The sequence below is a fragment of the Strix uralensis genome, chromosome 5, assembly GCF_047716275.1.
Source record: "Strix uralensis isolate ZFMK-TIS-50842 chromosome 5, bStrUra1, whole genome shotgun sequence".
In the NCBI taxonomy this organism is placed as follows: Eukaryota; Metazoa; Chordata; class Aves; order Strigiformes; family Strigidae; genus Strix; species Strix uralensis.
The window spans coordinates 8,236,100-8,380,278 of NC_133976.1; the positions used below are offsets into that span (position 1 = coordinate 8,236,100).

Here is a 144,179-nt window from a genome sequence, read left to right on the forward strand (position 1 = left end):
TTCCTAAACTGATCCCTGGCTGCTCGGACAGTTTCTGTATTCCTCCCAGGCTACCTGTCCTTGCTTCCAACCTCTGCAGGCTTTCTTTTTGTGTTTGAGTTTATCCAGGAGCTCCTTGTCCATCCATGCAGGCCTCCTGGCATTTTTGCCTGACTTCCTCTTTGTCAGGATGCATCGCTCCTGGGTTTGGAGGAGGTGATCCTTGGATATTAATCAGTTTTCTTGGGCCCTTCTTCCCTCCAGGGTTTTATTCCTGATAAATCAGTTAATTATCCCTTGACATATTCAAGGAGTCTGCTATTCTTAGCACAGTAGTCCCCCCATTCCATCTTCACATAATGTCTTCATCCCCTGAGAAAATCTGACATAATTAATCTAAATACATGCTTCTCCACACAGAGGAGCGTTTCAAATGCAGATGGTTGCTCGGATGTATATTGTCTGATGGTGTTTCAGGTATGCAAGTTAACGATTTTCCTACATGTCCTGATATTTGTTCTCCTTACGTGGATCTCACCCATTGCAACTGCTGGACATCCTCTGAGCACCTCAGTGGCTAACTGTCCTGACCCCTCATTTGAAGAGTCCGTCAATAATTAGAAAAGCAGTTTTAAACAGTGGCAACCTGTACAAGCAACTGTCAGGCTGGGAGAGATCTGCTCAGTCTGGTGTGTTTTAATAACTCTCTTTCCTACCCATGGAGACTGCAATTGAAACACAACTAGTTTAATGGGAAGGCAAACCACAGGCAGAATGAGTAGGGGCCAAAGAAACAAATCTATTTAATATATAAAATAAAGCTTTTGGTATTGTGATGCCAAATGAATTATCCAGGAGAATGTGCTGAAAGGAAACAAGCATCTCCCCATTCAATATTTATATATCCCTAGATAACAGCCTTCATTGAGATGGATTTGTCAGAGCTAGTGCTGAGCATCCTTTTATGGTTAGTTTCTCAATTTTATGCCTAACAATAAATGGCAGCGATGCTTTCTATTAGAAATGCACAACAGCTGGATTTGGCATGAAGTTCAAAATCTGATTCCAAAACCAGCAACAATTTATGAAGCTTTGACAAAAATACATAAATGCAATAAGAAAATATTGATTCTTCTGACTTCCGCTTCACAGATCTGACACATGCACTTATGGCCCAATATAAATGAATAATAACAACAGTAATAATGATTAATTTCCTTCTCAGCTTTCAGACTTCACCTTTGAAACTCTGCACAGCATTTTCTTACCTCCATTACTGTTCAAATTCCCTCACGTTAATCTTTCTTTTAATATTATTGGTTATATTGCAACATCTCCAGAGGTTGCAGCAGTTTAAGGCTTCATTGTAAAAAAATGGGACCTATTTGTTCTGTTGCCATCACATGCAGTCTCCATACCGAAGAGTTTATGACCTAATTACAGGTAAAATAAAAGCAGTCAAACATATACAACATGAGAACATTTCCTATTGTCTGTTGTAATCTGCCTTAATCCCTCATTTCTCTCTTTTACTCATCTTGCCATACCTTGTATGGATGGGATGTCTTCCCATTGTTGGTGTACAAGATCTGTATCAGCTGAATTCAGACCTCAGTTTAAAGCACAGTTCTTTGTGAAGCTCCTCATTGTCAAAGGAATACTTTATTCTAACGGAAGCATCATGGCTAGGATCTTAAATTTGGGTTGACAATGAGCATCCACCCAGGAACAGTTCATGATGGCTGGTATCAGTCTTGGTATCACAACTTTACCTGGACAAGAATTTACTTGTTCCACAATTAAGGTGTAAGTTAATATTGACCAGAGGTGCTCATAAGAACCTTTGTTTCTTGTTCCAACAGTTTGTTTTGAATGAATAAGTTGGGAGTCCTGGGAATTTCTATTATTTTTCCAGTGAGGTTTAAGACAGTTTGCCCTGAGTGAGAACTTCAGCAAACTTAAAGAAGGAACAAGAGTTTCCATAGTTCTCCAGATCAAAGAGGAAAGCTCAGAGAAGTGAGTTAATGCACAGAAGTAAAATCCAGGAGATATAGTAAAAACACCTTACCTTCTTATTTATGAATTATTTTTTAAAATCCTCTTAATTCTTGGGCCTCTTTGATGTTTTTGTAAGGGCATAGATCTGACAGCATGGAAGTTCAGTTTCTTGGCCTGGGAATCAAAAAGGACTTTAAAAATCCTGGGATTAGTCATGACTTGTGTTGAGTTGGAGACTGCACAGAAACAATGGAGCATTGGATGTTCTTGATCAGTGCTGAAACCAGGGAAGTCCATAGACATTCCCAGGAGAATTAATTAAAAAGAGCCCAAGGAGCCCTTTTCCAACCACAATTGAAGAGTTTAGAACAAAGTCTTGTCCTTTTAGCTAGAAATTATAGACTCTTAAAGCTTGCATTTTATTAAAAAGTCTTTAAAAGACTGGAAAATTGACATCAAAGAACAAGCAAACGAAATGTCTAAGAGGAGAGATGATTTTTAGCTTTTTTAAACACTACTGAAATCCAATATACTGAACACAAATATTGCCACCAGGCTCAGGATTTCTGCCTTATTTTCATGTGTGATTCCATTAATTGTCTTTCATACACCTGGGGGAAAAATTACTCAAAAAGAGCCTTTGATAGAATGTCATTATATCCCTACCTTTTTAATAAAGGTTGAAAAAAGTTTATAATATGCATCAGAGTCACTCTCCAAAATCAAAGAACAGAAGTGCTTTCTTAATGTATTAAGATGCCAAAAAAAAAGGGTCATCTTTTTGAGGACATTCAAGGCAAAAGAACATCCAGATTTCTTTTTATGCATGGGAGAAGCAAACCATGGGTAAAAATCCAGGTTATTTTATTCCTTTGTGAATTGCCTTTAACTACTGCAGAATGTCACCATTGAGACATAGGTGACAACTGCACCACGTCTTGTCTGCTTTGCTGATGTTAATGCTTTCTTACTGCTCCCTTGTTAACAGGGGAGGTAGGAGATGACAAGGGCCCAGCAGTCAAAAGCTTTGAGGTGAAATTGCTGGGTGTCTTTGGACTTCAATCCTAAATCATTCTCATCCACTTCAGAGTAGGTCTATTGATTTCATCCAATGTCTGGGTATTATTTGTAAGGTGCTTTGAGCTCCTCTGACTGAAACTACTTCTGGAGTGCATAACATTATTGGGTTGCCTTTTGGGGGCAAATGTCTGTGAAAATCTGTTTTAAATTATGATTTAGAAAGGGAGAGAGATAAAGACAAGAATCTGACAGCTATGTTAATCACAACTTGCAGCAACAGGGATTTTTTAAATACATCAGGTCTTCATGGATATTTTTGATGGATCTGTCTACTCTTTGGTATTCTGGAGGGGCTCTACAGGAGTTCAACTCATATTTCTTCCGTCAACACATTTTTCAGCAACTTCTTAGCATGTCTGACATAGTATGAATACATGGTTGTGGAATCAAAAATATATCAGGACTGAGACATACACTTCTGACACTTACCATATAGACTGAAGGTATTTTACTCTCATAGGAATCCCAGCATCCTTTTAGAAATGTCAGTCATAGGAAAAGAAAGCCCTATACATTTTCTAGCAAGCCTTTAAAATATTAAAAATAGCACTTAAACACATATTTAATTTCCTCTCAATTCCAGTAGCTCATATGCTCCTTTTGATTAAAAAAATGTATTATTTTACTATAGTAATGAGGTTTGTAGTGCTGCAAATATGAAAACAATAAAATCTTCTGTTTTCATTCAATTCCATTTTCACTGCTTTCTATAGAGCTGACCTCCAGGCAGACCATGGACTTTTCCCCTATCCATTTTTCTAGGGAAATAAAGGTTTTAAAGCAAATTTGCTATCTGCTTTTCATGGAAATAAAACGACTTTTTCTTACAACTCAGTGGATTGAAGATTTCCCACTGATATACTTTATCAACACCCCTCCACAGATTAGGGAAAATAGGGATGCAGGGATGGAATTTGGAGCTAAAGGTGATTGTCTGGGAAAAAGCGTCTAGAGAACTGTTGAATATTCTGAATATCTTCATAATGTTAAGGCATTTTTGAAATAGGCTTCCTTTGCAACAAGATCTGGTTTTGATCTTGCTGTCTAGAGATTACAGATTTTTGTGCAGCTTGCAGAAATGCCTATGGTTTGCTAAGTGAAAAATTGTTCTCAGTGTTTCAGGCTCAGTTTGAGCAAAATTTCCTTTGTGGTGTGCTCCTTCCTTCCTAGAGAAGGCTGTGCACTGAGTGCTTCAGAGGTGAGCCAGCTGGAGGAGGCTGGTTCTGTATCAGCTAGGGAGATGATTGCTTAGTAGTTCACCTTAAACTGGAGAAGTCTCATAATTTAAGTCTACGTTGTGTGAAAAAACAGCTTAGTCCCTACAGTACACCCTTGCTGCTGTGCACTCTTGCTGCATGGCTGTTCATATGTTCTTTAGCTTGTTTTCAAAAGCCTGGCACTTGCAGGTCTCTTCTGGTGCAATTTTTGACACTGAAAGAAAAAGGATCTGGGGCCAGGCACCTTCTGCTTTCCACTGAGGCTTGACAGCTTTGCTCAGCCCCCTGGCCCCCCAGACACCTCTTTTCCAGCTAAGACTGTTCAGTTATTCTGTACCCTAAACACATCCTCTCTGAGACCCCTGAAGAGCTCTGACACATTTATGATGCATGATTCCTCTCTACAAATGTCATGCCTATTCCCCTAATTTATTCATGTGTCCGCTGATTATTTTATATTACAGTTTCAGCTGATTTTTCTGGTGTGGAAGTCAAACACACTCATCAAACACACTAGTAAACAGACATACTTGCACAGGTATAGTAAATAACTTTCAGTCCAAGTTCCCTGGACTCCCCAGAGTCTTTTTAATGCAGAACTGATTTTTAACAGAATTTCTCTGCTAGTGCAATTGACTCCAGTGATAGGTTACACACTGCTGCAAGTAGTTTAGCAATTTCCTGTCGGGGTTGCTTTAAACTGAAAACCTCCTTCAGCTCACTTCCATCTACGTACTCTTCAGAAGGACTGTAAACAAAGGATTTGGGACTCACTGGAGAGTATGTGCTTTTTTCCCTCATGCTAAGCACAGGGCCTTTTCTGGTCCTAGGCAACTGCTGATAGTAGAGAACGGTGTAATCAGAAAACACCTATCGGAAACAATTCAGACATTTAGATCCTAATTACTATCCTTTCTTCACTTAAGGCTTCATCTTCACTGTCAAGTAATTTGGTGTGGTGGGATATCAGGAGATGGAAGCTGTTGGTGATGAAACACTGGTAACTCTACTATGGGCAGGTCAGGGGGATTCAGTTTAGTCCAGTTCTTGCACCAAATATCCCCACCACACAGCTGTTTTCATGGTATCTGGAAGGCAATCATTAGTCTCATTGGACCCGTATGTCCCCATGAGGAGATGAAGAACATTAGCGGTGGTAGCAGAGCTTATGTGTCCTCTAGAAGGAATCCAATCCATGCCCACCAAACCCAATCTGAAAACCAAACTAAATCCTGCATGGGAACTACTGCTGGGGGATTCACTTCAAAATCTCACCAAGGCTCTGAAACAAATGGTTAATGTGGGTGCAGCTCTAGACTACACAGTTTCTGAAGAAGAGTCTGCATTTTACCAAAGCAAGGCTTTGATCCTTGCTGGGGTCTCTGCATGATACTTTGGTACACATTACCATCTTGAAAATGCCACTCTGTCCTTTGGGAGCAAGGTGCAGATCTAGTTTTGCTTCTATTTATGTAAGCTGAAATAGGAATAGCTCGATTTCCAGGGCCCAAAAAGGGCTGTCAGATCCCCATCTCTATGGCTGGAAGTTTAGGGGATTTCTAAGCTTCTTGTAGAAACATTCACAAAACTCCCACCCTTATTCAATATGCCATTGCACAACAACTTCTTTATCTTGCCCAGAGCAGTATGAGTTCACAGGGTTCTTGCATCTACCCATGTTCTCCCTGTCTGAAAGTTGGTGTGGTCGCTCCTTTGTTGGTTGGGAAAGGAGATGGTCACCGCCTTGCTAAATGGCTTCGGAAAGGAGGCTAGAGAGAAAACAGGGCGTGATCCTGCCTCCCTGAGCAGCAGCACAGTGTGATCAACAGCACTAGGAGGAGTGAAAAGCCCCAGCTCCCTTCTCAGCTTTGTTCTTCACCACCGGCTGTGTTTCTGCAGGCAGCTGTAGGCATCTTGGGTGGCCCTGGACTTCCTGTGCTGTGGAGGGAGAGGTGGCCTCGCCCCATGGAGCAGGCTGAGTCCTCCTGGGTGGTAGATGTCAGGAGTTTCCTATTCCTCTCTCTTGACCAGACAGGAAGGCTGTGGAGCAACACATCAGCTTTCAGACTCTGGAAACCCAAACAGGAACCTGAATGGAGATGAGCTTTTTTTGGATCTTTTTCATCCCTTCAGATGGGGATGTTTATAGACAGTGCTGAGTTCCCCTTCTTGGTTAGGCTCTCTAGATTGACTTGAGCAGAGAGGACACAGAGTAGTGCAGGAATAAATTCCCCCAGCCCTGTTGTAGGGCAGATCAGCTGAGTGACCGAGCTAGCAAGTGATGCTGATTCTCCAACTGCTCCTTCAAACTGGTGCACACCCAGCAGTTTCCTTTGAGATACTCCTCATCTGCATCAGTGGAAGAACAGTTTGGGAGTACTGAGTCTAACCAAAGGTCTCTGGAAGGAGGAGGACAAGGAGTCTCTGCACTGACTTCAATGAGTTTAGGGTCAGGTCTACTGCAACTCTCTCTAAAACACACTCAACTCAGTTAAAATACATTCACAGCTTATTCCTTGTTTCTGTATGAAGAGAAATCACTTTTGTTTCATAGCCTAAGATCCTTCACAAGGTATTTTTCAGGTAAGACTATGAAGCAGAAATAATGTTCCTCTTCAAAAGGAGTAAGTGTGAGGATGGGGCTGACACACAGGGGTTCTTCCCTGACCCTCTCCCAGCCTGGTATGATTTACGTCCCAGGGACATGCTGAGCTGGGGTGATATCACTGCACCTATACCTTGTGTCAGAATGGCATGGCCATAAGAGTGGCAGACAGCAATGCATCTGCCTGCAAGAGTGACACCGCCAAAATCTAGAGGTTTGCACAATAGGGACAAGAGTTTGTCACAGTGGTCATACAGCATCATGGGGACATTCAGAAAGAATCAGGAAGATTCAAATTCAGGCTTGATTTGGAAGTGCAGACCAGTTGATGGAGAAGACAGCTTTAGACATGTCTCTTGGGAACAGCTTGCTTTGGCCAAATAAAGGATTTCTCTGTGTGGCATTTATTCTCAGGAATAAAAAGGCTGTTTTCCTAAAAACATACTCATGTATAGCTAAAAGACAAGCCTGTTGCTGTGTGGAAATATCTGGTGACCTAGGGAAACCCTGTCTAGTCCTCTGCTTTCCTCCCAGGGAGGAGAGCCTGTGGTTGCCCCTCTGGCAGAGGTGGTCTTGTCCAGAGGGACGGTGTTCCCACACGGGAGTCCCACTGCTGCCTCTGCGTGCCCCCGCCTGCTGCCGATATTTAGGGATATGCCAAAGCAAAGGACAACACTGAAAGGCCAAGCTCTAACAAGATTAACCTTTCTTTCATGTAAGTTCTGGTGGTTTCTATGACTAATAAAACACAGATGTATCAAAAAAGACAGGCTAAATAGAGCTGCAGGGTGCAGTTTCCTAAGAGGCATCCCAGAAGCAAGGGATATGTGTACCACCATCCATCATGAAACCCTTCATGTGGGGAGCTGTCCTAGGGAGACATGGAATATAGATCTGAAGGGCTCTATTTGGCCCCTTTAGGCACAGGATTAAACCCCATTTGCTGTCTTTGCAATTACCCACAGCTGCTGCGAACAAGGAAGGGTACCATGAGCTACCAACCCAACCTCACTCATTGCTCTGCGTGAAAATGATAGTCAATCACACAAGAAAGCATTATCTCAGTGCACATGACAAGGATCGGATTGGGTTATAATGCTGACCCTGCCCTCTCCTAATTTAAAGTGCCTGATTTCTTCCAATTAATGTTTCAAAGCTGTATTTTATATGCTGTGTGTAGGAGCTAGGTATCTACATATCCACCCCTGTGTCTCTCCACCTCAAGAAAGTACAGTCTCTGTGCGTATCAGAAGCTTGGACCACTGTCTAGGATCACAAAGCTGCAGCACACCGAGCCCTTCTCTCCTTTTGGAGAAATCTCCTAACGAAGGGATGAGTCCCAAATAGCACCCAAGGACAAAGCAGCTCTGCTGCCTCCTTCAGACCTGACACCACGCCAGTGTCCTCTTAAGAGTAAGATGTTTTCAGATGACAAATAGGAGTGTAATGGGGGAGGAGGCGTTGGGGGAAAAAAGAAAGCAGCAATGCTCATTAGAGACACAGGGAAATGATGCCTTTCATACCTGCTTCACTCCCTTTTGCTCCTTCCATTCTTCAGACAAATGAGATACCCACAGCGCATGCAGCGTGCTGGCGTGCTTCCTCAATTATTAATGGGAGATGCTTTGTTTTATTTAATGCCACGGTTTTGATTAGTTTATTCTCCTGGGACATGATTCCTCCCCCCTCCCCCCCCCCCCTTGTTTCCTCCTCCTTCCTCTGGTCTACCTTTAATCCATTTTTTTTCTTGCAGTAATGATGCACCTGTGTTGCTGCTTCTACCATCAGGTGCTTTGCTAACATGGGCTCAGGTGAGTCAGGCAGGCACATTTCTCCAAAAGGCCATATACTGCCAGAGCCCCTTCTTGAGAGAGAGTGAGGCTTGCTAGAAAATAATGAGAACTGGCAGGTCTGATGATCCAAAGCCGAGAAACATATGCCTGGTCTGCCTCTTTCATCTCTGTAATTGGGTTTTTCCACTCCTGTCAATTAGGGCTTTTTTTCTCTTCCTTCTGCCCCGGCGTGTCTCCTTTTGCAGAGCACGGTGTGAGTGTCTGAATGGCTGATCACAAGGGTGGCCCTGGGGTAACTGGCACAGGGGCGATGTGCAGAGGTAGGTTTGTATGGGATCACAGGAGCTCGCTGGAAAATTCTACAGTTCCTTTGACAGGAGAGGGAGGACTATTTCTGCCAGAGAGAGACGACACCTCTGGGCACATAGAAGTGAAGGTCTTATATTCTCTTCTTGTCTTCAGAACAGCCTGGGTGCTACGTGATGACATATTTAAAGACAAGGCAAGGTTTTTTTCCTACTTCCACCTCCAGCCATGAAGTTTATTCTCAGTGGTGCACTTACAGGGGATTACTCTTAGCTACAGCAAAACCCCCTGCTCCTGCATCAGTCATCAAAGAGGGGCTTAAAATACATAGAGTCTCTTTTGGGAGACCAGTGTCTGCAGAGAAGGACTTCTTACCTCCCCTAGATTTGATCTTGCACCTTTTCTCTAGCCCTGGCCCCAGCTCTCAACACCTGAGGACGTGAGGCTGCAGGCAGCAGGCAAGCCTGCCTGCCAGAGCCAGAGGAAGCCTGGATGTAGGAACCGTCCACCCAGTGGCTCATAAAGACAAGCCAGGTAGAAAACATATTTCTTGCTAGTACTTATATTTCTCAAGCCTTTTAAAAATCACTGACTTCTTTCCATGAACGTGTCTCCTAGTGGGAAAATGTCAAATTCAACAGCTCAAGAGTGGTGAGAAAGGTGAAAGCTACATTTTAAATTCTGCCAAATAATTTGAATAGCTCATCCCGTTACTGAGCAGGACAAAAGCTCATCGCTTCCATCTCCCATCGCAGACAGCAGCTCATTTCAAAGGGGAATTCAGGGCTGGGGACCTCAGCTGTCAGGCTGGAGGTGGTGACTCTGTGTCGGCTGCAGCAGTCACCACTGTGGTCACCCAGTCAGTCACTGGTCTGCATGTGCTGTTACAACTGGAAAACATTGAGAATGTTTCCCATGAAGTGGACCTGAAGATATTTTTGTGCCATAAGAGAAAAAGAGGTAAAAGCTATTAACTTTGAGAAGTACTTCAAATTTCACATTACTTAACATGATCTTTTTTTTCCCCCCATTTTTTATTGGAAAGGTAATGTGAAAAAAGGTTTTTTTCTTATTTTTCACTTTTCTTGGCAACTGCAAAACAAGTTTCAAAAAGGGCTACTTAAACATCATGAAAAAATTACAGTTATAAATGCAGCTGCAGAGAGCTGAAAAAACCCTTCCTTCCTCTTGCTCTCTGCTTCTGGTACTCAGAAGTCTGCTGAAAGCATCTGATGTTTTGTGACTTGGGACAGATGTGAGTGGCTAGAGAGCAGCTGCTCAAGGACCTTTCAGGACTATGTATGCAATACCTGGGTGTTTGCAGTTATAGATCCAGCAGGGTCCAAACCCTCCACAACTGTCCAAAAGAAAGGATACTGGATTTCCAGAGAATTGGGCTATATTACAGATATTGTAGCTAAAGCTCTCCTCTCTTAACCAAATACAGTGGAGTCACAAATTAGACTTAAAAGATTGCTTTTCATGTTATATAAAAAATTCTGCGTGAATTTTATTGCTGGGCTGTGCCCAGAAGGGTCACACAAGGGCGGGTGGCTGTGCACGTCTGTGTATGCAGGAAACGAGACAGCACACATGCTTTTTATACTTCACCAGTTTTTCACCTGAAAAAATCCTGAAATGACCAAGTAGTATCATATTTTATATAATACTCATCTCTGCACAACTAAATAGATTTATCTGAGTAGCTGTCAGCATCAGATATCTAGGGGTAGTGATACATCAGCCTGGCTGATAAAAAAAATGTGGTCAGCTTCAGGGAAGACACATTATTTCACAAGCCTCAATACCAATTAAATATGTATTTCATTTTTGTATAATATATTGCAGGTATCTGTAAAAAAGGGCACATTGCTGGCTGTCTCCTTGTCTGCACACGTGATTTCCCCCCAGTGTGCTCCTCACCAGGAGCAGTAAGGGCAACACACCAGAGAACAACGCGGGTCCTTCCCCAGGCCTTTGCTCTGAGCCCTCTTGCAGAGACGTGCTGGTTTTCCAGCCATCCGTGGGCACCGTGAAGAGGAAGCGCGATTTGGAGCACATGAAAAAGGGGCTTCCCAGAATCAAACACTGGAGTAATTAATGTTTCTGAAGAATGAACTGCGAGGAGACTGGGAATAGAGATGCGCTGACTTGTCTATTTAATCAGGGCAGAGAAATTAACAGATCCACAGAATCTGTATAGATCAAATTTTACTTGGACACTGTAATTGAAATTATGCCAGACTCTTGAATCTTGAGGAATTATTCTAATATTTTAAGAAAAAGTGCCCTACCTGCAGGGGACTGACACCTCTCCAAATCTCATGGGAGCAGGTGAAAATGAGAGAAGAAAACTGAATACTGCAGCAGAGATCTTCTGCTGGTACACAGCAGCGTATCTAAGCTAAAATCTTTAAAACTGTGTCAAGGTAAACCAGCTGTTGTTCTTGCCGGCCACTCTACCCAACCATCAGAAACCCAAAGAAAGAGCCACAAAATCAGGTTTTAAGCTGAACCTCTACATCTGTCAGAAGGCAGTGGCTTGAATAATAAGTTCAGTCTTAAAGCTCTAGCTGGTGTCATGCTGCCAACCAATTCTTCAGAAAGTGATGACCGCATAATTAATTTTTTAAAATTTGGCAACAAAATAGACTATATCAGTTGAAAATCTATCCTTGATTTTTCTTTAAGAATAAGTGAGGGCATATCATTAGCTGAAATTTTAAGTATTGAGCCTTTAGATCATTTACACCTTTTAAAATACATATAATAATTTTATAATGCCTTACATTTGCTGCCCCTCCCAAGCTTTCTCATTTATTTTCTCTTCTTCCATCATCTCAATTATCATAGAAAGTGGATAAATGCCAGCAAAGACAGACACAGCTGATGACATCTCTAAATGCCCAAGAGGTAGGTAAGTCCCTGGGGAGGCAGGAGCCTCGAGTTCAATGCAAATTTCAAGCAAAGCGGAGGAGGGACCAGCACCTGGCTTTTTCACACTCGAGAGAATGATCTAATTGCTGGCTATTAGTCCTCTATATGACTTAAAAATCTGGCTGTGCCCAGTGCCTTTTCCTCTTACCAAGTCTAAACCCAGGACCTAATCACTGGAAATTGGAATTAGATGCTTAAATGGTGCTGTAGATCTGGCAATAAGCAATAAATCAGGGGAGGAAATCTGACTGTGCCCTTTATCTCATATATTGCTTGCATGCCTGAAGCACAAGGATCCAGCTTACATTTGTTTGGGCACAACAGCCTCAGGATTTTTTGTCCCAGTTTTCAGGCACATCGAATTCAGTTTTGGCAACTAGATCCATTATCCAGAAGAGGCATTACTGCTACTCCAGAAACTGCAAACATCAGTTTTGGAGTTAGATTCCTGCTTTCCAAGGCCATGATGCCTCTCTAAGAAGTGATCCCAGATGCCCAGGTCACATTCTGCGGTGGGATGATCCTGACTAGATGCCCGGTGCCCACCAAAGCTGCTCTATCACTCCCCTCCTCACCTGGACAGGAGAGAGAAAACTGTAACAAAAGGCTCATGGGTCGAGATAAGGACAGAGAGATCACTCAGCAACTATCATCACAGGCAAAACAGACTCAACCTGGTGAAAAAAAAATAAATTAATTTATCACCAATCAAATCAGAATAGGATAGTGAGAAATAAAACCAAATCTTAAAAATGCCTTCCCCTCACCCCTCCCTCCTTCCTGGGCTCAACTTTACTCCCAGTTTTCTTTACCTCTTCCCTTCAAGCAGCACAAGGACTGGGAATGGGGCTGTGGTCAGTTCATCACAGCTGTCTCTGCCGCTCCTTCCTCCTCAGAGGGAGGACTCCTCACACTCTTCCACTGCCCCAGCATGGTGTTCCTCCCACAGCAGACAGTTCTCCATGAACTTCTCCAACATGAGTCCTTCCCACAGGCTGCAGCTCTTCACAAACTGCTCCAGCGTGGGTCCCTCCCACGGGGTGCAGCCCTTCAGGAACAGACTGCTCCAGCGTGGGTCCCCCATGGGGTCACAAGTCCTGCCAGAAAACCCGCTCTAGCATGGGCTTCTCTCTCCACAGAGCCACAGGTCCTGACAGGAGCCTGCTCCAGTGTGGGGTTCCCATGGGGTCACAGCCTCCTTGGGCACCCACCTGCTCCAGTGTGGGGTCCTTCCCCGGGCTGCAGGTGGAGATCTGCTCCCCCGTTACCCTCCCTGGGTGCAGGGCACAGCTGCCTCACCATGGGCTGCACCACGGGCTGCAGGGGAATCTCTGCTCTGGCACCTGGAGCACCTCCTGCCCCTCCTGCTTCACTGACCCTGGTGTCTGCAGGGTTGTTTCTCTCACATATTCTCACTCCTCTCTCCAGCTGCAGTTGCTGCTGCACAGTAACTTTTTCCCCTTTTTAAATATGTTATCCCAGAGGCACTACCACTGTCACTGATGGGCTCGGCCTTGGCCAGTGGTGGGGCTCTCTTGCAGCCGGCTGGCATTGGCTCTGTTGGACATGGGGGAAGCTTCTAAAAGCTTCTTGCAGAAGCCACCCCTGTAGCCCCCCCCCCCGCTACCAAAACCTTGCCATGTAAACCCAATACACATCCCCTTCATTTCTTGACAGTCTCAAGGAGCTCTCTTGATCTCACTTGTCCCAGTGCTGACCCTAACGAAATTCTGATCTCTAGGAACCAACTTCAGAGAGATGGGGGGTATCAAAAATACAGAACATGCAGCTTTTGTAGAAATCAAGGACTCTGCCATCTCCTTCACCCTTTACCAACACTTGCTGAATAAGACTCAATGTGCAATAGCCATAAGAACAGTAGAGAGGTTGATTTCCCACTATACCTCTGTTTCCATCTTCTTTCCAGACTGACTGAAATCCTCTGATGAGCTTCACTATGTCTTGACAGCTCCAACACCTCTGTGGCAAGAGACGGGGCCCACTGAGAAATGACTGATACCTTCCTCATTGCAAACCCTCCCAAGTCTCTGCTGCCTCCTGGAGAGTCCCGTCTGCAGTGGGTGGTGAACCTGTGTGCTTGGAAGGGGCAAACAGGGTGTCTGAGAAAAGCCAAGCACTGGGCATTGCCTGGGACAGGAGCGTGCACTGTAAATGCTTGGCCAGGCTTTGACTCCTCAGCCTCCCCTCCTAGCAGCCACGGTGCCCGTTGTGCTCCCTTGAGATGCAGTTTCTTCTTTCCATCCAGAATAAACACAGGAAGGTCATGCTGTGCTAGTGGCAGCAAGTTAAATGAAACACTGATGTTTCATAACTGAGAAACATGTAGACACAGGAGGCAGTGGGGAAGGAATAGCTTTGAAGTTTATCTAGTCAGTGCGTCCCTCTGGGTTTTTTTTTCTTATGTTCATTTTTCGCTTTTTAAATATATGTATTTTAAATGGTTGTGTAAATAAATAAGAACCTGGAAGATGATCTGCCACAGCATAGAAAGAAAAGTATTTTCTATGCACCAGACAAAGAAATAAACCATGACAGTACATTTTACAGCCCCCTCTCTTGGTAGCAGTCATTAATAATACCAAGCTGGAGCTGTGGTGTTTGGATGTCCACACCTTTCCATGGTGCACTTCGTGGCACTCTGGTGTACTTACCATTTGCAGCTCCTAATTGAAATTCTTCTTGTGCTCAAAAGCCCCAGGGAGGAAACATCAAGAAAGGAAAGCTCTCTTACTTGCTACCAATCCAAAGTTCAGCGGGAAGCCACCCAAACCCCTTCCAGTCTTTCCAACAAGCAGCAAGGTGAAACACAAAGTGGTCCTCCAGGATCTGGAGTCCCAGTAGTTAAGATATTTTGCAATAATTTGGGATAAAATAAAAAGAAGCAGGAAAAGAAGCAGTAGGAGGAAAGAGATTCTTGTTCTATTCCATAAGATTATATTTGTTTCTTAACTGAATTAAAAATCAAAGCAAAATATATTCTCTTCAAATGAGAACAATTTTTTAAATTGTCTGTCTAGATTTTTTGGCATTTAAAAAAATCAAAACAAGGAAAAAGAAAGTGTTAAATTACTTGAAACAAACTGAGCAATGTGTAGTTGAGATCATTCAGTGCTGCGATAGACATGGTACTTATTCTTTTATATCTTCTCCTTTCAGACTGGAGACCAGAGAAGAAAAAAATGCTCATTAGGTGATGAAGAGTAAATCAGAACTGTCCCAGCACTGGAGCTCGATGCGTTCTGTGAGATTTTAAGGTCATCTTGCTACACAGAAAAGGAAATGATTACAGGAAATATTACACTTCATGCTTTTGCAGCTGGATTAAGTGTTTTATTACTTACCACTGAGGACACTTCTGTTTGACACAAATATATTTGTTAGAGTATTTTATTAAATTACAGCAAACATCTGAATTCAGAGTGGGGCTATTGAGAAGCTAAATGTAAAAAGAATTGGCATTACAGTGTCTCAGCAGCAGTAAAGCTGTAATCAGTTTTGACAGATCTTACTCATGTGCTTTAGGCTCAACGAGAAGTTGTTCATATACCACCATGGTGAAGCAGAAAGGAATGAAATATCAGGAGCTCCCTAGAAATGCTGCACTATGGGGAAAGGCTCTCCAGAGATGCTTCTTCCTATTTTTCACCCACAGCCCTAAAAAACTGAGAGCTGTAGGTAAATAATGGGTAAATACTTTGGTATTTAGAAAGATCTGGCGTATTTGTTAATAGTCCTGCCTTCTGACCTCGCATGCCTGCATGGACAGCTTATTTATCACTTTAAAACGTAAGCTTCTGGCCCACAAAGCTGTAGACAAATTGTAGGAGGAAAATAAAATGATCCCAATGAGTGTTTTTCAAGCTATTTTTTTAAGGGTTGTTTCATGATTTCTGTAATTCCCCTTTGATTTTTTGAATGTATAGGACCAATAACTTTAGGTCCTTGATTTTGCTGTTTCTGGCAGGAGGATTAAGAAGAACTGGTTGCTGGTGCCTGCTGTACCCCAAGACAGCCTGCAAAAGCCTGGCAGAACCAAATCCCAGATAAGGGCAGCTGAAGGGCAGTGGCCGGGTCTTTCCTTCTCACTTGGACATGAGATGCAGGAAGAGAGGTGCAAAAAATCACTGGCATCTCCCTGTCAGTGATGGGGGATCCCCAGTGGGATCTTCTGCTCAGATTTAAGTATTTTTTAATCCCAGACTGGAAGGAAATTATATTCAGTAACGATTAGACCAGTCTTCTGTAACGATGTGGGGCGCCATATGACCCCATTTATTGCTAGCTATCACATGAGAACTACCGTGCAGGGAACATTTTTCACATCTGCAGTCTGTAGGAGGCATTTTCCAAGGGTTAAAGGCTTCTTGCTCATCACAGGACAATGAATTTGCCAGAGAAACGTTCTCAGGCTCATCCCTTATTCTCTTCACTCTGCTTTATGGTCCTGGGAGTCATTAGAGCACAGGTACATTTTTGAAATACCATAGGAATTGTACAGCTGAGATTACTTCCTCCCCCTAGCATGCAAATCATCCGTAAAAGGGTTTTCCTGGAAAACAATTCCTTACATTTTTTCCCAAGGGTATGTGCTCTTTTATTTGTCAGGGATCAAAATGCTTATGTGACAATGCATAAGGAGCTATTTAAACCCAGAGTACTTTGAGGTGGCAGCAGCTTTTTTTCCTCTTCCCTTAATTTTTTCTCATTCTTTTTACCCATTCATAAGACCTCCACTGAGCCAGAAACTCAGAAAAAATTTTTAAATGGTTGTTCAATGTCTTAATGTGCTGAGACAAGTCAGTTTCTCTGCAAAATTCACTTAGGCACCAAGTGATTACCTGTAACCTCTTGTTGTGGACAAGTTTTTCCTTTATAGACTCCTTGGACTTTAATTTTCCCTACTCAAAGTTTGCATGTAGTCAAGAGTATCTCCTACAGTGAGCTCCATCCCACCTAGGTTCAGTGGTGCAGGATTATCCTGGGATGTCTGCCACATTTCTGTTGAAGTCTCTTGACCCTAAGCATGTCCTTTAAGTGTCCATCCAGAAATGAGCAGCAGGCACCAGAGGTATAAAACTAGGTACTACATATTTGCTCCTAACGAAAAATCTTTCTTAAAGTATCCAAACGCCTTGTGTAGTCAATGGAAAGGGAAAAGTGTCTTGGAAGATTTCCAGGGACAAAAGCCAACTGAGGACCCTTACTTGATTGCATGTCTGTGAAGACAGACACAGGTGGTCTCTCCCAAGGTTAAATGTCCTTCTAGATGGTGATGTTAGATGCACGCTCGTGTTCCAGTGATTTCAACAGGAATTGAAGGCCTAGACCCAGACCCAGACCAACAAATTGCAGTTTGGCCATTCACATCAGGACTGAGATTTATGTAACTAAGCAAGAGCTTTGGTGCCCAAAGTACAGAGCGTTTCAAATTCTCTAATTGTTTCTGAATTCAGACTGACTGCCAGCTCTTTGGGTTGGGTCTGCCCAGTGCCAAACACGCAGGCTGTGCTAGCGTGGAAGGAGATGCTCCATTGACTAAATCCCCAGGGAGTCCTTCCTCCAGACTTTGTTTTGTTGCTTCACAAAAATAAAACTATCACTGTTCAGGCTGGATTTCTAGTTCCTGGAAGCCTCCCTCAAAATAAAGCTGACTGATAAAGTTGTGCATTGTTTTTTCCTGGTGTTAGTCACCCCGAGTCAAAGTCACTGGAAATGACAGCACCGTGTAGATGAGTTCAAGGGTCTAATGCAACAAAGGACCTGTGTTCAGCTCTTTTTCTCCCTTACAGGAGCAAAGTCGTATTCTTTTTTAGTTTCCTCTCTGGAGAGAGCTTTATTTAAAATTCTGTTTGTACATTTTTTTTCTTTAGTGCCTTTGGGCCTTGAGAAATGTGGAAGCTCAAGAATTCAAACTTCAAGGAGGTTGTTTAGAAAAACTTCAGTGTGCTACAGCATTTTTTAAACCCCAGATGCAGGCTGGTGCCTCTGATTATTGATACATGGCATTCAGACTCTGCCTCTGTCAAATATTTTTTATTTCCACACTATCGGGTGAAAAATTCCCCATCCAGCAGTTGCCTTGTGAAGCAGAAAATGCTAATGTTTGTGTCTGTTACAATGCACCTCAGACAGGAAAAACAGAGGCTCTGTGCAGGGAAATCTTAGTGTTGTCAACTCCTCCTTTTCAGGTAGCGTATGCACCTCTATCACATTTTTATATAATCATTGTAGGTTGGTCTCAGCAGAGAATAAAGAGTTTAAATTTATGGCTTGCCTGACTGTGGTTGTCCCCTGCAGCTCATTTGATTATTCATCATGCTCCACACCGTTAGCTCTCCATACAGCTGAGGATGTCACCTATCAGAAGATAAAACCTCAGTCATGTTATAAATTTAACATTATACATTAAATATCTGTATTATTATAATACTGACATAAGATATTTTATGTATATTAAATCTCTAGAATTCCTTGCAAATAGATTTCGACTGTCACCTCCTGCTCAGGTTATAGCTCCAGTAATTACGTGATATTCCTGTCATAATGGACCAGAGCTTCAACTGGTTGAAAAGCCAAAATCAATGTAATGCCACTACTGCAGCTCTGCCAATTCACAGCATGATGGATTGGCAGCATCTTCCTCCCCTTCATCCCATACAAGCGGGACTGCGAGCTCTTACTCTAGCTCTCCAGGGACTGAGCCCAAGCTCAGCATTACCCGCATGCCTCAGGCAGCAGACTTCATCAGCCAGAGGAAGAAGGGGTTTGATTCTTGCTGGGCACGGAGAGGTTGGGAAGCTGCGAGGCCACAGATCCTTTGGCCTGGCTGCAGACACAGAAGATGCTGTATTATGGATGTGCATGACTCCGTGCTGTCTGCTGGAGGGGGTGTCCATGCTCTCCTGTCACGTGCCTGAAGCACCTGTGTGTTGCCAAGACACCAGTATCCACTACCTGCAGCCATTTCTGAGTTGCTTTCTCCTTTGAACATCGTGCCACCTCCTGCTGCTGGTGCTCCTCAGGCCATGCCCCAGAGAAAGCCTCATGGTATCCCAAGCTGTACCTCCACCGGTCAGCCCAGGGTGCCCTGACGCAGCAGCACTACAAGGACGGCAGCAGTGCTGAGCACTCCTGGTGCTTTCCACAGGTGCAGCCCAACAGCATGGAGGTCTCCACCAGGAATATTTTCTTGGCCTGGGCTGCCATATAACCTCCAGTTGTCCCCAGCCCTAGCCCCTACACAACCCTGCGAGCGACTATTACCTGAGGTGACAGTCCCCACTAGCACTTAAAATGGGACTAGATACCAATGTTTAGGCAATTCAAATCTTGCCCTTACCTTAACCAAGCCCAAAAGGGGAATCCAGAAAAACAAAAGAGGCACCAAACTGAAGGGCAAGGAACATGATGAGGCACTGCAGCAGGCTGCTCTGAGAGGTTGTGAAATCTCCACCCTTGGAGATACTAAAAACTCAGGTGGATAGGCTGTGAGTGACCTCCCCTAAGCTGGCCCTGCTTTTAGGGTGCATCAGAGACACCCAGAGGTCCCTTCCAACCTGAATTATGCTATAGACCCATGATCACAAATGGGATAAGTCAAGATAAGGCCCACACGAAGGACCATGAGATTGGAGTTGCTGATGATAGGTCTTGCTCTGGCCCCTGAAAAAGACGGGGAAGGAATGATACACATCTCACCTAGTGTTATGTTATAGTTTGATTTTCCAGAGAGAAACCACAGCTCAAGAACAAGTGTACTCATTTGATTTTCGTTAGCTAGTCACAGAAATAACCTGTGTCACTCAAACTCTCCTTTTGCTTTTCAGTTTTACAGATTTTTCTCAGAAAGCTTCTGAAACTTAGAAATATTCCCAGGCAACCTTCCAAAACTCAGAAAGTAGAGAATATTGAACACCGTTTTCCCTCCTCTAGACTACCTCATCAATTTTAAGCACCAGGGAATATATTTTTGAAGTGGCACTTAGAGGCAGAAAAATCACGTTAAAAAATAAGGGGATTTCCATCCCTAAATCACCACGACCAGTTTTAAAACATACCTGAAGGTGGTTCATTTTTCTGGCCAGGCAAAGAACAAGGCAGAGGGAAAAGCTCCGGGTGCAGGAACAAGTCCAAAGCTTTCTTGCTTGAGGAACCCTCTTTCGTTGCACATGTCTAGGAAGTATCCTAGAAGCATCTGAGACCTGCGTCCTGCAGGACTTCTGTGTAACCTGGTTTTTGCTATCCACTCCCTGAAGCACCCACTCCATGCAACATTACAGTCTCTTTGGTTTTTTAACACAGGGTGAAAGAACTGATATTAACTCTGCATGTTTGCACCTATATAAACAATAGATCAGCCAAAATGGCATCTATCTTCTTGCTGCAGACAAGACATCAGCTTAATTATTGTTCTGGACTGCGTTTTCATACTGCATTTTTGTTTTAATTACACCTCATTCATTTTTGCCTTCTAAACTATTGCAAACGGCAACAAGAAACCCAGATGCAAGTATATTCACCTCCATTTTTCATTCACATTCTTTTTTTTTTTTTCATTCTGGGTACGTGATATATATACACAACATATTGAACACTTGATACCAGAAGATTAAGACCCAAACACAAAAGCATTTAGTCTGCTGGCTTTCCATTGAACTTAGTGAGCTGTTCAGAGCCTCAACAGGAGCAAAGAGCTGCAATGGTTGGCTGAATCAGAGCCTCCAGGAGGAGGCCAGGACCACACAGTGAGCTAGAAAGAGCACCAAAAATAAAACCCAGGAGATTTTTGGCTCTTTGTTCCCCATTCAGGACACAGGATCAGGCTTCCTCTCTCCCCTGATTTCATGTAAGAGCAATAAGGGATGACTTGAGGAGGTTACATGCATGATTTGGAGATGGTCTGTGTTTCTTGCATTCAGAGTGACTGATGCTCCAGGTAACCAACATAGAAAATATTTGAGGAGAGGGATGTAACCAAATCTGATCACAGAAAATAAAACAGAGCTTCACAAAGAACAGGGTTGAAAGATAGAGCTAAAAATAATAAAACACTTAGGTCGCAATATTATTTGGTACAGCAATATGTGATTAAAACAATGGACTTCTGGAATGTGATATCTGTAGATTTGCAGGAGTATTAACAACTTTGTATGAGCCTTAACACTGTGTTTCCTAACCCTCCTTATGAAACAAAAATTTTAAAACACATAAAAAGGAACCTTGAATTTTTCACTGAGGAAACTGTTAAAAGTGGCCATTCATGACACAAAGCCACTCATTAAAAGCATTTTTGTATCACAAAGGAAGAGAACAAACTACAAAGATGAGATGATCCAAACAGTGGCCTCTGCTTTGTTTTTCTTAATGAATTATCTTGAGGCAGTTTTCCCCTGGCACACACACAAAACCTCACGCTGCACGAGCCGTGCTCGTGCTACTGTGGACTTGAGCCATGTTTAAACGCAGTGGAGAGTGCTGGAGCTACATGTGCGCAGAGCACCATCTGCAAACATCTCCAGCACCGTTCCGAGCAATTTCTGAAGAACGCTGACCATGCTGCCTGCAATGCAAATATTCCTGAACTTAAATGTCAGCTGAGATATTTCTGAACTGACTTCAGTGCTCTTTCCATGAGCTAACTCCTGCCTCAAAAGAGGTGAAACACAATAACCAGTCAGTCATGGCTGGAAGAAGGATCATGCATGTCTTCGAGACCTATTCTTGCTACATTTGGGATAATCATGACATTTTCAAGACAATGAGTGATTTTTGAAACTTCCTTGCCTTTTTGAAGATGGCTGCTTTGAAGGGGCTGTTATGTACAAAATGTCTTCACTGAATAGCATCGCTTAACTATGCAGGCATTTTCTTAGATGCTTTCCTCTTATTTGGAAGCTTAGACATTCCAAATATCTTAAATTTTAAATTAGCCTAAGTATAGGGATGCCATCATTCCTGGATATGAACTCAGCGGTAACATAATCCAACTACGAACTCAGTTCAGAATTCAGAATGAAATGCAGTAGATTTTGCTAAAATCTTTAGGAATTGGAATAACTGCTGATAAACACCCCTTATCTTTACCTCAATGCTTGATTGCACAAATTCAACTCAAGGTGAGAACAAGCACATTTGGGAGAACTTCTTTGACACATGCTAGTTGACAAGGGCCTATAAAACAGCTTTTCTGAAGCATTGCTCATGTCTGAAAGATTGCAGCAAGAGGATGAAAAAGACATACAAGCTATTGAGCCCTAACCTCCTCTCACGTCCCTAGTAGCAACCCTACATATCATTACAAGTTAAAAACTGGGAATGGAAAAAATACATGGCCTCAAAAAGCTGCAACTTAATGTAGCCTGGCATTATCGGAAGGGTCCTTGTTTTGTCATTTGTGGTACTAAAGAGTATAAAACTCATCTGGGTAGTCATTGGCTAGAGGCAGATTCTGTCTGATTCTTCCTCAAAAAACACCCCAAATTTGGAAGTCTCTGCTAATGTTCAAACTGAGGAATAAATCATGGATTGACAGAGGAATAGGTCCTGGATTGGTAGAAGAGGAAGCCCAAGATTGCTCTAATCAAGAACAGTAGCATGGGACTATGGGGGACTTTATCCTTGTGGGAGATTGTGCCTGGGACCAAATGGGTCCAAACACTTTATCTACATGAACAAATGCTTTGTTGTGAGTTCAGATGGGCATTCCTTAAACTAGTAAGGAACAAAGAGACTCAGGCTACTGAAAAACAAAGACGCTCTTACGAAATTTTGATGTCTTCCTCCAACAGCCCTTGAAATGGTGGGTAGAAAGCCAGGATCCATTGTACCTACTTATTTGGATGGGTTCAAAGAAAGATTGATGCTTTCTCTAGAGAAAATCGGTGATGCAGGATCACACGTGTCAAGGTGATCCGCTGCTGGGATTTCCTCCATTTCACTGGCTAAGTCAACTTGGGTCAAGGGATATCGTCTGTGTAGCAGACCATGTCACTCTTTGGCCAGCTGCTCTTGCTCCTGCCTCTGGGGCATCCTGACACTGGGGAAGGCAGGCCAGCACAACTGGAGCTGGAGATTTGACTGGGAAGCAGCAGGTTGGTTGATCAACCAAAGTGAGGACAAGAACATCCGGGCCTGCTTGCTGCTGTTAGGATGGCACAGCCTGGACCTGCCATGGATTTCAGCTGAGCCTGCTTAGAGGCACAGAGCACACCTCTTAGCCTGCAGACAACTGAGGGTTTCCACTTAGGGGAGAGAACCTCTGTCTGGCAAGAGAACCCACCGGACTTACCAGCTTCATTAAAGATATCCTCGCTTCTTCCTTGGAGGATGGCAAACTCAGCACAAAGGGTCATCATCCCCTGTTGTCATAGGAAGAACATATGCTTCCTCCTGATGGAAGAGTGGCAGTAGCATCAAGGTGTCTGAAGCCTTTTCCCAAGTACCAAAACCAGGCTGTGTGAAAAGTCCATCTTTACACCAAGCAAAAAGCATTTTGCACCTAGAAGTTGTTTGAAAAAAGAAAAGACCGGTAGCTTTGGAATAAGGGAGCTCTTGAAGCCAGCAATCCAAAATGAACTGAAAGAACAGTTCTTTAATCCAAAACTATGTACATAAAGAAGTAAATTTATATTGTGGTTGAGGCCACAAAACCACCAAAAATATCAGTAGCTGATATGCAGTTCCAGCTGCAGGCAAGACTGCAAAAACAGTTCACTGCTACAAGGAGCAGAAATTGCCTTAGGTATTCTAGCTTGCTTTTTAATTTGCTGGTTTTGAAGTTATTTCACTTCATTTAGTGAGGATGCGGTATGAATGTCAAGGGCTAGAAAATTTAAAAATGCACACAGTTTTCGGGAACAAACTCTCAGCAGGTCTCTGGCCATGTCTAGGCACCCTGCTCATCATACAAATACAGACAGCGCTGGAAGAGAGCAGCTCCTAAGGCTTGCTAGCCCACCAGAGGAAAATACATGATTTAATGTTTGTTTTGTGAAACCCCCAAATTTCCCCGTGGAAAATGCTACAGGTAAAATGACAGCTGGAGCACTTTGATATCCTGAGGTGATGAGATAGCAGAGGACATGGTGTAGTTCCTGAGCTGGGGCTCAGCAGGGACAAGGAGCTCAGTGCCACGTTTTCCCTGCCGGAGGGAAACTCGCTGTTTCCCACCTGCACCTTCCAGTCTGCTGCTGTCAGCCCCCACAAAAGCTTGGAGAAAGGACTTTTAAGTGGAGGTCATGATCCAGGGTGGAAAAGCCACCACGAATACCTGCTTGCTGCTGGGTTTAGCAGGGCTCCCAGGAGCTCAAGAGTGTCAGGGCTGGTTTTTGCACTCTCCGCAGGAACAGCAAGCTCTGCCCACAGCACCCGACACCCAGCTTGCTGTAACAGAGAGGCTTTACCCAGCGCCAGCAGATACTCTGTGGACAGGATTTGAGGCTCAGACCACAGAGCAGGAACACCCAGTGACTTTGCTTTATAATTATTTTTTTTTTTCCTGCACTTTTGTGCCAGCCATGCCTTCCAGCTTTCAGACCAGACCAGGATACAGCCCTGGACACTGTTTTTTTCACCATATTTCAAGCAATCCTCCCATTTTCATGTATTCATAATTTAATTTGCATGGGGTTTATGGGCCAAAACAGAGGTGTTTTGGATCGGAGGGTGTGTGGGACAGTAAATGTGGTCCATGTCATGTGTGGACCCAGCTGGAGGGCTGCAGAGCATGGAGAGGGAAGGAGGCACATGGGGGCCGGCAGCCCCCTGAATGGAGCAATCTGTAGGCAGATGGTGAAGACTTGAGGAGGAAGCGAGTGTGTTCGCACATAGGGAGGTGATTCGGATGCAGGCAGAGAAGTGTGGCAGGGTCTGGCCGATTTGGCCGGGCTGCTGCTCGTTGTTATAGCAACAGGAGGAGTCTGCTGTCAGCCGAGAGGATGGAGCGCGAGGATGGGGAAGGGGGACATTTTTAGAAAGCAAAGGAGGGAGTTTGAATGGGTGAAGAGAGGGAGAAGTCAAAGGTCTGGAGACCAGGATGGAAACTGCAGAGGGACGGGCGGGATATGTGGGAATAGAGGATTCTCCCCAGCTGCATTCAGGTGATGTCCCATCCAGCCCCTTCCCTGGCACAGAGCGAGGGTCTGGCCGGGGTCCCTCTCCTGCTGGGAAGGGCTGCCAGGCCCCGAAGGGCACCACATGCTCTCCACAGCGGCAGCAGGACAAACACCACTGCTGGTGGGGTAGCTAGCGGGAAGGGGGCGGAGGGGAGGGAGCACAGAGATGTGCTTGTTGCTGGAATTGCAGCGATACATAAATCCCAGAGTACAACAGAGAGGTTGCTGTTGCCGCTAAGGGTAAAGGACCAGCCTCTGGAGAAGGCTGTGCCAGCCACAACCCCGGCACATTTGGGCTCATCACACCTCCAGAACATCCTGGTATCGCCTTGGATCTGCCAGTGATCTGCCAGTGCAGAACGGCCCTGGAGCCTCCACAACAGCCCTGACAGACCTCTGCACGGCAAACCAGACTGGGTGTTTTTGCAGAAACTGAGACACCAAAAAACCCTTTGCAAATCCAGCTCCTGAATTACTGCGATATTGAAACACACTCAAGGCTTTTTAGCATGATGTCTCAGCGCCATGGAACTGTTAATGACATTTGCATAACAAAACCCACTACTTAATCTTGCATTTCCCCAAGAAATCACCAGTTTACATCACAGCAAGTCTCAAGAGCTCAGCACCGCCGTGTTTTCGGAGGAAAGCTTTGGAAGGGGAAGGAGGGAAAGCCTTTGCAGGGCCAACCCACAGGGTGAAATCCTCCAGCCCGCTCCGCACGGCTTTGCCCAGGAGATGGCAGCAGCGTGTGCCAGTTCAGCAGGATCCGACCCGCGGGGACTCGTCGCATCCCAACAGCCCCTGGAAACCCCCGCGCTGGGGCCGAGTGAAGGGGAGGTTAAATAACCTGCACGGTAAATCAGTCAAAGAGGCTTTTTATAGCTTTAAGCGGGACCATATGACTTTGCCCAGGGATTGTTTCTAGGTACTTTAGGCTTCTTGCTAATCACACAATGTACTTCCATCTTCCTTCTCAGCCCCGTCGGGCTTTTATCATCATGGCCCTTCTTTTTAAGTGGGGCTCCAAGATAAAAAGTTTGATACAATTATACCAATTGGTCATTTATGTTCTGTCAGACATCCACTCTGAATTTTTATTCTGAGCCACTCGTTCCCCCTGCATACACAGTATTTCTCATTTCCACTCCCCACATGCTGAGGGCTCGGGCTGGGTTTCCCCTTCGCTCTGCACCGCAGTGCAGTCATCAGCCTCAAACACCCATTTTAGGATCCATCCCAAGGATTCCTCACTAATTAAATGCCTTTCATTACAAACCAACCCTGGGAAATAATCCAAGGGCAGGGAGGCCTGAATAGGCATCAAGAGCTTGGGGTGAAAGGAAACAATAGGAAAGGAATCAAAAGCACAATGAGGCTTCAGGGGAAAAGAAAAAAAAACATAGGGTACTTTAGATGTAAACGCAGGAACACACTATGCCGTGCGCAGGCTTGTGCATCATCCTCACACTTGCTGTTTAACCTTGGGTACAGGGTGGAAATCTTCATCAGCCAGGGACTTGCCTTCCCACTGTCTATTCCTCCTTTTTCCTCTCCAGACAGCAATTCCTGCTCTTCAGCATCAGGAATGAGCTGGTCTGCCCGCAGAGGGGCCTTTTAAAGCTGTAGGTAGTTTGAGTTCACCTCTGGTCTGGTTATCAGTATGATTCCCTAATATGCTGGGAATAGAATTCTCGGTGCAAAACAGAAGCAACTCCATTGCAATAAGAAAATGACAAAAAATACAAGATCTGTGTTTTGAAGATAATTTACTCCTTGGTATTTAATGAGTTAATTTGATTTGTATTGGAAATTAGAGGCAAATTTCCCAGCAAACCAGTGGTTGTGAAGTATAGGGCAGCAAATTTCCAAAAGCTGCTTTTCTGCTGAGCTCAGCTTGTGAGGTGGTACCCTGAAATTGTACAGAGGAGAATTCACCTAAACGATTAGCACAGAAATAAAGCTGGATGAGGACAAGTGCTGAAATTGTACATCAGGGAAAATGACTCTTTATGGTCCATGACTGCAGTGATGAAGGGCCTTCCAGGTTTGACAGGGTAAATTTAAAGGGTCTCTCTCTCTTCCTGCTGCTGCTGATGAAAGAAAATTCCTGATCAGCTTTTCATCGGAGAATCTTTTAGGCCTCATTTACCAAAGGAGAGTTCAAAGACAGATAGCCTGGTGGACATCACCGCTTTTTAGGGGGAGACCGTTTCAGATGGGCTGGGCTGCCGTGCCCTGACTCCAGAGCAGGTGGGATTCAGTTCTCCGCACCCTTTGCCTTTCTGTACCGAGCCATGCTTCAAATGAACCCTGCTAAGGGGCTGAGCCTTGCTGGGTGCTCTTTAATTTTCAAGCACAATGAAGCAGACTTGGCATTTCAATTGTGTTATGAAAGATTTGTTTCTGAACAGCTGAAGAGGGGGAAAGAAGTATGTTTCTTCTTCCCACCTAATCAGGCTGAAGTTCCCCGGTGCCAGCCTCAATCTGTGTTAAATTGCTCATGCCATCCACCGCAGAGGTTAGACTTGGGTACATAATAGAAGTTAACTCTGAAAATGATTACTCAGGTAATTAAGTACTACAGCTGTAGTGGGTGATTCTGGCTCTTGGAACCGCTTCTCAGGTGCTTTATGTCCTCCCCCTTCCCTCACCACCACTGTGGAGATGCCACCTCCCTCCCTGGGGCAGGTCCCTTCTCCCCAGCCCCCTGCAGAGGCCACATGTCACCCCAGCACCTCAGGGGCTCAGTTGAAGACTCCAAGCCCCAGAGCCAGTGAGCACAGTGGAGAGGTGAGCTCTTTATCAGCTTATGAACCACACACAGATTAGTGGCTGAATTTACTAAAGGTATCCAGGTGCCTCATCATTCCTGTGGGGCAGAGGTGGCATTTGAATCGCTCAGCTTGAGGCCTTTGCAAACTAGATGATGTTCCCTCCCAGTCAGGCATTGCAGGCCTTTACAGTCAAAGAAAGGAAGGGAACTGCGCTTCACAGGGCTGTTTTTCTCTGCGCAGATAGAAATGAAATGGTTGGACTAGATGATCTTCAAGGTCTTTTCCAACCTAGATGATTCTGTGATTCTGTGAAAAGCAGACGATTCGCTCAAATGCACCTAAGATTCACTAAAATGGACCCCTGGGTACCTGAAGAAGAACAGAATAGCCCCTGTCTAACCTGGGCGAGGCAATGCAGGCAGTGTGGTGGACCCAGTGCAGCCATTACCGAGGTCGAAAGCAACGCCAAAACATGGGCTGTGGAAAACAAGCACTGGAGTGGCAGTCAGGATGTCTGTGCTCTACTACCACCACCAAATACTTCCTCTGGCCACCTCCATCGAGGAGAGTCATCCTTAATATTACCAAGGGCACCACAAACCTTTACTCTGACAGATGAAATATTTCAACCAACAGTTTTAAGTGGTGGCATGGGGGGAAAGCTACTTCATATTTCCAGTCCTCCAGATGTCATTGAGTGTTTGTGCTCTTCCTATTGCAATGCCCCAAGAACCCAACTTGCCCTCCCATTCTTCACCCTAAAGACATCAGTTCTGATCCGATGGAAACCGCACTGCTGAAGCTGGTCTGACTCCAACCATCTCGCTCAGTTATTTTCTTAAGTGCAACTAGTCACCACAGGTGTCATTAGCCATTTTAGGTTATGAGTGCTATCCATGGACCCTGTAACAGCAGCTAAGGGACCTCAAGGTACATCTTTCCATGTAGCTGTGGCATGACACAAACCATCTGCATATGGCTACAGGAGCACAAGCAAAGCCCCCAGCAGACCAGTGCTTGCAAAGCCACATGACAAAACGTATTAGCTCAACACAGTCCAAAAAAGCATACAAAAGGAAGATCATCTTTTCCGCTGGACATGCTACAAAAGCAGATCACGTGCCCTCACTGTTTTCTTTCTGGAGCTGCAGTGAAGTATCAAAAGATAATTCAAAACACATTTGAATATGCTTGAGGTAGGAGTGCACAGGGCAGTATCTCCATCAGGCCACAGGAACCCACCCCTTATTAACTCTCTGTTCTTTCTTACCTCCCCCACATTTGACAGCTCCTGGAGCGGGTCCAGCATCATTGCATCAGCAGTACTGCCAGGACCCATTCCACATGCTGAGCAGTTTCTGAAGGAAAAAGCATTTCCTGACATCTGTTCTGAATTCACTGCTCTTCTCCTCCCCCACTTTGTTTTACCCCACGCTCCTCTCCAGCTCCCCCTCCATCACCACCTGTCCCTGGCTGACCAGGGCTCACCAGTAAGAGCTGAGGATCTTTGTGGAGAATTGATGACCCACACCTGCTCCAGCCCCCTTCCTCCCCCTGCTAGTTTTCTCTGTCTGCTGTTGACACAGGATTTTGCTCTTAGCAATGGCACTGAGCAATCTGACCCTAACCCAGCAAATCATTTGTGCATGCACTTTCTTTCACATGTCCAAGTTTTTCCTACTGGAACCACAGGCTTAAGCACTAGCTAAATTAAAAGGACCTTTGCAGGACTGAACCCAGGACCAGGCTCTTTCCTCATTCCCTTTCAGGGTGGAGCTGTTGCAATGCTAACGATTCCAGGGTTGAATTTTGCCTGGTATACTCTGATAAAGTTAGAAGGATAGGGAATGAGTTTCACAATTATTTGATTCCCATCATAAGTTTTCACTCATGCTCTGCCTCACCTTGCACCAGCTGAACAGCTACACAGTCCTAACAGTCTCCTGTGTCAAAAATATTCAAAAGATAATAAGACTAAGAGACACAATGAGCTTTTTCTGCCAGCTAATTTGCCAATAATTTTGCATATACAAACATGGATGCAGTTTAAAGGAACAAAAAGTCAGCACGATCTTCATACTCCCCCCCTGCATTGCAGAATTTTAAATAACCTGGATATCTCAGCACAGTCCCCGAGGCTTTGTTTTCAGCAGGACATGACAGACACCACCGCATACGCCAAGCATGTAGTAGATTTTATTAAGCATAACTTTGGTTCTAAGTATTCCACCCTCATTCTCGTAATACCTTTAGTTAAAAACAATTATACAAGAGCAAATACAAAAAATATTAAATTATGAAAACAAATCCATTAAGGCTCCCTTTTTATATTTATATATATTTATATATGTACACTCAAACAAGTGCAGATATTAACAGAAGGTTAAAGCCACAAAAATGCTAAAAAATTTACTATTATACTATCAAAAGCAAGAGTTTTAAAAAAGTACAAAGTGGTAAGTGAGCCATTTTCAAATCACTGAAGTATTTGCTGGATTACTTCAAAACCCATATAGCTAAAGGGCAGATGAGGAATTGCTTATGCTCACTGGCAATCAGTTTCTTACTTGAGTAGCCGCACAGGACACTTGTGGTGTGACTAGCTGACCACCCATTTAAGGGTTGCCCATTCTAGCACAATCCTGACTTTGAAGACAAGCTTTTGCCTGTCAAATCGACATGAAGGTGGCTGGGATTCCTAGACTAAAGGGTCAGCAGAATTCAAAGATGTTCTAACACACACATTGATGTTCTGTTCACACAGAGAATTAATTCCAACTGAAAACAAAAACCTACTTCACGCTGTATGTACAAGGGTTTTCTGGCCTCCTGTGTTTCAGAAAGACAAACTCTACCCTGAATCACAAGCTGACATGGAAAGAAATGAAGGCAGAATGCCTTCAGCCTTGAAGGGCCCAATCCAACACACCCACTGAAGCCAAAGAGAGGTCCTCATCCCCCACCGACTCCGGTGCCATTTGGATTACACCAACTTCATTTCACTGTGCACACATAGTAGGACTGACATGCTCACCGAGGGGAAATGGCTGAGAAGAAATGGTCTGCACAAGCCAGAGGAGGGTTTCCTCAACAACTTCTAGACATTTCCATAGTGAGCAGAAGGTTAACTGTGGAGTGGAAACCAAGAGGCATGAAGTCTGGTAGGCTGAGAGCGGCTAAGATAAAACATGAGTGTGGCGTAGAAGGCTCATAGATAGTGCTGTCTCAACAACATGAAACAAACTTAATCAGTGCAAGTGTTTGAATAATGTGCTGCCAGAAAGGAAGATCTTCTCCTTCCAGAAGAAGAGGAGGAGAGAGGGAAGAACCTGCAGCACTCAGGGTGTTCCTTTGTTGAGAAAATACATGAAAGAGTCTTACTTTTGGCCTTTTGTCTTTTGTATGTCCATAATCTGAACAGTCTGGTAGACCATCTTCACATTTAATCTTCTAGACATGAGTCACACTGCAAGTCTCAATCAATGGCAATACACTTATCACAACTCAATTTACTCTCAATCCGATTATGTCCTCATAAAAAATGCCTGGATCTTGACAAATTGAAGTCTGTATCTAGGAAACATTCCTAATTGTGAGCATTTTGTTCATGCTGAAATTGTATTTAAAATGTCCAATACTTAAAAGGCAAAAGGAACTAAAAAACAAACCAACAAACCCTCCCCCACCACCTTCACAATACAAAACACACCACTGTTGATATTAATAAAAAGTGTTCGCAAACGGTTATGTCCAATGTAATTACAAAGTAGAAATTATTTTGTTTAGCATCCTAAGGCAAAGACTAGGATTAGATCCTCAGCTGATACAGATGAACACAGCTTCAGTGAGAGCTAGGACTGTGCCAACCAAGGAAGGTGAGGATTTCTCCCCAGATTCTGAAAAGATACCTGCACCCATTCACACCAGGTAAGAATCCAATTCTATAATCCTACATGAGTAATCTGTTCCGCCCTCCTCATCCCAGGCTTTCCTGGATAACTAGTAGTCATAAGCATGAAGGATCAGATTCTGCCATCCCTGTGCAAGCTGAGCAATATTTTATTTAATGGCAAGTCACAGGGGAAACTTGTGGAAAGGCAGAAGGTGACAGAATTGGACCCTACGACTCAGTGGTAACACACTTCCCTTCTTTCTTGAGGCTAAAGGAAGGATAGGATAAAATGAATTTCATTTTATGCCTCACTTCAGCAAAAAAATTTCCATTTCAGTAGATTCCAATGATCAGTTTGGTCTGGCTTAAACACTGCTCTGTTGCAAAGAGCAGGAACTGATGGCAGATCAGATTCCTGATTTCAGTTCCAGCAAATGAGTTTAAACACTACCAAGTAATGTGTTAACACTGTACTCAGATCAGCATGTCCTTGGAGGAGAAAGGCCACAACAGCAAAGTAAATAGGATTTAAAAACACAAAAAGTAGAAGACAGGTCATTTTGCATTGAGAGGTAAATTCACAGGTAGCACTGCACAGGCTGTACACAATGGTGTAAGAGACAGAGATAAATCAGCTTCTGGATTCTCCCTGGTGAGAGGATCATCAGATTTCTGCTCTTTCATAGCCCAAATTCTACATGCCAAACAGGGAGAAATGGGCTTTAAGGCTGCTTAACTTTTCACTGCTGGTGAATTTTAAGCATTCTCATCTTGCCCACACCTGCCTATCCTAGTGGGGATGGGCAGCAGTGATCCACATAACTCATATCCTCCCAGAGTTGATAAAAATTCCAACTAAACACAAATTTTTGTGTGATACACACAGGCTGTAGGTCTAGATGGAGGAAATCTACCTGCACAGCAAAGCTTCATAAGATATCACAGGAGGATTTTTGTGTTTTAAAGCAAAATATAATCTGTGTATCTCCACTAAACTAGGATCACAAGAGATAAAGCAGTGCAACACTGAAGGAGTTTCTCTAGTTTCCCTGGTTAAAATCTCTGAGCAAGCACATCAGACTGGTCCATGACACTGAGCTGACAAACAACTCCTTATCCATTGATCTCAGGACTGCATTTGGCAAGTCGATCTGTTTATGGTACTGTCTTTTTAATCCACATGTCCCAGGAATTAAAAATCTCATCTTCAGTAAGTGTCAGCTGGATGCTGTTATTTTCCCTCTTGAGGGGCAAATCTGAGACAACTTGCAAAAGCCTCTCTCTGCAGGAAAGCTGGAAGTCTTAGCAGGCACTGGCTCTAGGAGTCTGGTGCTTCTGTTGCTTCCTGGACCGTCCTCCTCAAGTTGCCCTTGACTTTGACAAATTCAGGTGCATTTTCCTGCTCTTCCTGTATCTTCTGTTGCTCCAGTTCCAGCTTAAAAGGGAATCACATGTAAAAAAAAGCATATAAAACAGATCATCAAAATACAAGACAAAAAACTAAAGGTTTCAATAATTGGCTGTGCAAAACTATTTAAACCGCTTCCTTTCTCCCTCTCAGGGAAAAGATAAAGTTCCATTTCTTTGAGAGTATCTGTTCTCATAAACGGTAAATCTTTTCAGATCCTTGGCTCTAGCTTGTTCCAGATGTCCACCTCTGCCAGATGGACAAAAACTCTGCAAGCCCAGTACGAGAACAAGATGAAGCATTTTTGAAGAAATTCTTGGACATCTTCATTAAAGAAACAGTAACAATTCCCTTCCCTGGGTTTTACAACAGGACAAGGACGAATGTGACTTTTGGGAGAACACATGCGAACAGCTACTACTGAGCACACTTGCAGAATTTATTTCTGAGTGTCTAGGTATGGATTTCTGTATCTAACTTGAGCCTCCTTTGGTGTTTCTGTTTTGTCTATCACAAAAAGCAATAAAAAAAAAAATCCTCCTTGGCCCTTAGTTGTTCATTTTTGAGAGCCCATTCAACTGACATTTTTAACCCAGTTGGAGCTCCTGCCCATGCAGACACTGGAATCTACCATGTGAGGTTAAATGTCCTGCTCTATGGGGCAAAGCTATACAGTGCTCATACAGAACACGGCACAGAATATGGATTGCTTAGCAATCCTCAGTGAAGGCAGATAAGTTGGCAGAAAGGAAGAAACAATCCTTTAGAAAACTAACAAAAGCTCTTGAAAGAATCTTTCTTTTTTTTTTTTTTTTTTAGCAGACCAAGGTCTCCCTGATTAAAGGGGACCACATACAGCTCACCTAAATAATCTCTCCTTTGTCTCTGGTTCACTGGCAAGGGACATGCCTTGTTACAATAAATCATGACAACATTCCTCCATGAGTCGTGTTGTCAATTAACGCCATTCCTATGATGTTTACAAAGTCACAACATTGTTTGCAATGGGCAGGCTTCTCCTCTTCTAACAGAATTTTCTATTCTACATATGTCCTTGGACGGCTCAGCTTCAAATCTAATCTTCCCACAAGCTGAACCATTTGAAGCTGGGCACTTAAGAGCAGAAAAGGAAAGTGACAGGATGATACACTTAAAAATAGAATAGCTTTCTCCCTCCAAAAATATTTCTAAGCCTAATTAAAAAAAAACAAAATAAAACCCCCAAAACCTAAATAATGATTGGATTACATCTCATTTTCAATAGAGTAATTATTTGCCTTAATTGATTTCCATTGAGAAAAACAGGAAATACTGTTTTCGAGCATTCATTCATTTAAAAATAAATGCAATGCTTGATGCACAGTGACTTCTATGATGAGGTGTTTCACTGTAGAGATATTTCCTTGCAGGTACACGAAGTGCCTTAATTGGCACAGAGACATCTGGCTGGCCCTGTGCCTAGCAGTAAGCTTCACCACAATGAACTCCAACTCCACACCATCTCCATACTCAGGGTCTTTTCCTTGGCTTGAAAATGCCAATGGGCTCACACGTTTTAAGGCTACAAAAGATCTTTTTGAAGTCATCTAGTTTCTTACATAACCCAGGAGAAAGAATCAATTGATTTTTTTATTCATTAAGCATCCACCAGTTTTGATGCACTACAGCCTAACAGCCATTCCTCGTGGATCACCTCTTAATCATTAGACTACTGAAGTTGACTAATTCACCACAGTTTCAATGGTTAAATAAGGTCAGTGCTCCACACACATTCCTGTTGTGTGGTACAGGATTCATTTGACCAAAGGCAGACACCATATGCAGTTCCTATACAGTAAGTAACAACAAACAGGTAGTTGTAGAGTGTGATTTGACTCATCCTAAAAAAGATATCTGCATTTGATCAGAGGAAATGTGCCAAAAATCGGCTGCTGCATTTTTCGTGTCTACAAAGGGAGCCTCGGGTGAGTAGCTCTGATGCAGATGTGAAAAGGTAGTGTTATTCCCCATCTTACCTGCTCCAGTTTCTGCTGCCGTTTCAGTAGCTCTATTTCCAGGTCTGATTTCTTCTTTTGTGCTTCCTCTTCTTTTTGTTGTTTAATAACTTGATCTCGTTTCCTCTTCTCCATCACCTTCTGTAGCTCTGGTTTGTTCTGAGGTGCAAGACCCCTTCAAATTAAATAGGAGGAGGGGGGGGGGGGGAAACAGGGAAGAAAGAGATCAGTTTTATTTAGCAGAAATTCACACAGAATTGTAGGCAGGTTTTCTACAGTCAAGCAGTTGCCTATTTAGATACACTGGAATATAAATAATGATTTAAAAGGTAAAAAACCATGCAGACATTTGCCTGGTTTCTAGCCAAAAGCCCTAAACTAGAATTTAAGCTGTATTATTACTGAGGATATTTCCCTTTAACATGCATGCTAGTATTTCTCCTGTATAATTCACTATTTTGTCTTTCATCTTTAGTCTTCCCCCGATCCTCTCAATTCCAGAAGAAGGGATTAAAAAAAACATCAGAAATCAAGACTCTAGCAGAGCTAGAAACAAATTTTGGACAAAAAAACTTCTCTTGCTGGCTGATAACTCAGAGAGATTGTGTTCAGACAGTTCTATGCAGGGTATTATGCCCACCAAAATTTGCATGGACAGAACTAAAAAGTGGTCTCCCTCTGGACTTTGTCACACTGCTCCTGGAAATCATGGATTCTGTCCTTACTTGAAAATGTGAGAGCTTTACCCATGCCTGGCTGGACTAGCTGGAATAGAGAAGCTATTTTCAGTGAGAGCTCCCAGGCTGCACTCAAAATCACAAAGAAGCTAAACCAACAAAAAACAGAATAAAAAAAGTTGCAGTCACCTTGGAGACCAGACAAAGGCTGGAGGATTCTCCCTCTCACAAGACTTTAGGTACTACATCAACTGAATGTTTCAAGTCTGTTCAGCACAAATTGCTTTCCAAGCCAACTACTCTAAAACGAGAAAGCTTACTCTTTGGGAAGATGCATGACTTTATTTATACAGGCGCACACACACAGATACATGCTCACTCCTACTTATTTTTGTGACTTCAGCTATTTCTTTTATATCTGTTTTGCTATGATGTTTTCAAAATCTGTTATGGTAAGACTCAAAGCTCTCCCTGTTATTCAGATATGAGTGTCACTTAAGTCAGAGCAGAAAGATCCAAAATTTGCCTTCGTTATTGTCATTTTCCCTGTGAAGACTATTAAGTGAAAATATTCAGCATTAACAACCATTTTTTATTTCAACTTTAAGAAATTCAATAATCTGAATAAGCTTTCAGAAGGCATATTCTTACTCTTCCCTACTTGCTATATATCTGTGGTTGACCAATTCTTCCATAATATGCATATCTGACAGCATGTCCAATAATACATTAAAATGCCATTTTATGGTGACATCTATGAATGACTCCATATATTATGCAACACACTATCCCTGTACATACCCTGACAGCAAAATCAAATATTTAGCAACACCAAATGCTGTTCGCTATTTCTCATAATAGATCTCATGGCCTGAATGCAACAGAAGCTACAAGATTGTGTTAATATTTTATGTTTCATGCTATTTTAATTACATTTTAACACATAAAATCTAAGCCAGGCAGAGAAAAGCTGGAGTGATTTTTTATTACTACTACTACTACTACTACTGGATCAGTGAGAGCTGAATCAATGGAAACTTCCATGACAGCAATTAGCAACAGCCACAAACCAGCGGTAAGCTGCTGAGTAACATTACTCGTTCCTGCTTTTTTCCAGTCAGGTTGTACTGTAACAAAGCAGAGGCACAAGAAACATGCTGTAGCTGTAATAAAGGGGACCTGCAGAAGATGCAAGTAAATAAAACCTCTCAGTCTAATCAAGTGGGGTTGGTAGTCAGGTCCGTAGCAGAACCACGTCAATCCTATTTCCACTCCCACATGTAAAAAGGAAAAGCAACAAATAGGCAGCTACTGGATTAACTGGGAGTCTTGTATCACCCCCTAGTGACTGTCCTCATTAAATAAAAAATCCTAAAGCGTTGATATAGAGTAAGCAAAGTGTACTATAACACCAGTTAGAGTTGATAGGGTTAAAACCTCTGGAAGGGATAGGACCAATACTCTACAGAGCTGAGGTTGACTCCTGATGAGTAAAAATAGCTTAAAATAAGTGACCAGTGCCTTGAGGTACCACCACCTGGATCTTTGTCTGCCCGGAGCAACTACCATTTCTGCAAGTAAAGAACTACGTCAGTTCAAGACCCAACAGACACTGCTCACAGTAGGCATGGAGAACGATGGGACCAGCACTGGCTAATATCTTCTAAGATCCAGAAATGGCTGTTCAGAGCTGACTGCTCAAAAAGCGAAGCTTCTGATGCCTACATTGAGTCTTCACAATAAAATAAGGTGCATGTTAAGCAGACTTCTATAAGAGCACTACAAGTCCTCCATAAATATGACAGTTTGCAGTAACAAAGCAGAACACAAGCTTCATATCAGAGCTAGTACAGTGGCATGAAGCACAGAAGACTAACCCTCTTCTCAAAAATACCAGTTTTTCTGCTGCTGAAAACCCTCAAACTATTTCATTTCTGCACCAATAAATAAGAATCTAAAATTAACAGCTGCAGCTAATCAAAATCACAATAAGAGAAGAGTGGGTATTGAGGGCTGCACAACTCTGTGTAATAGGATATTCTCCTAGAAGAAAAGAACTCCATACTATTTAAAAGTGCTTTATGCTTTCATAAACTTAAAAGAAAAAAAAATAGCCTTAATTTATTGCAGCCTCCACATCCTTTAGAATAAGATCATAAGTTGGGAAACTTCAACTATCTTTCAACGAATATATAGCCTTCTTGGTGCTAGGAACTAACTTTGATGTTTAATCCCATTAATGAAAAATAGGACAAACACCTATTTAGGCCAGTTTCTTCCAATTCAGTTGGGATTCTGTAAAACATTTCTACCACTTTATCACTAAAGAAATGCTGTATTGTGTATGCAGTTCATTTAGAATTAAGTATCTAAGCCCAGCATTTGTGAGGATTTTGCTATTACAGATAGAAAAGACCCCTTCTCCCCTCAAAATACTACCCTGACAGAGGGGGGGGGGGGGGGGGGGAAGAAAAACTTTCATAATGTGACTCTTCCTGTCAAATGGACAAATCCAGTTGTGCTGGAGCAGTCAAAGCAAGACCTTCCTCCTCTCCTTTATCAAGGTCCTGGGTCTCAAAGAGCCTGAATGGCTGCTATCAGCAACTTTATTCTCAAATGCACTCTGAAATACTGTTCTGCCAGTTCTGTAGTGCGGATCCCCACATCCTTGCCTTTGGAAATTCCATTTTGAGTGGCTTCAATCCACCAAATCGCTATTTTTTATCATAGTTATCATGTTTGTTTAAATGGAGGACTATCAACAAGCTTGGTGGCTTTGCCTCCACCCTGTGGTCTGGTGGCTATTTTCTTAACATGTTTTCTAAATGGCTCCTCCGTTGCTGAAGAGGTTTAATAACAGAACTTCAGCTATTTCTGGGCCAAGTGCCTGTGTCTCTGAAGTTGATGAGATCGAGTTCCAGTTATTTACAACTTTAAAAGCAATATATAGAGCAACAGCTGTGCATCCCATCCCAGAATGGAGGGAGCAGCATTTGCATCGCACACAAAGAAACACTTGTGCAGCAGCAGAGCAGGCACCAGACTACCACACTGCATTGCAAGAAAGATAAAGTAAGGAGAGAACAGTTTCATGTGAGATAAAAATAGATTATTTCTTTGATTTAAAGGTGGCCCCACAGACTCGGTGTGCTGGGAACAGTGAAAACCCACAGATTTTATCGTCCTGCTGGTAATTGCAAAATCTTGTCAAATACTTGATAAAGTTAAGAGTTCAAGACAAATTACAGTGCCCAGGTAAGCAATATGAAATGTGATAGGGGAGAACTGAACTGCTCCCTCTTGAAACTGACCCTTTGCAAGTCTTCACAAAACCAAAGTGAGAAAGTCTTTTACAGCACCTTGTGCAGAGCAACTGAAATTCAAAACAGAAATAAATGCCATGGTTAAGAATCAGAATCTTTTCATCTACAATTTCTGAAACAACAAAAAATGTCTGCTAGGTTTTGGGTAAAACATCATTTTGATGAAACTAAAACTCAAGCCCTGTGTTTGGAGTGGGAGGGTGGCACAAGTGATTTTTAGACTCTTACCTTTTCTGATTCATAAGCAGCTCTCTATGGAGATCCTGATGATTCCGTGATGACTTAACAGGATTAATTAATTTTTGAGGTCTAATTAACTCAGGATTGTCATCATCTATGTAGTCTGGTTCAGCCATAATCTTTCTTGGAATGGGATATGGATCTTTGGGTTCAGTGTCCTTGTTCACAGTATCTGTAAAACGGGAAAAACTGCTGTAAGTCTACATTGAAAGGCCTTTTAAAGGTGTGTTAAAACATAAAGGCAGCATATTACATTGGTAACAGGTATGCTTTTCCTAGATTAATTTTGTCTGTACTAAGTAAAAGCTCTAACAGCAAACATCAGTAGCAGCTTTTTTAATAGACAGCAATTTCACAACAATGTAATCTCTAATAGCCTTCGTCCATTGACTTGGAGACAAATTCCTCCCGTTTTAAGAAGAACTAGACAAATAATTTAGGTTAAGCGCATGAAGAGCCCTATTGATTTTAATAAGCCTACTCAGATGAAGCATTTTTAGATAGCAATACGGAGAACCTAAAGACATTTTAAATACTGACTATATTAAATACTACGAATGTGTACCAAAACCATACATCAGTATCATGCCAGCTATGGGGAAAACACCTGCGGATAAGCCCTGAACTGTGCTGTACCAAGCAAAAGCTTCCATATGGAAATTGCCAGATCTGCAGTCGTTGGGATGGGGTACAGATTTTTGAGTGGAAAGGTAGAGGAGAAAAAGCTGGGTGAGGTTGTTTCTTAAAGGCTGTATTTCACCCAGTGAAGATCCACAGAAATCCTGATCTGAAGGCAATGAATGAAGTCTTTATGATTTATATCATCTGGAAATGTGGCATTTTCCTATCCTGTTAGAGAAAACATATCTGTACACCAAATCACAACACTTTTAGTCAACAGCTGACAAGTAAAATATAGTTTTTAAATAATTTATACATGACTATTCATACCCCCTTCCATTAAAAAGCTTCAGTCACAAGAAGTTCAGCATCCAAAACAAAGCCCATTCAGAGCAATTCTGCCTCCATTCTCTGTCATGGAAACCTGCACACAGAGTCTGCAATTATCAGTTTGATGAAACATTGTCCCCTCAAACAGACCCCCAAAAAAATATCTCACAGCATGTGGGTTTACAGAGATGAATCAATGGGACATGAAAGAAAAGGCGACAGACCTCCATTACCCTGACTGGCAGAACAGCTGAATGCTGCACACTGTACCGTGCGGAGCTATGAGACAAATCAGAGAATCACTGGGATTTGCCACATATTTTCCAGTAAAAGCTGAGTATGTGCTTTAATTTAGACCCCACTGTTAGCAGCCCTTCCCTCCCTCTCTCACTCCACAGGCTGTAAAACCTGTCTAAATTCAGTCTCAGTTTAATCCCTAAACTATTTTCTTTCATTAGGAATCTCATATTGTTGCTCAGGTCTGATTCAAAATCCACTTGATATAGCGGAAAGATTTCCACTACTACTTCGTACGTTAACACTGAACAGTACCACCATCACTCTGCTTGGGCTGTATGTGCACTTACAGATGAAGAAGCAAAACGACAGGACTAAGTTTTCAGTGGATGCAGAGAAGCCACTCTGGATTTGAATGTGTCCAACGGATCCGGCATAGCCCTTTCAGCTTCTTTGTTTGAGCGGATGATGGGAACTGTGTTTTATTGGTGCTACATCTCACACACCAAGTTTCTATGGAGCAAATCCAATGAGAAACAGCTTACCAGTATGAGCCGCTGTCAGGGTGGCCCCTGCATTAGTTTTTCAAGGCAAGTTTATATGTAGCGTTTTTGAACTCTGTGGGGGTGCTAGTTCTCACAGGGACCTCTGAAACTAATATAAAAATTGCCCACAGTTCAAAACTATGTAAGTATATTGCTGTACATGACATAAACCTCTTACTGACATTGATCATGCAATAAAAATACTTCTCCCATCAGCTTCTTGCTTCAATCAAGCAAGCAGCTATCACCACATGGATCATTGGAAAATTGGGGTCAGAAGAAACTTGGAAGATTTCTAATTCAACCTCCTGCTGAGAGCAGGGATAGCTATGAGATCAGTCCAGGTTGCTCAGGACTTTACCCAGTAAGGTTCTGAAATCCTCCAAGGCTGCACAGCCTCTGTGGGCAATCCTGCTCATCTATTATCTTCATGGTGAAGTTTTTCCTTACACTGGTATGAACCTTTTGTTTCAACTCATGCCATTGCCTCTCACCCTCTGACCATGCACCACAGTGAAGAGCCTGGCTCCATCTTCTTGCTAAGTTCCTCCCAGGCACAGGGGGCTGCTGTTAAGTCCCCCCCAGTCCTGCCTCTGTTCCAGGCTGAAGCAGCCCAGGTCTCTCAGCCTCTGCCACAGCACATGCTCCCAAGCCCCCAGCTCGTCTCAGTAGCCCTTCACTGAACTCATATCTCAAATCCCTCACTGTTTAATTGCATGCCATATCAAAAAAAAACCCAGAAATCAAAAAAACCCCAGAAAACCCAAACCACAACATACTTCTCAACAAATATCACAGAGCACCATGCTGCTAATAAAAGGTGTGTAGAAGCCTATTCTCTTTACCGTAGACAATTAATAAACTAGCTACAGTTCTTTTCTTTTTTAAAATAAGGACACGATTCATATTTCCCCGGTGTTCATGTCAGGTTTATCACACCTAAACCAATTCAAATGTTACATATCCAACCTCCACCCAAAATAAACCCACTCTGTAAATATTTGTTTTTGCTGTACTCCTCTACCAGTTCTGTTGTGTTGATGGGGCTGAGAGTCTTCTAGAAAGCATTAATCACTGACAGCTCTCCATTAAAGTAAATCTGAAAATAACCTGCTGCTTCTTCAAGACAAGTCTTCTGTTTGCTTAGGCAAAGATGAAAAATGCAGAATTACCCTACAACTGTCTGTCATAAACAATGTACCATTTTTTTAACACAAGCCCCTGGAAAACAATTTGATTCAGTCATTCCTCAGAAAGTTTGATGTAATATTTTGCAGCACATAGATTTGCTTTTGGCAAGCCCTTGAAATGAAGTCTATTTATTTTCCTTTCTTCTGTCCCATCTCTATTTTTAAAAACATGTATTCAACTCAGAGGTCAGGAATCGTGGTTTCCTAATGTAACATGAACTAGCAGCAAACTTGAATGAATAAAACTCCCTTGGGAACTGAAGACGCTTTCCATGTGTGATTAAGCTGCAAATGATTTCAGCTAGGATTTCTAAACAGCGAAACAGGGCACCCAGTTCCCACTTGGTGAATCCTCTCACACCCTTTGCAAACCTCAGTCTGGCTGGAAGCCACCAACCCAGTCCTGCGGAGTCACTGTGTAATATTATACACAAACAATACAATTAAGATAGTGTGATTACCACCCACACCTTTTCAAAGCAGACATTTACAAAAGCACAGGCAAATTTCACATAAGAAGGAAACTGAGGCACAAAGGATTCACCACGCTAATGGCAGACAGGAACAGAGCTGGCAGTTCAGTCCCATAGTTTCATTCCATGATTCAGGCTCACACAAATAAACCAGCCAAGCTCAATGACAGAATCCTTTAAAAGTCCTTAAACAAAGTTTAATCAATGTTCAAGCAATAACAATTAAAAAAATATTAATTCCATGAGTCTCTAGTGCTCATCACCACAAAAGTCACAACCCATAAAGCTGCTTTCAGATCATCACTAGATGCAACAGTGGGACACGAATAATCCAAATAAACACTTAACAGGAATATGCTGCCTTAAGAGCATCCGAGAGGCTCCTTTTAACCATCTGCTGTTACATGATCAATTGAGAATTCATTTCTGTGTTTCCCCGTTACCTTGCTCCAAAACAAAGGAGAGATTGGAATTTGGGGGATGTTTCAGCTGAGCTTAGCTCAAGTTTAATACACCACTAATTTAGCCGGTGCTTCCCCAGTGCATCTGCTGAATTAGCTGTTGCTGCACAAGCAGCACAAAAGCATTTATCTATCCTATCTTGTCCTGCCTGAGGAACTCTCACATGGCTACTTACATACACGTGGATTTTCATCTAGAAGAAATAAATTGGAGATCCCGCATGGAAGAGAAATTTTAACTCCTCAAACTGCAAAGCAATTTCAATATCCCACTAGACAAAGAAAATGCTGTATAAAAATAACTTCAAGTATCCTCCCTCCCAGAGAGAAGTTTAATGTTTTCAGATACAAAGATGCTTCTAGAGCAACCAAGAAGTACCATAGTGGTACCTCAGTCTTGGAGAGTCAAGACCAAGTGGTCACATACTTGAAATTCTCTCATTTATTCTCCTTGGAGCTCAAGTAACTTCAGGAAGAATGGAAGAGACCCTTCAAATTGATCATACTGAATAGGTACAACTGAACCGGGGCATGCCAGAAGCATGCAAGCTATGTTTGGGGGAACATGTCCTACGAACATGTTTGCTTCCAGTGTTATTTATTTTTTATTCTATCTACAGATGGTTTTCTTCAGTAAAAGTCCCTAATGGTAGTAACACTGGAAACACGCATACAAGAGCTACAGACAGCCACTAGTGTTCTTAACAAAGTAGATCTTAACAACACTGGGTTAAGGGTTCAGCAGCTGCCAGAGCTTTTGCTACAACAGGGCTCCCATAGTTTCTGCAAGAGAGGGAAGTTCATGCCAAAAAACCCCTCGTGTTTATATGGCATTCAGGGAATTGCACTTATGTTCTATCTGGTATTCCTCATACCAGGAATCACCCACTACGTATGGAATCTGAATATAAAAATTCCTGTGAGACACCATATATTTGTATTATTATACATATATATGGCATTCTCACCCTTCAAATGATTCCTACAATTATTTCCAGCTGTGAAAGCAGAAGTAGAGTTGAGGCCCCTTAAAAAGCAGATAAATAAATGCCTAAAAATACTGATGAACATCAAAATAATAGACTAGTCCAGGATCCAAAAGTTACGTGATTTCCTTTTTGCCATAATAAATTCTTGAATTAATATCTTCCACAGAAGCATTAGCTCAAACACTGAAGAAGATTTTATTCTCGAAAAACTTCAACATCTGTTCTGAACTGTACTGTAAACCATCAAACACTATTTTTTAAGACTTACATTTTTAGCTCTTTAAACTACCGCGTAGACTTGCGGTTTGTTACAAGTAACCCAAAGGCATTCTTTGAGAAGAAATATGGTTTTACTCTCCCCCTTCCGATTTCTAGAAGAATTGTAATAAAAACTCTTCAACATGTCTCTGCTCAGCCGTTACATGACCAGCACCGCCTTGCATCGGCCAGCTCGAGAGTAAGGCAAAAGAGCTACTTAAATGCAGAGTGTGATTTCCAGGCACCATCTCAGTACTGTTTGCACATGAAAGCTCACCACCACTATCGTTTTTATCTATATCCTCTCAGGGCAGTAAGAGGCACTTGACTAGAGAGATTTACTTGATTAATCCTTGATTATAGATACCATTAATAACTTCCCACAGTTCACCCTTTAATTCAAAGAGTTCCTGAAAACAGAATACAAAATACTCTTCCCAGCCAAGATGCTCAAGCCAGGCACCACCCAAGGAGTTTAGCTCTTACACTGTCTTTTGCAGCTGAAAGGGATGAACAGGGTTTGGATCATGGCAAAAAACAGCCAGACTGCCTGCGGAGGCAGAGAGAAGGACCAGAGAGGTTCCTGGGGACTGCAATTCCTCCCAGCCCCTCATGTTTTGTTCAAAAAGGCTACCACTTCCCAGCTATAAGAGTTTTGCTTCTAGATCACAAGAGTGTCTTCACCTGCCTCAAAATCAAACACATTTAGGGCAGTGTGCACCTACTGTGCCACAGGGATCGCTCATCGAATATCATCCTGTTACGAGATTACTTACTACATTACTATTCTACAAACAAAATGAAGCCCATTGGACTTTTAAACCCTTTGGCAGGCATCTGGCTTTTGTTTATGACTCCAGCCTTGCATTACTGATCTTAAGCAGGTTACTTCATCCCTGTGTGCCCCAGTTCATGCACATACAAGAGAAGAGCATCTCTGAAACCATCACGAGCTTCTGCAAGGCCAATCTTACTGCTTCTTGTCATGCACTTTAAAATCTTCAGATCCCAGCAGACAAAATGAAGTAGCAAGCCATGCTATGCCAGAACAGTTTAACTTGGAATACCTTCCTTACACTGGGTATCATCAGTTAACAGCTTCACTAGTTGCATGGCTGCCAAAAGACCGACAGACCACATGGACAACAAGCAGAAACAGTGGGAAAATATTGGCCCTGTGTTAAACAGGAGAGGTGAGTTAGTCAGCAGCAATGCTGAAAAGGCAGGGGTTCTCAACACTTTCTTCACCTCTGTCTTTACCAGCACTGTTGGGCCCCTGGCCTTGGGAACAAAAATTCAGGTTGATGTAAACACAGACCCATCGTCAGTGAAGGAAGAGTTGGTATGCGAACTACGACAGGAGCTTGACCCCTACAAATCGATGAGCCTGATGTTATCCACCCAAGGGTGTTAAGAGAGCTGGCTGATGTTCTTGCGAGGCCGCTCACCATAATCTTTGAGAAGTTGTGGAGATCGGAGGACGTCCCAGAAGACTGGAAGAAGGCTAATGTCACCGCTATCTACAAGAAGAGCTTAAAGGAGGATCCAGGAAATTATAGGCCCATCAGTCTTACTTCAGTCCCAGGGAAAGTTATGGAATGAATCTTCCTGGGGGCTATCACAAGTCAAATGAAGCATGTGATTGGAAAAAGCCAGCACAGATTCCCCAAGGGCAAATCGTGCTTGACAAACCTGATTGCCTTCTATGACAAAGTAACCTGCTTCGTGAGCAGTGGACATTGTCTACCTGAATTTCTTCAAGGCTTTCGATATAGTTCCCCACAGCTTCCTCCTATAGAAACTGATGTGTTATGGTTGAGACAAATGGTCTGTGTGGTGGGTGGGGAACTGGCTGACAGGCTGCACCCAGAGGGTGGTGGTAAATAGCTCTTTTTCAAACTGTAAACCTGTCACAAGTGGGGTCCCCCAGGGATCGATATTGGGCCCAACTTTGTTTGTATCTTCAGAAGTGATCTGGATGATGGGATCAAGTGTACCCTGATGAAGTTTGCTGATAATATCAAACTGAGTGGAAAAGTGGACACTTCAGAAGGGTGAGCCACCCTGCAGCATGACTTGGACACGCTGGAAGAGTGGGCTAACAAGAACCTTATGCAGTTCAACAAGGACAAGTGTAAGGTCTTGCACCTGGGAAAACATAATCCAGGAGTGCAGCACAGGCTGGTATCTACCTGTCTGGGGAGTAGCTCTGTGGAAAGGGAACTGGGGTTCCTGGTGGACAACAAGCTCAGTATGAGTGAACAGTGTGTTGCTGCAGCAAAGAAAGCCAGCGGGGTTCTGTGTTGCATCAACAATGGCATCACCAGCAGAGAGAAGAAAGTCATTATCCCACTCTACTCCGCACTTGTCAGGCCACACCTGGAATACTGTGTTCAGTTTTGATCCCAGCTATACAAAAAAGATGTGGACAGGCTGGAGAAGGTCCAGAGGAGGGCCACAAAGATGATCAAGGGACTGGGAAGCCTGTCATATGAGGAAAGGCTGGGACAATTGGGTTTGTTCAGCTTTGGGAAGAGAAGGCTTAGGGGAGACCTTATCATCATGTTTCAAGGGTGGCTACAAAGAAGATGGAAACTCCCTTTTTACAAGGAATCACATGGAAAACATGAGGGGTAATGGGTACAAGTTAGTCCTGGGGATATTCCAACTGGACACAAGAGGAAAATTTTTCACAATGAGAACGATCAGACAATGGAATAATCTCCCCAGGGACATGGTAGATTCCCCAACATTGGACACTTTGAAGATTCAGCTCGACAGGGTGCTGGCTGTCTTGTCTAGACCGTGCTTTTGCCAAGAAAGGTTGGACCAGATGATCCTTGAGGTCCCTTCCAACCTGGTATTTTATGATTCTATGATTGACTTCTTTGAGGAACAAGGGTGCTGCTCACTTGATCAGGGCAGCTCAAAGCAATCTCAGTGATGTCAAGGATATGGAAGGAAGCAGAGCTTGCTGGCTACTGAAGCTGTTCCTGTTGGCACTTTAGAGGATATTAAAATACACTAAACCACTCAAAATCTCAAGGAAATCCAGCTAATGCTCATTTTCTTCCCTTAAGTACTGCTGAGAGTGTAATGTCAACAAAGCACAGATAAAACATCCACTAGATGAGAAACCACAAGAAAGAGGGTCATTTTAAAGATGTTTGCATTGGCACTGACACCTAAAAGGAGACGGAGTGCAAGATTTGGGGCAATGATCCACAGCTAAAATTCTCTCAAATGCAAAGAGCTGCTTATGGCTCTCATTCAATTTAAACACCAGCAGGCAGTCTCTGTTGCTGTGCTTTCAAGTTCAGTCAAGTCTTGGGTGCTAAGGGAAGAGCCTAGAGGCTGAGGGCTAAAGAGCAGTACTGGTGAGGACAGAATGGCTAGTTCCTCTTGGTATCTAGTCTACTTGGAAAAGAGATGCAGAAAGACACAGCTTTAAGCACATACTCACCTTCCACTAAAATCACCAGGCCCAATGAACAGGAATTTGTATGAATCTGAAAGAATTTTCCCTCAGGCTGCAAGATCTACAATGAAGCTCTCTGCCACTGGGTTTGAAACCAGCTGAAAGTACCAGTTCTGAATAGTTGCATTTCTTTCTTCTCTTGCTCAGTTAAAATGCTGAAGAGGTATCATTGCAGCTGTTTAATCAGAGGTGGAAGATGAGAGAAAGAAAGTTCCTATCCCCTCCTACTGCAACAGGAGGTCTCCAGGCAAGGTGGGCTGTGAGAGCACTGGGAGAGAAAAAGGAGATGGAGACCTTCATTCACCACTGCAGGCAGAGACTAGATCCCCTTTTTGTCTGATGCAGGTGAATTTTGGATATAGATTTTCTCTGCAACAAACTACTTAGCATCTAGTTTTTAATATAGGCAGTGTAAAAGACAGGAAAACATAAGATGAAGACTAGCACACTGTGAACAGCACCCATCTTCCCTAAACCCTGGTCTGTGCTCAACCCACTGTAACATCATGCTTCCAGTCTGAGACTAACGGCTGACAAAGCAGACTATGCGTCTTACATAATTTCTTTTTCCAAGAAGTCCTGCATGTTTGTTAAGGACTTTATATTGTCCATGCTCATTTTGCTCAGGTCCTTGTGATTACTGAAATCCCTAGACAGGGTTGGGGATGCGGAAAGCCATTCTGATGGCAAGGAGAAGACCCAGTGTATTGGACACCTCTCACTAAAAAGGCCCTTAATAACTGCATTGCTTTCTCCTTGCAAAACAGCAGCATGTCGTGCATACACCCTCTCCCCTCCATCTCATCTGATGTCATTCATTTGAAAGGAATAAATCATGACTAGCAAAGGCATGCAACTGACTGTATATCTGGCTTTCACCAATACACTACACAGGTAATCATTACATTGCAGTAAACACGACTTTCAGGAAAAGATCACTGAAATTATGTCTCCTAGGAAATGCACTCCACAGCACAGTTTGCAACTAGATTAATCCCAAAAGGTAACTAGCAATTTATTTATACATGGGTCAACAGTGATCCATATGCAATTCTGAAATGATGCAGTTTTTAAATAGATTTTAAGATCACAAAAGCAAGTAAGATCAATTATACTCCCTGCAGCTACAATGCACCATCAGTGTTCTAGACCAGTCAGTCTGGACCACTAAATTAAAAATCAGGGCAGGTTTGGTTGAATCAAATTTAACTACATTAAAATATGGGATTTCATATGAAAACTAAGCCTTGATTCAAAATCAGAAGTCCAAAGAGTCAAAGGAGAGTTTCTTCAGGGCTTCACTGTTGCAAATGTTAAGAACTATCAAACAGTGTCACCCAGTGGTAAAGGACTTCCTGCAGACAGGAACAGGGTAGAAAAAGTCAGAGGGGAGATGGGGGAAGACTGACCCAAATCCATGTTTATATACAAGCCCGCTAAACTTAAAGAAAAGCCCATACCATTTTATAGCAGAAAGTCTTACTTCTAAGTCATTCTAGTTCTGAAAACATCAGCATTAGAGGAAAGTGATTCTTCAAGTAGAGAAGGTTTAACACTACAGAGATGTATTTCTATGGGAAAGGGGGAAATCCAGAGCAGCCAGGAGCCTCATTAATTGGGAGAGTGGAAACATTTCAAACATCTGACTTGAGGTGCCTAAAAGAGACTGGTGAGTCTTGAATGCTCTTAAAATCTAGTTCACAAGACTTCAGCAGGATTCTTCCAGGGAAGAGAGAAACACATCAATAGTGGTTGTTTCTGCACTTGTTCTGTATTTCCTTCACAAGATCTAGTGAGCAATGTGTGTCCCCGTGAGGGCAAGCAAGGTCAAGGAACAAAGTGTGTAGGTCATACTCCTGAAACGGAAATCCTCTTCTGAATGCTATGATGATGGAGGGTCCTAGTAAATACTCAACGGGGCAGAGGTCTATGCCAGATATAAGCCAAAAAGGGTAAAATGACCTTTGATACATGTGAAAAATTTTGGAACAAGAGAAGAGGCAGGTTCCTTGAAACCCATATAAACATGATTAGCACAGCAAACACAGTTTTCTTATTTATAAAGAAAATAGGAAGTTAAAAAGCAAATGTAAGAACAGTATCTATGAACTGGAAAACATGCCCTATATTGAGGCAGTTCTAAGAGGTCTGCTCATTTGATTTTTAAAAAGTGAAGATTAAGACCAGCCTGATTATCCTATAAGTAACAAGTCGGACAACGGTTTGAGAAATTTTCACAACTGGAGATTGGGGCTAGAAAACAAATTCCTAAAATAAGGTACACACTTTTAAAGCAAGGGGAATAAAACACTAAATTCAGTAAAAAGATTTGTGTTCAATTGCATGGAGAGACCAAATTACAGGATAATAATTACCCCTTCTAGTTTTACAAATTTATAAATCTATGAATGCAATTAATACGTGTTTGCAAGGGGTTAGAAGATTAAAATCTCTGCATTAATCAGGTAGTTATGTATTCAGTAGTTAGAGCAGCAAAAATGAGACCAAACAAGCTAAGTATTTCACATGCTGCCTAAGTTACACCAGCGCTGTAAATCCCCGAGTCTTGCCGATCAGAGTGTGGCAGGGCGGGTGAACCTCCAGATTTTGCTTCGTGCCAAGTGTTGTTCCTTAGGGCACACCAGTATCCTGCCAGGAGGCACAGCACGATCTGCTGAGCTGTCAGGACTCTCCTCCCCTCTGGGTGTTTCTGAATGACAACTTAAAAGGAATTCTACCACTCATAAAAGAAGCCCATTTTCAACAAATTTAAAAACACCGACATAATGAAAAACACACAGTCGACTGCAGCTTGCCAGCTTCCGAAATATATTCATAGGTAGTTATGTAAAAGTTAAGTACTTCTTCAGACCAGGCAGATATGTATCAATTACCTGCCAACTCAACAACTCAAGTTCCCTTCATTTTTTTGGAAGAAACCCCTTTCCTAGGAAGGACAAAAAAAAACCCCAAACCACACCACACAAAAATCTGCACTAGTAAAGATTGCTTTTTTCCTTCTCTCTTTGGTGGCAGACAGCTCAGAGCAAGCATCCAGCCTCTGTTTTGATTTCTCAACAAAAGGAGTATCTTTTCTTAGAAATAGAGAAAAGGAAACAAAAAGAAATAATTTCCTTAAACCTACTGCTACTCCAAGCTAACACACTCCCCGCTTACTCACAGGAAAGAAATAAAACCTTCACCTCAAGGAGTGAGTCTTGGCTCAGGCAACTGTATCCACATTCCAGCCAGCACCGTGTCCACAGAGACACCCTTCCTTGCCCAGACCTGTTTTATCCACTCTCAGCTGGCAGAGATGTATTTTAGGTATGTGGCTCCTCACTGCAACTCAGCTGAAAAGGACACCACTACAAAGGCAGGGAATAAAGACCTGAAGGAAAAGGCAAAAATAAGGAGACCCGTAAAACTGATGACCTGATCTTCCAAAAGTGAGGCGGAGCAAGAAATTAAAGAGAAGGCTGTTCCACACCCTACTCATGACCTTAACCAAAGGTATGGTGCCCTAATGGGTTTAATAGGAATGAGTGGGTGTAAGAATATGTCAGCCAGAACAAGCCTCCTGGAAATGTATGCTACAGGAGGCAGGGCATATGCCATATGTGTTTAGGACAGCCAAGCCTGATGGACATGAAGCTATTAAACTGCAACAGTGATCAACAGGAGCCCTGCAAAGAACATCATGTGCCACAGACGGTTTAGTGGAACATCATCTTCTCACTGTTTGATGGAAGAAATGAGAGCTAGAAAAACAAGAATTTGTAGAAAACAAAAATTGAAAAAAATGTTGACACTGGGTCACATCTGTCAAAGCTGGTGTCTTTTTACATGCTCTTTATGAGCAGCTACAATCAGCAACTTCTACTGCAACCTCATAAATCAGGAAGCTCTGACACCAGGGCAGGGCTGAGTATCAGTCAGTACACTGCACATAAAATGGTAACACAGCCTGCCTTGCTTCTCAGACAGAACGGTATTGTTTTCTAAAGAAACTTGCCTCCATCTGAACAGTATATTGATGTGTTGCTCACACAACTGAGTTGCCTTTGGCCTTTTAGCCTCCCTGGAATGAAGAACACAGAATGTCAACACCTAAAACAAAAGCAGTCACACAAGCTTAGCAGGTACACAGGGGAGATTTAGCTTATACTCTGGCAGAAGAAATTAAGTCATGTATGGTGACACAGGACTGTTTCTAGAATGTTTTCTATGCCATCCTCTTTTTTTGGTTTTCTTAGAAAGGCTTGAAGAGGTTCAGGAAGGGAGAAACAGACCACCACTCCCTAATCCCTCCAGAAAGGAACTGCTCAACAAATTCCAAGTAGTTAAAGAAGAAAAATAAGAAACTAGAGGGATGACCCCAGCCTCTCCACAAAGGGGTTGTTTGTTGAATCTGTGAGCTGGTGGCGGGAAAGGAATTTCCTACAATTGTTACCTTTCTGCTTGACAGACCACCTGGAGGAAAGTCTCAGACTGTCCTTCCTCAGCAGCACTCATGAAGGGGGCCAGCCGTTCCACCAGAGTTAGTAGGACCGCTCAGCTCTTCTCCTTGCATCCTTCACTGGGGCTTTTGAGAGGACAGCTCACTTAATTTATGTGCTACAGAAGTGGAATTGAACTGGACTTGAACTGGAAGAACTCTTAAGTATGTAAGTTGAACAAAAAAACCCAAAAACCTCAGTAATCCTAACAGGCACTACAGGGATCTCCATCAAACTCTTAAACAACCTACATCTCAAAAAGTCGCATGCCAGTTCACAATGGTCTCATAAAGGAAAATACAACGTGTGTATTCTTGTCTCTTCATGCTCAGTAATAAAGAAAAACCTTAAAGAAGCCAAAAACCAAAGGACTGCAAAGCAAAACTTACACAGAGCCAAGAAAGGGGCTGAAAGTCTGTCGTTAGATGCCTGCAGCTGAGGAACAAAAGCAGTATTAGGTCACAGCTTGGCTCTTGCTAGTCAAGGTTCACGAAAGCAGCCTACAGAGCTTCCAGAGAAGTGAATGCCATTTGTCATTCGCATACAGACAACCAGACGGCCACGTCTCTGAAAGAGGGTGCTGTCAGCCTGAAGAGAAAAGGGTTTGAAAAAAGCCTTCTCACAAGTCTTGGAGCCCGCTTATTAATTTCACAGGTGACTCAGCTTATTTTACAACAGGCAGGCTGAAAAGCTGTCCCCTAGCTCTGGTTTTAACAGCAGCAGCTTAATTAATACGATGAATACCTATTGATAGGCTATCATAACCGCCAATTGCCAGCTGCACCTCTTCATGCCTGGAGCCAGCCCTGTTCTTTGTTCCTCTGCTGAACAGACAACTCAGGGTGGCTCTCGGCACCTGCTGGCTCTGCAACTGAAGAGGGAAACTTTCAGGCCAACAAACTTCATACGCTGGCAATAAACTGCATGTTAAGGACTCCTTAAAAATGTCACCGTGCGGTGCTCCCAGCAGGATATCATCTTACTGTCTCAGATGTTTGTAGAAGGAAGGAAGAAATGGCAAGAGGTGTCCCTGCGGTCCTCTTCCTGCTCTCCTTCAATAGCTAAATGGGCTGTTTTAAAAAAACTAAATACAGAAAAATTTTAATTAAAATTCCAATGAGCCTATATGACCCCCATGTTTTTTGAAAAGCACACCTCTGTTTTGCAATCAGAAGACAAATAGTCATAGGTGAATACTCGGCACTCTGGTGAACACATTGCGCTGTGTCACAAACCAGCAAGCACTGCCTTTTGTGTTTCCAATCACTAAATTAATTACTAGTTTTCTCCATGACTGCGTAACCTACAAAGACGTTATGGATTTATTAGAAGGAGAGGAACTGTCTTTGTGATTGAGGGTGAAAGGGGAATTGGCATTTGTGCAGGCATCTCATGCAGGAAAGGCGGTCTGCAAATATTAGCACTATTTCTAAAAAAATAAAAGGAGGTGGAAGCCCCTTTCCTTTACTGTACATTCTTGATCCATTACTAGTACCATAAATCTGAGTAAAACAAACTAACCTTCCTCAACACTTTCAAATACTTTAACCCAATTTGCTCAGATTCATACATACATCACAGCTTGTCCATCGTCTTACAACACAATTACTTTCTCAACCTGCTAGCTTAACAAATAGTGGAGAATTTCAGATTGCCAAAGTAGAAAATTAACATCTGCTTCTTTTTTTTTTAATTAGGCAATCATGTTTTGCCATGATTCACTGAGGAATTATGTTTTAAAACTGCAAAAAGAAAATTACTTAGCAAGGGGAATTCATCAAAATATAAAGTGGGACCTGTTCATTATAATGGGCTTGGTCACAACAGAAGCTCGCTCACTCAGCAGGAAAGCTGCCCCGTAATTACAGCGAGGAACCAAGTCGTGACAGAAGAGACAGGCTCTATTCTCAGCTCTACCAAAAACTGGATTTGTGATGCTGAGCAAGTCGCTGAGGCTTAAATTAATGTGGAACAGGCTGTGGTTGTCAGCACAAGAGAACATGTCGGATACCAAATGCTGAGAGAGCAAGACAGGCTTTTTTGGATGAGCAGATCAGTAAGAAACATCATAAATTATAACAACACTATGCTTTGTTCTATTATAGGCAGCGTTTTGTCAAAGGTTTTGGAGCCATTTCATGTTAAGCACTCTTTTTTTAGGATCAAACAAATGCTTGTTTTAGAATCAAGAGGCAAAATCCAAATAGGTAACTTACTGAATGGAGTATAGAAAATTAAATTGATATTTAAAATAAGCTAAAAAGTTATGGAGTAACAGATACACAGAAGAAAATTTAGAAAATATGTTAGAGTTAATAACACAGAGGCTGTGAACTTCTTGGTGCTGTAAAAGAAACACCAGGGATTTACAAGTTATATGCCTGAAGGACAGATGCCATTTTCACCCCAAGCCTATTTTTATGAATTTCTTACTTCCCAAGTTATTACCAAAGTCCCTAGTGGGGTTTTTTTGTTATTTGTCTATGGATTTGTCATCTCAACAACAAAAAAAGACACATTAAACACATGCTTTTGTAAGCTGCACTAGCAAATACATTCTCAGAAACAACTCCAAAACCAAGATCCACGTTGAAAAGCCAGAATGAGAACTGGGAGCCTGAGGGCTTTCCTATCCCGCTGCTGAATACAGCACGTTCTTCTCAAGCATGTTAGTTATAAGACAGAGACCCATTTATCAAAATCTGTTCTCTTTAAAACAGCATGGTCTCCTCAACAGTCTCAGTGCTCAGCAGGGTGCAAATACTGCATCTTCAGCCACTACACCAATGTGAGTTTACCATATACATTAGTGTTTAAGACTACAGAAAATGTTTGCTACAGTTAAGTCCCGTTTCATCAAGAGAATGTTAATAGTCATCCTTTAATGTGAATGTTAATGAGTCAGCCATAGCTTTTTTCAGCATCGAGATATATGGTGTTATAAATCCAGGATTCCTACCCACGACACCGAACCCAGCAGCTTGCCTGCACAGAGGATGTTGTCCCACCTGCTTTAACACTGATCCCAACAAAAGCGATTGGAAAAGCTGCACAGAAACACAACAAAGGCGGCATTGTTACTGCCAGACAGCAACAGGATCCATTTCCAGTTTAGAAATGCATTTGGTTATGAAAGTAATCCAGGAGCCTTCCCCTGCACAGATTTGTCATTAATACTTCTTGTTCTCTCACCTACACTTTTCCAGCACTACTGAGAGCAGCAACATCACAGATACCAATGGCACCAAACTAAAACTGGTCAATGTTTGAACATGGTCTGAACATGGTGTTAGCTCAACCAGATGTGCATCTTATGGATCTTTCCAGCAGATGACAGCTTCCTCCAGCCAGTCCCAAATCAGCCGTATTTGAGAAACTATAGCAGTGATCAGCTCATGCTGCACCCACGTGAGCAAACAGGCCCTGCAAAGAAGCAAAACGCCCTCTTCTGGGGGTTTGAGACAGACATGGTCAGCTGGGATCATGCAACTTCTGCCAGTGCAACGTACCAGTGAAAAGCAGCACACGGGTCTATCTGTATCAGTATCAAGCAAAGTTATTCCAGACTGGGAACAGCTGTGCCAGCATAAACACAATCAGCTAATGCGGAGAATCGTACCACTTCAACATACAAACAAAGCAGTACAACTTGTAGAAGAAGGTTAGATCCCAGTAACATTTAAGATTAGACTAAAAAGTGCAGGTAGAAAAGCAATATATCTCTACTAAGGACATTGTCAGAAAAAAATTCCAAGCTCCTTCATCTTTCATGATATATGCAGGCAATGAGGAAGGAGTTAGCAAAAAGGATGAAATGACAAGATTTCACTCATTGTTATCAAGTTTCATTAGAGCTCATGTTACACATTTATTTTACAAACAGCAATTAGAACCAAAATTAGAGCAACCTCACTGTCCACACACACTTGAGAGAGTCATTATGCTCCACAAGCTTACAGTCTACACAGAGAGCTGAATCATTATCCCCATTTTATATCCTTTATCTTCCTGGAAGCCAATGGCCTTTGGGGTGTACAAAATAGGAGAACTTTCAAAAATTTTACCTTTGGCTGCCTTCAGCAGTTGATACTGCGTCCCTCCAGAGACATGACCCTCAGTTCATCTTTCACACAAAGGTAACATCCCGCTCACATTTTAGGTAACTGTTTAGTTTTTCCAGATAAAAAAGATGTCAGTTGCCACCTTCATCCCCAAACGTCACCTTGCCAGCACTACTAACCTCTTTGCTGCAAAGTCGGGCTGCATGAGGCGCAATATTATGTATCTTTGAGCAGGGTGACAGTCACCTCCATGAGAGTCCACCAACATGGCATCATCTTGTACGTAGCTAAGTTAACAACTCCAGAGTTTCGGGTTAAACACCCTCTTTCAAGAGCCATTTCCCCCTCACAAACACACCTAATTAAACATACACCTCAGGGCCTGGTGGAAAAAACAGTAAGTCTTTGTGGTTGTACAGGGGTGTAGATTTTGATTCAGGAAGTATATGTCTGCAAAGTAATTTTGATCCACATCCTACTGTGCTCAGTGTTTTCCTATGGCATCTATTCAACATAAACATTTACTACCATTGAAAATCCAGTGCTTCCAGGAAAACAATGTTTAGTTAAACTCACACGGTGATAAAAAACCGACAGTAAGACCATTAAAAGTTTGAAGTTAATGAATGAACTTTGCAAGTCAGCAGCAGTGGGTTTACTAGAGTGCATGCCAGCAAATGCGCCCATCTACCATCAGAAGGACCAGTCTCACTAGTAGGGAGATTTACAAATTTGTTAGTTGTTTCCAGTAGAGTCAACATGGAAATGTTTGTAGAGGCCAGAGCACAGGCTCTTATCGGGGAAAAGAGATTTATGCACAATTTCAGAGTTCTTTAATCTCCTCTGCGGGGTATTTCCATTGCTAGGGGGTGCTGACATCCATTTTAGAGAAAACCTCTGAATGTGTCTTTTAAATATCCCTTCCCAAAAACTCCTATGGGACAGCTGCATTACTTCAGCAAGTGACTTGAGAGGCAGGAGACAGTATGTTAAATGAGTAAGGCAGACACACAGAAGGCCAAGGCAACAAGAATTTCATCCAAATTCTCATGTCTGGTTCTCCCCTTCCTTACATCAGATAAATCAACTTAGTTCAGCTGTAAACACCTTCTATTAATCTTACCCAAGACCTCAGCTAAAAACTGAAAACATCAACCACTTGTCTCTGTCTTGCTTAAGACCTTTTATACATCCCACTCTAACCCTTGTTTATACCATTATGATTATTACCTAGTTATAAACAATGGCTTCATTAAAACGTGCATCTTTATAGAAGCATTCATGTCACCTACCTTTAGGCCTTTAACTGCTGTAGCTAAAATGGGAAAGCAAGCTCCTTATAGCATTTGCATGGTTATCCAGAGGGCAAATCAAAGCAGCTATGCTGAGTACTAATATCAAATATTATCGCTCTCAAGCAGCCTCCAGAGAGACTTGTCTTCCTCCACTGGAGTTATGGCAAGTCCAGAGAGGCTAGACTCCCAAACTGCTTTTGAACAGCAGTGGGCAAGGTCCCTTCAAAAATCAAATTAGAAATTCTAGTTCAAATTTCATAAACTACAGTAATACTGAACAAATCAAACCTGCCACTGCTTTCTACAATATATCCAGTATGCCAGTTACTTCCAGCTTCACATACTGCATAATGTAAAACCATGGCAAATGCTCAGTTTATAATTATTTCCTGTATTATTCACCGCATTGTGTGCAATACCTTGTGGATTAATTATCTAGATAACAAAATGACTGCAAGTGCCATTAATGTTGTTGGTCTGAACTAGTCATGTAAACAATGAGAGCAACGTGCTCCTGTGATCTATGGCATGAGGAAAGCTGAACTGCTCCTACCTGCTACATAGGGGTGAGAAAAACCCCTTCCTCCTCATACAGGAAGGTGATTACACAATTACGCAGCTGTGGAAAGTCCCAATGATTGGGAAAGTTGAAGAAAGGAAAAGGCTTTCATACCTGGAAGCCAAACTGTTTAAAAGAATGGAGAGAAGGGTCACCAAGTCTAACACATCTGAGTCACCTTCATCTGAAATCCAATGAGGAGCCAGAACTTCTTATGAATCACTACATGCACTTACCATGTAGTAAATGCTGTACAGTGAAAACTATTTTTCAGTCCTGTATGTAGAATCTCAAAGAGTAGTGCAATGCCATCAATGGCTGAACTCACTGCAGAGCCCAGTGGATCCCCAGTACTGACTGCTCAGAGGATGCATATGCCCCCCCTGCTCCCCAAGCACCCAAACTTGGCCAGAAATGCCATGCTCCTGGAATGGAAGTGGCTAGCTAAACACTGGCAGCAGAACATGGGTGGAACAAAAACAGTCACTAAGTGGGACAATCCACTTCATCTAAAAGGTATGCGGTCCTTTTGGCTGGGCTAAGCCAATCTAGACTTTTTCCGTGGAGAAAAAAAAGAGAACAGCACCTCTTGGAAATGACCTGTTAGAGCAGGCCCAGAGGAGGACCATGAAAATGGTCAGAGGCTGGAACACCTCTCCTATGAAGAAAGGCTGAGAGAGTTGGGCTTGCTCAGCCTGGAGAAGAGAAGGCTCCAAGGAGACCTTGTTTCAGCCTTTCAATATATAAAGCAGGCTTATAAGAAAGATGGAGAAAGACTTTAGCAGGGACTGTAGTGACAGGGCAAGGGGCAATGGTCTTAAACTGAAAGAAAGTAGGTTTAGATTGGACATAAGGAAGAAATATTTTATGCTGAGGGTGTTGAAACACTGCAACAGGTTGCCCAGAGAAGCAATCTGTGAAGCCCCATCACTGGAAGTGTTCAAAGTCAGGTTGGACGGGGCTTTGAGCAACCTGATCTAGTGAAAGATGTCCCTGCCCACTGAAGGGAGGGATTGGACTGGATGAACTTTAAAGGTCAAACTCAAACCCTTCTGTAATTCTATGACTGATCACATTTATATTAGGATGAGATAAACTTGCCCAACGCTGAGAGAGATACCGCACACAAGGTGACAGAGCCCTTCTGCACCCAGGACACCCACACCAGGGAAGGAAGCCCTCGAGCAGAATTACTGCTCTCCCCAACCACGGATGTGGCCACGTACCACCACCAGGCTCAGCTTGCACAGCTGGAAACGTCTCATTTCTCTGTGTCCTGGTTAAGCAAGAAGCACAGCTTTCTGTTTGAAGGCAATATAAATTGCACCACTGGAAATACCAATGGAAATATTTCTGTTATTTCCAGGCCACCAAACACAAGTAGCACTTACTAGTTTACTACTCTGGTTTCCAATTTGAGAAATGCCTTTAATGGAAGCGCTTTCTTGAACACATACCAAATGCCACTGAACATAAACGTTCCCAAACTGTCTCAAAGACAGCTCTGTTTCTAAATTAACTTTGAGCATGTTCTAAGCTAAAAAGGGAGGAGGGGAGGGAAGGAAAAAAAAAAAAGATACAAAGAGGAAGAAGGTCTCTTTTGTGGCATTTCTCTTTCTGCAAGCACAGGAGGAAAAAGGTGTTGGTACAAGCAGAAAGGAAGAAAGATTTACATCTCAAAGTTTCAAAACAAAGTGCTATCAGCAAAAATATTAGATTATTGATGCAGAGAGAGAGGAAGTTGAAAAGCTGCTTAACATTTCAAGAAGCTGTGAGGCTTTTCACTCAGTGCTGTAGCTGGGGAAAATAAAAATATTCTTTGAGTAGGATTTAGTAACTCAATAACAAAAGTCAAATAGATTAAGTGCTGCATCTGTTGTTATAATTAAATTAACAAAGTACTGATAGAATTGTGCATGTTTTCCCCTTGTGTACCATACCCTGGGCAAAGCTGTGCTGTAGTTGTACATATTTCCTGTGTTATAAATTAAAACACAAGCCAAATTCACCCTTCCTGCAATGCTATTAAAAATCAAGGAAGATTACTCCAGGGATAAATCTAGCCCAGAGATGTTTTTCAACAAAGATGACTTTCAGAATAAATTCTTCCAAAATAGGTCTGCATGAAAATACTTGAAACATTTTCAGTGGTGTTCCCTGAGCACTTGTTTAAAAATATACTGCAATGATAGTTCCCAGTATTAAATAGGTGGAAAATTTGAAGACAGTGTTTTAGAATACTCTGTTTCCAGGTGATCAACCTGATATTCTTACAATCTGGATTTGAGGGGGGTGGTTTTGTTGTTGTTGCTGTTCTGGGTGGGTTTTTTTTTTTGTTTTCAGGGGTTTTTTGGACGTGGGAGTGGATTGTGGGTTTTTTGGTTGGGGTTTTTTGGGGTTTTTTGTTTTTTTAAATACCTAGGTATCTGCAGACTTAAATAAAGGCCACTTTATATGCAGGTCAACTTGGGTACCAAGAATTGAGAAGGAGCTCAGAAATTACAGGTGTACTCGGAGAATCAGACCCATGCATCCAAGAGATTTCAAGTTTTTACACTGAGATGACACAATCAGATGAAATACTACTATAAATAGCACCAGGTTAGACTCACAGCTGGCATGAGCTGGAGCCAGTCTACTGAAATCAATTAATCTTCCTCAGCTTATCTGACTCACTCAGGGAATGTGCACAATCTTAATATTACAGTTCTCCATAGAGTCACATATGCAGAAGTGCTGGGAGGAGCAATGGCCTCGGTTAACCTTCATACGCAGCAGCATGACGCTGGAGACCTGCATGAATGCACCCGCAACACTTCTCCCACAAAAGAGTGCATCAACTAAAATGATGAGAACAGCCATAAAACACAAGTTGCTGAAAGCAATTTATCTACAGCAATTTGCACAGCTAGCAACCATTGTAATCGCATTTTTGCAGAATCATAGAACACTGGGCTGGAAGGAACTTCAAGAGGCTCATTTATCCCTTCCCTGCCCCAGGGCGACCCATAGCACACCTACACACCCTGACATCTCCCACCTTCCTCGAAGTTTTGGAGCCAAAATCTTTCATTCTTGATCTCAGTCCAAAACAAGATGCGATTTAAATGTTCATGTCATTTTAAGCTCCAGGTGTTGGCCTTTAATGCTAATAAACATACAGAACATCAAACTGGCTGGTTAGTTCCTACATGAATACAGAGCTGAGCCTTTGCTAACGCAGGGACGGCAGAACATACAAACAGGTAGGATTAATGATTTTTTTTAGAGCAAGAGTCAAACATAGCAGAAATGAAAAATCTGTTCAACAGATCTCCATCGCAGGAGATATTTTTAGCAAATCTGGAGGAGACCACAGAGGTCATGAGAAAATCTGCAATGCTCTCGAGGCCACTCTCTCCATGACAGGCACTGAGAGGCAGCGGGGGTACATACTGAAGAGACCACTCTGTTCCCAGAGCGTACTATTCTCTCTGGTGTTGCTCTATCAAGCCTGTTTTCCATCCCCCAGCTTTTACAAGCTTGTAACAAAGTCCCCTTGGAATGGCACAGAAACATGTACTTCTCCTCCCTGCTGTTTTCCCACCAGAAAGAGAAGTCTCTCAGAAGAGAATCCTGTGGGGCAGACAGCTCCTGGCTCCCCTGCCTCCCAAAACTCCCAGGGCACAAATCCAGAGATGAAGTCTGTGGAGGGAGGAGAAGGGAGACTGGAAGGGAAAGCCATTAAATGTGCCATTTTGCAAAAATAGTATATTTGGATGGTTCTCACCAACACAGAATGATTCAGGAGTAACAATGCTGCTTCTGCAGTAAGATAAAAGGAGAAGGGTCTGGACATCAGATCTTAGTCTTAGAAAAGTTTTAAATTATTAAAGCAAGGCATCAATTCTTGCAGCTAGGTGCTGCAGCTTATTTAAAGAAAATAACGCACTAAGTACATTTTTTTCCTTCTGCATCTTCCAGGCATGGCACCACTAGGATCTGTTTGGAAATGTTTCCATTGCTTCTGCCACAGTCCTAAAACAATCTCGTGCTTGTAAAGAGATGCAACCCAGTCTCCTCATTGAGATTCTAAACCAGAACACGTACTTCTTCTATTTTTTTCCCCCATATATTTCTTTGCATGCAATTATTCAGACAAATCATACTCCTCAATCTCCTGGGACTCAGTTTATTCCAATAATTGAAAGAGCTTTTTTCTTCTTTGATGTTCTGTTTTTCAGGGCGAGGTTATTTTTTGTATGTATGATCCTTTTTCAATTATGCAAAACCCATGGCAAGAGTGTAATAAAAAATGCAACAACTCTATTGCTTATTTCTGTGGTCTGACATTTTCATTTCATGTCATAATGAGTCTAATCAATCTATCCTGCATTACACACATATCACATTCCTAACCAGTAGCAATTAGAAATAGATATCAGATTTCTTTCTTCCAGAATTGTATGAAAATTAATGTCACTTGTCACAAAAAGAGTTCAGACTACAAAGAGCAACACACAAAACACTAAGTATTTTAATTTGACACCATTCTTCATGCAGTTCTCAAATCAAAAGCAACAATGTTAAATTCTATTATTAGTCCTCCTGCTTGGATCATCACTCTGAATAAAGGTATTAATGAGATGGAGACCTGCAAAGCGTTGTCTAAGAAGCCATAAAACATAAAATTAAAACTACAATTGAACAATTTGGTCCTTGGGATTAAAAAAACTGAGTAAATCACATAATCACCAAGAAAAAACTAAAGTACTGAACAAGGAGCATCTGTAGTGGCTCTGTTCCTTTCTGTACAAGTGACAGGCACGGTATCTCTTGGGTGACAAACGCATAAGTCTTCCCATGAGATGACAGGACATCATGGTCAGGCAGCCATGCTGGCAGCTTTCCATCCTGGGGCTTGAATTCTCACAGCTGCCCATGCACGGGACTTTCCTGCTCTCCTCCAACACACTTGTCCTTATTTTCCGAGAGGCAACAAGCACAGTTGTCCCAGTTGAGCAGGAGGTGTCCTGCACCAGTTCATGCCCTCCCAAAGACCCAACCAGTCTCACATTGGCAGCTGCAATAAAAACAACTGCTCCACTTCGGCAAGGAGCGGCCAGTTGCTGCAACAGCCAGCTCTGCCCCAGCTGATAGAAGTGGGAAATGGCGACATTTCTTCACATCAGTTATAGTTATAGAAGTCTTGCCTTTAATTTCACTTGGAAGCTTGTCCCTGCCTGTTGGGTTTGTTCACTTGGTGCATCTCCCACTTGTTCCTTAAAAAGTTCAAACAAGCTGGAGTAACACTGAGCTCTTCTGTAACTATGGCTTCTGTATCTGTATCCCTGGAAGTGGCTGTATCACATCCAGAGTAGGTTGGCTTACCACCTCAGAAGTCAGAGGGCTGCCCTGGTTTCAATTCCCAGTGCTGTCCATCACTCAGTTGTGTGTTGACTGTGAAATACAGACCGCAACTACAGCAAAGATGGACTCAGAGTACCAAAAGTTCAGTGATTCGGCCTCAGCTCTCAGCCATCTACTCAGATGTCACATCTGTTTCCTAAAAACATCCACCTGTTCTGCATCTGTGTTAATGGGGAGAAAAAAAGCCGAGTCTTGCAGATGTGCAAAGCTTAGCCAACAATAAAACAGGTCACTGATTAGATAAACTCTCAGGGCATATTCAGTATGAAACACGGCATGAATTTCGTTTCCTCACAAGGTAACAAGACCTACTGCCTACTGCAAAATCGTCTCACGAAAAGGAAGTGACACAGTGAGGAATCCAGGACGTTTGTATACAAACCCATTTAAGCTGAATCCCATTTAGAATATTAAGGAGTAGGAGTGCAAGAACTGTACAACTGCTAGCTTGCACGTTACCTGAATCTTGGACAAAATGCCCATAGCCAGGCATCCCAGGGATTTCCAGGGCAGACTTAGGAAAGTCTAACAGCTCACCAGCTGTTACTAAAACCTATGTTCAACAGAGGCTAAAAAAACACCAGGTGATCTCTTACTAGGTCCTGACTTGCCACTGAACAAAGTAACAAGATAGGCAGGATAGAAGGAGTCTCCTTTATTCAAGCGATCCCTTGAGGTCCAGTCCCTCCAAGATGGACAGCAATTACAAAGCTTTCAGTAGCAAACCATTAACGTCGCAGTTGCCAAAACCTAAAGTTTCATTAGGCACATGAAATTTTTTCATATCCTTTGTACGATCTGTGTATCAGCAAGTACAGATTACCATTTTTATTTTCATATAGCAAACTAAATAAACCCCTGATAGTTAAGAGTGAAATGAAGAAACAATGGCAGATTTTGAATACTGATGGTTAATTCCCCCCCAATATTTGTACGTATCTTCCAAATGTTGAGTAAATCAAAACCCAGAGACAAATAACACACTGTGGGCCAGATCTTTCAGAAGGTATAAGTCAGCACGGTCTGAACGACTCTCCATACATAATTATGCTGCCAAATACTTGATGAAAAGAATTGAGTGAATGTCAGCATATGCTTCGTGTAAAACAGACAAGAGGACCTTTGTCAGACAAGAATTAAATTGAATTAAGACTCACTATAGGAACTGTAGCATACGGTTTAAAAGAAAACCACACTACAAACACATGTGCAGGCCTGAGAAATGTCAGCTGAGGTCTGCTCCTTACAAGGAAGGAGATTCAACAGCAAGGGATACTATTATCCACTGCATCCAGAGAACTGGTTTTATAGGAACCAGGAACAGGCCTGCTGCTCCAAAGCAGCTGCTTGAATAGTTAGCTTGAAAGGCCAACTGACTATTCCTAGCATTTTCTTTGGTGTGTCTGTTAGCTGTACTGCTAATCCGCTCTGCTGACACAGCAGTGCCAAACGGCAACGTGTTTCACATGGGACCAGAGTGCCTTTAGGCTGAATGAGTGCCTGGTGAAAACTACACATGGTTTATATGGCACGCTGAAGCAGAGACCACAGCACTGTACCCATGCCAGAGGCGCCTGGAAGCTGTCGCGTAATTTTTGAGGACACAGCTCAGTATGTTCGCTTCAGCAGGGTGGTTGTATAGGAGCCATTTTCAGTGCTGGCTGTTTTGTCATAAAGACAGACAAAGAAGGAAGCAGTCAGTAAGAGACAGAAACCTGTGCAGTCAGGAGAGCAGCAAATGACTCATATACTGTAGAGATGCACGCAAGACTAGTCCATGCTCGTCGGAGCTGGGTATTAAGGATAATGACTCCAACAGCCTGCACTATATAGATACCAGGTTTGCAGCCTACACATCTGCCAGTTTTCTTGCTAGATACTGAAAAACAGCATACATCTAATCACTCACCAGCAGTAATTCCCTTTCCCACTTCAATCTTCTGTTACACAGTTTCACCTGGTCCAAGAGACTTAGAAGATATAAATTAACAATATCTGTTTTTTTTCTGGAACAATGGAACAAAGTAACTGATAAATTTAAAGTTAAAAAAAAAGAGAATGCAAAAAATTGAAGTTCACCAACTGAAAATAATTTCCAAAGCAATGATTCAGCTTAGTGTGTGATTTTACACACACAGAGAGACATATTTTCCACATATTAAACTAATGCTACCTAGAATAAAAGACATCTCAGCTTTCCTTTGAATAGCCCATGATGCAAGTAGGTATCTAATAAATAAAGAGACAACTATACTCTGATACAATATGGAAATTTCAGTCTAACACAAAATCTTGCTGGCACTGAGGCCGAAGCCACACATTTTAAAGGAAAGCTACCAGACCTTTCCTGGTGAGAATATTTAATGTTTTGAAAGAAGCAAGAGAATTTTCTATTTAGAAGATACTCCATCAGAAGCACACACTGTTCTCTTAAACACTTTGTTTTAAATTAGGGATAAACAACTTGTAAGATTGCTCACAATATCTCCAACCCCTCAAATAAAGCAAGAAGAACTCAGTCAGAAAAGCTGTGGACAAACGGGATTACCAGTCCGGCTTGCAAGTGAGAATAGCCTGTTAAAAAAGGCAGAATCACATTTCCATGTGGAAAATTTTAAAATTATTATTATTACTAAATATAACATCTCAGATTTCCCCCCCCTCATTTCATTTACAATATTACACATACACTCATCTCTGCTTGTTCCATTAGATAACAAAAGGTAGCAGAGCCAAAGTCACGCTTTTGTTCAAAATCACTTGGGATTTGAGCGCTCCCTCCCAGGTTCCCCTGGAGAGGAGCAGCAATGTTGAGACCATGGGGCAACAGGCAGGCATGTGCGGGGATGGAGAGGAATAGGAAATATCTTCATGTGGCTCTCAGACCCCATATTCTGCATAAGCCTTATCAAAATATCTGCAAAGTAGCCAAAATTCCCATACAAATCCAAACTGGGCAGGGAGGAGGGAAAGACTCAAGTATTGGGATGTTCCAGTTTGAAAGTGTCATTAAGATTATAATTATGAGCTAATTAGATGGGGGAATAAAAAAAATCAAGCAAAGAGGATCCATTTGATATGGCATCTAGATGGCACGGGAGAGAAGCATTTATTCTACCACAGTGAAATATTTTATATTCACAGTCATTGCTGCAGTGCTGAATAAAGTGAAGTGTTGCTGCTTCTTCCTTGTATCATTCTCTGCCATGTCACCCTCTGCCATCCAAATTCCCACTCCCTCTCACACCTTTACAAAACGTCAGTGCAGTGTCTTTCTAGGAATTTGGGCCAAGTTCAAGAATCCCCATCTGTTCCTGTTGGAGAGGAATGAGATCAGACTGTAAATGCATAGCAGACTCCTAGCAAAGAGACATGCAAGCAGAATTTGGACACATATGAAAGTCAGTCCCAGCTTTCTTCATTCAAATTAAAAACTTTAGACTCACCTCTGTCTCTCTGTAATGAAGCATTCATATATTCAGTTCATCATCCGTTTAGGTTAAGTGCATGTATAGGCAAGTACTCTCAAGACACTTCATTAATCTACATTTATCTTAAAGATGTTTAGAATTGCAGACGTGCATGCACAAGATGAGTTTTTCAAGACTTCAAAGCAATTAGGTCTTGAGAAAAGTGGCTTTGGTAGCACATGTTCTCACAGTTATTTAAATAAATTCAAATCAAATATATGTTTAAATCAGCACAAGACTCATTAGATGTGGTCGTTTCTTCCGGTTTTAAGAGCTTTTTTGAATTGCTTTGCACTCTGTACTTAGGAGTAGGCACTTATGCAGGTAGTCAGCTTGAAGGATGGTGCCCCTTGACAAACCTACACACACGCCCCACAGGTTTAAAAATGGAATTTATAATACTTTGTCATTATAGTTGGTAGCACTATGGAAATACATATACAAAAGATGTGCTTCATATTAGAACATCCATCTTTCAAGTGACTTGCAGGAACAAACAGGAGAAATAGAGCCAACAACTGAAGAGCAGAGCAGCACACCCACTTGGATTAAGTGCTGGAGCAAACATGGGTCAGCAGCTCCCCAACTGCTTGGAAGGAAGCACACAGATTAGAGAGAGGATGCAACAGTAGAGAATAAAACCAGAATACACCACAGCTCCTGGGTAACTCACATTCACTTCCTCATTTATGCTCTGGAGTCACTTTCTGGAGATGGTTGTCCCCACCTGACTGGTTATCACAGTAGCCCAGGGCTAAAGGTAGAAGCAGTAGCCTGTGTTCATCCACTGGAGACTTTCCAATTTACTCTCATGTCATTCTGTAGAGCTGAGATCAAACTTCCTTACATTGTAAGATGGAGAACATTTAAAAAAACAAGCCAAACTGAGATCAAGTTACTTGTCCAAAGCTATATGAGAAACTAGGTAGAACTGGAAACTCAAGGCGGATCTGCAAGTCCCAGTTGAGCCCTTTAAGATTAGCCCTTCTACATTTGACCATCTACTACACTTCCAGATGCGCAGTAATTTCAAATCCTGCCTATTTAAACTTTAACGGAGGACTCTTAAATTTTCCATCTTTGCAAAAAAAGATGACCCTAACTCTGGCAGAGAATATTAGACTTCCTTATAATCCCAAGTGTCTCTCTTGCTTCCATCTATTTATTTTCCTTTTAAGTCTATTTGTGGACTTAAAAGGAGAATAAATAGCCCATTTCTTGGCCAAGTCCATTTCTTGGCCACAAATGTGGCCAACAAAAAACAATGTGATTGCATTCTGCATGTGGTTAAAGCCTGAAGCCTGCTGTTTTAAAACACAGATACATATGTACATATATATATATACTCACACATATATATGGCCTTTGTAAATAATCAGAATAGATCTTGATGAATCACCTCTATTTGATTTTTTTACAGTGATTCTTATAAAAAGCAATCCCCAAATGTGTAAACTATTAAGAAAATATGTGAAAAAACAAAGTCTGATTGGCAGACTAAAGTTGTAGCCTGAATAAGACATGAGACTGTTTAGGATTAATGCCAGAAGATCCTCTCTCACTCTAAAAATCTGACATACCATTTGCTTTATTAGCTCTAAATCAACTATTCATTTAATTTACATTAAAAATAGGAAATTATAAATTAATACAGACAATTTAGAACTGAAGTCATGCAGACAGCACTTCTTTTTTAATAGACTTTCAGTTTGCAAGTGAATATTACTGCACGCTGCTGAATTGCTGCAACAGCCCACAAGGCCAGAGCTAGAAGTCTGTCGATATAACCATTAAGATTTCGTTTACTAGAAGTTGATTAACTCAAGGCTTCCTTTTCCACTAACTGAATACCACAAACTGCCTCCAACTATTGAGTTTAGATCTGAGTGTATGAACAAGGAATGACTATCTTATGCACCATCTAGGATTACAATTTCACAGATCCAGGAAATGAAAATTTTAAAATTGGGAAAAGAAAAAGAAAGGCAAGATAGTGCTTCACCCTAGTCAAAAAGTCATTGCAACTCAGATTAACTTAGAATTCCTGAAACTTTAGTCAAGAAAGTAAAAATGAAAGTCTGACCTTTAAAAAGTAAGGTCAGATGTTCCATTAATTTCCTCTTACATTTTTGTGGAGCACATGGTCCAAGGTCACAGAAACATCTATTACAAGTCACAAATATGCCTTTAGTAGAGATCCAAGAGTTTCCTTTCCAAGCTAGAGACAATTACCAACAAAATAGAACACACCATACCAGCTTCAAGCCAAGTAAAGGGAGCCAAAGCTCTTCATCAGCAATCACGTTTAATAGAAATGACAATATAGAGAAACAGCTCCGCAGCCAGAGCCTGCAGCTGGCACAGCTCCCGGTGCATTAGTGCAATTAACTCTAGCAGAACGACATCACAGTCGCTCATACCCCCTACTCACTGCAGAAGCCTTGCGAACATTTGTGTTTACTACTCTAGGCCAATGCTACTAACTTCACAGTCCTTACCTGTGCTACCCTCTTTAACTTTCCCCACGTTCCAGCAGTGAGAAGGACATGCCTCTTATCCCAAGCACCTTAAACTCCCTCTAAGCCCATTTTAATCACACACACGGAGGCCTTCTTCCCTTCCCATATTTTTAGTGACCATAACATTAGAAGAGGCTGAAAATTCTTCCTTTCTTAATCTTAACAAAACCTTTTTCTGCTAAGTACTTTGTGACAGGGCTGCCACACAGCACCATTACTGGAAACAAGGGGTTTATAATGGAAATGGTGATGTAACCTTAAATACAGCACCGACCTGCATGAAAACCCTGTCATGCTTCTGGAAAGAAGATGCATTTAAAACCTAACAGGATCTGTCATCATCTTAAAAAGCATGCACTACTGCTGCGTGCTCTCAAAAAGCTTCATTAAATGGGGCTGGGCACAGTGGCAATGAACTGCAGTCTCCCCTGACTTTGTGCAGTACGTGGGCTCATTACTACCACCAGCTGTGACCATCTCTACGCTAACAAGGAAGAGGAAGATAAAAATCTGCACTAAATTAGAATCTAGTTTTGTGATTATGAAAAGAATAAGGGAACAAAATCGATGTGAACAGAAGTCAGTGCTGGAGGGTTACTCTCACTACCTGTCCATTATACACTTAGTTATTCTTTGCCTAGCATTAACACCTACCCATTTCTCCAAACCAGTGACTCTCCTTATCATCCTCATTCCTTTGTTGTTATCAAACCAGCCTTCCTCTAGGGAAGGTTTATCAGCTTCAGTGAACACTGGCCACAGTACTGCACATAAAATCAGGAAGTTTTGAAATTAAGATAGTAAACCACCACTACCCTCTGCACATAAGAGACAAGTCCAGGTGTAACAAAGATATAATGATGCCATTTTATTAAATCAGTAAAAGAATACTGAAGACAAGTGAACAAGACTTGGCCTTAGTGAACATCTGAAAGTTAATAACCCTAGGTTAATAACCCTGATGAGGACTGCTATTACAAAAATCTCCAGGAATTTAGCACAGGGCAAGTTTTATTATTAAAACTATACTTACACCTAAAGTCCTCTGGATTATTTAAGATTTCCATAAGCGAGAGCCAGGAGACCTCATCTAATCAGGAATATGCTCTGATTCAGAGGCTGTTAATTTGTGTTCACAGAGCACGTACAACGTACCATAAAAAGAAATCATAAAAAGAAGTAAAAGGAAAGAGCTGATAAGGCAAAAGAACCAAGCAGAAGCAAAGGGCGGGGGGTGTGTGGATATTTTAAAGACAAACTATCTGCGTGCGCAGTTCTGAAATTATAACTCCCAACTTCCCTATCACGTTACTGTGTGCGCTGCAGATGAAACAAAGCAACGGAGAATAACAAGGCCATGTTGCCTCTTTTGAAAGGAAAACTCCACCATCATGGAAAGCTCGTAAAGAGTGTAGAAGCAAAAGGCAAGACTAAGAAAGCAGGGAATGAAAATAGTATTGATTCAAGTAGTTCATTTTTTATTCATAGACATTCTTTCCAATGGATATCACAGAAGCATTTTATGCTTAATAGGTACCATCACTGTGCAAATGTTTTCTAAAATAAAGACTGATTTATTCTTAAGTACAGAAAAAAACCTTTACCAAGACACTAAGTGGCTTCATTCCCCCATCCAAAGCCTGCACAGAAGAACATATGTTAGAAACAGCAGAAATACACACAAGTCCTTTACAAAAATGTCATTATAGGAGACAGCCATATGCAGAATTCAAGAACTAAAATGAAGTGTGGACCATGTAAAACAGAAGAAAACTCATCCTCGGTGAAAGGCCTTTGATGTTGAAACAATTTAATAGAAGGCGAGTGCTATAGATGCTGAAATAATCTGTTGTTTTAAATCGCAAAGCAAATTAAAATATGTTTTCATTTGATAACCCTGGTTTATTTGTCAGTGATCCTTGACTTCTCAGAGGAGAAGGCATGTGTATTATTAACCACCCTTCAAAAGGCTTCAAAGGAAAAACTTCAGTTGAATACACAAGTCCTAGTCTCACAGCCTTACAGAAAGAAAGACCAATTGCTTACTACTTCTTTCCCTTCGTCTTCCTGCTTCTGGTTTAAATGCTTGCGGTACTTATGTTTTGAATACTTGGCCCCCAATTCAGCCTATTCCACATACTTTAACTATAAAATCCGCTAACAGATTAAATCCCATTGTTTAAACTACAAATTTTAATCCACAAATAACAAGACCTCTTTTGATTCCTTTTGCATTAATTTTTCTCCTCCTTTTCCAGTCTCCACGATAGAGAATGTTCATTAATCGATATTTCACTTCATAATCTCAATAGCAGTCTCTTCTCCCCTCTCCCCTCGGTTAGGTTTTGTGTTTAGGTAGATACGTCTTCAGATAGTGCCTGGCAACAATTACAGCAATCACATCCAGTTGGAATTGAAAATGCTACTTAATCTACTCTGATTTCATTGATATCAAATATTCAAATCAATAATAAAGATGGTGGTGGTGAAATTGTTACAGTTTTGGAAGGATATAATGTACTCAATACCCATTTCCTTTATTAACTGAGCAAATATGCAAAGAAGCATGTGTTTTCCTCCAGCGAGCCAAAAAGGCACGTGAGAGGGTCATAATGTCTGAAAGAGAAGACTGTGCAGAAGTAGGTCCCTTTCCTGCCCATGCATCTTGTGTGCATCCATGCGTGCGTGGCAGGACGCTGGCTGGAGATGACACAGGGAAGGACAGACTCAAGGAAACACCCCTTCTGCTTCCCTTTGAGGTGCCATCCTTTATGCTAACTTTTGCAATGGCTGCCCATGGGCAAATGAGTATCAGATGGCTAACAGTCTTCTGTGCTGAAGGGAGCCAGGAAGCAGGCTCTTAATGAAACCTTCCAAATGGCACTCCGAAAGCCCAAAGGGTACTGGAAAGAGGCACTGGGATAGGATCTCCAATCTTCTTTCAGAAACCAGAGCCTCACTGGTGCAGTTGACCTACATTCTCCAATTCTGTGTTGAAGGACTAGCCAAAACATGCATAAATGATGAGTCCATATCAGCTGAATCTACAAGCATCCCATGCCACGAGAACAAGTCATCTCCTCTCATGTACTGCTCTGTCACCAGCCACAGATGTTAAGTATGATCCCAAACCACATCTGTTTTAACTTGCATAAGGCCCTTTACAGATGAGACTGTATCTTGCCAGAACCTCATGTTAGATTGCCATTTGTTGGCTCTGGTGGTGGTGAGAAATCCAAGGTTTTAAATGACCAGCACAACCCTCACCTTTGAAATCTAATACAAACCAGTTTTAAGACTTCCTTCTTATGACTAATTCCCTTTGTCCAGGCATCTATTAGATTTAAGAAAGAAATCATAGCAAGCTTCAAGTTTTAAACTTGTTTTTACCAAGGTAGTCCTTCCTTGAAAGACCACAAAGGTTCTTCATGATCTGCACATCTAAATATCTTATTGCACAGCCAGGGGCAACTTCTGCATATTCAAAGCTTGCAGTTTGGGGGTTTCAATGTTTTACATCAAGAGCAAAGTACATGCAGGTTCAAAATAATCCCATGTCTCCATTTTTCACTTCAGCTAAAAAGGATTCAACAAGACACATCACAGGAGAAAATACTGGTGTTGATTTGTATTCTAGAAATGAACAGATGCTAAAAATGAAAATTATTTAAGCAGAAACCTCGACTGTTAAATATTTGTAGCATTTTCTGTTTCAGTTATTCTCTGCAGAAGGGTTACTGTAACATGAGCCTTTTGTTTGCTGAAGAGACAGATAAATTACACCACTAATTGGTCCCATATAACACACACTTATTCAAATTCTTTATTACACATGGAAAATTACTCAGTTCTAATGGTCTAAGTGAACACATTTTCAGCTGTTATTCCTATCAAGGTTGCATTAAGAGACATAAGTGAAGGCAGAGTGAGTTCACAAAACCATCAAAGCAAAACTGATTTTATTTACTTAGATAAAATCACCTGAAGCAAGCTGGGCACAAAGTGGAACAGACATTTTGTTTATAGATCAAACATTTAGAACAAATTATTATCTGAAGTTAGCAATTTGATTATTTTCCATCCTGACTCCAGATTTTAGAACTAGTAGAGTTATCCTCTTCTTTCTCAATCATAATCCTGACTCTTCACTTTCTCAGCTTTGGAATAACTACTTGAAAAATTTACAAATTGAAATAACTAGTTACTGAATTCATGGAATGAAATTAAAAAAAAAAATCAATGAAGAAAACATCTCTGAATTTCATAGAAAAACTACTGAAAAATTTTGCTTGTTTCTCAAAAACACTGGTTGCAACATCTTAACTACCTGAATCTGAACAGGTCACAAATGTTCAGGGCTGGGGGGGAAGCCTTAAGGTGCTTAGATCAGGGAGGTAGGGGAGGTTAAGTTAGACTGCATATTTCATTATGGCTAAACTACACATTTATTTTAAACTTACTTGTAAATAAGATTTTTCCCCATTACTTTTACGATTTTCTAATCCAGTTTAAATTAATGTTTCAATCTACACAATCCAAATGACCTACTCCCATACACACATTCAACAAAATACTTTAAGATGATCTCAAGATGGACAAACCGAAATCATAGGGCATTCCATCCTGAAACAGGTCTTTGCCAATCTTGAATTTATAGTTTAGTGTTTAAGCCTTATATCCTCAACAGAGAATCTAAAGTACACTCCCCTGACCTCATCTTGGACAAGACTCACTCCTGTATCACACCACTGGCAGGATGCTTGTACAATAAGACAAAGGCACAAACGTAGTGGATGCTTCCACACCTCATTGAGGTACCAGTTAAATAGCAGAGCAGCGAAGCCCAAAGCAGTGCTGCTTTACCACACACCAGGCACCCACAGCAGGACCAGATTTATGTCAGATTTATGTCTGACAGAAAGTCTTCAGGGTATGCTCACCTGTGTTATTCTTCCCTGGAGAAGCAGAAAATTATTCTTTGCAAGGCACGCTGCCCCAAGAGCTAAAGCCTTCCTTTTCGTCCTGCTTACAGCCCAGCTATCTGCATTTGGGCGATGGCTGCAGATATAGGATGGCCCCTCTTTCCTGCCTAGCTTCTATCCTCACCTCTACTGGCAACAACAGAAACCACCTGGCTGCTAGATCAGGTAGCAGAAGCTGTCCTAATCGCTCTGCAGCAGCTGCCACCCGCTTTCCCCCTCCCCTCTCTTTTCCCACCTCCCTACATCAGCCCTGCTCTGGGGGGCTGGCACAGGAGCCAGTAACTGCACACGGGATGCAAGGGGCATGCAGCTCCACCTTGGGAGGTTTCAGTGTCTAGAGCAGTCCTGCACAGAGGTGGAACCACCTTGTAATCTCAGCCTGCGTTGGCTAAAAAATACAAAGTAAACATGGGATTGTGTGCTTTTGTGTACACACCAGAATAAAAGGAGGCAGAGATGGTCAAAAAGATACAGCTGCATAAGTGACTGTAGGAGCTTTCGGCGCAAACGCAGAAGTTCCAGGGGGACACGCCAGAGGCTTGCGAAGCACAGCAGCCAGCCAGCCAAGACAGGCGTGTTATGATGAGAGCAAGGATAACAGCAGTGTAACAGAGAAACCTGAACTGGTTTAATTGGGTCCTTCTCCTTATAAAATAGTTATAAAAAGAAATGTGAGATTAGAGGACCAGCTGAAACTGCTGTGCTAATAAAACACAGGAAACCATTAATCTCAATAAGAGTCATTTACTGAATGCGTACAGAGAACTGAGCCTGTTGGGCTAAAATATCTTATTATTTCCCATTAATTGTTTTTAAACATGTACAGTTCCTTGTACATGTTTAACACAGCAACTGGAGAAAATCCATACCCAAATGATTCTGCAGTGATCGTGGGTTCACTGAAATTCTGAGGGCAGAAGATACCAAAGCTTTTCCTGAATAAATACAAAGCTGACAATTTAAAAAAGCTTTTCTCAACCTGCTAAATTAACTTCTAGAATATATGGCCATCTCAAAAAACAGGGGTAACATAAGGAGTTCAGAGAGAAAACTCAGAAGCATATACAATTTATTTTTTTTCTTCACTGGAATGTGCAGCTGAGGTCCCTTTAAACTTAAGCATCACTAACAGATTAGCCAGTAGCACAGAAAGCCAAAAAAGCAAAACAAGAATACACAAGGAGAGACGGAATTTACTTAACAAAGTCCACAATAGATCCTGGCACATCTCTGCCTCAGGAAAAAATAAAAAAATTGAGAAGACACTTACCGCAGGATTTTTTAAATATGGGTTGATGCTCACATACCACTCAGCATTGCACGCGGTTGCAAAAATTCACTCTGTCTCATGAGATCATATGCATACACCCTAAGTTATAAATTTATGCAAACTTTTGCCAGGACCAGTCAGACGTTTTCCTTTATTTCCACAGCTGCTGAAAAGTATTATCACATCCATACTCTATCATGTCCAAATTTTCCTGGCTTTTGAAATGATCCACACTTCCTATTTAAAGCTTGAGCTGGAATGGATGTTTAACTCATTTCACAACGAGTTTCGTTATACATCTCCCTTTATGAAAAATTTAAATTGTTTGGCTAAGAAGTAGTGTCTTTTTACCCCAAGACACTACTGCAGCAGCAGTTAAGTAAATAACACGAAACAAAAACAGGGAAAGGAACCAAAGTGTTTTGTAACTAACACAGAAGAGGGTTTTGGTTTGTTTTCATAAAGTTCAAACAGACAAAGTTTTATGACTTAAGTAAAATAAGTGCAAAGGGTTTGGAGAAGGAAGGTTTCCATTAAACAGATCCGAACTAGTTCAACAGTAATTTGAGCTCTGTATGAGCTCACTTTTTGTCGTGCCACAGTCAGCAGCAAAGCAAAAACTTCACAAAACACAGGAGGGAGCTGATGACAGATGAGAGGGCAAGAGGCAACGCAGGAGCCATCTCTGAAATAATTACTAGCGCTGTAGCACAGCCTGCCATGAGAGAGCCTTTCCCACATTTTTAAAGCTGCAAACGTAAACAGCACTTAAAAGGAAATTTAACTTGAGTGGTGAACCAGGAAATGAAAAAAATGATCTGGAAGAAAATGATGGATTTTCCTGTGCCCTGAGGAGCAGCCCTGGGAAATCCTGGCTCTCACAGAGAATCCCATTTCATGGTCACCAGGGCTTTCCATCTGAAGGGAATGGGATTTCAGGATGGTGTTTCCTTTCCCCCACCCTTTGCTGGCTGTCATAAGAGGATGCTATCAGCTGTGACAAACCACTCCCCTCTGGAACATGGAGCCCAGACAGGACAGCTCAGGACAGCTAACGTGCAGTAAGCCTCAATTGCATTAGGGGTCTGGGAGAGACACCCTGGCTTAGGGAGTCATCCTCCACCTGCATTTAAGTCAGCTCTGATTCATAACAAAATAATCATTTTAATGGTGAAAAGCAGCTACTAAAAATGCTTTCTTGCAGCAACAGGGCCAACAAAAAGCCAAGCCAGGAGACTCTGACAGCATCTGCAATTTATGGGGAAATGGGCAACCAAGGAGCAGGCTTGGGCCAGGCTCAGCAGTGGGTAATGCTGCCTGGAGTTCATCCCTGGCTGCCAGCACCCACACTGCACATGGGCAACCTGAGCACAGTCCCACCAGTTCCTGCAGCAGGTGATGGGGGTGACCCTTTGGAGAGAGGGCCCCGCAATCCCACGGCATCAGCACACAGAAGGATAACCTGGGGAGAGTCACGCCAAACCTGTGGCCGATGGGAGCCCCAGCTCACACCCGGGGTCAGGGCTGCACTTAAAGCACAGTGCGATGCTGCCCCTGCGCTCTCCCCTCGTGCAGGATGGGATGGTGCCCGGGGACCACTGGGCTCTGGAAGGACATGGTAACACACAGTTTGCCTGATGGGGATCTAAGAAGACACCACTTCATGTCAGGCAGCATGGCAAGTGTCCCTTCTGACAGCTTAATGTTTCACCCGCAGATCTGCGCATAATCAGCTCAGTGTTAGGATCTGCAGTTAAACCTCATTGGCTGAGCCTGAAGATTAGAGATAAAAAATGGGAGATTCAGGCACAAGAAGTAAAACAAGGCAGTTGGAGTTGTTTCCCTCCTCATTACTCATCACTGTAACTGCACCCAAAGGACAACCGCTTGCAGGCAGCGCTGACACGGGTTCAATCCCTTCTGGAGAGGTGGGCAGGCTCTTACTGGTCTCCAGCAGAAGAAGTTGAGAACTACCAAAAACCTTGCAGAGGCTTGGAGTGGGGAGGTTCATTTCTCCTGGAAGAGGCGAGACAAGTTGCCATCTGTGTTGGCAGCCCAGCTGCCCAATACCCGCTCAGACAGTTTAAATCCAGACTTACTGGGTTGAGCAGCGCTTGCAGAAAGACCTCTCATCAACAGGAACCAGGTTAATGGTACAGGGGGAGGCAGGGCACAGGCTCTGCTGAACAGGAATTTCCCTCTCCAAGGAATTGTGCAGGTGATATCCTGCATAGTGCAGTAAACAGAGACAACCCTGGGCAGACCTTACAAGCAAAGTCAACAGGAGTCCTGCTGAAGGATCCATACTTTTTGTATACACAAAGGTGATTTTAAATATGGATTGGCTTGATAAAGGCGATTCTTTAGGACACCAGTGCAAACACACAAATGTAGGGAACCACGTAACCTGAACAACCAAAATTTCTTTGCATATAGAGACTTGCTAGCCAATTTTTCTTCATCTCCACTGTGGGACGGAAATGTAACTGGAAACATAAGTATTTTTGATAACAGGTAATAACGACTTAAGAGATTCTCTCTAATTTTTATTTATTACATGGGCAAAAGGCCAGAGAGCGCATTTAGTTAATTAAAGTTTTATTGATAGCAGTAAGTTGTACATTCCTGACATCCTTCTTTTCTTTTTCCCCTGTAGAATGTGGTCCTTAGCCTTCCTTTTACATACAACAACAAAATTAAGCAAAAATAACTATGTAACTTCCTGCAACATCCAAATAAAAAAAGCTACTGTTAAAATAAATAAATAAAATTAAAACCGAATTCATCGTTCAACATAGCCATCCCCACAGAAAGACTAACATGCAGATGAAATGGGAAAGAACCTTGCCTAGGCTGCCAAGGAAAAATACAAAGGCAGGAAGTAGGAAAAAATAATGAGATCCTTATACTCTGCAAGTTGGCAAATGTATCAACCCCTTGTTATATTTGTTTTTCATGTGTTACTCACTAGGCATGCTCGTGCACTGGGAAGAATACCAGATAAAACATGCGGTTATTGGCCAGCAGAGATAATACAGTTAGAACGCAAGCTCAGGTCTGCAGCAGTTTTCCTTAATAAGTATTTCCTATTTGAGCAAATATTGATCCTACATGATGTGACAGGACACTGATATAAAGAAATTGCTTTATGATATGATCTTTAACTGTAAAAAGAAAAAAAGAAATAACAAAACTAGCCAACATATATTCACTGTGGGCTTACTGAGTTTCATACTAGCGTGTCTTGAGTTTTCACTTCATTCACGTGGAACTAAGTTTTATCTTTCTGTGATACAATCCAGCAGTATGTTGAATTCAATGGTTAGTCTTTCAACTCAAAGGCCTGAAGCCAGTTTACAAATACATAACAATTTGAAATAACAAGAGTTTCCTATCCATTCTAATTTTCAAGACTTTGCGATGCACATATTGAATTACGGGAATAGCTCATTCCGTTACCAAAAGCTTCCAGAAGGAACTGATAAATGAACATTACGCCTTTATAGTTGTAACCAAATGAGGGGACTGAAATACATAGGGGTTTTTTCCCGTCTTCAGCTTTACAAAATTTTCATGTGGTTCAGAAAGTTAGCAAGAATGAAAGCCTATCTACTGTTCCCCATCTCAGCTACCCACCAAATGACAGTTAAGTAGAGCTGAAGGAAATCAGTGTGGTTTGCTTGCACAAGCAGCTTTCTGAAAAGGTAGCAACTATGTTGTAAAGCATTTAGACAGGAAGTAAGAAGAATCTAGGACACTATTCTGATGCCTACATCTTAGTTAAATCAGCACACTAGCAAAACCAGACTGCAAGAGCTGGGCTACAAGAGCCACCACAGGGAGTTCCCCTGGTGCACAGCTAAGCTGCAAAAACATATCCAGAGAGACTGTTTCATAACCAAGAAGAAAATATAGGACCAGGTCTGGTATTTAAGCTAAATTACTTTCTTAGATTTCTTATATGATAATTCTAAGTGTGCACTCGCAATCCTCTTCATAAGTTTTGGCTGGTTTCAGCCAAATTTTTAAAGGGTTTGAAGCCTCCAAGATATGAAGCTCCCCTAAATTTCATGTAAACTGGTGGCTGAGTAATGAAAGACTCCAGGCAGGAGTCCAGGCTCTGACAGGGCTCATTCCAGTGCAGATAGACAACAGTTGCAAGTAACAGCCCTCGGAAGCACAGTAAAAAAACAAAAAACATAAAACAAACAACCTGTAAGAATTTGGATCAACAGGAAATGAATTGTCAGGAAAACAAAACCAAGGTTTATGGAAGGCAAAACTGGAGGATCCCCACACTGACTACATGTGAACTGGATGACAACAGGGATTTAGTTATGCAGCACAGAGGACTTCAACTTGTGATGCTGGTGTTAAAGACTCATGCAAGCTTATCTCATGCAGGTCAGCAAGAAAGCTTACAGCTTCGGTTTGTAGCAGAAATACATATGGTACAAACAGATATACCAAAATTTTATTTTATTTTTTAATTATCTCACCTTCCATTTTCTTTCCAGTCTCATACCACTATCTGACCCATTTTCTTCCCCAATCCAGAGATCAGGTCAAAATTTATCAAACATGATGATGATGATGGAAAGGTCCACTTTAATGTACCTACGTGCCTGCATTCTTTGTGACAGAAGGTGTCTTGCAGGATACCTCTGGCTTCTGTGGCACATTTAAGAAAAAGTAAAAAACTGAAAATAAACAAAAAGAGGCCCAAAAGCACAAACTATTCAATCTTTAAGTACAAAGACCTCTTCTATTAGGAAAAACACACCATCATTGTGATAAACACGATTAAAATTTCAGATTCTTGCAAGAACCACTTTCAGTCATTTTACAAACTTCCTCTTGTTTGCCAGTTACTTAACTGACACCTATAATCTAAAGCATCTTTCACTTTAGAAAAAAAGAAACCACTAACCTTTAACAAATTGTCTTATACAGGATAATGCAACAAGGTCTAACCCTGCTGCAGTGAGAATAGACCCAGTTTAACCACAGGCCAGTTATTCAGTTGAGGACAAGTTGTATCACTAAAAATCTTTTGTGTTACTGTCTACTTCACCTTTACTTCTCTTGCTTATTTTGTACATCCCTAGAGCAGAATCAGGCACAGACACGGCTGCAGTCCAACATCATCTTCGGCCTCTGAAAGATGCATACATGCTTGTACCGAGCCACACAGCTTCGCTCAGTGCTTTATGCCCCACCTGTAAAAAGCAACACATGGAGTCCAGAACGGGGCTGGGAGGAAAGAAAGCATGGTGCCACCACAAGTCACAGCTGCAAGGCAGCCTGTTTTTATTTACTGCACACATATGTGTACACCTTAGCCAGATTTCAGCCACCTCTAACTTCTGAAGTTAGGTTTTCAGCTTCAGAACAGCTGTTTCTGGATAAAAAGATTCATATTCTTAACAAACACTACTCAGGTGAAGGGGAGAGGAATTGCACTGTAAATTCAAGCCTCCCATAAAAGAGATGTAGAAGATATGCACATCAGGAAAAAAACAATTCACAGTAGAGACTAAATTGTTAGAGAGTGGAGAGGAAGACAACAGAAAACCCTTATCATTTAAGCTGACCACCTACATTTGACTAGCTTGTTGATATTCCCATTCCAGTGCCAGACTGATCCTGGAAACTCCAAGCCCTAGATTCAGTTCTAAACCCTAGGCAAATGTAAAGCCCTTTTAAAAATGCTCTTCTACTCCCCTTCCATTAAGGACTTCCAAGTAATAACACTTAAATGTAGTCTAGGCTTTCAATGACCCAAACTTTTAATGATTCAAGCTTTTAAACTTCCATTCATCTGCTCTTCATTCAACAATTGGTTTACAGAAAGATTTTTAAAGAGCACCACGGCTCACTGTAGGGCCTTTTGATTCTCTAGCATGCACTATCACTTATTTACTTTAGGTTTTCCATTAGTCAAGTGCTAGCAAGTTCACAATTAAATGAATCACAAGCACCAGAGCAAACAAGACAGTTAAGGCAAAGGAATCCAATTCAAACAACATCCAGTACAGAAGACATTTAGAAGTCCAGAAAGCTAAGAGAAGCTTGCTTTGCTTTTTAACTTAGCATGTTTAGAAACAAAAAAATATCTTTAAGAAAGTCTGAAATTGCTTAAACTTATACAGGAACGCCACTAAAAACTCCCTATCTCTTAAATTTCATCAGTGACACAAAAGCATTGACTGAAAACATTAAGTACTTCAATTAATTAAATTCCTTACAAATGCATTTCCAGAAAAGTGGAGGGTGGGGGGCAGGGGGGTGTGGAATCCCAAACTCCGTTACAAGACTACACTGTTCTCCCAAAATGCACAAATATTGAAGCGGTGCAGCAACCGTGTGAGGGCTACCACCCCTCCAGCATACAATTTAGAGAAGCAAGCGAGTATTGTGCTTTAAGAAGCATTGTCCTTTGCATTAAAAAAATAAAGGTCATGGCCCTTGTGGTCCAGAGAACTTACCAAAAGCAAAAAAGAAACGTTTATTCTATGCTCAGCCCAAATTGTAATGAAAATTAACATTTGACCAGGACAGAGGAAAAACTGCAATTTAATGAAACCACAGTTAGTGACATCCCCATAAAACGATGCCAATCACTTGTCTTTGAGTCAGCTACATTTCCACATTTAGTACAACCACTTCGGGTGACTCACACCAATAACCTATCTGGAAGATAAGTAAAGGAAATCTCTAGCATGATTTTGTTGCAGCTTTTCAAGATGAAGTGTAATTTGCCTGGTGCTCTTCATTTGAACTTCAATTATTTGAAAATTTAATTTGAATTCCAATTTGTCTTTAGGAATTTTCTCAGAAGCAACAAGGTTAATGGGGGTAATGTACGACATGCAAAACTGGCAAGTAAAGTAATGATCATGGTCTAACCAGATCCTGTTTTCAGTAAGAAGCAGCTTTTTTAGGCTGCCTACTTGCCTAAAGGCCTTTATGAGAAGATGATTTCAAAATTGGCATAGTGGGTTTTTGCTTGAAATATAAAGTTTATATTATCTTTTCATTATGTTTCTGTTTGCAGTGTTCATCCTGTTTGTTTTTCCTCTTGGTTCAAAGTCCCAAGTTCAAATTCTATCCTTGCACTAATTAGTTATAGCTGTAGACAAGTCAATTCAGCCTTTGCTTCTCAAGTTGTAAAAGGACAATAATAAATACTTATCTACTTTAAATAGATATTGGAAGGATTTGTTTATCCTGACACAGTTTATTTTTCAAATACACAATGATTCTACAAAATGTTAAGCAGAAATTACCTAGTTTAACCACATTAACTGGAATGATTGTAATTTTTGTAAATGGCTTGTTGGGCTTTCATATCCTTTCCTTCCTGAGGGATAGTTTCCTACAGTACACTCCTAAACCTCCCATTTAGCAAACCATGATACCCTAAACTGAGTTCATAGCACCTTAACTACGGCAGTTTAAAAGAAAACAAACACAAAACCAGTACATTGATTACAAAAACATTTAATCTTAAGAATCTGAATGGTTGTATTTTAGGGTACATTTTTTTCCAGTCCCCTTCCTGGGGGAAAAAACCCAGTAGGAGTGGGAGCTCCTTATTTCATTGCTTTTACAGTAATGAGTTATGTTTGATATTCAGTGTTTTGTTGACTAGTAGGTGTAATCTGGTGCTTTCTAAATCCAATCTTTGCCTGACTTCATAGCACTCTATAAACATCTGTACTTAGAAAGTAAATTAACTACATCTGTGGCTGTTTTAGCAGCCAATTAATCAGCTTCCTATTAGAAAGAAAAAATACCCTAAACCAAAGTGTGATTCTGGATATAAAATAAAGATGAACCTCAAGTCTTGTGAAGCATCAAACCTGAACAGGAAATCAGCTGAGGCTTCTTCATCATTACAGACAAAAAAAAAGGAATAAATGAACTCACCACTGGCTCAAACTTTAAAACTTAATTCTACTAGTCCCAATGTTACTTGTAGTAAAGAGATTAAGATCCAATATTAAAACGGGAGGAAGGAGTTGAAACGATCCCTTAGAGCAGTCATTTAACAAAGCACCATTTTATCAATGCATGCTATGCCCAATTTGATGGAACTCTTCATTAATTCTATTTCAGTCAATGTTGGAAGAAATAAGCTCTTTGAAAGCACACACTCCTCTACCTTAAAGTTCATTCAAAACTCTTGCCTTTCAGTGCAGAGAGCAGGCATTACAAAGGCAGCCCTCCCCCTGTATACCGTCAGATGATGGCAGTCAAAAGAATTATGCATTAAAAGAAAGCCTTCCATCAATACAGACAAAACACAGGAAAGTAAAACATTGCACTTCAGCAGCTAGAGTCTTTTTTTCTTGCAAAATTCTGAAGGAAAAAGAAAGACTCTGAAAAACAGTTTTACTGAAAGCTGATATGGGGATGCTTCAGCAGTTAAGAATTTTGTATGGCAGACACCAAGACCTTAATTAGCATAGCACTATAAAACCTGGGCATCCTTCTGGGTGCAAAGCTAAGTACATCACAGATTGAGCCGACCACAACCTCAGCAGCACAGAAATGAGAGCCTTTCCCTGGCAGATGCTGTCTGTAGCCATCCCACGCTAGCAACACAGTGACAACTTTGAGGAAAGGAAGAACCTCTTAGACATAGGAAATCACAGCAGTGATTTAGAAAGAGACCAAACAGACACCTGAATTACCATTTGAGCAGAAAATTTAGTTACTTAGGGACCCATATGGCCCACTGCTACAGCATCCAAGATAGTCCCCCAGGATTTAAGTACTTACCCTTCTTTTGAAGTTCTTCACCCAATTCCTTTAAAAAGCTATACCAGCATCACTGACCAGACCAATCTCTGACTCTGCATTTTGAACTGGCCCCCATTTTTAGAGTTGTCTGCCATAAAATTTCACAATAAAAGTTACATCAGTTGCAGAAATTTTCTAGCAAAAAGTACTGGTCTAACTTTTTTAATTCCTGTTTTCTTTGCAAATAAGATTTACTATATAGACCTGTGCTTCTCCTCCTTGCAATAATTTTTGCTGAAGCTAGCAAATGGATTACATTTAACTAAAGGAACATGTTTCCTCGGAACTGTTAATCCTATTAGTTATCTGGAAGCAGGTAACAAGGTTGAGGAGATGCCTTTTTAGTGCTTCTACAGAGAAAAAGTAGGCCTTAACTAGCTGAGAAGTATATCAATCCCTATAGGGCAGCTTACAGTGTTAAAATTTGTTCCTGTAATGCAATAAACATGAGTGACGCACTTTTATACATAAAGCTACATCTACACTGGAAGTTTCAGTAAAATCTGGCTCTCCAGCAAAGCAGCTGCATTCAGTGCAAAACTGATCTCCAACATAAGAAAAATTTTTCTACTTCAAGTTTGCAAAACCACTGAGCTGATGTCACAAAAGAAAAAAAAAACATGCTTCACCTTTTTGTGTCTAATGTCCATTCACTCACTCTCTTCTCTGTTTAAACTGCAAATTCCTCAGGTCAAAGACTGTCTCTTTAGGACAGTGCAGGAAGGGCCCTCAGGCCACTGGAAAACAATAGCTGGCACAGTTTTTCTGACTTGATGTGCTAACTTGTCTTCACATACTCGAGCAAGGAAATTTATCTTACTCTGCTTACATACTACATTGCAAAAAAAAAAATCAAAGTCATTGTACATTCAGTAAACTCTTGGGTTTATAGAGGAAACTGTGAAGGTACAGCACTTTTGTGTGATTAGGAAAAGGATGTAGCATATAACACGTCCAGTTGATGACTCCAACCTCTCCCTCTTTTTGCTTAGTTTCATCAGTCACTAACTACAGAGAAAGCAAGACAGGCCCAAATACTCAGATTTGAGCTTCCCCACAAGAGTGAGCGTTTTCATACAATGGCATCTGTAACACATGCCTCAGCCTTTTAAACTAAATCCTCAACCTGAGACTGACTGGCACAGACATTCACAAACTACAGTCTTCATAACAAACTTCAAGGCTGGCTTTCCAGTTACTGGAACTTCAGAAAAATATTTTTGTAAATCTTTTCAATGGAATACGGCTTCACCCCAAAAGATACATGCTTTCTGCTTTTCAGAGACATTAAATTTCTTGAATTCTAAAGCTAGCTTTTAAGGCATTTTCTGAAAAAGGAAGAATGTGTTCACTCATATTTTGCATAAGAAGTTTGAGTTGTTCAGCCTTCTTGTCCTTGAAAGAAGAAACAGGTGAATGAAGCAAAATGAGCACGCTTAGCCTGACTTTAGAGAGCCACCCTGCTCCCCACAGTTGTTATCTGTGGTAACAAAAAGCATGCACAGGACAACCCCATGCACAGCCAGGGCTTCCTTCCAGAATACACAGGACTCCCTGCGCCTGAGCATTTCTGATCAGTTAGCGTGTCGTTGCGGCTGCTCGCTATGACAAAGGACAAGGAGAAGGGTGGGAGAGTGGCAAGGCAAGCTGTGCTCACCCCTGCCCTAGCAGCCACCTATGAAAGGTCATCGCTTCACCTTGCAAACCTACTGCCAGCACAACTGGGAAGTCGTCTACAACCCACAGCGCTTCAGTTTGCTTCTGCACGGTCCGTAGCAGGATGGCCTCAAGGGTACTTCTAAGGCTTTGAAGAAAAAGTTGGTTTACTTTTAGAAATACCAAAAAACACCTCCCACCCAAAGAAAATCCCCAAACCACCAGACCACCCCATCCTTTCCTCCCTTCTCTTAAGACACCCAGACCTGGCTATAGATTTCTTCCAGACTGTTTCCAGGAGGCAGTGGTGATATGCCTGGTATTACAAGTTAAGCACGTGTATTACAGCTTGCATTATATGACATAGCTCATCTTCAAGGACAAGTTACCTCGAAAAGCTCTAGGACAAGAAAAAAAAAACATAGTATAATGCAAAAACTACCATAACCCAGTCAAACTCCTCCCTATTCTCTCCAAAAATAAACCTCCCAAATCCCAGTGGCTTCAGATGAAAATCAGTTTTTCTCCTCTACCAACAGCCAAGCCACAAACTGCACCTCAGGGCAAGCCCAGGCATCCACTCGTCCTTGAAGGGCACCGCAGAGCTCAACTACTGCAGCAAGTCTGAAGGATGTAGCAGCAGCACAGCGGGATGCTCAGCAAGTCATCTTTTTCCCCAGTGACAGTTAAGAGGAAACTGAGGTAGCAGGGATGTATTTCAGTTGAAACAACATATTTAAAGGGCTGCTTAGCGACTCATCCTGACAGGAAGAAGGAAATTTCCTTTAGCTCAAACTAAACTCCTTGCTCTTCAGAGGTACTAAACAGTAAGACTTTTCCTCTATGGTCATATTAACATGCAAAGCAACTCAAGTCCATCCATTCTGATCGCCATCCTTAAGTGCTCTGCTCAGCTGGAGGTGCACTTCACCCATCTGACAGCATGAACTCCAGGTCCCCTGAAAACTTTCCAGCTTGTTCAGAAGCGTCCAGCACTGGCACTGGCCTAGATTAGGAGCACAGTTATGCACACACGAATGGTCTTGACCCACTTCTTATAACATCATCTTGACTACTCAGAGCTGTGAACTCTGTTTTAATATTAGCACCAGAACAAAAGCCTGTGTATATACATGAGGTCTTATGAATGCCCATTCACTGTACAGGCAAGGAATGAAAAGAATTGTTCTATTATTTCCCATCATCATCCTCGCCAACCCACCAACAGACCCACTGAATGCCATCGCTATTGAAATACCTTTGACTGGCAGTGTCTGGCTCCCATTCAGAGCAGATGCCTCCGGATCTGCTGAGTTAGCCAGCTCCAGTGGGCACGAGCATGGTGAACTGAACGTCCTTCCAAGACGGACAGGAGAACTCTTAATATTCAAGTACGCAAAAGCAGCTTAATGTGAGTTTCACTCTACACTATAACAAACAGTTTCAAGACTCGGTTTTCCCCTCCCTAAAATATACTATGCTGCAAAGCAAAGGGACTGCTTCAACCAAAGTCAAACCTGAGGGCAGTTTCTCCTTCAGACGCATTTGTGGGTTTTAGCTCTCCAGCTTACAGGGAAGGTGAGTAATTCCTGGGTACAAGGTAAAAAATAAGACCCGTCCCACCACAACAAGCAGCACGGTTGCTGTCCAGGATGTTAAAGCACTCCTTACAGCAAGAGCATGTTTCATGCTTCATTATCATAAAGCTAGTTCTCTACAGGACTCTAATGCAGCTCATACTGAGGGGCAGTAAATGTAAAAAGCTGAGATTTGCTGAAGGACAGGACAGAGGATTTACAGTTCATCCTGCAGCCACATAAAGAAACTGCAGTATAAATGTGAAAATAAAAGAAATTGATCTCATCTAAAAGAAAGAATTTGTCCCACTGTTCCTAAATGACTGTACTATTCCTCTCTTTGAAGAAGAGTGTGTATTTGCACAAAAGGCAACCTTCTGGCTTCATGTTGCCAAAGAAATTTTCAAAATGTAAGCAAATACAGGAGTTCTGCTTCTAGGATAAATAAAGCTAAATAAGGCAAAGGTTATTGCAATTTTGCTTCCTTCTCTCATCCTTGTCCCATCTAAACAAGCTGATTAACTCCAAAGCAGACTAGATCTATACTAGAAAGCAAATGGCACCAAGCCACCACAAACCCTGCCCTTTCAGCTATAGGCCCAGGCTAAAAAAATCAGAGTAACTATTGATTTCAATTTTTATTTTAACATAATGTGATACAGACCATTGGACTGAGCACTGCACACAACTGCTCCAAAATCTTTGTGGCTTCTTCTTTTACAGACACAGCTTGGAAACACTGCTCTCCCACCTGTGAGTTTCCTACCCTTCATTGCACAAAACTTACAACGCTGGCCTAAACACAAGAAGCTGCCAGCTCGAAACACCTTTTGAAACTAAAGTTAAAACGCTGACAGACTGCAATTAAAACAGTCAACCACCAAACACAGTGCTGTAAGGAAAAACATTATTTCAAACTTCAGTTTTCTCAGTGTGACAAAACACGGAGGTAACAGGTATCCTCTGGTGTTTTCAAGTCATACAGAAAGAGGAAGAAAAGACCACATCCTTCCTTTTCCTGCAGATGCTGGTGCTCCCTGCTAATATAACGCCTGTAAGATTTCTGCCACACAAGATTGCCTCCCCGCTGTCGTGCAACACACACAGTCCTTCGCACCAACGCCCTGTAGCGGAAGAGGCCAGGCAAGAACAGCAGCTGTGCAAGTGTCTGTGCAGAAGTGAGAGCAGCCGCCCCTTCAGAAACCACCTTTAAAAAGCACGAGCCTGGTCTCTCAGGGTGGGGATCTGCACTCACACCATCTCACTGGGGTCACAGAAAGGCAGCCCTGGTCTGCCATGGCCCTCTGGGCTCTGCAAAGCCTTCTCTTCCCTTCTGCTGGCACCTGCTGATGTGCCCCTGTACAACGGGACAGATGAAGGACCAAAGACCCAGCCAGAGATCCATCTGTGACAACAGCACCCACTATTTAAAGGCAGGTGTAGAAAGGAGAAGAAAAATGTCCCTTACTGTTTTTTCTCTCCTATGTATGCTGAATGTCTTTGTTTAAGCACTTATCATTACAAAACCCTCCTGTTCTTCATAGCCTAACAAAGACCAACATATGTGTTATTGGTGGGAGAGCAGTCGACCACTAATTGCATCACAGCCAGGTAACCAAATTGATTTTCATACTGTGCCTTTTGGACCGTGCCTCTTCTACTCCTTCATGCAGGGGGAAATTCCTTCGTTTCAACACTAGCCAATAGTTCAGGAGACAAGAGTTCAAGTTCCTGTGTAGTCATGGACAACCTGTTTACTTTCTGGTCCTTTTATTCCTCATCTGCAAAGGGAAGGTGTCTTCCCCAATGTGGGAAGATGCAGCACCTTTCCACTTCAGCACAGCTTTGAGAGGATTAAGATAAATGAAGCCCGCACAGAGATAAGCCTGACAAAAACACGCAAGATGTGGAAAGAGGAAGTATCGCTGAGAAGTGTAGTTCTAGCCATGTAATTTATCTTTCTTCTAAAAAACATTTTTCCTATCAAATTTGCACCTCTATGTTCAGCTTAGCATGCAACCAATTCCTTTTCCACAGCTGAACCCTTCCAATATCTTCTGTTGAAGTTAAAACATCAAAACTCCAACTTACATGCTCTTTACGTAAATACAGAAGAGTTGCATGCTCTTTGCAACATCATCTGAAGCTGCAAACCATACTTCCACTGATACTCAAGAACACGCCAGGTCTGGCCAAACCAGAATAAACTTTAGACTAATCACTGAGTTGAAGAAGCATTAAGCACATTTTTTTCCCCTCCAAAGTTAGGCAGTGAATATAGCTTGCTCTTTGATGCTTGCTTTTTCCAAAAGTGTCAGAACGGTATCAGCTGTGAGTTGTGTCTGACATGCTCATTTTGTGTACTTATGAGATGCAAATAGATCCAAAGTTGTACAGCGCAAAGATGTCAAGATATAAAAACGGCTCAGCAGAGACTCTGCAAAGCTGAGCACTGAAACTTGCTCTCTTTAAAACTACCACAGTGCCAGAAAAGCCTTAGAGTTGGCCACATGTACTTAACACTGTTAACTGCATACAAAGATAACACAGTTTTATTCAGTAAAATCTTTTTTTTGAAACTTTGATGGAGCCAAAGTTCTGTTAAAGCCAATTACTGGTTAAACAGTTCCACTCTTCTTCCCACAGCTAGTAAACAAGAAAGTTTCCTTCTATCTTTCCCCATTTTTCCTTCTGCTCCCAATTTTTAGGATTTTCCTGTCCTTACCTATGTTATGAAGGGGTGTTCCCAGAAGCAGTTTCTCAACATCCTGAGTATGGCACTGTGTAAAAACTGAGTGACTCCCCTACCGCCACCCATGTCTACTCTCAAGCTTGGCTGTTCCACTGCATGACTGTCAAACAATCTGCCACTTCAGCAAACACACTGACCATAGCCACCACACAAATGAGCTTGTAAAGAAGAGGCATGTGCGAGAAAGATCTCCCAACTGCAGCTGCCACATAGCTCCTCACTTACCTAGTCGTGCAGGGGTGCTGTAGGGTTCAACACTGCTAGTCTCAAACCGTTAAATGCTCAAGGTTGAGCCGGAGTTCAGAGAAACTTCTTAATTTTGAAGAGATAAAAAAGGTGCTAAGACTGAAAAAGAAGGAAGAGAGTAAATTAAGGGATGTAAGATCTGAAGCAGAAAGGAGAAAACAAATGGGAAAGTATTTAGAGGACTTGATGAGATGACTCTCCCACCTCTACCTCTTACTTTTGGGAAGCGATCAGCATACCATTTTAACTAACAATACTTAAGTGCTGGAGGCAAAATAGCAGTATTACTCTTGAGCATTTTGGACACTGAAAAACAGAAGTGACACTTCACCTGCCAAAATCATCCCTGGCAAAACTCCACGGACATCAGTGGAACTACACCAAGCATGAAATTGGCCCACAGTTGCTTTAAGACAATAAAGGCTTTGTTTTAGGAGATATGGGGCCTTTGTGGTTCTTTTTAATAAAGCCCAGCAAACAATTGTTTATTGTCCCTGAGCAAATATCGCTGACAATAAGCAAGCAGCTATCACATTCATAGTGCATGCTGTCTGTCCATATATTGCTAGGAAAACCATCAATAAAGCAAGAGATTCTCAGTGTCCTGTTCATCTCACAGGGAAAGTAAAGACAGTTTAAAAGCCTCTCAAACTGCCTACGAGATCCACAAGCAATTATTCCCATTTTTAACAATGTTCTTCCATGCTCCTACTTCTTTGCCAAGTCAATGAAAGTTAAATATCCTCATTGGTGCTACAGGATTTAGCGCACACATACACGTACCACAACGCAGAACAGCACCCCTGCCAGAGTTATTCAACAACACTCCCACCACAAACTACACACAGCGACCAAATTACGCTCACACAGAAGCATCTTTTCCTCGTTTTGTTGTGTTTTTGTTAGACTATGCAAATTCTCAACGAAACCCCAAAAGTTCACATGTTCCTGCCTCTCTCTCAAGTTTGCTACAAGCATTGCCCTGAACTTATAGGACCAGACTCTGCTCCAACACCAGCCACAGCCGTATACTGTGTTCACACAGTATTGATATATGCCAGAACTCATTAAGCTATGAAAAAAATCCAACGGAAGAAGCAAACAAGTAGTTCAGTTACACAGAACTCCTGCATTGCACCCCTTCGCTTTGTGAAGTCCCAAAATACCTTTATCCAGCAGTTACGCTGGCCAGCTGCACTGCCTTTCAACCCAAACGTAGGAAAATCTGGACATTTGGACTCTTGGGGCCCTTGAGGGAAACTCTGACAGAACCGCACCGGGAGGGATGGAAGCACACGCAGGGAGACAGCGCAACTCCTCCGGTCCTGGCACGCTCACAGCTTTTACTTTTTTTAAAGATTTGTTAAGGAAACATCCACTGTCCACATCAGAAGTTCAGCTACTCTAAATTCTCATTTTTCAGGGCAGGACATATAGAAAATGAATTACGTATATTTTGTATTTGCTTTTCCTTTTCCACCTCTTCCACTCAACATCACGCTCCCCTGGCCCCACCGGGCTGCAGCCCACGGACCCCGCCGAGCCAGCAAAAGTCACCAGAGAATAAAAGTTGCCCCACTGGCAAACCCAAACGCCCCAGCGGCTCCACGGTCCCGGCGAGCCGAGGGGAAGCCCGCCAAGCAGCTCACGGCTGGGCCGCGGGGGTCGGCGGGCGGGCGCCCGGTCGGCGGGACCGGCAGCATCCTCGCTGCTCCGCACACCCCACCGGGCACCCTGATACTTCACCCCCTCTCCCCTTTGGTTTTTTTTTTAATTTTTTTTTTTTGCAGGGCTACTATTAACTCCCTTCATCCTGAAGGGAAACGCGGGAGCAGAGACGGGGCTCCCCCGCGGGAGCCCCACGGCCCGCGGGTGCCGCCGCCTCCCGCTTCGCACAACCCTCCCACCAGCGGCACCCCGACAGCTTGGGGAGGGGGGTGCGGTGATGGGACCCCCCCTCCCCTTCCCGCCTCCCACCGCGGACCCTCACAGGGAGCCGCCTTCCCTCAGCCACCCCCCGGCTGCCCCGTCCCACCGCGCCAGCGCCGCGCCTTTGTGTGAGGAGACACAAAACCTACCTCGCCGGGGCGGCTCTCCCCGCCCGGCAGCGCGGGGACGAGGGCAGGGAGACCCCGAGGAGCCCGGCGGGAGGAGGGAAGGAGGAGGGAAGAAGGAGGGAAGCCGGCCGGCAGCCGCCCGCCCGCTCACTGCCCGACGGACGGACGGACTGTGCCTTCGCCCGCCCGCCGGCGCGGCCCCGCCACACGCGCGGAGCCGGCCCGGCCTCGCCTGAGGGGAGCGGCGGGGCGGGCCGGGGGCGGGCCCGCCGCTGAGTCACCGCCGAGGCCGCCCGGCCGCCTCCTTTGTTGTCAGGCGTGGAAAAATCCGGGGTGGGGGGGCCTGGCTGGGTGGAAATCCCGAGAGAAACGGGGGGTTAAAAACTGGAGGGGGGTGTGGAGGCGGAGGTGAGCGCCGTGGAGCTCTGCCTCCTCGGGGCGCGGGGAGGGCGGCGGGAGGCTGCAGCCGGGCCCACACCCCGGGAAGGGCAACACGCGTGGAGTGTCCGCGGGCGGTTCGCAAACGCCTGCCGAGGCCGTTGAGTGGCCCCACTCGCCTGCAAGAGCCACCCCTCTCTTCATGGAAGGGGAATCTTCCAGCTGTCCCACCCTTCAACTTTCCCCGCGTGGTTTCTTCTCCCTTTCCGTGGCCCGGAGCCCTGTCCACTGTGGCTATTTCCACAGGGCAGTCTGCAGGAAATAAGGTTCCCACTCTGCGAGCAGAATCATCCAAGTAAGAGGCCAAGAAATCATGGCCAGCCAGTCAAAATGTGCCTTGGTGTGCCCCAAAATCTGTTTCATAGTGAGGGCTACGTGATGGAGACATGACAGAGAGAGCCTGGGACACGATACAGCATGCACAGACTTTGGGAATGAACCCCCCAAAACAGAAAGATCTTTGGAGATGAAATGTGGTTTTATGCATTGGTGTAGATACTTGGATTGAATCGATATCTTTTGTATATTTATCACTAGGATTATGTTGCGTTTCTTCAGAGCAGATAACTTGAATCACAACAAAGTGACAGCAACTTGAGTCATCCCAGGGCTGGAAAACTTCAGACTGATTTGAGGAGCTCAGTAACCTGAGGAGCTGAGGATTCAACATCACTTGGGCTGCAGAGACAGGCCCAACCCCCAAACACCCCAACCCCAAGAAATCCCCACAGGGAGGATATTGGGTGCTCAGTAGATGGTGCTATTTCCACCAAATCTGTCCTAAATAATCCCTTGCCCCCCCACGGTAAGGAGCATGACTCGTGGAGAGAAATGTGTTTTCTGTGGGGCAGAGCTGAAATCCGGGGTACCGGTATGTACTAAAAGATTGCTCCGGTCTTTGTGTGTGGCTGTTCTTTCACTAGGAAAAAAAGGCAGCCTGGGTGAAACCTAACAAATCGATAAAATCCAGAACACGGGTGGCCACTGTCAGTTCTGGTTCAATTTGATTCTCTTGCTGAGCACCAACATATGCAGTCAGAGCTATGCTGTGAACAAACAAAATGTTATAAAATACTACATGCTCCTCAAAATGTCACTTGTGGTGTGACAAGTTAGACACCCCTTTGCGTTGTCCATGTTCACAGTGTCAGCCCTGGTTATGGGCAGCCTCAGTCCCCTGGTGCCCTTTCCTTTGCAGGAGTGTTGTGAGATATAGTTGTTCTGTATGTGAAGCTCATGGATACTATATGGAGAAAAACCTCATAAAAATTGATTATTTTTTTTATTAAATGCAGCACAATGATGTGCCTGGATGAATGAGGGAGTATAAATATTGAATAGTTCCTTGTTCTGTGAGCAACCTCTATCTGAATCATGGGAGGGGGAAATGGTGTATGACCAGGGAATTGCAAACAGCAAAGAAATAACACGACCTTCAAGGCCAGATGGAATGCTGGATTTCCCTATCTTCTGCATTCTTGACCTTACAGACCTCTCCATAGCATTTCTGTATGTAAGCATTAACCATTTGTATTCTAAAGACAGTTTGTAGACTGATAAAGTTTTTATCTCCCGTTGCCTTAGACACTGCACAGGCAGTTGTCCCTGCTCTGAAATCTGACACTTAACATCAGTGCTTCCCAGTCCTTTCTCAGCTCAGACAGCTATTTTGCTGCGATATGAACCCTCTTCCCAGCACATCCTGCGCATCCACACCTTGAAATGGAATGTAACACTTTGCTGAAGCTACCAAAAATTTCTGGGTATCTTGCCAGGGCTTGTCAAAGGCGCACAGGCATTTTTCATGGCGATAGCTACTTTGTTCCAGCGTTACATTCAGTTTAAAAGGTTATGTGGTATCCTTGGCTGTACCAGGTGCAGATTTAGCAAAGTCCCTCCCCACACATAGTATCAGCTTGCGCTCCATGAAATGACTGTAATGCTGTGCAACCCCTAAGCTGCCATGGCTGTATCCAGACTTTTGCTGGACATAAGTACGAAAGAGGAGAGTCAGAAAGTTGAAAGGACTCACCAAGAACACATCTAAGGACCAGCAATGGCTGAGATCTACCTGTTATCCCAGTGTTAATTCCTCACTCAGTGCCTGAGACAGGACCATGGTCAAATGGTAGCTCTGAGTCAAACATCTCACAAGTAATTTAAGGAATAGCTTGTGTCATCAGGTAGCCTGATTTTGGTGCAAGAGCTTCTAGGTACCCCAAACCCTTGGCTGGGGAGAGAGTGAGTCAGTTCAGCTCAACTCCAGCCTGTAAGTTAGGAGTAGGGACACATGAGGAGTCAGTATTGTCTCCTATCTGTGAGCCACGCGAGCTCCCCTTCCTTCTTTAAGGAACATGGTATGTGCCTCATGCCTCTTGACCAGATGAAAATTACAGTGAGTGGTTCATGCAATAAAGAAATTTGGCCATAACTGTATTTTACTCATGACAAGCCTTCTTCCTCCAGCACTGTGGGTACTGAAACTCCAGAAGGCGCTTGAGAAAGCCTCAGGGATCTTTCTAGATGAAAGGCACTATATAAATGTAAGATGTTACCATTTTATTTTAACTGAAAAGCAGTGTATTGGAATCAAAAAAAATGAATAAACTGGCTGCACTTTAGAACAACTCTCAGACAGAATGATGCACTGGAAATATTTAACAAGATAAATCCCCTTCTTATTAACATTATAGCCAAAAGTATATAGTCATTCTATTGTATAAGTGTCATGGGACATATGTAGTATGTAGTTTGGCATTTTGGTATCTTATGAATCAAGTATTATGTATTTTAATTGCCTTCTGGTGTTTGTATTTCTTTTCAGTCAAACTGCAGAATTAAAAGCAAAATCATCCTTTCATTACTTGAGTTGTCCTCTTTGTGGGGTAGGGAATTGCATTTTATTCCATGCCTGCACCATACCTGGCCTTTGAGTGTTACCATAATATAACCTTAAATAATAGTAATAACAATTTCACTGTGGCAGAAACAAAGTGTAGTACAGAGTCAGCTGCTGTGGGATTCCCCTTGCTCAATTTTAGCTGTCTGAAAGCAGACGTCTCGTCTAAGTAGGTCACGTAGGCTGGGGGAGAGGTAGATACCTCCAGAGGGAGATTCATGCCTCCTGTCTTAGGTGTCTGTATTAGAATTAGATTAATTGCTACTGGAAGTGCTTCTGCTGGTTATACGAGTCAGGGGCCTTACAAGTGTCAGCTGGATGCCTTCTTCAGAAATCTTTTAGCTGTGTGTAATTCCTTTACCCAAAGTGGCAAAATGCCTGCCCATTACCTGCTCCCATGTGTAAATGAGAGATGAGCACTGCCTGTTTACCCATGTTTTTATTCCACATAACACGGAGAACCACTGACTTACATCATAGGAGAATGTGGTTTTCTTTATTCCAATCTAACCACTTCAAATGTTTTTTTTCTAAATTTTTAATTTAATCAAAGTAAATCAACTGGAATGCAGGTTGCTGTGAAGGTTTTTCCATACCATAATTCTGCAGAAACATCAGTTAAGTATCTGAAGAAACATCTGCTATGCACATAGATGTATAAATATATATAGGAGCTGAACAATATGACTTTTGAGTTTGCAGGGTTTTCTTTGCACAAAGCCAGGGGCATAAAAGGGATTTCCTCCAAGTTTTCCTGTGTATTAATAATGAAGATCAGGATGCCACTTTTGTTTCCTCCCCTTCTGAGCATACAGTGAAAGGAAATGGTTCTGGATCGAATCACAAAGAGCAGTGGAAAAAAACAGGCTACACTCCACGCTGGCACTCAGAAGTTTAATTATCCAGCATGCTGCATCTATATGGAAGAAGGAGACAGATAAATCCCATATGTTAATAGTCGGCCCCCTGTGGCTGACCTTTGGCTCAAATATTCCATATTGTGATTAATGTTGCACAGTTGGATCCAAAACATGCTCATTCCCCAGGCTGCAGAAAAAAGGGGGATTTAATTTACCTTCCAACAGCAGAATTTCATTTGATCACTCTTTTGGAGACTGATTTTATCCCTGCCTGTAGGCTGGTCTCCGAAGAGCTGTTCTGTGCTTCCTCAGCTAGGACTCTTAAGACCCAGCTTCTCATACAGCCTCCACTACTGGCTTGCTGGGCAACCTGAAATAAGTAATTTTGTCTCAGTTTCTGCTCTAGTAGAACAGCAAAAATAACTGTGGATTCCTTGCTGACAGTTCAAAATTTTCAGATAGAAGATACTAAATCATCAGACAAAATTAGGTATCAGAAGATGAGGTCAGAAAATCATAGCCATGCTTGGATCATGGTTTTCTGGCCACCTTCTCCCCTTATCTTGCAGTTTTTATATGCCATAGATTGTGTTTGCCTTCTGATGTCATTGTAGCAATCTTACATCATTCTGATATCATAAACTGTACCACCGGCCCTGGCATAGAGAAGCAGGCCTCAAGATTTCTGAATCTATGTGTCAGTTTGATCCTGAAGGACACAGGATCTGTAGGCATGATACGCATCCCATATACTACAAACACACAGTGCATAGCACTCCATGGCACTTTTCTGGGGAAATCAGATTCTCAAGCATATGGTAATAAGTGGGCTCAACGTTGTAATGCAGAACGTTTTAACAGACTCAACATGTCACTGGCATCTGCTATAGGATTAAAGCCTTGAGGTGCTGCAATTAATAATACCAGAATTCCTCCCCATTTGACTTCTCTAGAGTCAGGTCTGACACTGAAAGCCTCATCCATAGCTAATTAAAGCCGTTGCTGAAATTGCCACAGTCCTCAAGTAAGTTTAGACTGAGCCCTCATTTCTGCCTTCCTCCTAGATGAGATGAAGCAGCAAAGCCTGATGAAGGCTTGGAAACTGCTCCTGCTCCCGTGGAGATCACAAGGCATTTTGCTTGGACTGGGTCTCTATAAAGACATGCCCAGCTGTCTTCCCAGGGATGACACAGAAGAGTCTATAAAAATACAGCTGTAATGGCTGGAGACACAGAAAAAAGTGAGACAAGGCCTCTGAGGAGGTCTGTCCCTACCTCCAGCCAGGACACATCTGGACTATTGCGCAGGCTGGGCAAAGTTTTCCATTTCCAAGCTGTTTTATTTACCAAAGATGACAGGCTGTTAGCAGGCTGTACTCAGGGTGGCCTTCTGGCAACTGGAGCAGACAATCTCTTATCGTTTCCCACTAAAGCAAATAATAAAGTGCTCTTTCCCCCATGAAAGGAAAGACAGACAGATATTCTTTGTGCTCTGAAGCATAAAGTACATGCAAATTGCAAGCGGCAAGTAGCTTTTTTCTGTCTTTCAGGTAGTAAGATTACACTCCAAAGACTTTCCATGGGCGACACACACGCTTGCAGAGGAATGTGTACATGGATTGAGACTCTACAGCATTTTCCATCACAGGATCTCAAAGTGCTGTTTAAACCTAACAACTGTAGGAAATCAATAACCACGTCATTTCCAGCATGTCTATCACCAGAATACATAAGCATGTCTAATTTAGAGATGAAAATCTACAGATCTTCATCTTCCAACAACTGCCAATCCGAGTTGAAGTTAACACGAGCCTTAGAGATCCACCACAACTGAAAATAAAGTGGAAAAAAACCCAAACAAATGCATCATACCTGCTGACATTTGACATCTAAAGCAGAAAGTTTAACCTCTAGGTGTTGAGTTCCCTATATTTCTATGTGGGATTTCCTATGCAGAACGCCATGACCATGGGTCATGCTGTGCAGAGCAGCAAGTCTTGTGCAAGCTCAAAATCTCAGCCCTTCTGTGTAAGCCCTGCAAAATCAGTGGGTTCATGCACAGCACACCCAAAGAGTTTTGAGTGTGTCCAAGTCCCCTTGCATGGGCAGATTAGCTCTGCTTATCATACTACAGCAGTTGTTGAGCACCTAGAAATCCTTCATATTAGCCAAGCTGCTCTGATTTTCAATAAATTCCTAGAATAACAGAAAAAGCCACAGGATGGCAAATGACTTAGAGAAGTGGTAGAGTTGACAAAGACATCCAAGTCAACACACTGGTCTAGTAGTAATTCTGGGAACAGGAGTCAGACCTCCTAGGTCTCACTATCCCAGTAACAAGTAGGTTGCACACTGGAGTGCGTCTCCACTCCAGAACTGGTTCAGGTCTGTGATCTGCATGTGACATCTCTGGCTGGCTCAGGCATGTCTTAGGCACCGTGAAATTCTGCCTGCATTATCTCTGGCCCTGCATGCTACTAGGACTTCTGGGGTCACTCTTCCTGGGGAAGTTGTGCTAAATTGAGTTCAAAGTCTCTCTGATTCTTTCTCAGTGAGTCATTCATCACGAGAGTGCTTGTGTTGGTCTTCTAGACATGGAGTAAAGTGTGGGAAGAAACTGAAGAGACAAAGTAAATCAGTTATCCCAGGGGAAAGCAGAGCCGTAGCCTGCACTCCAACCATGGCTTCAAAGCCGGGTGACAGTGTATTTTGTATGATCAAGAAAGAAAATATGGGGAACACTGTATCAGTCTTCAACACTGGGTAGTGAACGCACAGTGTGAGCACAATAGATCCATTTCAGTATAATCACCTTATGATCTCAGCTGAGTCTCTAGTCACCAGTTCTAATACAAATAATAACAAAGAGTAATGACAGCAACACAAGCAATTAACGGAAAGAGATTTTCAACTTCTTTCTGGTTTCCCACTTGAAATAAATCATTATTCTCCCTAACTCTTCATTTTTATTGTATACCCCCTGTGGTTTAGTAACCAGCTGGCATTCCTTATAAAGAAATCAGCAGGTTGATTGAGGCTGCGGCTACCCTGAAGTCCTCTGAGGCTTTCTTATTGACTGACCATGTCTTAGATAAGGTTGCCAGTAAATTATAGCTCTGCTTAAGAGCATCTGCCTCAGGGCTGCTTTCCCCTCATTATAAAACCTGATCTAATCCTGCACGTCTCTTCAATTATTGGTGAGTACAAATCAAGAAGCGGCTTCCCCAGTGAACATGAAATGAGATAAACTATTCCTAAGTAGCGTAAACATGAATACTCAAGAGTGAAGCTAAGCATTTCCAGGCCAGTCTCCTGATTTCCATGTAGTTTCCAATGGAATAACACATCAGCACTCCTGTTAATGTTGATTGCTATTTCACAACAAAAATTAGTTAAAAACTGCATGTCCATACACCTATCAGTAGAACTGCACGTAAGTATTTTTGTCTGCAAGAACCACATGTGTGACAATTCAGGTGACAACGCTAGGAAAGTCACTTGCTTCAGACTCCCCAGTCTGCTACAGAAAGCCTTGGGAGATGCTTCACCTCCACGCCAAGATATAGGAAAGACATTTAATTTATGAGATCAATGAATGTCAGAGAGCAAATGGAAAAGGAACAAGCTTATCTTAACATTTTTGCACATTAAGCAGATAAATTATGTCCTGGATTGCAGGATGAGTTCAGTACATCAGTGCTGATGGAGATGAGTTAGTCTAGTTTATAGTTCCATGAGCAAAAATATCTCATGCTGTGGAAGCATCCTACCATACTGAATAAAGGGTGAATAAAGGAGCCTGTTAGTGCTCCTGTGGGGTCAGTACCTGCTGCAAGTTCCAGCAGTTGAGACAACTGCCATCACTTTCTGTGGCCTTCCACACACATCATAGCACCATTGTCCAGCTTTGCAGGTCCTGCCTGAGCTCTGGCCTTTCTTGAACCTCACCTTTTGTGAGCACCCTTTCCCTGGAGGAAGCATTAAGTTGTGTATTGTCTTTACACAAATCTAAAAAGTATGTTTGAGCACTAGTAAATACATGACTTTTATTTAACAGCTTTGTGTTTTCATCTGGATAAATAGGAAGAAACAGAAAGGTTTCTTCCATTCAGGGGTAAATGTGCATCTAGTAACTAAATTAATGAAACCTGTGAACCCAAGCCAAGGTTATATGGCAGTTTGATTCAATGTGACATTAACGATTTATTCTAATTGTGCATTAAAAAAACAGATTATGTTTATTCCACAGCATTTCTTTCTGTCTAAGGGAAGTTTATTACTCACCCAGCTCCAAACACAGAGTGAATTTTGCCATCTCTGGTGGGAAATGAACAAGCTGTCTCATTGCTGCGATCATCTATGTGCTCTTCATTAGATCATTAATTTGTGCCAAGGATGGCAAGATAGATTGGAATGACAGATGATAGAAGGAGGAACACTCATCTGAGGACATGGTGGGACTACCCACAGATTATCCTTCCTCAACCTCAGCCTGCATTGCCAGCCCAAGGAAGCACAGTCTGTCCTGTGGACAGGTCTCATAGGACCCTCTTGGAAACCTCTTTTCTTGCACTTCCTCCTGATCACTCATAGCATAAAGACATAAAAAGGCTGTAGGAGTGGCTGCAGTGTTCGAATTACAAATCTGTCTAGACCCATCTCTGGCAGTGAACAAAAGTAGATGCCCAGGGAAAATTACAAGAAAAAGGCAAACATACACGAGACCCCAATCACAGCCTCCAGCCACCTGCAGCTTCCTGAGCTGGGTGTAGATTTCTGCTAATTTCTACAAATAGATGTAGATTTCCATAAATAATAGATCTTTTTTCGCTGAACCTGTCCAGCCTCCCCTTAAACTCATGTAAGATTTTGGCAGTATCTTTTGTCAAGAAACTGCAATGCTCAGTAGTCTTCTCACGGGAGAGGAGACTGTGCTACCGCTGCTTAGAAATATGTTTCATAAATGTTGATCACTATCACTGAGTACAATCTTTCTTATAGGAAACATGATCCTAAATCAATGGAGGCAAACTTCTACAGGCTTCTCTGGTGTTGGATCTCAGCAATATAGTCTAAACCGAGCCCCCTCAAAATCAGCAAGAGATTCTTAATTTTAGTTAGGTCCAAAATTCCTGGATGCCAGAAAAAAATCGTCCAGATTATGACACAGTCAAAGTGAGGTTTAACCTCTTCTAAGTAGCCAGTATCCATTAATGCAGTTCTGGCTTTGTAATACGGCTTTGGTTTCTAGCAGGATTCATCAAAACACAGATTCCACTTCAAAAAAAGCTACAAAGTGTTTTTTAAGGAAAGATGAAAGGATGAATGGTGAGTGGGGCTGCCCCACTACAAACAATTACGGAAACAAATAGGTCCCATAAAAAGCTCTGCTCTCATTTACATGGCTACAGCACTCATCTAGCTAAATTGTGGCCCCTTTCATCAAAGGATTTAAATCCGGATGATCTCCTTGTAATTCCCTCAAATTTATACCATTTATATTCTGGTTTTGATCAGCTGTTTTCTACTGTGCTGTTAACTAAGGCAGAGGTACCCTGTAAATACCATATACTTCAGTGGACTCCCTTATTTATGTACTTATAGATAACTTCAGTATTTCCCTGAACTAGATGTGCCACCATGACCCATATAGGCAATATGTATTTCATTTGCATTCTTTTATAATGCAAGTCAGTTGTAGAGTTACGTACAAATAGATCTCAGGGGGCCCTGGCCTCCCAGCTGTATTAAATAAATCCCCTTTGCACAAAAGAGGAAGAAAAGGAAACAAAAAGCTTCCTGCTAGCTTTTCCTGGAAGCATAGAAGTGAATAATTCACTTCAGTGTCCTGTGGAAATAAAGGGTAGCTAGAAAACATCAGAAATGAACCTTTACAAAAATACAGTCCTAGAAGTGCGACAGTAACATCTTGCCTGTAGAGAGGGATGGAGTTTTCCCAGCACGTTTGCTCACCATCACGGCCCTGCAGAAAGCACTTCATCTTTACTCAGACTAAATGTCCTTGTACTGTGGAAATCATAAGGGGAAAGTGCACCACTTGGATGGACATAGTTACAGAGTGGGTTTTTGGCAGTAATTTATATAAATTCTTCTGCCCTGTTTTACTGAGTTGCAAATTTATGTCTTTATTGGTACACATACAATACTCAGGCTGACTCTGATCTGATAAAAGGAGCTTTTTAGACATAATTTCTGTTTTTCTTGAAAAATATTTAAATGAAAACAATTTTGTTCCAGTTTAAAATCAAACTTTTTTTCATGGTTTGCTCATGTATTAACCAAAAGCCACATGCCTTTCTAAAACTTTTGGCAAATATTTCCTTGTAGTCTAAAACCCCATTTCTGGAAAAAACTTCTTTTGGAGATACCAATTCTTCTAGAAAAGCTGATGTTAGACTTGTCATCCTGAGCAGACCCTGTAATGTGGGTGATTCTCAGTTTGTTCTTCCTTGTGGGCATTTATGAGGCTCTCCTGTGCATCAAGCCCTAGAAATATGGCATATCCATTGCCTTTAATACCAAGCCCTCCCCTGGGTCTATCTCACTGTCTGTATTCCCTGGATTTAATGGCAGTGGAGGGATATTTCATTCAACTGTTAAGATGAGTGGGTTTTTTCCATATGTCCCTTCCCAGAAAGAGACAGAATGGAAAATCAATGGAGTTTTTTTCTGTGTATGTGTTACAGGATGGATTTTGGAGAGGGAAGCTCAGTAGTGTTTAGCCATGGCCCTTTGGTTTTGTCCACTGTCCTGGCCTCACATCATCCGGAGTCAAGATACATTTTGTTAGTAATTAAGGGAACGGAAGAAGGCTGGCAAGTTTGGCCCATGGCACATTTCATTTCACTGACTGTTGAGATCAAGGGATCAGAGGGAGCAAGCTGAAGCTTACCATGTGTCACCAGCTCTCCCAGCACCTGACATGTCTTGCATACCAACATGATCTTACCAGTCTGAGCACCAAATCTCAAGCCCTGTTTGCATATGACAACGTATGCCAGATGATTTTTCTTTTGCAAAATCCAAAGTGGGAATGACTGGGGCATAATCAAAAGTCCCTGACTGGGAAGCATTAGATAAATGGTTCTGGTTTCAATCCATCTCCTTTGTTAATCTTATTATTCAATGACTGCTTAGATCCATCCCATGCTCATTTAAACTAAATACATAACCCAATTAAAACAATCCTGAGCTATTTAGATCTACAGAAGCAGACTAAATTTCAGTGCTTCTGACATTTTAGATTGTTCAGACCTCCAGACCAAGAATATCTATATCATCAGTTTATCTTCTCTCATCTCAACCGTCGTTAAGAAATTGTACGTATGGGTTGGGAGGTTGTCATATTTCATATATGATGCAATAGTTCCAGCCAATTTCCTTAATAAACCAGCACCTAAAGAAATTACTGGATACTGAAATCCCCTGGTACGGCTCTATGTCCGACTACAGGATACAGGACTTGGGTCTGCAAATCCACTTGGGTTCTTGGGAATGTGCTGAAGTGATGGCAAGAAAGGACAGAGGAAACGGGTGGAGTTGGAAGTATTTGGTCCATCAGCACAACAGCTTTCCTAGCAGAGCTGGAGCCTTACCAAAGGCCTGATGGCTCTCTTCTGCTGTAGGAAATAATCTACTAACTAGAGAGTTCACAGTGGAAGGAAACAAGGAGAAGGGGGTAGTTAGAGTGGAACAATGAAATGCTTTTCTCATCAACTATACTTAAACCCAGCTGCGAGTTGATCTGTTTGCTAGGAACAGGCAAGCAAGGTTTTTCCAGGGGATTTTCTCAAGGTTGCGATTAAAAACAAGGAATGCTCAAGAAGTTAAAGTGAGAACATAACTAAAACAAGGGCAAGAAACTCATGGCATACAGCTCAGCAAATAACTCCAAGCATATAATTTCTTCCATGGGTTTTGTACCATTTTAGTTCACAAACTGTTCATGAACAGACTGCAAAATTAAAACAGGCAAACAAACGAGAAAACATTTATTCATTGTTGGAATAATTGATATACAATATGTTAACAGTTAGAGATAATTCTTGGTCTCCCAATCGTATCAGCCAGGATTGTGTGACTGTCATAATTTGCACAGTGTAACTTTGTCACATGAGTCAGATGGCTCTGCAGGACTTAAAATCAGCACAATTCATGTCAGCGGTAAACGTAAAGCTTTGATGTATCAAAGACATTGGAGGACCTAGTGGAGCTGGAGAAGGTACAGAGAGAGGCGACCGAAGTCAAGGGGATGGAGCGGCTGCCTTACAAGGAGAGATGGAAAAGGCTGGGACTCCTCAGTTTGGAGAAAAGGCAACTGAGAATGGATATGACTGAGGTCTACCAGTTCACAAAGATGGTAGGTCAGGTCAAAGGACAAAGTTATCCACTCATCCCTTAATACTATAACCAGTACAGCACCCCAAGAGAACCAACTGCTTCTTGGGGGGATCCACTGAGCTGATGCACTGCTGCCAAGGGTGCTCTGCCTGGGAACACGACAGCACCAGGGAAGGCAAGCAGGCCTCCCAGATAAAACAGTGGTCATGTCCAGAAGGTAGTGGAGAAAGACTTGCAAATGGACCACTGATCTGAGCAATCAGGCATTTCTTATGGCCTTAATCCATTTGGTGTAGGGTGCCCTTCACACAGGACAACTAACCTGGAAACAAAATGTGTCCCAGTTGTACCAATTTCCACAGGTGTGGAAGAATATGCAAGTGACACCACCATATTTGCCCACCTTGATTTTTCTTTGAGCAGTTCAGGTCAGATCCCACATCCCTGCTCATGTGCTTGGACTAGTACATGGATTCCTTGCTAGTCATGCAGAAGCTGGGCTTCCCAATGTCAGAAATGCTATGAATTAAAAGCGGTAGAATGAGTACAATTCTACTACTTTTATGAGTAGAATGAAAGAAACTCAAAAAAACAGTAAATCTGATTTAATTGCTGTATGCACAAAGGGTCAGCTGTAGGACATTCTTGTGCCCATCTCTTCAGTCAGTAGCAGATGTCAAGGGCAAGGAGTTCATTAATCAGCATGCAGCCCTCCACACTGTGTTTTATCTTCTCAGTTTGCTTTCCTGCTTTCCTGACACAGTTTTAAATTCCTCACAGTACTGATGAAGGTACTTCTCTTTCTCACCCATGCCTTCTCCTTTCTCTCCCTGTGCCCTTTCACACCCTGAATATGCATTTGAACCTGGCAGACATGGATCCCTGCTCTGTGACAGGGCCTTGACTTTTTTTCTTTCTTTTTAAATTTTTTCTTCTTTTGCACCTGCAAATGTCTGTGGGCGTGATTTTGTGTCATCAGTTATACAGGAGTGTAATTTGTGCCTCTCAGAGGGCTTAACAGAACTGCAGGCAATGCTTCATTTGTGCCCAGTTCTGGAAAACAAAACGTACCTGCAATTATGTATCTGTGGGTGCAAATTATAAGGATCATGCTTAGACAAGATTGGGAATTTTCCATTGAGGTGGCTTTTTGCTGGGAAACAAAGAAAACAAAACTGATCTTACCTGAGCTGAGGGTTTTTTGTGGGAACATTCACACCAGTTTCAACAATTTTCCCATTTCTGGGAAAACCCATACAACATGATAGTCAGCTTGTCCCACCTCAGAACAGGAAGAACTCAGAATTTAGAGCGTTTACTTAAGATGAGGGTGCCAACATCAAATCTTGCTTTGCCTAATTCAAAACAAGTAATTGATTCTGAGGTCTCACATCACCAGTGCATACCCTGCATGCGTGGCTACCAATGATTCCTTCTCAGTGTCTTTGATTGAAGTTGTCTTATCTAAAACATTGAGTCATCTTTAGGAAATCTGGCTGACTGCTTCAGCGCTCACAGGACTTATTAAGTTAAGACTGAGGGTCACAGCTGGGTCTTCATTTAGATAGGATGAAGCCCTGGATGTTGCACACCCCAAACATTCTGACAAGACATAAATGACGGAGTTGAGGTTCCAGGTAGATTGCCTCACTCCAAGCATTGGCTTAGGGCTTTGGATGAGTTCACACTGAGCAAAGAAGTTCCCAATAGTCTCTACAGCTTGTGCAATTGCCTAAAAACATATTCTCTTCAGGCAAAGCCTGGAGACTTGACTTCAGACTGAAAATGGTAGAAAACTTTTCAAACCCTGAACACATTATGCATCACTCCATGAATCCCATCTTCTTGAGGCAAAACAAAAGAAAGCTTTGCTGGTGTTGATTTCTTAAAATGTCTGTTAATAACTATAAATAACCTTGAAATTCAGACAGGGTTAATCCAGATTGGTCTGGATACTCCACGAGTATGCTGTGAGCCATATCTGCCTCCTTTTTTCCAGTAAGAGGATACACACATGCATTTTTCTCCATGTAAGAAAACAGTGCGCGTATTTTACAACCCATTTCCCTCTTCTTAGAAAACTGTAATCACATGTGAAGAAACCAGCTGGTCTAGCCCCCAACAAATAGACCTGGCCAGCTGTAGTTGAAAGAAACCTGGTAGCAAAGCCATGTGAAGAGGTGTCTGTGGCTCCTGCTTCCCTTTCCATGCTGCAACACAGCTGAGGTGTGGAGATGAGGCCAAGGTAGGGAATGAGACATGTCTCTCTCAGTGTTTTGCTGATGCAGGTCCTTCATCATGGATGTTCTCTCTTTGATTCAAAAGTGTTACTCCACAGCCAGGACCAGGTACCAGAGCACCTTCCCCTACTGAAGTTGCAGACTAGTCCTGACTTTTTTGTAAATATGGTAGTGAAAAGGTTTGGTGAAAACAATGAGGAGTTTGGAAGGACTTTTTCTGTGGTAAGAGTCCCTTAATTCTAAAGAACTAATCTAAGGAACAGGATGAATCTTAACTTGGCCACTGCTGAATCCTCTAAGCTTCACTGCTCAGTGACAGATGACATTTCTCCTTCAGCCTTGTTGAAAAAGAACAGCACTACATTGAAGCTCTGTCTCATCCTCCTTCACTAGAACATAATGAGGTAAAATTACAGGGTTTGCTGGCACCTCTCAGCAATTCAACACTGTGATTGTCTGCAAAGCCAGCAAAGTAAGAGAGCTACCAGCCCCTCCTGCAGCGCCTGGCACTGGCTCAGGATCAGCGCAGAAAATCTACTAAAGCTTTTCTAAGGGGTCTACCATCATGATAGCATCTGGCATACTAACAAAATCAGAAATAGGCCCAAAGGGGCCAGGGACAAACAGGGAAGATGTAGCAGCTGAAAAACACTGGAGCAGAGCTGCTCTGGCATTGCCATTCCTAAGGGCTGCAAGGGGCGTTAATGGGCCCCATGTGCTACAGGAATGCAAAGCTCTGCGTGGGCCGGGAGATTTATGCTCTTGACATTGGGGGGACTTCCTGACTAAGAACTAATTGCTTTGGACTGTGAGTGTCTCTGCTGCTGCTCTGAATTACTGTAACTGTATTAAACAGTAAGGGAGCAACAAAGCCAAAGACAGACAGCTGCCCTGTGTAAGATGCCACTGGTTTAACCTCACATTTCTGAAGATGTGGAGCATGCAGTATTTTTGTTTAATGAAGTTCATATTTAGTTGTCATTTAAGTGTCATAAAAAGATGAGACTGGTCTCATTATGGTTGTTTTCTGGTTTATGTCTTCAACAAGGGCCAACAGTGAAGGTATGTGAAAGAACGTAGGAGCAGAGCAAAGTGGTAGTGCTTTCCCAGTCCTCAATAAGCTATGGCACATGCCAAGCCACAGATGGTGGCTTTGTATTTTAGTAACCTTCAGTCATTTCAGTGATTTTTATGAATTTGTCCAGTAACAAACTCACGTAAACTGCTGGCAGCCCAGACATCCCACAGCTCAACTAAACGTTACATGAAGAACCGTCTCCTTTCATTTGTCTTGTACCTGTTGTTTGCCAATCATTACACTTCCTACTTGGTATTTAGGTGATTCTCTTCTATTAGGTGCGGGTTGTAGTGTAGTTTAATTGACAGAATTATATACCTGAGACCCAAAGAATGATATGCTTGAGACCAGACTCAGAGATCCAACTGTTCCATTTTTCGTTCATCTCTGACTGCTGACCATCAAACCTGAAGTTGAGGCCCCTGTGGGAAAAGAATCAATGCGTTTGAAGGATCTGCTTGAGATGAGGTCACCTGAAGACACAGACATTCAGTCATAAGCTCAATGATCCAATAACTTTGCTTTTACCTGTGTAAGCCGTTGAGGCACTCAGCAAAGGTTTGGATGCTCAAACAGTGGGAGGAAACATGAAAGCAGGTGAGGGACATATTGCAGAGAGAGGAAAACAGCTCTGTGAGAGGGAAAATGAGTGGCTCTGAAAAGATCTGGAGAAGCCACACGCAAAGAGGTGCAGTAATAGATGGAGATGTCGATGGGATGGAGGGAGGAAAAAACCCCATAACATTCAGTGATTTAGGTTGATCTAAGACCAGTTTGCAATAGTTTGATTTAAATGTATACACAGAATTAAGAAAATCACAGACCATAAGAATGCTGAAAACTGGGGAAAACAAGGTGCCTTTTGAAGGGACCCCACATGGGTTACAGAACCTTACTTCCCCAGCCCCTTATTAACGCAGAATTGTCAGGCTCCACCACGGACCTTGAATACTTCTAATTCATTCCTGTGGTTCCCTGAGCATCCAAATGAGACAGAAATTTAGTCAGTTAACTTATTTAGGAAGGCCTTCTCCTCTTTCCTGTACTACTCACATTGCAGTATATTGCTGGCATTGTTTAAAGCATTACTGGCAAATAATATTGCTTTGTGCATTATAAATAGAAATCAGGCAGCAAATGAAATTAGATGTGGACTGAAAGGCACAAATTCCTGAGCAGAACAGTCTGTGTGTCTGACAGGAAATAGAAAAACTTTGTTAAGTTTGCCCATGACCAGTCTAATTTGATCTTGGATTTTTATGTTTTTTTAAATGTGGTATTACATGTCTACAAAATGTAACAGCTTCTTGAAACCAAAACCAAAATCGCTAATATAAGATCTCTTGAGGGCATCCCAAATTATTTAAAACTGAATTCATTAGAATTCTGTTTTTCCCATGTTCCTGTGCAACAGATAACAGTAAACAGCAGGTTAAAAATATACAACATTAGGGTTGTACAGGCAAAAAATAACAGCAGACATCTGTGAAGGACAGGTCAGCAACAAATCCCCACTTTGGTTATAAATGCCTTTCATCCATAAGAAAGGTTGTGGTGACACTCCGATTCCTTAAACTATGTAAAACATCAACTATGCTGCAATCCAAGATGCCCTGCAGTGAGCTGGTGGGGAATTGTACCCATCTTTCAGGATTTTCACTTGCTGTCAGGTTCTGTACTGCTTGGGCATCTTTCACATAAAATATGAAGCAGATGTAAAAGTCCTCACTAAACTTCTTAGAGTCTTCAACTTATTTTTGTATGTGTTGATTAATTTTATGGATTTTTTTTTTGGTTTTGCTTCCAGTTGTAACTTTCACGAGAACATTGTGGATGGTTTTGGTGGCAATTAGAGCGAAGAATGTTGAGTTTCCAACAGTGTCCATCATTTTCTGCTGGGGTAGAAAGGCCTTTTGGGAGATTAAGATTAATCTTTTCTGCTTCCTGGCTCCTAAAGATAACATCCAGGCTCTCCTCTAACTGCACTGCAAGTTCGTTTCACAGCTAAAAGCTCTCCATTATCAATGATCTGTTCATACTCCTCCCTCATTTCATCCTCAGCTTGCTTTCTCTTTGGTATTTTAGAGAAAGATTTAGACACCCTGACAGTTTCCATGTAAATGCTCAACATTAGTTGCAAGAATCCAGTCTGGTAACTGCTAACTGAATGTTTCCTCTACAGGCATCTTTGGGGTTTTTGTAAACCCAAAGAATCAAAAAATGCTGTGTTAAAATCAGATCATTTTCAATTTTGTATTGCAAACCTTGAAACATTTTCATTTTTTCAACAAGATTTACATCAGAAGTTTCTTGGGAAATGTATTTCCCCTGAAAACACATTTTGCTTTTGGAGAAGCCCAGCTTTTCTCTCCGGTTCAGCTGGAAAAGCAGAAGGAACCAATGTCAGTTTGCTTTGCTGGAAAAAGCTATTGCAAACTCTGCTAGGGGATGAAGGGCTGCATGTAGCCCCAAAGCACGAGGAGAGGTACATAGAGATCTGAGCTCTTCTTTAACTTGGCTGGACATGAACCTGCCCTGATCTGAAACCCAAGTGGCTGAGCATTCCCAAACTCCTTGTCTTTGCAAGCCAAGTGCTCCTATTTTCCCACTTTATGTAGCAAAGGAAGAGGCATTGAATGCAGAGATCCAGCACGGGTGCAGCACTGAGGCACAGAAATTACAAAACAAGGACTGAATCATGCTTAGAGTTGTGCTGAAGTCAAAGAGGATCCTCTGCAGACCCAGAGACCTGGAGCTTATCTCATGATCACGGCCTGGATCAGTGTACGTGATCCTACACGTACAGCAAAGCTCCCGTTGATCTTCATTATGGAGGATGAGGACATGAATGAGCTGGGACTGAGGAAACAACGCACAAAAGAGCTTTACAAGTATTTTAATTACAACCCCTTGCTTTAAAAATGTAACCATGACCTACAGTGGTAATTTATACTGCAGATTGGTAGTAAAAGTATTTCACAATCAGTGTGATATTGCAAATGGGAGTTTAATAATTGCTGATTATTTTAGAAATGTCTTGTAAAAAAGAAATAGAAATAAGTGATAATCAAGGGTGAAGGGATTACTCCTGTTGATTTAAAAGCTTGCTGAGGCAGATTTGAAATCCCAAAGCTAGAGCATTTGCTTTAGCAAATAAAAATGCTAAGAAGAACAGAGTGGTGGAGTCCTTGTTTGAACAACTGGCAGGCAAGTAGCAATAAATCATGAAAAAACATTTCCTAAACTTTCCCTTTTAATAAATTAGGTGTTGTTTGTAAAATAGCTTGGGAGAACACATTAATACAGAACTGCTAGCTAGGTAAGGAGCCAAATCCATTGCTGCATTTCAGCTGAGTTGCACCAGGGATGAATTTGGCTCTGTCTCTCTATAAACATGAATCAAGCTGTTTGCATTTTGTCATTACACTGTCCCTGACCCAGGAGGATACATTTCCTTGGCAACAACAATTAAGAGCCTGACAAAAACACTACACATTATCTGCATCATTTTTTTCTTCCTTAACAAAAGTTGTATTTTCCCACTCCTGCCACTCCCTAAGCAAGGAAGATTACGGGCCCATTCAGTTTCCTGCAAAATCAAAGATAAAATTTTGACTGGTTTTGATAGTTACAGCAAAGCTTTCTTCATTCTGTAATTATTTATGGTATTGATAGGCTAAGCCAGGCAGCAGTCCCAGCTCCGTTGGCTCTGGTGCTTGCATTTTGGCTTATAAAACTTCTCTTGTCCATGGTGAATGCAAAGAGAAGAGGAAGGTGGCTGCACCAGTGATGTGCTGAGAGTCGTCTGGGTTTCCAGGTGTTTGGGGGAGATGACAGCAACTAATGGGAATTTCTGTGGGAAATTCACCAAAAGTAGGAGCTACACAGGTATTTTGGGACCACATGCATACATTTAACCAAGAAACTCACATCAGGGCTTTCCTGCAATCAAATTTTTGGCCAAATGGATCCTGTCTATGTAAAAGTGACTCCTCTGGCTGTGCAAAACAGCTGGCCCAGGTTTTGGCTCCTGCTCCCATTGATACTCCCTTAAATACAAGACACTCATGTATCTCATAGGCATTGCATGAAGAAATATTACATTTTGTGGATGTCTTTGTCTGACTGAATGTACCATTGGGAAGATGAGGTGACTGCTCTTTCCTTTTACTAGAGTGGGATCTTTGGGATCATCTCCCAGTTTGTATTTGTACCACAGAGCTTGGATCCTGACTAGCTCTTTAGGACCAGCTGTAATCTTCACCACCATCCTTCTAACATGACAAACACAGAAAATCAGTATATATTCCTTCATGTTTTTATTCTCTATAAAATATTTTGATGATTGTAAACCCTCTCCCAAACTCTTAACAGACTTCTCTTCCTGATCCAATACAAACCAAGACTAAATGTAAGTATATAGCTAATAATTGCAGGAATTTCCATCATTGCTTTTCCCAGCTAGATATTACACATTAGGATGAGAGGAACAGCATATGTATCTGTTATAACATATAAGATACTACTTATTGAGCATCAGCAAACCTCTGCTCAGAGCTGCGCAGAACACAGTCCCTGTCTTTAAGGAAATTTGTATGCAAAAAAGCTTAGTCCCATCAAATTTCTTTTTCAGTGAGTGTTTCAGGGTTTATGTGCCCAGGCTTTAGGGAATCTTTGCATCTGTAATCAGTGCATTTATTCCCTTGTAGTGAGATGAGCTGTTAACAATACAAGCTGACTGTAATGAACGTTCTCTGTTGGAGATGAAACCTGCTTCTGCTCACTTCAGATGGCTGAACCTAACTCGTAGCCTTTTAGCTGTCACTGCAAGGAGCCAGGAGGCAGGTAACAGTCATCACATCCAGCCACTGCAGTCAATGGTATAAAAGAACAGTATTTCCATTGACGGTATCTGAGAAATCCACCGAGATGCCCTGTGAAGTTTTCACTTGACTGATGGTAAGCCAGAAAAATAGAAAGAGAACAAAAAAAGTCTCTTTTCCTCCTTTCTTGCTTGTTTGTGTGGCAACATGATAACCCCACTATCAGGATCAGCAGACTTTTTCCGTTAGCAAAACTGAGCAGTCATTACCACCACATCGAGAAAGAGCCCAAATCTGCTTTTTGCTGCTTTTGAGCAACAGGCTAGGAGGGATTTTCCACATCTGTTTCCTCCATTCACTTCTCGTTTGCTGCCGCGGGGCAGGAAACTCATTGCTCCGTGCACCAGCTGCTGACCCCTCCAGGAGTCAGCCTGCAAGCAGGGCTGGAAGTCCTTCACACTTCATCTCATGGAGCTTTGAAAACATGGATTGCTATTAAACCCAACCCAACTTGCTGTGTCAGGGCAGGAATCTGAGCAGAGAGTGTGTGTACTTTGGGTGTAGTAAAGACAAAAAGGAAAAGAAAAAAAAATCAGTGAAGGGAAGGAAAAAAATGAAACCTGGCCTCACCAGGAGTATTTCAATAGCTGCACACGTCAGTGTGAGGAGTCAGCTGTTTCATGGGTATGCCCTGGCTGTCCTATCACACTGCACTACAGATCAGTGCTACCAAGAGTTCCCTTATTGCCCACCTTTGTCTGCTTCATAAATCTTCTCCAGGATGTCCTCTCTGCAGGAGGAGCCATGTTTGAGTCATTCCTGCTATGGTTGGGTCCCTAAAGGTCCGTCACCTGGATGGAATGACTCCAACACCTTCCCTGTTGCACCCCAAAGAGCCCAGCCCTGAGGCAAGGTCGCCCGCTCTCCGCCCTCTCTCCCTGAATCCCATGAAGTTCCCTTTCAACCTCTGTGTGCTTTGGGGTGCCACCAGCCAGTGTTAATCCTCAACATGATCTGCCAAGAAACTCTCACAGTTGCTCCAGTGCTTCCAGTGTCTGCTGTAGCAAGGATGTCTCTCCTTTTCTAAGGCTTCAAAGCATAGAAAAACCATGTTGTTCTTTCCCACCCATCCCCTCCTGACAAAGAATGCTTATGAGCAATGAAAGATAAACACTTGTCATTCAAAACCTCTTTTCCCAGTAACCTCTAGACATCTGGCCCCTGTCTCTTACTGCAAAGCCAGATAAGTTCCCTTCCTGATTTCATCCAGCTCGTTTTCACACTTTCCAAAACTTGCAACTTATATGCTGACGAGCCCTTGAGACTGATTAAAAATAGCCTGTGTTAAGCAAAAACACCAGCCAGGTCTTCACTGTGCAACAGCCTGTTCCAGAATCTCACGCAGCACCTTGTCTAATACTAATTCAGTGGAGGCTGGGGTGTCACTTCAGAGGTGACCTCTTCAGCTTGGGTCTCCCAGTGTGACTTACGGGGGGCCCTACTGAAAGCTGACTCCCCTCATCAGCAAGCGATAGGACACAAAAGGGGAAAGAGGTTGTAATTTTAAGAGATTTATAGCTCCTACAGCAGAAAAGGAGAAGGCAACACTGAATTAATTCCATGAAGAACCCAGTGGCTTCCCCTGCAAGGCAGACAGAGTGCAGAGAGACCACTGAGATCTTTCTGGCAGTGTTGTGCCCTTCTGCAGATGGCAGAGCATGCACAGATGCCCACTTCTGGGTAGCAGAGGAGAGTGTGCAAGGTAAGCAGGAGAGCAAGAGGTGCAAAGAGTCATAGAGCAAGAACAACAAGGTGCTCTGAGATAACATCATGACTCCCTTCAACATTTGTTGCTTCATAAGCAAAAATCAGTATGAGGCAGTGTTATCACACACTGCAAAGGATGTGCTTTCATCTTCACCTCCCCCTGACCTTTTAATCCCTGACGTTCTTCTTAATGAGACATGCTCTGAATGCTCAGCAAAGATGAGTTCAGTGAATCCCCGACGTCCACAGAATGGCAGGGCTTAGTGTGGGGTGTTCACTATAGCTCTAGGATTATATACAATTAGACTGTCTAGACCACATTCATAGGGGATGTGGATGGGGTGAGGATTACCAGCTGCGAAATCAGATATGCAGTGAGAGAGTGGGGAGCTGGGGCGGGGCGGGAGAGGAAGCCAAGTGGAAATGTAAGAAAGCACCAGATAAATTGCCACTGGGACACATTTACTGCACACCCTCAGCTTCCTTGCATTACTTATGTCCTGTGCTCCTACTGCAACATGTGAGCCCGTTGCAATCTTCTATGTCTTTCTCCTTCCACATCCCTGTTAGCAAGGAAAGTGGCATTGTCTTCCATTAGTACAGGGGCAGTAAGACATGAATTGGGTGGTAATGTTCAGGTATGCTGAGCTTCACCTCCTGTCTGCCTTCTGTATGTGTCCTGGTACTTTGGAGACACCAAGCTTAGATGTCTTAAACAAGTAATTTAACTTAACCAAGTAATAAGTGATAGAACAAGAGGGAATGGCCTCAAGTTGCACCAGGAAAGGTTTAGACTAGATATTAGGAAACATTTCTTTACAGAATGGGTTGTTAGGCGTTGGAATGGGCTGCCCAGGGAGGTGGTGGAGTCCCCATCTCTGGAGGTGTTTAAGAGTAGGGTCAACTTAGCGCTGAGGGATATGGTGTAGTTGGGAACTGTTAATGTTGGGTTGATGGTTGGACTGGATGATCTTCAAGGTCTTTTCCAACCTAGATGGTTCTGTGATTCTGTCTCTTGAACAAAAAAGCACATGGTCCTCTACATGTGACTATTCTGTCCTTTTGGTTCATACAGAAGGTCTGTAGCAGACCAAAACCTGAACCCAGATCCCCAGGCTGTTCTTCTAATCCTGGACCATGGTCCCACCCATGGCTCTTCCCTTCCAGTGGCCTGGGATGTTCACCTTTTTGCCGGGTGTAGGAGTATTCCTAAAGAAATCAGTACAGAGTCATGATCTATTTGACATGCCACAATGAGAACTTCTCACATTGAAAACAAAAAATTGTACTATTCTGTTCTTTTTGATGTTCCCTGCAGGCAACTGGGCCCAAATCTATCCCTGAACCAGTGCTGAGTATTGGAGAGCACACAGGGGAGATGACTTGTCCCTCCTCAGCCTGAGGCTTATGGCATAGATAATGGTTTTCCTGGGGCAAACCACAACAGCACTGAGTTTTTAGCATCCTGAGCTTTAATACCCCAGGGTTACCCAGGATGACATGACCTCTCCTTCTCTTCTGACTCCCTGGGGTATTCTCCAGGGAAGTAGGTGTAGATGGGCTTGTGGACACTTTGCATGGGCTCTGCTGGAACGTGGTGGCCACAGACAACCCTTGGTCGACCGCTTCTGTTCTTACTCCTTTGCATCGGACCGTGCTTTGCCTGGCGCCGGTGTTTCGGAGCCAGATGGTCCTGCAACTTGTTGCTTCTTGCAGTTGGGCTCTGCCAGCCTGAGCAGACGGATTGGAGGGGCCTCGGCAAGAGCAGGAAACCGTTTTTGCTGAAGCGTAGGAGCTATTTTAAACACATCATCAAAGTCTAGCATGGAGAAGACCCTGCTGCCTCAGAAGCATATTTAGCCAATCTGATACTGAAACCTGACCATATTTTACAGAGCATAAGATTTACCTCACTCCAGGCAGGGCCTGGGCTTGGGAGGCTTCATGCAGTTCTAGCCGTTAGCAAGGAGAGCCTTTTCTCCAGCAACCAGTTGAGGGAAAACACATTTTTCACTGCCTGAGCTGGAACACCAAACACTTAAGTTACCTGCTTCTTTATTTACTCCTCCATCAGTGAGGTTGGATGACCTGCAGGTACCTCTTGTCATCACTCTTGTCCTCTCCCACTCTTTCTCCAGAAGGTTGAGGGGAAAAATGAAAAGTTTTTGCAGACCTGTTTAATCTGTCTATTCTAACCCCTGTGGGCAGCAGCCCTGCATGCAGACGTCCTGCCTGCTCTGACCCCAGAGCACCAGGAGCCTTCATCCCTGCCCGGGCTAACTAACTGGTCCTACGCTCAGGGCATGCCTCGGTGCTGAGGAGTGTGGGTGCTTTTATACTGTCTATAGCAGAAAATATAGAAACTCATCTCTCTCTGCTCTCCTCAGTCTTTACATTGCTGGTATTACACAGTCTCTGGATCTTCGTTGTTTCCAGCATTACTCTTGTGCTCTGTGTAACTTCTCAGTGGTTTTCCCTGTCTCCTCCTGGCCCTAAGAGGAGATGTGCTGCTGCTCTCTGACATCCCGCTTTCTGCAGGGTGGATGCAGGAAATACTCTACTAATCTTTTTGGCAGTAAGGAGACACTTTCCAGTCTGAACAAACCCGGGGAGACTTTGGGTTTTATTCTCTCTGCATGACAAGCAGCAGGCGCCATAGGTGTGGGGTGTTTGGGATGTATCCCACTGCACCACAGCTGGCAAAACAAATCTTTCCACAAAAAGTTTTCACCACCTGCCCAGCTTCCTCCCTGCAGGAAATCCAGCTTCCCCCACTCCCGGAGACGATAGCTGGAGCTTTCTTTGCAGCTCCCCTTTCATAAATAAAGCCAGTGCTGACTAGTAAACACAATGCCACCAAACGTGCAAAGCAATGCTCAAACCTTGGAAGATAATGAGGTTCTTTTCTAGTGAGTTGGGTAAGAGCATCTGCCAAATCCTTGAACTGCTTGCAGATAGCTCCTTGGTACTGTAATTTCCTTTCCAGCAGCACCCTAAAGCCCCAGCCTGGGACTAAAGCTTTGCTGTGGTAGCAACGGCTTTGCCTTTGAAAGGTGACCAAAGAGACACGGCAAAGATACAGAGCAAAGAGATGGTCCCTGCTGACCTTGAATCTAGTTCTCTTCTCTCCGTATCAGTGGCTTTACCTAATGCTGTATGGGTCATGCTCCATACCTCCTCTGCAGACCATACACATGCTCTGCTTCTTGTGGACTCAGTTTAGAGGCTGTTATTGTGAGACTAGAGAGGCAGGGCCAGCTCCAACATAGGTACAAACCTCATTCATCAGGAAGAGTTTAGCTGCAGAGAGTGTGGTATGCAGATGGAAAAAAGGAACATGAGGGTCACTGCACTTGATCTGATCTGAAGTCCAGTTAGCTCAGTATCCAGTCTCCAAGCAAGGCTGAAACCAGTGGCTTCAATAGCAGATAAGCGTATCTTTCAGCCATGAGGATTATATTTCACTTCCAGAAGTGCCGATAACATAAAAATCCTTAGATTTGGTCTTTTTATAGGCCTTCTGCCCTAACTGGCCACATACAAGCCCTGTATCTCCCAATAAAAAGATAGAGACTCACGACTGAAGAATTTGAGAAATTTTAACGTTATATGAACCTCAGTTTACCTCCTCAATATATACTACTTATCTTCAGTTAAAAGAACAGAGGCTGTAGGAGGAATAAATAAAAGACTGATATCAGATATTGGTAGGGCTGTAAGGGAGCAAGCAAAGAGCAGATGCTGGGACCTGGCCGTCACTGGGTGCAGCTTCTTGCAGACAGACACAAGGAATATGCCCAAAGTCACACTCTTCTTAGGAGGACTCCTCTTAGGAGGACAGGAGCAGGGACATCGCTCCTTATACAAGCAGACTCAGAGAAGTAAAGTTCACCTGGATCCTTGCACACAGACTTTCTTGAAGTATGTCATGGCATGCAATATCTTAATACAAAATATCAATTTTTAGATTTTTTTTTAAGTCTTTTTCTAAGAACTCTGTTAGCTTAGAGCTGCTGGAGAATCCAAAGTGAGAGGTAGGTACCTGGACCAAGTCCGTAGTGGCAAATTATCTGATCTCCCCACTGAGCACAGGGAAAGACCTAGTTCTGGAAAGGAAAAATCTGTGGGGTACAAAAGGCTGGAGAAAACTCCTTGGAGGAGCTTCCAGAAGAGGATTTCTATCTAGCAGGTCTGCCAAAGGTTCAATGCTACCTAAAGGCCATGCTGACAACAGATTGCTCCCCTGGAATTTGCCTTGGGAAACAACTTTTTAAATTAAAAGCAAAAGTTTTAAATGGTCAGAAGTTTTGCTGATTCTCTTTCACAGATACTGGTTTTTTAACTGAGAGCATTAGATTCTCCACTGAGTCATTTTTGATGGCTAGGGATATGTGGTGGTCCAAAAGAAATTTAAGAAGAAGTGATTTACACTTTCTATAAAAAAAGCAGGAGGTGAGGAAAGCTTCACTGAGCACAATGAAAGAGCTCTGGATTTATATGGAATAAAATAATAACCAGCCTGAACTGCCAAACCCCTTAATGACCATGTTGCCTTTCCAGAGATGGAAAAAAGAAGGACCAGCACCTTTTTTTTTTAACCTCACATTTCCAGGAATCTCTTTGCTTTGTTTTTCACATCAGAATTAGAAGAGGTAGGGTTAAGATATCAAGATAAAGGTCATCCTTGAGTATATTTAGCCTGACTGGAAGTAGGAAATACCAGAAATCCCTCCAGATTCCCAGCTCCACTTGGCCATTTCAAGGAACACAGATAAATCCCCCAACATCTGCTTGCTTATCAGCCACACCAAAGGGAAACTGCAAACCATCTGCTTTTTGAAAAGCGATACCCAATGCAGTTTGCTCCTGTGTTGGCCGGTGCTTCATGACCTGCACCTTCTCCACGCCAGCCACCAAGAGCAGGGGAAGGAACCCTGCAAAGGGACATCCCTGGCTCCTCGGCAGCACTTGCATCTGCGGGAGCTGCCAAGGAAACCCCTGCCTCTGTTTACCTTCAGATGAGCTATGATAAAGGCTCCTGCTCTCAGGATGGCCAGGTCAGGGGATAGCTCACCTGCAAATAACATGAAGGGATCTGCTTTCTGGCCCCTGACATGTTATGTGGCATTTGTATTTTGGATCAAGTCACATGTGCCATGGGTTGTTATTTTAAATTACATTCAAGGCGCGTGATGTATATTTGCATCCTGTGCTGCAGGACGGGATTTTTTTTAAGTTCTTATTTTTATCTCAATGTAAACAAATAGGCCATGATTTGGAAGGGTATCTGTGATGCTGCTGATGCTTTGAGAAAAAAAATACTCAATTTCTGTTACTGGAGGGTAAGCCACATTGAGGGAGTTCCTTGTAATAACCCCCACACCCTGCGCCCTTTTTCCTCCTTTAGTTCCTGCACTGCCTCTGATTTTTCAGCTTTCCATTTGTACGTGGCATTGCAGAGGGGAACATGCATGGACGCTAAGATGTGTGTGCTGTGTAACAGGGATGGAAACAGATTCCAGATCTTCCCGCCCACAGCCTCACGCTTTTGTTGCAAGGTCACGACTGGCTTTACTATCAGTCGCACACACAAAGAATGCTGCACATGTGCTTGGGGGAAGTGGAAGGGAGGTAAATCTGAAACATGGGGTATTTTCTGGTTTGTAAGACACAAAACTATCTCTAGTCAAACTCCGCTTGGCACCAGTGTGTTACTTCAGCAAAATACTTTTTTACACTTTGCTCCATTTGTCATTTTTGAACCTGCTGTTCTGCTTCTGCTTAAACAGCTTTTTTGTCAAGGATATAAACATCTTGGCCAGTTTAGGCTTTTCTCGTGTTAGCTGCTATCTTAGAAGAGGTTAAAGTTCCAGATGACAAAATATTTCATTCTCCAGTAGCTGAAGAAGGAAGTTGTGGCTTAATGGAGAAGTCCTGTGAGTGGCCGAAAGCTGCAAGCGGAGGACAGACCTGCTGAACCAGGAAAACCTTGTCTGTTTTGCAGCTGAGCAACAATGCAGTTGCTTCGGTGCTAGATAAAAATAACCTGTGACCTGATCCTGCTGCAATCGAAGGAAGTCTGGCCTGGATTAAGAAAGGCCTTTAAAAAAATCATTTTGCAATGGTGCAGATGTTTGCTTTAGTGTCACCGGCAGCATAGACTGGCCTGAAAGTCAGCAGAAATGAACACACGCCCATGCCTCACTGGGCAGCTCACCATACAGCACTGGAATTTCCATCTTCTTTATCACTATAAGTTGATTTAAGCATCTTTGTTATCTGACCCTGGTGCAGAAACAGATGGGCAGCATGTCCAGTTGGAGTCCTTAATATCTTAAATTACTTGCTGGTTACCTGCAAACTCTCTGATTTCTGCTCAGAAATGTGCTTTCTGCTTTGCTTGGATCATGGCCAGTTCGCTTGTGGTGCAGCGTGTAACCACACCATGGCAGCAAGAAGAGAGGAGCCACCCTGTCGATTTTCTTTAGCAAGAAGCCAGGATGTTGTTTTTCCTTCATTTTCCTTGGTTTCCTACTTTGGCTTTACTTTCAGGGTTTGTGGAGGAGGGACGGGTGGTTTTAGGCTGGTCTGTGGAGTTTACCTTTCCCCAGACGCTGTGTCCCTGTGGCATTGACAGCCAGTGCTGGCATCGCTCCTGGTGTCTGTGCTGAGAGAAGGGACAAACGATGGGACTTGTGAAGATGCAGATGTAAAGCAGTGGTGAGAAGACTGCCGAAATTTGGTCTCTGTGCTGTATGGGGGTTATGTTAAAGCTGTTAGCATGGAACCCTATGCCACAGATGTCTGAGCTACAGCCCAGAGCTAAGGAGGGACCTGTCACCAGAGAGCAAGAGGAGGAACAATGTGACAGCCTGCTCTAGCCCAGTGAGTGAAGATGGAGCAGGCCTTCTGCAGCAAGGTTAGAAGACACTAAGATGAAGAATTTATAGCAGAGCTTCCCCCCCTCTTTCATTCCCCAGGCAGTGAAATGCCCTCTCCTCTTCCTCCTGATTCTGCCTGGACCCCAGCTGCTTCTTCTTCCACTCTTCCCTTCCTTCTTTGCAGCTTGCTGAGACCTGCATGTCCACCAGGAGGGTCCACAGCAATATGGGTACTGCCTGGAGGCAGAGTTAACTCCTTTTTGCCAGTAACAGGTCATGGGAAATCACAGCAGTGGGAGATACTACTCTAGTCCTTACCTAGAGGTAAGTCTAAGGAGGTGCCAAGGGGAAAACTCCCTCTGTCTCAGCATGGAGGACCCAAAAAGTAGCTTCACAGCCACCCAGCACGTCTCCTACCAGCTTCACACCAGCATCATGTCCAACCTCAGAGAGGTCTGGATGGGGAAAGGCTGTTCTGTGCTGCAGAGTCATCTGCAGACAGATGCAGATGGCAGCTGGACATCAAAGTGGGTCCCAGAGCTTTGGTCTCTCCTCCTAGTTCCTCTTGGCATCTTGCTGGTTCTGAACTGGGTTTTGTTCAGATATTTATGAAAAACAATGCTTTTGTTATTTTTTTAAAGAATATTTTCTTCACAAACTTGCATTTCTTCTGGCGCCGTCCTGTTTTTAAGCCAGGAAAATATGTGGCTTTTTATTTTTAAAAATGACAGATTCCTGTGAGCAATGCTGAAAAACAATAACAAAATGATATCTGAACTTTTCAGACTTTACATGGAAAATATTTGCTATTCTTCTGCTTAGAAAATTAACTAAGTCTTGCTCAGGTTCTTTCTTTACTGGAGTTTAGATAAATCACAATTCAGAGAGCAACTCTTCAGCTCAGTATTGATCTCCAGTTGATTCTTCATACACCAGTCCCAGAGTGTGCGCTACCCAGGGCATCTCTGCTCACTAATTTGTCTGTTGGATTGCAAATGCAAGAGCCGGGAGGTTCACTTTCTCTGCCACAAAAAATAAAAGCAACCTTGTGACTGATTCTAACTGACAAAGGGTAAAAGATACATCGGTAAAAATGTTTCATTCCATTGTTGCTTCCTTACTATGCTGCCTCCAGGACATGGCACAGACGTTGCACGTGAACCCCCTGTGTCAATGCCAGGCAGATTCAGCACTGACATGAATGGGGAAGATGGGTGAGCTTTTCTTTATGCTTTTTTTCCCCTACCATTTTTCCACAGCCACATCAGCTCAAATGCCAGCCCTCAGCAGCTTTGTCCTGTTGCACCGCCCTGACCAGCACAGGCAGCCCCACTGCAGCAGCAGCTCAGTGATGCTGTGGCATTTTCCCCTCTCCAGTCCCAGCATCCTAAATTTCCAGCATCTGCAGCTGGCAACAACCTTTTACAGAAGGGCTTGTATTATCATACTGGGGTATCAGGTTAGAGTTCACATAAGTTCCAACACTGGATATTATCGAGCGATTAATTCACTTGCCCAGAAAATTTTAAACACTCTAAATAGATGCCCAGGCAGCTTTTTCCAGGGTCCTTTTTCCAGCTCTGGTCTCTCGCTTGCTGTCTGGGTGGGCCCATATTAAATGCTGGCCCCACTTCAATCTATAACAGCAGATTTGCTGAGAATGTTTTATTTTATTGCTCCGCTTATAGCAAACCAGGCAGGGAGGGAAAGGCAGAGGAGACTCTACATAGCTGAAACTTGTGCTGGCCTCTTGTTTGTTTTGCCTTATCTAGAAAGCTGCAACAGTAAGATATAATACCTTTGGGTCCAACCTCACACGTGGAGCTCCCGTGGCATCAGTGTGTGCTCAGCACTTGTAAACATTATGGGAATCCATGATAATAGTAATCTGTGCAAGAAATATGGATGTTCATAGCTGTACCCATCTGGGATGATGCATCTAGGATCTCATTCCTCTCGCTGCTGGCAGGTGGACTCCATGTCTCAGAAGATGAGGGCATTTCACTGAGATGTCCTTCCACTCAGCCAGCTGCTACATCAAGTGTGACTGGCAGAATTAATATGGTTTTACCAAATCACCCCAAATTTAAATCCAGTCTGGTCACAGGACCAGATTAACCACCCCTCTGATTTTTGAGTCTACAAAGCAGATGCAGCAGTAGATCTAATAAGTGACGGTAATATTGATGGTGGATTCTCTCTTAGCTGACCTGAAGTCTTTTTTTAGGGAATACCTAAAATAGTGTCCACTCCCCCCAACACATGTCTGGGAGCAGGAGCTGCACAAGACTCTTGAAAATTCTGGGCAAACAAGGGTAGGAGAAGGAGGAGGTTCACACCAAAACAAGCTTGGTATAGGAGGGAACAGACATTGCTGGATACCTTTTTAACAGACATTTTGGGAACTGTCAATGATTTTAACAGCCAGCTCTACCAAACCAGAGTGAACAACCTTCAGCCTGGCTGTGATTCATATCCAAAACTTTATAGAGAGATTTCATGGCCCATTGTTTCTTGTTAGTGAGAAGAGAATGGAGTTCTTTAAAGGGGGAGATGGACAAATTCATGAACTCATGAAGTTTAACAAGGCCAATGCAACCTCCTGCACATGGGTTGGGTCAATCCCAAGCACAAACACAGGCTGGGCGATAAGTGGATTGAGAGCAGCCCTGTGGAGAAGGACTCAGGGATACTGGTGGATAAAAACTGAATATGACCCAGCACCATGCTCTTGCAACCCAGAAAACCAACCATATCCTGGGCTGCATCGCAAGAAGCATGGCTAGCAGGTCAAGGAAGGTGATTCTCTCCCTCTACTCCGTTCTCATGAGACCCCACCTGCAGTGCTGTGTCCAGCTCTGGGGTGCCCAGTACAGGATGGACATGGACCTGTTGGAGTGGGTCCAGAGGAGGCCACGAAGATGATCGGGAGCTGGAGCACCTCCCTTATGAGAACAGGCTGAGGGAGTTGGAGTTTAGCCTAGAGAAGAGAAAGCTCCAGGGAGATCTTATAGCAGCCTTCTAGTACTTAAAGGGGGCTATAGGAAAGATGGGGAGGGACTCTTTATAAAGGAGTGTGGTGATAAGACAAGGGTAACAGTTTTAAACTGAAAAAGGGTAGATTTAAATTAGATATTATGAAGAAGTTCTTTACTGTGAGGGTGGTGAGACACTGGAACACTTTACCCAGAAAAGTCTGCCCCCTCCCTGGCAGTGTTCAAGGCCAGGTTGGACGGGGCTTTGAGCAATCTGATGTCCCTGCCCATGGCAGGGGGGTTAGACTAGATGATCTTTAAGGTCCTTTCCAACCCAAACCATTCTGTGATTCTATGATTCTAAATTCCTCTTCATTCCCACTGTAAGGACATGACTCCGCAGTGTATGGATTGCAGGAGAGAACAAATACTGCACGTACCCTTAGTCACTGTCTTTCGCGAGCAATAAGGTCAAAAACATTTTTAATTGCATTAGCTGCAAGTACCTGTCCTGCTGTTATACAGGCACAGAACCACTGTGTTAACAACTGAAATAAAATCCCAAGATGATAGACAGGCTATAATAGACATGCAACAAGTCCCAGATCTGTTATCAGAGATATCTCTCTCTTTCATTTGCCATGATCTGAATGTCATCACATTGTCATCCCAGCTCAGGCCAATTTAGAAAAGACAGGTTTTAATTTGCACAACAGAGTGGATACAAGATCCGCATGTCACTTATACCTGGTAAGGTTTCATTCTCCAAGACTGGCAAATCCATCTCCTTCTGTGACTCCTCTTCTTCTTCTTCTTCTTCCTTTTATGTTGCATTTCCCGAGAGAAAGCAGAAAAAAAAAAAAAAAAAAAAGAAAAAACAAACCATTAAACTGTCAAAAAGAGACAGAAAATTTTGAATGGTACTAATACCAAATAGAAACATGATTTACATCAGAAACATCTTTCATCAAACAGTTTTGTAATTCATGCCTAGCATAAAAGCAAGCCTCCTAACAGCCCCGTGTCAGACAACACTTCCCCATAATGCTGCTAATACAGAAGAATGCGAAGCTCATAAATCTTGTGAAACCTCACAAAACTCACCCAGCATTTGAATGGTAGAGCTGGCTGGAGATGAGAATCCAAGACTTAATCTTGACACTAAAACCCACTGTTGCCTGTCTCATACTCCATTTGAAGACATTAAGTTTCTCTGTCCATTCCAGAAGAGAAATAAAGTTTTACTAGAATCATTCAACTTTTCCTTATTAAAATACTAACTCCTTTCATTTGAAAATTCCATTGATGCCAAATGCAGAACAAAGCAAAAGACAGAATTGTTTTTTCTTCTGAGACTTTGCCCCTGGTTACAGCTAAACTTCTGACTCGCCATCTCCCAAAGTTTAGTTAAGAGAAGCAACCCAGTATTTTCCATAAATGGGTTTATATAAGTAATGGTGTAATCTGATGGCCTCTGATGCTGTCTGTGCAGTACACATATGGCTGCATTCAATGGGGTGGAATTAGCTTCGCTGTTATTGCATTTTGCAGAACGAGGGGAAGGTGGGACTGGGAATGGAGGATCACTGTAGGACTGTGGAGGTGGCAGCGCAAGTCTCTGGCTCCACATCAGCCTTCTTGCACGTCTTGGGCAAGTTGGCCCAAGAGGGATCCCTTTCTCCTCAGTTTTATCTGCCTCAAGTCTACTCTAAGTTTGCACTGTAGGCTCTAGGGACAGGCACCTTCATCTGAGAGAGTCACCCAAGATAAGTGAGGTGAGTCTGGAGACAGTTTAGGATAAACACCAGAGACTAACCTGGGACAGACACACAGCTGTCAGATGTCTTGAGCAAGATCAGACAGGTCCTGCCATTTACTGTATCAGAAAGAGTGTGGCCAGCAGGACTAGGAGAGTGATCATCCCTTTGTGCTCAGCACTGGTGAGGCCTCACCTCAAATACTGTGTTCAGTTTTGGGCCCCTCACTACGAGAAAGACATTGAAGTGCTGGAGCATGTCCAAAGAAGGGCACAAAGCTGGTGAAGGGTCTAGAGCACAAGTCTTATGAGGAGCGGCTGAGGGAACTGGGGTTGTTTAGCCTGGAGAAAAGGAGGCTCAGGGGAGGCCTCATCAACCTCTACAACTACCTGGAAGGAGGTTGTAGTGAGGTCGGTCTCTTCTCCTGAGTAACAATTGATAGAATGAGAGGATAGATGATGAATGATAAAATGAGTTGCGCCAACAGAGGTTTAGATTGGATATTAGGAAAAATTTCCTCACTGAAAGAGTTGTCAAGCATTGGAACAGGCTGCCCAGGGAAGCGGTTGAGTCACCATCCCTGGAGGTATTTAAAAGAGATGTAGATGTGACACTTAGGGACATGGTTTAGTGGTGGAACTTGTCAGTGTTAGGTTTATGGTTGGACTCAATGATCTTAAAGATCCTTTCCAACCTAAATGATTTTGTGATTCTATAGTGTGACATAAATCAGTGCTGGGCACTGAACAGATGCTACATGGATGGAGCTTTGCAACTCTTCAAGACTGCGTCAGATACACTGAAAACTGGTCTGCAATTACCAGAGTGAGGTGTAATTGAAGATTAGCAGAAATCAAGATTTTTCTTTCAGCACTTTCAAGTCTCTTGGGGTAATACCCTGTCAGAAGTGTCCATATGATTTAAAAGGGGAAAAGGAGGGACATGTTCAAGAGATCTGGATGGAGGTTCGAGTGTGTGATGTAAGCAGGCTTCATGGTGCCAGGCTGGAAGATGAATGTTGTTCTGGGGAACTCAGAGCAGCTTTAGCAACACAGCCCATAACCCTTCCATGGTGTAAATAGTTTTCTTGTATTTAAAATACCAAGTGCTTTTTTCGCTTTGCTTCATTGCAGACAACAGCACAGATGGCTTGACCTTGTGCAGCAAATACAGCCAAGTAGATATTCATCAAGAAACCCAGAAAGGTGTGATTTCATCCAGCCTATCAAGATGGACAAAAATACTGTCAGCAGAGCTTTCTCAGCAGCAATGGCAAAAGGATATAGTGTGGATCACACATCACGTCTACATGTTTTTCTCTCCGTGGCACAGACCAGCGGTCAGCCTGCAGACCGGGTTTCATCCCCTCCTGCTCACATGCTTCCATCTGTCCATGCCTCAGTTTTCCATCCACAAGCGAAAAACCAGCAGGTCTCCTGCAGGCTCTGCACCATGCATGCACCTCTGCTGGGATAGTCAGTGGTGAGCTGGCCATGGACATGAGTGTGAGTGATGGAGCCTGGAGGACTCAGTGCTGGCGATGGCAAGATGCCACACAGCTGCTGGCAAGGGAGGGAGGAGCTGCTGGTGCATAAAGGAGGCAGGAGATCATATTCGTCTTTCAGAGTAGTATTTCCAGATTAAATATAAGAGGGAAGCTCAGCAAGGTCAGAGGCTGAGATTGACTTTCAGAACTGACGTCCAAAGAGGCAGGACAGGCTTATTAAAAATGCAGTGTGGATTGCAAATCTGTCACACACCCAAGCCACCACGTGGAGCGGAAGGATGGATGAGGCGGTTATGGAGAACCTGCTGACAACAACAGCCTCTCGAGTGACGGGTCAGTGAGTAGTTTGCTGCTATTCAGCATTGTTTTGACAGAAACTACACAAAGCAACTGTGTGGGAGGCAAAGAGTGAACGTTCACATCCGTTTGGAGGTTTGTTTATAATCTTGCGGTGGGGAAATATGACCACAAGTGAGACTTAAGCCCTGCACTGACTTAGGAAAATCAGTTTACTGAGGCAGAATGGGGAGGGGAGAGAAGAGATGGGGAGAATCATGGGAGTGGAAGGGAGGAGATGGCAATGGCAATGACAGAGAGAAAGAGCAGGCAATGCTGCTGGGACATGCTGGGTGAAGGCTCCACCAGCTTCTATCTCCCTGGCTTTCCACTGCTGTGTCTGCTCTGGAGCACACTGGGTTTCACCTACTGCACCATTTCTTGGCCACTGTGACTTTAATAGGCTAAAGCTGACGGTGTCCAGTGCAAGGGTAAATGACAGGCAGGGAGCCACACTATCTACAAGGAAAGGTCTTGCATGCCCCACACCATTTCACTCTCCCTCATCTTTCATCTGCAAGCAGCTGCCTGATAGCTGCCTGCCACCTTGATGACAACACCATTAACTTGCTTCAATTTGAACCTTCCCCATAGAAAGATCCTCAGTGGAAAATTCTTCATGTTTGGTGAAAATTAAAAAACAATAGTAGTAATTGAAGGCAGCAGCTCTGGAAATGTTGCCAAGATGCCCCATGGGCATTTAGTTTGGGTTTGAGTTTATAGATGAGTGGGTTATGCTAGAAGTGCTCCGTTCTCATCTCATAAGCAATGCTCCATCTCCAAAACCATCTCCCTTTTTCAGGAATTGGAAATTTCAGGCAGTGAAGCACCTGGGGAGATAGAGGCCAGATATCCTAGAAGACACAGATCAGGATGCAGTGGGGACCTGACATAAGGAAATTGTATTCCATGACTCTTTACTGCAGCATACCAAAATTTTTGGTAAGGGAGGCATTCATTGTAGTTGCAAGACATAACATCAGTTGCAAGTAGATGTAACATCAAGGCACCCAAACCTTCTCCTGGCAAAGTTTAATCAGACTTAAGAAAGTGTTTCCTTTTTATGAGGGAACTGAAGAACATTTCTATTCTATATACTTATAGCAGGATTGGGAAAAGCTCAGAGAAGGGCAATAGGAAGGATACAGAAGATGGGTGCTTTCACATGGGGCAACTGCACAACTACAGAGGAAAGAAGCCGAACAGGGGTTCCTGAATACACAGAAACTGCCTCCAGCTCAGACTGTCCCTGAGCTGACTGCAGCATGTGAGGATGTACCATATATACCTGCCTGTTCTCATTGTGAGTAAAAATTTCAGCTTATACTTCACCAGAGAAATACTATCTGCTTAGAGCCAGTGTCAAGCAACAAACTGCAGTTGCAGTGCAAAACAGAGCAGTAACCAGGCAAGTCAGTATTATTTACCATCTCTGTTATTTATCCATTAAAATTAGCACTTTGTACCTGCCATGCACTAGCACTGACGCTGCACCAGACACCAGCCTCTGCAAATACCCCAGCTGGATGCATCAGGCCATCCCAGGGAAAGAAAATCCTCTCTCTAGGTTGTGTCTAGGATCATTAGGAACATTCCATCATGGTAGATCACAACAAAAAATTAATTGCAGGAAATGCCTTTGTGCTTCCCACTCCTGATGATATATAAATAGATCTATCTATGTAAAGGTAGTTGGAGGTGCAGCTTTAACAACGTCTAAAAGAATAAGTCATTCCTGGTAAAGCTGCTCGCATGCAAGTGCATTTGAAACCAAAAAGCTATTGTGAAATCTTTTTAGCAGCCCGGTCTTGAATGACTTTCTCTGTGTGCCTCCTGGGATCGTAGGTCAAAGTGACCTGGTCCCAGTGTGTTGTTCAGCCGGGAAAACTTTTTCCCCTCCTTGTTTTCTATGGCTGCTTCATGTGCCATTTGTCTTCCACTGTCAGTGGGATCACGGTGCTGGTGGGAGTTAAGAACAATGTAGGACTTAGTCAGGAACTGCTGGGCGGATCCAAGGGGAGACTGTCACTTTTCCGATTTTTGCAGAATAAATGCATTTTTATATCTATCAGGAAAACAGCCGCCTCAAGCAGTAAAGGGAAGCTAGGAGAGAGGCTATATAGAGTAACATACTCCCTGTCCAGTAAGTGCTGTGAATGTCCTCTCAATGCCAGTTACCAAGGACACTTCTGAGAGAAAGGAGGATTCTCACACGCCCAGTGCTTACACCAAGTAAAGGTTTAGCCTGGCTTGGATCCCAGATAAACTTTTCCAGCAGAGAAAAGACTCTGGAGGCTGCAAGCACTAAGCTTTGTGTCTTCCCTCACAGAGAGTATCACATGCTCAACCCAAAAATGGGGTCATGCGCCCAACTCAAATGGATCAGAAAATGAAGGGGGACAAGCAGTACACAAGTGCTCCTCCTTGTTAGGAGTGGGCTGATAAGGAAGGGATGGTGTGGTTAATGACATGCCAAGGGGATGAAATAATGTCCTGAATGAAAGCACAGTGATAGGCAAGAGCCAATATTTATAGGTGTACAGGGCAAGTAACATTTCATACATATTTTAGCACTTCCAAGATAAAAAGAAAAGGTTTTCTTATGGGCCTTCTGGGATAGATAAGAGGATTTATAATAGCTGCATTTCTAGCCCATAATCCTTAGAAATGCATGTGTTTCCTTCGCATGCCAGCTATGACATAGAGACGAACTACATGATCAGCTTATTCCATTGTGTAATTTGGGCTGTAATGATTACAGCTGATCTTTCTGTATTTCTCCTCGGCCCAGCAGAGCATGCAGCTGTACCACCCTGCGGAGAAGCCATCATACGTTTGAGAGCAGACCATGGTTCTGGCAGGGGGTGCATGTCTCTCACGCCAGGCCGTTTAGATCTCCCCTCTCCTCTCCAGACCCACCTCCTCTAGTAAGTCGCCTCTGGTTTCCCACTGCCATGACTGGTTTAAATTCAGTGGCACCCTTCTCATATGAGAGTTATTTGGGAATCTATCCAACAGACACTCATCATCTCCATCCCTCTCCTGCAGCACAGCTGCAACTCAGTGAAAATTTGGGCAGAGGTTTGACACAAAGGGAGAGTCTCAGGGAGCAGAGCCTTCTGCCCACCGGGAGCTGGCCCCACAGATAGACAGAGGCTGAAAGCACTCTGCTTGGGGAAGAAGCATCTTCAGCTGCCTCTTATAACTGTGGGTTAAATCCAAACCTGAGGTTGAGGGAGACCTTCTAGTGACAGACCTAGGATCACTCCTGGACAAAGGGCTTCCTTCACTTTGGCTATCAAGAGAGACGTTAGCTAGATGATCCCTTCCCTGTGCATTAGTGTGAGTGTATTGTACTGGCGTGCAGCACAGAGCTATAAGAGGCTATAGGGTAAATAATCCTTCCCTCAGTTTTCCTGCTTCAGACCTGCTGGAGCCCATGCAATGATACCTGTGCACACAGCAGGACAGCTGCAAGGTGTAGATGAAACATGTAGATGAACGTGCTCTGTTTTTTTCAGAAGCAAAACAAAATCTTGCCTTAGCACCTCTGGGAAAAGCAGCCTGGCAAAAAATGTCTTGCCTGACAAGACTGGAGCCTCTGAAACAGCAGCTGGGTGTAAGCTCAGCGGCACTGGCAAAGTTCACCTTGAAGACTTCAGCCAAGCAATGCTGAGGAAAATGGGCATCTCATCCTGAGCTGCACACACTGTAAAGGGACTGTTGGGAACAATATAGAAAGGAAAGTGATGCTGCCCCTGTGCACCATATTTCTAAGATGACCCTTAGGGTCATCCTGTCTTAGGCCTTTCTGTTCATACCTGTCATACCTGAATGTGAAAAAGAGGGTTAAAAAAAGTGTTCTGGAAACAAGACTTGGGGTATAAAACTTATGCTGTTTAGTTCAGCCCAGTTAAAAGATGGAGAGGAAGCTGATCAGAGAGATACATTCCTGGGAAAAATATGGCTTGCACAGGGTTTACTGGGTGGGAAGCATTAGAGAAGTTTATTTCCCTTCCCATGTCATTCCCTTGTTCCACTGAGGCTGCTCCTTGGCCCCCTGGGATGTGGTAATAGCATCCACTCTTCCCCCCATAGGATGAGGGTTGTGCCCCTCTCCTCAGATAAGATTTGGGGGTGTTTCAATCGCATGGACAAAGGCCTGGTAAGATTCAGAGTCTGGCAGCTGGGGCTGGATAAATTCAGTCTTGCAGTCACACCTCATGTGTGGCCCCTGGACATCTCCCTGGGACACAGGTGTCCATTTTGTATCCCAGGATGTGCACGTCCAGTGCGTTCCTGAGATGTTGTCCAACCCTGGAAGGCACACCCCAGTCACACACATCAAAAAGGAAGCCCAAGGACATCATAAGTAGTAGACGAGTCACCATCCATGAAGCTCAAACAAAGTATCACTAAACCTTCCTAATTCACCTCTCTAAGTCCATGTCAAGGGGAAGCAGACAGATGATATGAGGACTATGGCTCTGCCTGGACTTCCAGCTTCGATCACCACCTCTTTCTGAGGTGCTACTGCTGCTCACAGACAGGCCACAGCATTTTCCCCTTGGCAGAAAATCTGCTCTTATGCCTCTCTGACACAGACTGTGTCTCTTTGGTCCCTGACAGGGATAAAAGTAAAGCTTGGAGAAAGCTGTGGGATCCTGAAAAAGCCATTGATAACGGGATGCACAGGAAGGCTGGAGGATGGGTGTTCACATACGTGCTGTCTGCTGTATCTTTTAACTGCCCACCAGGCCAGCAGTGAGCACTTGATCTGACAGATGGTTTTCTTCAGCCCGGACAAGCCATGGGGGACATCACATCCACCCACACTTCCCAGTTTCCGCTCCCAGGCTCTTCTAACTGCCAGCGAAGAAGCCCACTGCCCTTTCACACAAACGCCTGGAGATTAGCAGCTGCCCTCAAAATGTCCACATCCTCCTCTGAGAACTGCCAGAATTACTCCTCCTGAGAAGAAAGGACTTTGGCTTTCCAAAGAAAGTAGTAACTGAGGACTAGGCTGAAGACTAACCAAAATTATGGTCTCACAATGCAGAGGCAGGCTCCTAAATGAACCTGGCTTTAGGAGCGCTGAGCCATTGACTTTGTCTCCCAGCCATGTCAGCTGGCTCCTTACCTTCTGTTGTGAAGTGCTTAAGGACTACATCCAGACTTGTCACGATACCCACCAGAGACCACTAAAACCACCAGCTGTCTCAAACGAGAATGAGCACTGCTCTACCTGGTTACCCACCTCCTCCTCTCAGAGGTCTCCAGTCCATTTTGGAGCAGTAGATGTCTGTGGTATTGTTTGACCTTGCCTTTTCTGCAGAAGCACTTTGTGCCAGCAGCAACACCTCCTTAGACCTCTCTTTTTAAAGGACACTTTGTTCCATCATCTGGGACCAATGTGACCATCTTCATCCTTACATTCAGCCTTTGTACTGCCAACCATGCAGTCTCTCGTTGGGACAAATTGCTCTGGAAGCACTACGTATGGTCTGCCACTAACAGTGACTCCCATGTGTTGGCCTCTCCAAAGGCTCCAGTCTTACCTCAAGGTCAGAAAACACCTACTGGGCCACACGGCCATCCATCCCACACCCAGGTCAGAGATCCTTGAGAAGCAGAGGTTCCCCCCATCTTTAATTTAGAGTGCAGGTCTAAGGCAGGCACATTTTTCTTTAAACAGTGCAAGTCACACAGCCCAAGAGCATGTGGGAGCCAGAGGCTGTTCTTGGCTCAGGGTTTTCAGCTCTAGAAGAAGCTTCCAGATGTGTTACGGGTTGCATGTATGCTGCTTATAGCTGTGGGATCTGAGCTCTTTCTGCATAAAATTGATAGCAAGTCACTGGGGAATTTCCTGGACTCTTGTTTGCTTCTCTCCCTTTTTTAAAATATACAAATATGTGTATAGAAATAAATAGTATTTCTCAAAGTTACATTTGGAGAAAGTTTTTTGATTTTTTGGCTGGTAGAGTTACGAGGTTAGTGACAAAGCCAGCATTGCAAAGTGTAGTCTTTATGGTAGAAAGGCTTTTTACAAAGAGGTGAGGTATTTTAAGGGGGGTTAAAGCCTGTCAAACTGGTCTCGCCTGATCTCTTCCTGTAGCTTGCTCCCTCTTGCTGGTTTTCCTCAAGCAAGAATGCTTTGTCACTAGCTCTCTGCAGCCTTGCCCTGGGCTTTGTGCTCAAATGCTGAAGCCCATATAAACAGCTTTTGTACTTTCTGCCTGGAAAACCTCTTTGTCTCCTTAGAGAAACATTTTCTCACACTTTCTTTGGGCAGAAACCACTTTTCAGTTTAAATAAAAGCCTTGCTTTGGCTGTCTCTAAGCCTCTTGATTGTATTAAAATGCACTGGATGCATCAACAAATTTTAATTCCACCTCAAGATAAAAAAGGCTTCTCGAACACTTAACTCTAATGTCTTGGCTTGGGATCCTATTCCAGTCTCCATCCTTTTTGTCAAAACCAGAAAGTCATTCCTAGTCTTTCACCCTCTAGGCCTCAAAGGTGGCCCTGAGTGTAGGCTGGGTCTGCAATTTTTGTGTACTTCTAAACTGAGAAAGAGTTTGCAGATACAAACTGAATGAAGGGGTGGAGGGAAGATGTCTGGTCTTATAATAAATATAGAAAAAAAAAGTGCAAAATCTTGATGGGGACATGGCATTTTATAGGCTTCTTGCAGGATGCAGGGTGTTTGTGGAAAATTTTGAAAGCTTTTGCTTTTGGACCGGTTTGGAGCAAAATCTAATTTTGCTTCCTTTTGCTTTCCCAGGAAAAAATACCCACCAGATAGACTGTGATTTTCAGACAGCTTATCTACAACCAACTCACTGCTACAACACAGCACATTCCCTGGCTCAACTTGTTGATTTCTATGTTTTTTACTATCCTGGTTTCTGCCTTTCCTGCAATATTTTCATCTGCACTTGCAAAAAGACACACACAAACTCCTGGCTACGCACTGATCCCACTCCCCAAAGACAGAATTTACTGACAATTGCCTGGAATGGCCATGTTTTTAATAGTGATAGAGTGTGTAAACTGTGAAGAGAGTAGAAGAAGCTGGAGAGATTAAAGCTATGTGTCATTATTTTAGGAAGGAGACAGGAGGCTACAATGGAAAGTATTGCTTAATATTTGTACAAAAGAGAAATCCCTTTATATTCCTTTTCTAAGACATTTACAGCACTATGATGAATTTTCACCCAAACCAGAAAGGGAGGATAAAACTCACAAAAATCGATAGTGAGTCAGTCCAGCACCAAAGAGGAGGTGGTAACCCACTGTGTTACACATGGCAAACAGCTCAAAAAATGGGGCCATGAGATATAGCCAAATATTTGTCACTGAGGAGCCTGGTAGAAGCTTTCTCTGCATAAAGAAGTGAGCCAGAGGCAGAGCAGAGGAGATCCATCCAAAAACTGGCAGCAAAATGTCAATGCAGCAGTTACACAGGGGTTTCTGGGCAGCGGGAAGAGGAAATTTAAGATGGGAGCTGGACACAGGCAGAGGGATGAGCCAGGTCTCCCCACCTGCGCATAGCAGACACACATATACTTTTCTGTACAGAGAACACAAAACTAGATCGTGTTTATCACAATAACAGTATTTGCATAATTTTTTCACAAGGAACAGGTCATGCAGGCTTCCTGCCACATTCCCAGGCACTGATTCCCACTTCACATTAAATAAGTCTACGGCTAGCCATTATAAGTTGATTTATCTTCTTAGAAACATGTTTTCTATCCCCAAATGATTACACTTCTCTGCTTGGAGAGAAGATAAATTAATCTTTTTAGGGAACACAGTGGGGCTCATTGGGAGACATTTAAACACAAATTGCCAATTCAAACACATTATCTTTTCCCACCCATGCGAAAGGAGCACCCCAGGGTTTATCAACTCTTGTCCTTCTGCTGAATAGACCTTTATTGGGCTTGGTGAGGCTCCACGGCCTACATCAGCCACTCACCCAAAGTAGGGGAGTAAAGGTCTCACCTGCCAAGGAAAGCGATCCTCATCAAGACATTTCAGAAGCAATAAACTTTTCAGCGATAACAGCCTGATCTGGTTTAACCAGGGCTTGACTGTGGGGTAGCAAAGCTGGCGCAGCTGCTTGCCACATGTGCATTCACAGAGCTCTGCCCCAGGAAGCAGACCATTAGAGAAGGTTGTGCTCTCTCTTTCTCCAGAGCTGAGCTACTGCACAAGCCGAGCTTCCCACCAACAGCTGTGTGAAGATCTTCAATCTCTGAAGAACAATAAGGTTCATCACTAATGGGCTGCCTGCCTGCTAGTGTTTCTTTGACTCTCAGAATGCAAAATTTTAAATATTATGGTTTTTTCTTTAAGTATATGTGTCTCATGCAATATTGGCATCGCATTTTTATCTACTTTCACTGAATTTTCTTAAAGTCTTATCCTTGGGATGTTTAGTTTCCAGGGACCATTTCCTTCAACTTCCACTGCATCCCACGTCACTTCTCGTGATCTTTCCAGTGCGTGGCTATATTTGAGAGACTGGATATTTAATGAGCACAGCCTAGAACATAATTTCCTTAATAAATATATTCCCCCATCTCCTCACCCTTGCTTCATGCTAGTGGCCTCGGCTTTGGTGCTCAGGGAAGATGCTGCTGGATGCTATTACCCAGCCCTGCTTGGCACAGCTGTCCTGCCAGCTGAGACCACCCTTTGCTGCCTCCCCATATTTATATCCTTCATATATTTGCAGTTGATGTAATCTCAACTGTAAGGGCTAAGGCACAAGAAACTGTTCCTATGCTGCCAACCCACACATGCCAAGATTTATATGACCTGTGGAACTGGATTTGCTGGATGTACTTGGACCCTGACCGTGTTGGGAGAGCTCACAGACTTCAGGGGTGAAGCAGCTTACAAAAAAACCTTTAATTAGGCACCAGCATGAAATTAAATTAAATTCAGCCTCATTCACAGCAAACAATCATGCTAGCCTAAGGAGGACAGGTTGTCATCATATCTGCTACAGTTAAAGGACACCACTATGTCCCATAGCTCACAAAGACAGGCAACCAAGTTTATGTAAAGCAAGCAACAGAGTTGAAAGCAAAGGGGGAAGAAGGAAAGAAAGGAAACCCTCATCAAATCCTCGTTTATATATTTGCACTTCATGCAGCAATACTGCCAGATGACTGAGACATGAGGCCAAGTTGTGCAATCATGCAAAGGGCTTTGCAATAAAAATTGGGAAGGAAGAAGCTGCTAGTTTCTGTGGTTAAAGCCAGCTGCCAAACAGCCAGGACTGGAAAAGGTCCCACAGCAGGGCTGTACCTGCCTAACCCCAGGCCTCTGATATCCCAGCATATATTGCAGGTGATTCTTCAGACTCACAGGAGAGACCTAGAATGAGGAGCCTTCGAGGACCCTCGCTCTTCCCTGGGAGTGGGTTGTGCTCCAGCACACCCTTAGACCTACTCACACTTCTTGTTCCCCTCCCTTCTCTAAAAGTCTCCTTTGCTCCTGCTGCTGCCCCTGGGCTTTTGCAAGGGTCAGAGTCCCTGTATCACTGCAAACTGGCAATCCTGACATGTTAACCACACCAGAGAATCAGAGGAACATGAGAGATGTGAAACAGAGGGATACAGGCTGCGTATCACACCACGATGCTCCTGTGCAGGGACAACACCACGATCCACCAACTGACAGCCAATGGGCAGCAAACTGCCTTCAGCCCGGTTGCACAAGTGGATTTACTGGATTTTCAGAGCTTGGGTATTTGGGTAAGTGGGGTCCCTTCCAGCAGAGCTGGTGGGGCAGGGGAAGAGGAGGGTGGCAAAGTTGTAGTCCTCTCTCTTGTTTCTTAATTGAAGTTTATTTTAGAAGCAAACAAATGTTTGCTCATACATTTTCCCTTCTTCTTCCAGCCCTTCATGTCACTATTAAAAGGGAGGAAATGGGAGGGAGGGGCAATGTTTCATTTCTCAGATTGATGGAGAACTTGGAGGCTTCAGAGAATTGCAGGTGACTGTGGGGGAAATGCTTTCAAAAAATGGGGTTTTTTTGTTAGAAAAGTCAAACCAGTCATTTTCCCATTGCCAGGAATTAAGGTCTTAGAGGGTCCCCTGACCTACAGGTCACCCATGGACAAGTGTTCACCTCAAGGCCAGGTGTGTGTGCATGGCTGACACAGCACAGGTACTGTGCTTGTGTTGACTTTGTAGAGAAATCTTGCAGATAATCAGATGATAAAAGCAAAGCCTGAAGTCTGCAGCACTGTCCTTCCCCCTAACTGCCTCATGACAGCTTTTAAAGTGCTGGCAAATGTTCATCATTTCCCAGTAAGTCCCTTTCCAGAAGGTAGGAGCTAAACCCACTTGCAGCTGTTCCTATGCTCCTGTGCAGCAGGGGAACAGCTGAGAGATTCTTTTTCTCCTCATTTTTCCCTTTGTAACACTCATCTAATCTTCCTTGTGCTACAGAGGTGGAAGAAAATAATGGCGCTCTGGGATGGCAGAGGATGCTGAGTGCACATCCTGCGAGCGGAGCTGTGAAGGGGCAGGGAGTCTTGGTGCCTTTGGGTCCCCACACACCATCATCCAGCCTCGTGTGCCCTTTCCTGGGAAGCCTTCATGCCAGGATGGGCCAGCTGGGATGCAGGATGAGCATCCCGCTGAGAGCACTGTCCCCTCACCCTCTGTCCCGCAGGGCGGGAAGGATGCTGACAGCGTCGCCCGGGACTTGAGAGGGATCACTGCAGCTCCCAAGGGAAATCAGAGTGGCCCAAAGGCTTGTCCAAATCAACCTTAATCACTCATTTGGGTGTGAGTGTGGGTACACGTTACCTGGCAGGCTGCAAAGAGAGGGACAAGCCTGCCCTATGAATATATGAGCACTACAGAGCGACATAAGGGCAAAAGGAGACGCCACAGCCAACTTCATTGGAGAATGCTTCCTGCCTGAATCTTCACTATTTTCTGGGCTTTTCACCAAGACACACGGCACACTGGAGGGCTCAAGTGACACAGCAATCCAGACGTCACTTGGAGCAAACAGCATTGCAGTGATATCAGCAGAATGGCCTCTGTGGACCATACGTCACAGGATGTGAACTTCTTGAGATTCCTTGCTTTGCACTGCGTGTGTGTAGATACCACTAGTGTTCAGAAATCAGATCTTCCTGTTTAGAAATACATTCTCCAGAACCTTCGGTGACTTCTGGCCTTTCCCGAGTAAACTCGGATGGAGCAGAAGGTGGAGAGTGGACATCCGTGCCCAGCCCTGCCATGTGGATTACAACTCCCAATCCTGCTTCGTGTTTCCCATGTGATATTCAAGTGTACCATTTGTGCAAGCCCATCAGCCTCCCACACGGCTATTGCCTCCATTCCCTTTTTCCAGGTTTCCCAACAGCTGTTCTCATGCAGCCACACAATGCCTCTCCTGTGTTAGCATCTGGGGTCTTGGCTGTAAAACTCAAAGCAAAAACATTTTTGTCTCCTGTTCCCCACACCTTTAGAGCACCCCATCTCCCCCCTCTCCAACGCAAACCTCCCCCATTGGGGTCCCCTAGCAGACACCTTGTCCTTGGCCCTGGCAACATGCTGGGTCTCTTTTACATGTTCCTCAATGGGAACATACCCTAGTTTCAAGTGTACCCCTTCACCACTGCAGACTCCTGGAGAGCCTGCCATCCATCTGTGCCAGCCTTATGCATCCAGTGATATTATATTCTTAGAATAAATTTAAAAATACAGAGCAAGAGACATAGTCACCAGAATCAACCTTAAAAAGTCTCCGGTTACTTTTGTCTCAGAGTCCAGTGATTCAGATTCTTCTACATCTCGCAAAACCGTGAGCTAAAAATATGTGACCTCTACAAGGGGAAATACATAAATCTGTTTGGCCTCTACAAGTCACCAAACTTTCAGGGTAAAGAGCGTTCTGCAGTCTCTGGTTTATTTTTCAACTTCACTTCTGCAATCATAAATGTCTATTAGTGCTGAAAAACCGGAACTGAACTGCACTTGGAAAAAGTGTGGCATGCTATAAACTAGACTCAGATTAATGTACAACTTGGTCTGCTCAAAAGTGCAAATTAGTCATGCAATGTTAAAATGTTCAGATAAATGTCTCAGAAAAGCAAGTATTTTTCTTTCATGACTTGTACTTGGCTATTAATAAATTAATTAGTGTAATAAATGTGGTTCTTGGCTATTAATTAGTCAGATAGGGGTCACTGTACTCTTGTCCCAAAAGCAATTTGCCTTAAATATGTTCTAATCTTATGGATAAAGACCTCTCCAATCTGCTCTGTTCTTGTTGTGAAAGTTTGACCAAACTGAAACCACTTCAGTAAGTGTCCCCATTCCCTGCAGAGCACACTCTCCACTGCAAGCTCTGGCTGCTGACCAAGCAGAGAACATGCACCAAGGTCCATGGGTACCCAAACCCGCAGAGCCTGACAAAGCCCAGCTCAGTCTCGATCATGGAAAGTGCAGTGAGATGTAAGTCCTGCAGAAAACCCAATTATTTCCCACAACTTGGAAGGAATAGGCTGGTGATCTTGTGTAGTCAGAGGTGGGATGGAGAAAGATCTGCCAGATCAAGTCCCTGCATGCAGCAGTGGCATGTGGGTATGTCAGGATGGAAGGACCCTCCTGAGCTGTGAAGCAATCACCCCTAACTCTCCCCTGCAACCCTACAGTAAGGGATGGGCCAGCCAGCAGTGAAACGGCATCAGTCTCTACACTCACTTCTGCTGAAGCTTGGTAGAGGTTTCGGGGGGAAGAGATTTTTATCAGCAAAGTAGCTTTAACAATTCTAACAATAAATGTGCTGTCTAGCAGACTAGTTCTATGGGAAGCATGCAGGATAGGGGAAAACCAATGGGGAGTCCAATCTGAATGAGTTTTGGGTTGAATTCAGAACAATAATAAAAAGTGCAAGGAAGGGGGTGAGCCCGCTCGCTGGGAACTTGGACAGCCATAATTTTACCACAGAAAAGTGGAGTCTTCTAAGCAGTGCTCAACATAAAAGCATTGAAATTGCCTGTCATGGTGTGTCTTACTGTTTAGACTATTGCTCATCTTCTCCCCACGAGCATCAGAGAGCTGCATGTGGTCAGGCCACGCAGCAGGAGAGTGCGGACAGCCAAGAGCAATGCTGGCGCCTGCGACGCAGCACAGTGTGAGGCAAGGGCAACATCTGGGCCCTGCGTGGTCTCGTGATCCACAAAACAGTGATCCTCACAATCTGGGGGAAGAGGGACTGCTCCAGAGAGGGACGGCTTAAGTGCAGGCTGGATGGTCTCTTTCCACCTAGATCAGCTCTGGCACTGAAAGCCACGAGGTGACCTTCAGAGGAGCAAACCGGGTTGGGGTGATGCTCTTCTCTGCTGCAGTCAGTGCCAGCATTGCAACCCTCTTAACAGTTCCCCATCCCCAGGCACTGTAAATGCACCAGTCTTCATGCTGGCACATGGACGGCAATGCGGGGAAGGAAGGGGGAGGATGGACTGCCCTTTTTGGTGTCATGCTGGTCTGTAACAATAGGTTTGATCTTGTATTTATGCTGTGGGAGCCTTGAAGAATGGTTTCTCAGCCTCAACCACTCTGCCTGTTTCCTTGCCTTGTTGCAGCCCTGTCCCTACAGCTCTGGCCAGCCCAGGACTAGGGCTCCCGTATTTCTATCTGGGTTTTGCCAAGTGGAAAACTCCTTGTTGTGGTTTGGGAACAACCTGATGGTACATGTACAGTGCAAGGAGGATGGGCAGCTGTAGCAGTGGTGGCTTGGGCTCCCTGGACATCCAGCACCCAGATCAGAAAGGCTGCACTTCTTTGCTGGCATTAGATAGGAGAATGAAGCAAAGAGCCTTGAAAAACTCTTTCATCTTTAATCATCAGTGGTGTTGGTAGAAATATGATCTAAAAATGTTCTGCTTTCACAAGATGCAAACAACATGCACAGCCCTACGATGTCTTAGTGCAGGGGTTTGTCACGTCCTCCCTTAATGGGCACGTTCCTTCTCAGTGATTTATCCCCAACTTTACTCCAACCCCCTTCTGTGCAGGTGGCACGTGGGGGGCTGAGCTATACGTCAGCCACAGAGCTGAAGGCCTACTACAGCATGCATCACAGTATGAAGCATGCAAAAATGCAGACCACAGAAATGATATCTGGAGAAAGACATCCCCACACTGAGGTTATAGTAAAGCCTGTGAGCCAAAACAGCCCATGTAATGTGCATGTTGGGGGAGGACACAGCTGCAGTGGGAACAGAATTGTTAACATTGCATGACTCATTAAATACATGTTACACGGGGTAGTTGCAATAGAAGAAGGGTTACCCCTCCTTTGTTGCCCTAGGAAATCCATCTTTTCACCCATGTGCAGGAATACAAGGAGTTCATGAGAAGAAAAGGGTTGGGGACTCCCTGTTTCCCTTCCTGGAAATACATCACTACCTGTCCCTGGGAGAGAGACACCACCACCACCACCTCTCGCATGGGCTATCAAGTGCATTTACAACTTCATAGCAGCTTGAGTGCAAAGGGTTAGGATTTCATAAACCAGCTCCTGACCATGACAAGCCTTGGCAGTGTAGAGCTGGTGATGTGCTCCCACACTTGGGTGCTGGCCGGGCTGCTGGGTTTGAGTCCCATCACACTCAGCCCACATTCTCCATGCTCTGGTTGCTGTCAACACCAGCCTTTCTCTTGACCTTGGTCAAGAGATTTCCTGGTCTCTGCTTATAAAACCCTCTGAGGGAAGAGGGACCTCACTGTCCTGGACCAGGACCAACACTGGTATGTCCCTTCAGCTACACTCATGGTTCACAATCAGTTTAAGTAAATGGAAGACCACGTTGTCACCCAAAGGTGTGGTCCTGCCTAGTCCCTGCCCTGACCACATGTGCCTACTCACTCCCCTGTGCCAGCACAACTCTTCGTGCAGCTATCAGCAAGTTGGATCAGTTTGGTGGGTCATTTTTCAGGCAGATACCAGGCTGACCCACCTCACTATGTGGTTTCACAACTGCTAGCCTGGCACAGGGCGGGTGGCAGGAATGCATGGCCAGCAATGGGGTGGCATGGCATGGGACGGGGAAGCAGGACTGTCCCTTTTGGCAGTCAGGCAGAGTTGAATTGGCTTGAACTTCTCCTGA

The 144,179-nt window shown here is 43.1% G+C and overlaps 1 protein-coding gene across 5 annotated transcripts; it reads right to left on the reverse strand.

Annotated features, from left to right (window-relative positions):
• Window positions 1–29,999: 29,999 nt before the first annotated feature.
• Window positions 30,000–93,319, reverse strand: FAM107B (family with sequence similarity 107 member B). Of its 5 annotated transcripts, XM_074869817.1 has the most exons (5): window positions 93,123–93,319; window positions 91,024–91,143; window positions 39,348–39,531; window positions 35,141–35,294; window positions 30,000–33,152 (listed from the first exon to the last, which is right to left on the reverse strand). In XM_074869817.1, the coding sequence occupies exons 3-5, from the start codon at window positions 39,473–39,475 to the stop codon at window positions 33,036–33,038; spliced, it is 399 nt and encodes a 132-aa protein (XP_074725918.1). In that variant the 5' UTR covers window positions 39,476–39,531; window positions 91,024–91,143; window positions 93,123–93,319; the 3' UTR covers window positions 30,000–33,035. The 5 variants fall into 5 exon arrangements, with proteins under 5 accessions (XP_074725918.1, XP_074725920.1, XP_074725919.1 ...); XM_074869819.1 differs by lacking the exon at window positions 91,024–91,143 and having other exon boundaries at window positions 93,123–93,309; XM_074869818.1 differs by lacking the exons at window positions 91,024–91,143; window positions 93,123–93,319 and adding an exon at window positions 81,178–81,198.
• Between the last annotated feature and the right edge of the window lie 50,860 nt (window positions 93,320–144,179).

Bases quoted from the DNA above. Each gene is read 5' to 3' on its own strand.
- FAM107B (XM_074869816.1), bottom strand. The intron at 35,295-39,347 runs GTAAGAGTCTAA...TTTAATTTGAAG, and splicing joins CTGCTTATGAATCAGAAAAG to GGGTCTTGCACCTCAGAACA. The intron at 33,153-35,140 runs GTAAGATGGGGA...TTCCCTTTTAAG, and splicing joins GGCAGCAGAAACTGGAGCAG to CTGGAACTGGAGCAACAGAA.